The sequence below is a fragment of the Mobula hypostoma genome, chromosome 5, assembly GCF_963921235.1.
Source record: "Mobula hypostoma chromosome 5, sMobHyp1.1, whole genome shotgun sequence".
NCBI classification, from domain to species: Eukaryota; Metazoa; Chordata; class Chondrichthyes; order Myliobatiformes; family Myliobatidae; genus Mobula; species Mobula hypostoma.
Window position 1 is genome coordinate 34554393 of NC_086101.1, and position 144179 is coordinate 34698571.

Consider the following 144179-nt stretch of genomic DNA (forward strand, 5'->3'; position numbering starts at 1 on the left):
ACAGGTATGATTACCCTGACTCATCTAATTATAGTCACAGCCTGTTTCTACTTCACTGGGAGTTTGACATAACTGATCATTTCATGAAGTGCTTATGTGTCATCTCATTAGTTTCTGTTATTATTTTCAATCTCCCGCAGCATAGTTACACTTTGATTATCTATTCTATGCTTTGATTCTTGATTTCAACAGAACAGAGGTCCTTCTAGTTCCCGTAACCTTACCTACTGTCGTCACACAAGGAAACCATTCAGTCCATCACGCTTGTGACTTTTAGGAACTCTGCAATTAGTACCATGCCCAAGCCCCTGCTTCAATGTCCCTGTAATTTCTTCTTCAATTTCCTGTTCGACCTGCTTCTATCACATTCCAGACTCCCAATACCGTGACCTTTCTCATCTAGTCATTAGGCTTCACTCCAGCTCCACTGTGTCTGATGTTGCTGAGTGCTGCCAAGTATTTATCAACTCATGGTTATCCTATGGATAGTGTTATTGTCCATAAGGGTTTTCGTGGCACTTTACAGAAGTAGATTGCCAGGCCTTTCTTCCGTGCAGATACTGCTGCTGCCCAGGTTGGGAGCCGGCCGGATTCGAACTCAGGACCATCTGCCTCAAAGTCCAGTGCTGATGCCACCACACCCACCGGCCAGCCCATGGGTCGGGTTAACACTCCGCAAATCAGATTTATTTTTAATCAAATGTTTTATATTGAGTTTTCAGTAATAGGTGTGACGGGCGAGGCCAACGTATATTGCCCATCCTTAAATATCCTTGAGAAGGTCAGGGTGAGCTGCCTTTAACTGCTAGAGTTGCTCATGTGGTGCATGAGAGTAGACCCGGCAATAATATACAGAGATATATTTCAAGTCAGATGGTGTGTGATTTGGAGAAATTTTGGATTGTAGTGCACTTGCTTTGCTGAGTGGTAGAGGTGATGAGCTTAGCTGGTGCTGTTGGCTACCCTGAACAATCAATCACTGGAGCACATTGCATCCATGAGATCTAACCTTCCAGCATTTCTGTGGGATTTGCTCCCTTTCCTCTTGAAATTTTCAATTTACTGTGAAAAAAAAACTTGGCAGGTCCAGTAGCATCTGTGGGAGGAAAGGAATCGATGGTTATTTGGGTAGAAATCATGTGTCAGGATTTCAATGAGTCCTGACACAGCTTCCACCCAAAATGTTGACAATTATTTTCCCTCCCACAGATTCTGTTTCACCAATTTGAGTTTTTCTAACACATTGCTTGTTGCTCTGTATTCCAGCATCTCCGTATACTTCTTCTTAAGAGGTTGGGATGGCAGGAGGGAGATATTACAAAACCTGCTGCTTGGTCGGTCAACCTTAACCAGAATGGTAGATTGAAACGTGGAGGGTATTCTTGAGTTAGAACTGATCACCGGGAGAATAGAGACAACTGTATGTCATCCATAACCCATCCATGACCCCAATCTTCACTTTAGTCCTTAACCTCAATTGACTTCAACCATGAGGCAGATTCCCCCAATTTTGATATCCCCAACTCAACACTTGATTGAGGTGAGACTGAATGAGTGGAGCTGGTAAATTACATGGAGACTCCAGGATTGATAGACTGATCTTCAGGGCGCTTTTCATTTTTCCTCAACACTACTTATAATTCAGTAGTTTTAAGTGGGAAAGAGTGTCACTTATGGCTCGTCCATTCAGTCAAAAAGAAGGTATTTGTTTTTCCATTACCTCCATTTGAGAAGTTGGGATGAAAGGAGGGAGATACCACAACACTTGTTGGAGCAAGGTGACTGGAGTAATGACATTCCCTCGGTTGGTACGTGTTGAGAATCATTTGTAACTGGTAACAAAATTTCTCTCTCCAATTGCGCTTAAGAATTAGGATGTTACTGCAAACGCTGAAAATAGATAGATAGACAGATATACTTTATTAATCCCGAGGAAATTTGTTTTCGTTGTGAAATTGTGTAAAAAATTATTATCCCTGTTTTGTCTGGAAGTCGAATTATTGGAGGGAGAGTGGTTTGGACAGCTTTTGAACTACTTTCATTACAAATAATACATGAATACCACACAGAAGCAGCAGGTGCAGAAAGAATGCCTGGAAGATCACTGGGGATACTAGTCTCCCCAACCATAAACTGTTTCCGTCTGGCAAACGCTACCGCAGCGTTAAAGCCAGGACAGCTTCTTTCTACAACCATTAGACTTTCAAATCCACAAGTCTGTACATTGCAACGGAGTCATAACGCAAAGATTTTTACTCCCTCACATTGTGGGATGGATGTAAGATTTAAATAAGTTCTAAATTCTAGAGATAGAAAGGTTCACATGGAGGGAAGGGCAGGGAGTTGGGTGTCCACAGAGGGGTCGGGAGTGCAGGACAAATGTTCCGACGATCTCCATAGTGTGAAGAGTCCTTTCCGGGACCCCGGAGCGGGACGGAGCTCCCTCTCTCATGTGCAGTGCCGCCCTGTCAGTGGACGCCATCCCCTCGGGTCGGCACCTCCCCGATACCGCCCCACCCCGCGCAGTCCCCGTGCAGCCCTATAAAAGCGGTCGCCACCGGAAGCAGGTAGAGACGAAGCCGAGATACCAGATGCCGATCTTAGGTTTCCGTTGCGTTGTGGCCGGGCTGCTCGCCCTCTGCCTCCCGCTGGCGCTGGCTCTGCCCAACGGCGCGCCTATCTCATCCTGCGACTCCATGACCCCGGTTCACAGCGGGATCCTCCCTCAGAATGGCTCTTCGGTGTACTCTATCAATGTTAGCAGCATTAACGGCACCATAGAAGGTGGGTGGGGTGGGGTGGGGTGATGGGCTGAACGGCTGGGAGCGGGGGCTGGTGGCGATGGGTAGAGAGGAGTGGTGACGGGCCGAGCAGCGGCGGAGGTGTGAGGTGGCGGTGTTGGAGTCAATATGTCCCGATGTTAATCATCCACCCCTCCGCCCGAGGCGCTCCCGTCCTCGATACCCCTTCCGCCTCGTCCCTTGGGATCCGAGGCGCGATGCACTCACGGGCGAGTTTACGACGGTTTTTTTTCCCGCCAAAATGGACAGCCTAAAGGGTTGGAGAAAGTGGGGCTGGCTGGTCGGTACATGATAGAAGTAGATACAATTATGAAATGCAGAAATAGGGTTCGTCGCCAGAATCTGTTTCCCTTGATAGGGAGGAGTGGGGTTGTCTGAAACTGGAGAGCACGTGTTTAAAGCGAGACAAAGGGGCTCCGAGGGTAAGTCTTTCACACAGAGTATTTCAAAATAAAAGTAAATTTTTGTTATCAAAGTATACTTCATATACAACCTCGAGATTTCTTTTCTTGTGGGCATACTCAACAGATCTATGAAATTGTAACTATAACATAATCAATGAAAGACCAGCGTGCAGAAGATAATAAACTGCTAATGCAAATATAAGTGAGTAGCAATAAATAACAGGAACATGAGATGGAGTCCGTTGGTTGGTTGTGGGAACATTTCAATGATGGGGCAAATGAAGTTATGCCTTTTTGTTTGAAAGCCTGATGGTCGAGGGGTAGTAACTGTTCTTGAACCTGGTGGTGAGAGCCCTGAGGCTCTTGTACCTTCTTCCTGATGTCAGCAGCCAGAAGAGCGCATGGCCTCGTTGGGGGGTAGGAATCCCTGATGATGGGGGCTGCTTGCCTACCACAGCGTTTCAAGTAGATGTGCTCAATGGTGGGGGAGAGCTTTGCCAGTAATGGACTGGGTTGAATCCACTGCTTTCTGACTTACTGTGGGATTTTCTGTTCAAGGGCATTAGAGTTTCCATACCAGGCTGTGATGCAGCCAGTCAATATACTCTCCACATCTATAATAGTTTGTCAAAGTTTTAGATGTCATGCTAATTCTCTGCAAACTCCTAAAGAAGTAGAGGCACTTCGTAATAGGACTTAGTTGAGTAGTTGAAATAAACGAGCTGCCAGAGGAGATAGGACCCGTAACACTTAGATGAACAAGGTACAGATGGATGTGGGATTGGTATAGATAGGGATGTACAGTACAGACACAGGGAGCTGAAGGGCCTGTATGCTTATAAATGATCTGAGAGGCACAATTCCACCTCAGCCTTTAACCCATTGCGTCCACTGGTGTTTAAAGGCTGCAGCAACCTCTCCAAGTTATTCCATGCTCATATCTTTGTCTTTATTGTAGTCTCAATCTTCTTAGGTCTTTCTAGTGTCACCTTTGTGCATTTCTTTGAGGTTCTATATCTTGAAATCAACTGCTTGATAAAAGAAGTTAAGATTTGTATTTTGGGTCTGCCCAGTTCATAAGTTCATTCACTCTTCACCGAATAAACACAGCTTTCTTATTCCTTTCAACTGCCTGCCTGAGTGTGTTTGTGTAAATTATAAGGATGTTGCATACAAAAATGAAATCTCAATTCTTTTACAGTGAGAATAATGGGGCCAACTTACAAAGGGCTTCTGCTCCAAGCTCGAAAGCGCTTTGGGAATGTGACAGTTGGCACATGGAGTTCTCCTCCGGCAAATACAAAGACACTGAAGGTATGAGCAGTTTATTATCTTGGTGCCATGGATAACAGTCCATTAATGAAAGATTTTTTTAAAGGCTGTGCAAAAGAGTTTCTCGCCTTAGATTTTGACCAATTTGTGCTTTTTCTACCCTCCCCCCCAACATCAAAGCAATGGATGGGGGGTGGGCATGTTAACGGAATAGCAGGGTAGTGTACAGGTTAGTTTTAGGACTTTATTAACACTTTGGAAAGTGATTTGGAGTTGCAGACTGACTGGAGTGAAGTAAAAAGTACTTTGACTGTAATCAACCTGGCTGCTTGGGTTGGTGGGCCTGGAGACTGAATCCCAGACAGTGAGTGGGACAGGGAATGTCCTGCTTTGAAGGATCTGGATCTCTAAAGGCATATTCGAACACTTTGTGAACTGAATTTGAGTACTAAATATCCTTTGAAAGAGAGTTAAATATAATGAAATTGTAATTAGTAATCAAGCTGTCTTGCACAACAAAAGAACTAGGTTGTGTCCTTGGTTTTAGGTTGTTAACTGATGGTGGGATTTGGAAAAATGTTTTTCTTTTCTGTATCTCATTTCCCTCCTCTGCATTCTTCTATTCAGTTCTGTCTTCAGTTTTAGGTTTAGAGATTAGAGAGCAGGTCTTATGAGGAAAAGTTGAGTGAGCTTGGGTTTTTTTCTATGGAGTGAAGAAGGATAAGAAGTGATTTGATAGAGGTGTACAAGATGATAAGAGGACAACCAGTGTCTTCTTCCTAGTGTGGCAATGGCTAATACAAGAGGACATAATTTTGAGGTGATTGGAGGAAAGTACGGAGGATGTAGACGGTAGAAACTTTACACAGAGAGTGATAGGTCTGTGAAGCACACTGCTCGGGTGGTGGTAGAGGCATAAACATAAGGGTCACTTAAAACACTCTTAAGAGGGACACATGGATGAAAAAAAATGGAGGGCAATGCAGGAGGGAACCATTAAATTGATCTTGATCATGGTTAAAAGGTTGGCACAATATCGTGGGCTGAAAATATTGGTGCAATATTGCACTATGTTCTTGATCTCTAGAGAGGTGTGAATTATTTGAAATGGGGGGTGAGGGAACTTTTTCTGTTAGTTACGAAGCAAGAACTGTTGGTCATTTCTGAGGAAATCCAATAGGAACTAGAATGTTATATTAGTTTATGTGAGATTGAAGTATAATACCAGGGTTTTTGATGATATCCCATCTAGATGACCATATATAGCTTTGGTCATTTTCCCCAAAGAATTGGCTAATTTAATTCTGGGAAGATGCAGTTATTGAAGCACGGGCTCTCCTAATGAGGAAACTGGTTGAGAAATTAGCCTGCTCTTTGTGCAATGCCTAACGTTTGGGAAACAATGACGGTGCTGAAAAAGTCCAGTTGAGTTTCTTGCAGCTGAGAACTTATCAACCAGCCCTGAAAGTGCAAGTACACAACATCAGCTGTCAGGGGGAGTTGCTCAGTGCTGCCATCTGTAAGTGATCCTGAGGGTAGGGGTTGTGCTCAAAACTTTCCTGAGAAAGACTCTAAACTGGCAGATCTCGTTCCCTGCAGGGAGATTACAAGAAATTGCTTGGGTACTGGCGGTTTATGACTGCCTCCGCTCTGGGCAAACCTCCAGTGCCAATGAATGGCCCTGACTTGTCTGCTTACACCTGTGGACTGATGCAGAAGTGGACAGCTTCAATGACTTTCCTGACGCAGTGAAGGAAATGGTACAGAGCAGGCGTGGGCAGGAACAGTCCTGAGGTTAGGAAGGGGAATGAGGTGTCCTTGGCCTCGTGAGGTTCTAGGTGTGAGGGTGGACCATCTTACAGAAGTGAAGCCTGTGGGAAGGGAGGATAAAAGCTTGGATCCTTATGGGGTGCTGTATGCTGAGCTTTGCACTGTCTCTTAGCCGGAGCTACACCTCATGTTATCCGAGTTTGTTCTCACAAATGGCATTGCAATAGGAACATAAGATATAGAGGTAGACCTAGGCTTGTTGGCTCTCGAGCCTTCTCTGTCATTGTAAACACAGCCCAGTCCATTGTGCAAGCCAGTCTCCCCTCCACTAACTCGCTTATACGTCCTGCTGCCTTAGGAAGGCTGCCAATGTATCCATGAATCCTTTTCACCCCAGCCATTGTTGTTTCTCCTGTCAGGCAGACGATGCAAATGGTTGAGAACACATTCCACAGGACTCACGGGCAGCTTCTACCCCACTCCTGACCGAATCTCTGATGCACTAAAGATGAATTCTTGGTCTGGCAGTTTGTCTGCGTGTGGAGCATTTCCTCTGTAACTGAAACACTATATTCTGCATTCTTCTTCTCTTTTTACTACCTCATGTTTTGTAAGAATGGAATGATGCCAGTTTCACCTAATACCTGCTGCCTTGTACTTCTTCCCCCTCTCCCTCCACCTTCTTACCCTGTCTTCTCCCCTTCCTTTTCAGTCCCGATGAAGGCTCTCAGCTGGGAACGTCGGCTGTTTACTCTTTTCCATAGATACTGCTGAGTCCCTCCAACATTTTGTGCATGTTGCTATCTGAATCTATCTGAACGGCAGCAAAATCTCTTTACTGTACCTCTTTTCACCATACATGTGACGATAATAAACTGACCTGATTTTCCTGCCCCACTGCATTCTCTAATTCTTCCATTAACAAAGACACCTTCCAGTCTCCATTCTGAGTGCAGTCAGTGTGTGAGACTTCACTCCTGTCTTGGGCAAAGAAAACCAATGTATCTCTAGATGCCCGACCCAGCTAGAATTAGACCCAGTGGCCATTTTATGAAGAACCTCCTGTAGCTAAGAAAGTGGCCACCAGGTTTATGTTCATGGTCTTCTGCTGCTGTAGCCCAGCCACTTCAAGGTTTGATGTGTTGTGTGTTCTGAGATGCTCTTCACACCACTGTTGTAACGTGTGGTTCTTTGAGTTACTGTCACCTTCCTGTCAGCTTGAACTAGTCTGGCCATTCCCCTCTGACCTCTCTCATTAACTGGGTGCTTTTGCCCACAAAACTGCCTCTGACTGGATGTTTTTATTGTTTTTCACACCATTCTCTAAAGTCTAGAGACTGTTCTTAAAAGTCTCAGGAAATCACTAGTTTCTCAGATACTCAAATCACACCTTTTGGCACCAACAATCATAAGACCATAAGGCAAAGGAGCAGAAGTCGGCCATTTGGCCCATCATGTCTGCTCTGCCATTTTATCATGAGCTGATCCATTCTCCCATTTAGTCCCACTCCCCCGCCTTTTCACCATAACCTTTGATGCCCTGGCTACTCAGTTACCTATCAATCTCTGCCTTAAATACACCCAATGAGACTTGGCCTCCACTGCTGCCCATGGCAACAAATTCCATAGATTCACCACCCCCTGGGGGGACTTCCGGGTCATCAAGGGAATGGCGGCGTAAGGAAAAGGTCTCTCGACAACAAAGAAGGTAAACTGCCCCAAAATCGAATTTAGGCGAATACATAATATTGCATAACTATATTAATAAAAGGGGCAAGGATGATGTCTAAGAACAAGAATAAAAAGTCCGCTTCGAAGGCTGATAAACATAAAGAGATGCAGCAAGGCGACGGGCCTAGCTCTCCCACGGCCTGCCAGGACGGAGATAATGAGGGGGAATCGGTGACTCTGTCTTTGATTCTCGGAGAGATTCGCGAGTTCCGACAAGATAACAGCAAACAGCTGGAAGATATTAAAGGAGAAATAGTAAAAACTAACTCGCGGATAGATGAAGCCGAAGCGAGGATTGTTGGAATTGAAGAGAAGCTACAAAATGCAGAGGAGGTGATAGCAGAAATGCTAAAGCTACAAGACCAACTCCAGTGGAAACTAATAGATCAAGAAGGCCGCTCGAGAAGGGAAAATGTGAGGATCTACGGAGTTCCTGATGGAACCGAAGGTAAACCCGGATTGATGATTCCCTTCGTGGAGAAGCTGCTTAGAGAGAACCTTGATATACCGTCTCAAAAGACCTACAGATAGAAAGGGCTCACCGTGCGTTGGCACCACAGCCTCCGGCAGGTGCCCAGCCCAGATCGATTCTGATCAGATTTCTCAGTTACAGAACGAAGGAAGAGATGCTTAAAAGAGCATGGCAAAAGAAAGGTTTCATGTGGAACAACTGTAAAATCAGTTTAGACCACGACTACGCACCGGGGATTCTTGCCAGACGGAAGGAATATATGGAAACACGGAGAGTCCTGAAGGAAAACAACATCAGATTCCAGACCCTGTATCCAGCTCGGCTGAGAGTTTTTTACGACGAAGGGACAAAAACTTACGCTACGGTGGAGGAGGCAACGTCGGACCTGGCGGACCGGGGACTACCTATTAAAGTTATCACCTAACCGGAGTCGCTACTGGAGAGGATTCGGCAGAAGTCGTGGCAGTTAGTGGGGCGAGGACGCTCCACTCGAAACAGAGTGTCAAACTACAAGGAAAAGCTGCAAATATTCAGACGCGAATGTACAGAGAATACAGATTAATTAAGAGAAATGACTGAAAAGAGTAAATCGGACTTAAAAGTAAAATGAAAACTGGTAATTGAAAATAATCTAGGCGGAATAACTTGAATGATAGCAATATGGTCGAGACATAAATAGGAGAAAATTCTCTATGATTATTCAAACTGCTGAGGGCCCTCTAACACAGGGTGAAGATAGAGGTTATCCCTCTGAACTGAGGCGGGTCGGTGCTCAGGCCTCACTGTGGGAAGTCGGGGAAAATTTTCAAATGTTATACGTTCAGAAATGTCTAGGGTGTGGTTATATGTCTTGGTTTACTGTTGAGAAGGGTTTGCTTACTGTTTGGTTAGAAAAGGAGAGTGCTTTTTTTCTACTAGAGAAAAATGCAAACTGAATTGGTAAAAATAATTTCCTATAATGTTAATGGGGTTTTGAATCCAATTAAAAGAAATAAGATTATGTCTAAATTGAAAAAAGAGAGGGCACAAATAGCTTTCCTCCAGGAAACACATATGAGCCAATCTGAACATGGAAAATTAAAAAGAATGGGCTTATAAGCATGTATTTTATTCATCATATAAATTGAGTCACAAAAGAGGGGTAGCTACTTTAATATCAAGTACTCTTAATTATGAACATATTTCAGAGACTAGAGACAAAGATGGACGGTTTGTAAAAATCACAGGAAGAATAGAAGGTACAGAAATAACATTGCTGAATGTTTATGCTCCTCCAGGTAGTGAATGGTCATTTTATAGACACATTTTTGACCTAATGGTCAGTTCTCGAGGGGTAGTAATTTGTGGAGGGGATTTAAATATTAGATTAAATCCTATATTAGATTCTTCAAGAATAGTTACTCAGAATAAACCTCTGACTCGGAAAGTGAATTCATTGATGGAGGAGTTGGGAATTATAGATGTCTGGAGGGAATTACACCCTACTAGTAAAGATTATACATATTACTCTTTCCCTCATTCAGCCTATTCAAGGATAGACTATTTCTTTATCTTTAATACAGATAGACTCAGGATAAAAAACTGTAATATTGCAACAATTGATCTGTCGGATCATAGCCCAGTCTCTATGTCTCTAATCCTGGAAAGGAAAATGAGGAAAACACTATGGAGGCTAAACTCACATATACTTAATAACCCAAAAGTAATGGAGAGATTAAGGGGAGAAATCAAAGAATATCTAGACCTTAATGACACGGGAGAAACATCACCAGTGATTTTATGGGATACATTGAAAGCTGTACTGAGAGGGAAAATTATTTCCATTACTACTCACATGAAAAAAATCAATGCACAAAAATTAGCAGACCTTCAAGGAAAATTAAAACAACTTCAAGTTGGAGATAGCAACAAAAGTAATTCAAATCGAAAACAGGAAATTAGGAAATTGCAAAGTGAAATTGATGATATTTATACGTTGGAAACTCAAAGAAATTTTCTTTACCTGAGACAAAAGAATTATGAAGTAGGAGGTAAATCAGCTAGATTATTAGCATATAAATTACGAAAACAACAAGCAGACAATACAATTCATGAAATAAAGAATCCAAAGACAAAGCTTGTGGAGAGTACAATAGGAAAAATTCAAGAGAGTTTTGAAACGTATTATCGAGAGCTGTACTCCCAACCCCGGGCCCCCAATGAGCCCTATATAGACAGTGTATTGAATTTTTTAGATCTACCTAAACTTACAGATTTACAAAATGAAAGTTTATTAGAACCAGTAACTGTCAAAGAACTGAACGTGGCCATCTCTAGGTTAAAGGCTGGAAAGTCCCCGGGTTCTGATGGGTTTACCTCAGAGTGGTACAAGTCCCTGAAGACACAGTTAGCCCCATTACTACTTAACACCTTTAATTGGATCTTGCAGAGAGGAGAAACTCCACCTTCCTGGAGAGAAGCGATTATTTCAGTTATTCCTAAAGAGGGTAAAGATAAACTAGAATGTGGCAATTATCAGCCAATTAGTGTTCTTAATTTAGATTACAAACTATTTACATCTATATTAGCGCGCAGATTGGAAAAGCTTTTACCTGGCCTAATCCATTTAGACCAGACTGGATTTATTCAACGAAGACAAACACAGGACAACATAAGGAGAACTCTGCACATATTAGAACAGGTTAATAAGAACGAGACAGAGACAGTGGTAGTAGGATTGGACGCTGAGAAAGCTTTTGATTCGGTTAGTTGGGCATTCCTATACAGAGTTTTAGGAAGATTAGGCTTTCAAGAAAGGTTTATTAAAGTAATTCAGACTCTGTATGACAGCCCAACAGCCCGAATTAAGATAAATGGGGACCTCTCTGACTCCTTCATTTTAGAGAGAGGCACTAGACAGGGATGCCCAATTTCTCCTCTCCTTTTTGCGCTATATATTGAACCACTTGCCCAACTAATAAGACAGAGCGAAATCGTAAAAGGTATCAAGGTGGCAGGGATTGAACAGAAAGTGGCGTTATTCGCAGATGATGTTTTGGTCTATCTGAGTGAACCAGAAAAATCATTTATAGGATTGTTTACACTGTTGGATGACTTTGGGAAAATATCAGGTTATAAAATAAATGTAAAGAAAACGCAGGTTATGTCCCTAAATTATACACCATCCAAAAAATTGCAGGATACATACGATCTTAAGTGGGAAGCTAAATCATTAAAATATTTAGGAATAACCCTGCCGAAGGATCTTTCAACACTGTCACAGGTAAATTATGGGCCATTAATCTCAGAGATAAAAGCAGATATGCATAGATGGAATCTTATCCCCTTTTTAAGTTTAAATTCAAGGATAAATACTATAAAAATGAATATTCTTCCTCGGTTATTATATCTTTTCCGTACTTTACCAGTGGAGGTGGATGATAATCAATTCAGGGAATGGGACAAATGGATTTCCCGCTTCATTTGGCAAGGAAGGAAACCTAGAATTCGATATAACACTTTACAGTTAGTGAAGGAAAGAGGAGGTATGGTTCTTCCTTGCCTGAGAAATTATTTTTATGCCTCACAGATAACCCCTCTGTTATATTGGTGTAATAGGGAATATAAGGCTAGATGGAAGGAAATAGAATTTGGATTAGTTGACAGTTTTCCTCTTCAGGCCTCAATAGCTGACAAAGGATTGATGGCCCAGTTGGAAAAATTTAATAATGCTTGGATAAATCTTACATTAAAAGTATGGCAGAAGGTGGTTAAATCATGTGGAATTAATAACATGCTAAAACTCTTTAGATGGTGTGCATATGATACCGAATTCCTTCCCAACAGAGGAGATAAAAGATTTGAGCTATGGATAAAGAAAGGTCTTACAACCTACCTCTCATTTATAGATAATAGAGTATTACAAAGTTTCCAAATCCTGCAGGACAAACATGGCCTAGAACATAATGACTTTTTTAGGTACCTTCAAATACGAAACTATGTTAACCAGAGTTGTAGATATACAGACCTATCAACAGTAGAATTAGAATTTTTCAAGATTCTGAATTCGGCTTGCAGTTCAATACCTAGTAAATCAGTTTCTCGCCTATATAATGCACTCTCCCATGCTAAAAATGTAAATACACTGTATATTAAAGAGAAGTGGGAGAAAGAAGCGGGTTTGGTACTTTCAGAGGAGGCTTGGGGGAAAATCTGCAGCTTTCAATGGTCCTCGACTAATTCTTTGACTTGGAGAGAACATTGTTGGAAAAACATTATAAGATACTTCAAGACCCCATATCAGGAAAAATATAAAGATACAAATGTGATGTGTTGGAGAAGGTGCGGCTCTAAGGAGGCAAATCATTTTCATATTTTCTGGGATTGCCCTAAATTAAGTCTATTTTGGGAAGGTATTCATAGAACATTAGTTAAGGTACTTAGGTCCCAGATACCTCTGAACTTTGAGACGCTCTATTTGGGGCATGTATTGTTCCTTGAACAGAAGGAAGATATAAAGTTGCTGCAGGCCCTCTTAGCGGCAAGTAAGAAATCAATCACTAGAAAATGGCTAAATCCAATACCACCTACATTAGAAGATTGGTACGAAATTATCTTGGAAATATTTAAAATGGAAAAGTTGACCTACTCCCTGAGAACTCAAAAAGAAACATTTTATCAAATCTGGAATAAATGGATTGAATATATAACCCCAATGCAAGCAGACTTTAGATGACTCTCCTAATGATTTATATTGCTCTTCTCATCAACACAGTAATATTGCTAACGTAAGCACCCCTAGTCTAAATGTTTGTTGTTTTTTTTTGGAAAATAGAGAATTAACACAAGTAAAGGGAAAGATTTGGGAAAGGGATAAAAAAAAATGAAAAAATTAAGTAAATAAGTACATAGGGATTGGATAATTATGTCTGCGGGCAGGAACAAGCACGAACAAATTGGGATATAAACACCTACAATGGTTGGTATATAGGCTTGTATGCAACATTCTGGACCAGTGGAAATGGTCCAGAAGGGTTGTATGGAAACTATTATTACCATTTTTCTTAACAACTAATTTCATTACTTAGCCTAATAGGTTAGATTTACCACAGTACATAATTATCTATTTAAATGTTTATTTTGCTTTTATATCATCTCAATGTGTACTTAAGAATGTATAAATAATTGTAGTTTTATACATATAAAAAAATGGAAAAGGTTATATGTGTGAAAAAAGTACATGATAATTGTGAACTCCTTTTCCAAATAAAAATAAAATTTAATAAAAAAGATTCACCACCCCCTGACTAAAAAAATTTCTTCGCATTTCTGTTCTGAATGGGCGCCCTTCAATCCTTAAGTCATGCCCTGTCATACTAGACTCCCCCATCATGGGAAACAACTTTGCCACATCCACTCTGTCCATGCCTTTCAACATTCGAAATGTTTCCATGAGGTCTCCCCTCATTCTTCTAAACTCCAAGGAATACAGTCGAAGAGCGGACAAACATTCCTCATTTGTTAACCCTCTCATTCCCGGAATCATTCTAGTAAATCTTCTCTGTACCCTCTCCAACGTCAGCACATCCTTTCTTAAATAGGGAGACCAAAACTGCCCACAGTACTCTAAGTGAGGTCTCACCAGCGCCTTATAGAGCCTCAACATCACATCCCTGCTCCTATACTCTATTCCTCTAGAAATGAATGCCAACATTGCATTCGCCTTCTTCACCACCAACTCAACCTGGAGGTTAACCTTAAGGGTATCCTGTACAAGGACTCCCAAGTCCCGTTGCATCTCAGAACTTTGAATTCTTTCTCCATTTAAATAATAGTCTGCCTGTTTATTTCTTCTGCCAAAGTGCATAACCATACACTTTCCAACATTGTACTTCATTTGCCACTTCTTTGCCCATTCTACCAATCTATCCAAGTCTCTCTGCAGACTCTCCGTTTCCTCAGCACTACCGGCCCCTCCACCTATCTTCGTATTGTCAGCAAACTTAGCCACGAAGCCATCTATTCCATAATCCAAATCGTTGATGTACAATGTAAAAAGAAGCGGCCCCAACACGGACCCCTGTGGAACACCACTGGTAACCAGCAGCCAACCAGAATAGGATCCCTTTATTCCCACTCTCTGTTTCCTGCCAATCAGCCAACGCTCTATCCACGTATGTAACTTTCCCGTAATTCCATGGGCTCTTACCTTGTTAAGTAGCCTCATGTGTGGCACCTTGTCAAAGGCCTTCTGAAAATCCAGATATACAACATCCACTGCATCTCCCTTGTCTAGCCTACTGGTAATTTCCTCATTCCATGGTCAAAGTCACTTAAAACACATTTCTTCTGCATTCTGATGTTTGGTGTGCACAACAACTGAACCTCTTGACCATGTCTGCATGCTTTTATGCATCGAGTTGCTGCCATATGATTGGCTGATATTTGCATTAATGAGTAGGTATACATAATAAAGTGGCCACTGAGTATATTTTCCGTGTCCACACTTTTGAGCACCATTAATATTGTAGGTTATTGTGGGATTGCCTCTCATTTTTCTGAAGCCTAGAGCCGCCTTAGTCTCTCCTCATGATTGACAACCTCTCCCCCAGTACAGAAGCGAGTCTATAGAATTTTTGCTGTGCTCCTTCTATAGCAAGTATAACCTGTTACAGAGAGCAGAGCAGAATTTTGCATGCTACTCTAAGAGTGGTCTCAAAAGGGCTTGTCTCATAGCAGTATGATATTTGCATCACAAATGCTGCCTCAGTTAAAATGTTTTAAGCTGAAAAATGAAGGGCAATCTTGAGATGCTCCTCCTGTATGTATTAACCCCTTGCATACCATTACCAGTGCTTCAACGTTTCAGACAGTGCAATGACTCATTCAAACACATCCGATAAAGACAGCAACGATGTCTATACCTGGAATCCACCTTCGAAAGGGTGTATAACGGTCATATTCACGTAAGTATTTTACAAATGGTTGAAGCTGCATTAATAAAATAGTAGCAGGTGAAATAATATTAAGCAGTTGGCCAAAGGTGTCACTGGTCAGCAGAGGGACATCCTATTGTGAGAATCTAACTGGTCTCGGTTGTGCCTATGTTGCTTGGTGTAGCTGATGGCAGACTGACCAATGCCCCCCCCCACCCCCCCATCTTCCACACCTCCTCCTCCAGAGTGCCTCATTATTTCATGCACCAAGCTCAGCCTCTGGTGTGAAACCTCATGTGTCACGCAATGGCTGCTGACAAGCTTTAATGTCTAGAATAAAATTTCTTGGACAGACAACTTCTTGGCCCTGCTCCAGATTTTATTCCAACAGTTTCCCCTAGATTGGCGTCATAAGACACACGATCAAGGAGCAAAATTAAGCCATTCAGCCCATCTAGTCTACTACACCATTCCATCATGGCTGATTCAACCCCATTCTCCTGCCTTCTCCCCGTAACCTTTGATGCCCTGACTAAACAAGAACCTATCAACCTCTGCTGTGGAAACCAAGTCATTGAGTATATTTAAAGCAGTCAGTGGAAGAAAATTTCACAGATTCACCCCTCTCTGGCAGAAGAACTTTCTCTACGCTATATTCCATCTGCCACCACTTTGCACGTCCTTCTGCAGACTCTCTGCTTCCTCAACACTACCTGCCTGAAAACCTGACTGACTAGTCTGCATCTTCTTTAAACAATGAAGGCAGCTCGGAGCCCAACGCCAACACTGCCGGAGAACCAGATCAGTGTATGGAGTTTGCACCTTCTCCTTGGGGCTGAGCGGGGGCCGTAGGTGTTCCGGCTCCCTCCCACTCTTCAGAACCTAGTTTATTATCACTGACGTAGGTTGTGAAATGTGTTGTGTTTTGGCATCAATACAGTGCAGAACATAGAAAATTACCTGAAGTTGCAATGAGAAATGTAGTGGATTCCAGTTAATTGAGACAGATTGAGATCAGTACACTTTGGGCCAATTAATTGGCTGCCCCAATTAGTGAAAATTTTATGGAAGTAATTAAAAAGGTTTCAAAAAAAACTGAGTAAGAAATTAGGTGTTTAAATGAAATACAGAATAAATTAGAATGCCACCAATACAATGCTATAAAACTGTATTAGTTCTTAATAGTATGCTGGCATTCATAGCAAGAGGATTCGAGTACAGGAGCAGGGAGGTACTACTGCAGTTGTACAAGGCCTTGGTGAGACCACACCTGGAGTATTGTGTGCAGTTTTGGTCCCCTGATCTGAGGAAAGTCATTCTTGTCATAGAGGGAGTACAAAGAAGATTCACCAGATTGATTCCTGGGATGGCAGGACTTTCATATGATGAAAGACTGGATCGACTAGGCTTATACTCGCTGGAATTTAGAAGATTGAAGGGGGATCTGATTGAAATGTATAAAATTCTAAAGGGATTGGACAGGCTAGATGCAGGTAGATTGTTCCTGATGTTGGGGAAGTCCAGAACGAGGGGTCACAGTTTGAGGATAAAGGGGAAGCCTTTTAGGACCGAGATGAGGAAAAACTTCTTCACACTGAGAGTGGTGAATCTGTGGAATTCTCTGCCACAGGAAACAGTTGAGGCCAGTTTATTGGCTATATTTAAGAGGGAGTTAGATATGGCCCTTGTGGCTAAAGGGATCAGGGGGGTATGGAGGGAAGGCTGGTACAGGGTTCTGAGTTGGATGATCAGCCATGATCATACTGAATGGCGGTGCAGGCTTGAAGGGCCGAATGGCCTACTCCTGCACCTATTTTCTATGTTTCTATGTATTAGGAATTAACTGTATTAGTTCCTAATAGTTATCAAAGGGGGGATTCATCCACACAATAAACAAAATCAATGTAGACACCTAGTGCAGATAATTGACTGCCTTCATACAATGGCGTCAACAACTGTGTCCTCCAAATCTTCATTTTCATTGTAACATTCAAGATGACTGTCGGTACCATTAAATTCCTCGTGGTTCCTGACTTGTTGAAGTAGTGAAATCATTTCATTTTCATGCTCTGCCATTTCTGGCACCACCAAGCCTGAATGCTTGAAACCGCAGTGAGCAAAACTGTTCTGAGTTGCCTGAACCGCTTATTTCTCGCCATTTATCAGTGACAAAAACCACTACTTTTTGAAGACAAACACGCACAGCTGACGCTATTTTAAAAACATTTTGCGCTAAGCAAGGTGTAGGTCTAATGACCACACAACTGACACTAGTTAGAACCTGTTTGGCAGCAGTCTCCTGCCCAGCTATTTTCTCAATTAGTTTTCGTTTTCTCAGAGTTGCCCCAGATAAGTGGCTGCCCCAGTTAAATAACAGCTGAAATAACTGGAATCCATTGTGTGTATAAAAGCTAAATAAATTGTGCAAAAATACAGCAAAAGAATGAGGCAGTTTTCATGGGTCTGACGACAGAGGGGAAGAAATTCTTCCTAAAATGTTGTGTATGTCTTCAGGCTCACCTACCTCCTTTCTGATGGTAGCAAAGAGAAGGGGATATGTCCTGGGGGGTGGGGGTCTGTCGTGATCAATGCTGCCTTGGCCAAACATTTTAAGTGATTCCCATTCCCATTCCGATTCTTCGGTCCATGCCTTCCTCTTGTGCCAAGATGAAGCTTCCCTCAGGATGGAGGAGCAACACCTTCTGGGCAGCCTCCAACCTGAAGGCATGAAAATCGATTTCTCCTGCTGGTAAAAATAATTCCCCAACCCCCACCCCGCAGTTCCTCTATTTCCCACTCTGGCCTCTTCTTACCCCCGGGTCCCTTCCTCCTTCCCTTTCTCCTATGGCCCACTCTGCTCTCCTATCAGATTCCGTCCTCTCCAGCCCTTGACCTTTCCCACCCATATGGCTGCACCTATCATCTTCCAGCAAGCCTCCTTCCCCTCTCCCTCACCACCTTTTTTCATTCTGGCATTTTCCCCCTTCCTTTTCAGTGTAGATGAATGGTCTTGGCCCGAAATGCCCATTGTTTATTCATTTCCATAGATGCTGCCTGACCTGTTAAGTTCCTCCAGCATTTTGTGTGTGCTGCCGTTTGAAGGTTTCCACAATGGGTGAGGAGGCTTGTGACGGAGTTGGGTGGGGAAGCTTGTGACGGAGTTGGGAGCCTGAGGTGCTGTGTTGCTGGAGTGTTTTTTGGCCTCCCTGGGAGATTGCTTGGCAGTATTCATTCCTGACGCAATGGCCTTGGTGAAGTATAGGTCGGTTCAGTGAACCACTTCTCCACACAGAATGTTTGTAATAACTAATGCTTTCTCTTGCAGAGCAACTGTGGCCCAGGGCCGATCTGTTTACTGGCTTGGGGTCAAATCTAATGAAATCAGTAAGTAATCATTATTAATTCTTCAACAAAAGTAATGGCTTTTGAGTGGAAGGAACCTCTAACAGAGTTTGAACAACAGTAAAAGTTTCATTGCTAGAATCTGTGTTGTGATGGCAAACCTTGTCCTGCCACGTGGACCACCTGTTCCTGGGTAGTTCTTCGAGTGTTGGTGAAGAATGATGCAGTGGTCTTCTGTGACATTCCTTCTAACATCCCCTTCTTCCTAACTTCAGTCCCTGATCCAGTAACACCGGTTTCTAAGGGTTGCTGTAACGGAACCGGCTTAGTACAGCAGTGCCATGGTAATATTGCGCGATACAGTGCCAGCTATAAACAGGGTTTAATTCCCACGCAGTCTGTAAGCAGTTTGTGAGCAACCGTCTGGGTGCTCTAGTGACTTCCCACATCAGCGAGTTAGACCAGCGCGAAGAGTTTAAAAGGAGACAGCTTTATAGAGCGGGCGTTAGAGTAGAGGGAGACAGAGTAGGAGGGCTTTGGCTCAACGGGGCTTTGGCAATAACAGGTTGAGGGTAGGTAGGTTACTTGTGAAGAATAGGAACAGGAAGTATGTCTGCGAGGCCAGTGTTCTGTACTGGGTGTCGGATGAGACTCCCAGCCTCCCTGACGGCCACATCTGCACCAGGTGCGTCGAGCTGCAGCTCCTTAGCGACTGCGTTAGGGAACTGGAGATGCAGCTCGATGACCTTTGTCTGGTCAGGGAGAGCGAGGAGGTGATAGAGAGGAGCTATAGGCAGGTAGTCACACCGAGGCCTCGGGAGACAAGTAAGTGGGTAACAGTCAGGAGAGAGAAGGGTGAGTCAGATAATAGGGAGTACCCCTGTGGCTGTACCCCTTGACAATAAGTACTCCTGTTTGAGTACTGTTGCGGGGGACGGCCTACCTGGGGGGAAGCAACAGTGGCTACGCCTCTGGCACAGAGTCTGGCCCTGTGGCTCAGAAGGGTAGGGAAAGGAAGAGGATGGCAGCAGTGATAGGGGACTCTATAGTTAGGGGGTCAGACAGGCAATTCTGTGGATGCAGGAAAGAAACTCGGATGGTAGTTTGCCTTCCAGGTGCCAGGGTCCGGGATGTTTCTCCCCACATCCACGATATCCTGAAGTGGGAAGGTGAACAACCAGAGGTCGTGGTACATATTGGTGTGTGTGTGTGTGTGTGTGTGTACGTACCCTTAACTCCTGGTGAGAAAGCTTTTGGTATGCTCATCATACGGCGTGTCTTGGGCGTCTGAAAGCTAGCGGAGCCCATGCCTCCCCAGGTTTTTTTTTACGAGGTCGAGTTGTTAGCTCGACACTCCATCCCGGGTATGGATGGAAGGGAGCCGTCCAGATTCGAACTCGGGGCCTCTCACCCTGAGGTCCAGCGCTGATGCCACTACGCCACCAGCCAGCCACATTGGTACCAACGACATAGGTAGGAAAAGGGAGGAGGTCCTAAAAAGAGACTACAGGGACTTAGGAAGGAAGTTGAGATTACTGCCTGTGCCATGCGACAGTGAGTATAGAAATAGAATGAGGTGGAGGATAAATGCGTGGCTGAGGGATTGGAGCAGGGGGCAGGGATTCAGATTTCTGGATCATTGCGACCTCTTTTGGGGCAAGCATGACCTGTACAAAAAGGATGGGTTTCACTTGAATCCGAGGGGGACCAATATCCTGACAGGGAGGTTTGCTAAGGCTATTGGGGAGAGTCTAAACTAGAATTGCTGGGGGGGGGGGGTGGAAACCAAACTGAAGAGACAGAGGAAGGGACTGTTGGCTCACAAATAGAGAGAGCTTAGAGACCGTGCGGGAGGGAGGATAGGTAGGTGTTAGAGAAGGGACGCGCTCTGACCGATGGTCTATTTTAATGCAAGAAGCATCATGAACAAAGCGGATGAGCTTAGCTTGGATCAGTATTTGGAGCTATGATGTTGTGGCCATTACAGAGACTTAGATAGTTCAGGGGCAGGAATAGTTACTTTGATTGCCAGGCTTTAGATGTTTCAGAAAAGACAGGGAGGGAGGCAAAAGAGGTGGGGGTGTGGCACTGTTGATCAGAGATAGTGTCATGGCTGCAGAAAAGAAAGAAGTCATGGAGGGATTGTCTACGGGGTCTCTGTGGGTGGAAGTTAGGAACAGGAAGGAGTCAGTAACTCTACTGGATGGTTTTTATAGACCACCCAATAGTAACAGGGACATCGAGGAGCAGATAGGGAGACAGATTCTGGAAAGGTGTAATAATAACAGGGTTGTCGGGAGATTTAGTTTCCCAAATATTGATTGGCATCTCCCTAGAGCAAGGGGTTTAGATGGGGTGGAGTTTGTTAGGTGTGATCAGGAAGGTTTCCTGACACAATATGTAGATAGGCCTACAAGAGGAGAGGCTGTACTTGATCTGGTATTGGGAAATGAACCTGGTCAGATGTCAGGTCTTTCAGTGGAGAGCATTTTGGAGATAGTGATCACAATTCTATCTCCTTTACCATAGCATTGGAGAGGGATAAGAACAGACAAGTAGGGGAAGTGTTTAATTGGAGTAGGGGGAAATATGAAGCTATCAGGCAGGAACTTGGAAACATTAATTGGGAACAGATGTTCTCAGGGAAATGTACAGCTCGATGACCCACAGTTTATTAGGGAGAGTGAACAGGAGATAGGAGCCACAGGGAGTTAGTCACTCCAAGGCTGCAGTAGTTAGATAATTGGGTGACTGTCAGGGAAGTGAAGGGAAGAGCTCAGAGAGCACCCCTGTGGCCATCCCCCTCAGTAATCATTATCTCATTTTGAATGTGGTTGAGGGGGGGTGACCTGACAGGATGGCCACGGCGATCGAGTCTCTGTCACTGAACCTGGTTCCATGGTGCATAAGGGAAAGAGGAAGATGAGGAATGTGGTAGTTATAGGGGATTCCATAGGGGAACAGACGGGAAGTTCTGTCAGCCTGATAGAGATACCCGCATGGTGTGTTGCCTCCCAGGTGCCAGGGTACGGGATGTCTCAGATCGGGTGCAGAGAATTCTGAAGGGAGAGGGTGAACAGCCAGTAGTAGTCTTGGTACACGTTGGTATAAATGACATAGGTAGAAAAAGGGAGGAGGTCCTGAAGAGAGAATTCAGGAAGTTAGGTAGGAATCTGAAAAGCAGGACCTCTAAGGTAGTAATCTCAGGATTGCTGCCTGTGCCACGCGCTAGCGAGTGCAAGAATAGCATGATCAGGCATATTAATGTGTGGCTGAGATACTGGTGCAGGGGGCAGGGATTCCGATTCCAGGATCATTGGGGCCTCTGCTGAGGGAGGTATGACCTGTACAAAAAGGATAGATTACACCTGAATCCAAAGGGGTTCAATATCCTAGTGCGCACATTTAATAGAGCTGTTAGGGAGGGTTTAAACTAATTTGGCAGGGGAATGGGAACCGGAGTGATAAATCAAAGATAGCATGCAACAGAAATGAGAAAGCCTTGGCCATCAGGATTAAGGAAAACCCCAAAACATTCTACAGGTATGTGAAGAGCAAGAGGATAAGATGTGAGAAAATAGGACCAATCGAGTGTGACAGTGGAAAAGTGTGTATGGAACCAGAGGAGATAGTTGAGATACTTAATGAGTACTTTGCTTCAGTATTCACTACGGAAAAGGATCTTGGTGATTGTAGTGATGACTTACAGTGGATTGAAAAGCTTGAGCTTATAGACATTAAGAAAGAGGATGTGCTGGAGCTTTTGGAAAGCACCAAGTTGGATAAGTCTCCGGGACCAGATGAGATGTACCCTAGGCTACTGTGGGAGGTGAGGGAGGAGATTGCTGAGCCTCTGGCAATGATCTTTGCATCATCAATGGGGACAGGAGAGGTTCCGGAGGATTAGACGGTTGCAGACATTGTTCTCTTATTCAAGAAAAGGAGTAGAGATAGCCCAGGAAATTATAGACCAACGAGTCTTACTTCAGTGGTTGGTAAGTTGATGGAAATGATCCTGAGGCAAGATTTATGAACATTTGGAGATGTATAATATGATTAGGAATAGTCAGTATGGCTTTGTCAAAGGCAGGTCGTGCCTTAAAAGCCTGATTGATTTTTTTGAGGATGTGACTGAACACCTTGATGAAGGTAGAGCAGTAGATGTAGTGTATATGGATTTCAGCAAGGCATTTGATAAGGTACCCCATGCAAGGTTTATTGAGAAAGTAATGAGGCATGGGATCCATGGGGAACTTGCTTTGTGGATCCAGAATTGGCTTGCCGACAGAAGGCAAAGAGTGGTTGTAGGTGGGTCATATTGTGCATGGAGTTCGGTGACTAGTGTTGTGCCTCAGGGAGCTGTTCTGGGACCCCTTCTCTTTGTGATTTTTTTATAAGTGACCTGGATGAGGAAGTGGAGGGATGGGTTAGTACATTTGCTGATGACACAAAGCTTGGGGGTGTTGTGGATAGTGTGAAGGGCTGTCAGAGGTTAGAGCGGGACATTGATAGGATGCAAAACTGGGCTGAGAAGTGGCAGATGGAGTTCTACCCAGGTAAGTGTGAAGTGGTTCATTTTGGTAGGTCAAATATGGCAGAATGTAGTATTAATGGTAAGACTCTTGGCAGTGTGGAGGATCAAAGGGATCTTGGGGTCCGAGTCCACAGGACACTCAAAGCAGCTGCGCAGGTTGACTCTGTGGTTAAGAAGGCGTATGGTGTATTGGCCTTCATCAACTGTGGAATTGAGTTTAAGAGCCGAGAGGTTATGTTACCCAGGTCAGACCCTACTTGGAGTACTGTGCTCAGTTCTGGTCACCTCACTACAGGAAGTAGCTACAGAGGAGATGTCAGGGTGTAAGTTTTTTTTAACGCAGGGAGTGGTGAGTGCGTGGAATGGGCTGCTGGCACAGTGGTGGAGGCGGATATAACAGGGTCTTTTAAGAGAGTCCTGGACAGGTACATGGAGCTTAGAAAAATGGAGGGCAATGGCTAACCCTAGGTAATTTCTAAGTAAGTACATGTTCGGCACAGCATTGTGGGGCTGAAAGGCCTGTATTGTGCTGTAGGTTTTCTGTTTCTGTGAATGTATTGCTAGAGTTATAGAGTTGGGGGGGGGTGGTGGTGTTATGTTGGTGCTGGAAGCCTGGCGACACTTGCAGGCTGCCCAGCTCAGTCCTCGCTGATTACACTTGCACCAAACAATGCATTTCATTGTATCTTTTCATGACGAACAAAACTAATCTCTACCTGCTCAGCAGATCTCTATCGTCAGTTGGCTGTCCATGTGTAACATTGGGTGTTTTGTAAAAAGAGTGGGTGGGATGGGGATAATCTGAGCCCAGTTTATTCCTCATATTTGCAGCTTCAGTTACTGAAAATGCTGCAGATTTTGTCTTCAGAGACTGGGCCAAGAGCTATGAGATCTGTAAACATCATTAGCCCGAAGGATGAACAGCTCTGCCCTCTACAGGTGCTGCCTCAGTCTTTTATACACAAAGTCCTGTCAATCTCTTCCTCTTTGGCTCTTGGCACTTGGATTGGGCTGCAGAATGATCATTTTTCTTGTAGTTTAACTTTGTTATGCTTGTTTGTATTTTTATATAATCCTTTGTATACATATAATTGTTCAGTGAGTTTTCTAGTTGCCTCTATTTTTTCTGGAAACTTCTTGGGTTTTAGTGGTGAGTGTTATATTACTTGTATTTGACTTTCTTGATGGCTGTGATCAATGGAGTTTCTGTTGGAATCTGCTGATATCTCATCTATCCCTTGTCTCTTGCTACGCTTCTTCTTTCTTTCCTTCTCTGCTCTTAATAAAACGTTCATAAGCAGCAAGTTTTATACCTCATTCTTGACCTCAGAAGAACCTTTAGATTGCAGGAGCATCAGGATCCAACAGCACCTTGTTGCAACCGGCCCACATCACCACAGTAGGGGAACATGGAACTGCCATCAAATGCCCCATTTCTGTTCAGAGCCCTCCCTCATTTGAACATAGACATTCACTTCCCATTGCAATCTTATTCCCTTTTGCCAAACAGCAAATCGTTCCTGTGTCTGGCCTCATTGACTGTGGCTTGCACTCCTTTCCCCAGCCATAGACCATCACAAACACCATTTGCTCTTGAACTATGGTCACACTGAGCAGGACAAGTGTTGTTGCTGCGTAACTTATGCACTGATTCTTTATTTTGCAGTGGTGAATTGCAAAGACGCCAACGGAAGTAATGGAGCAGAGAGGACCACATCTGGACTCATCCTGGTGCTGATTTGGCCTTTATTGTGCTGGTTTCATTCTGCAGAATAACAAACAGAGAGATGGGGGGGCGCGTTCTGTTTCGATTGTTGAGAGTGGATTTCCTTCGACCAAGAATGCTAAGCTCTAAAACATGTCCAAAGTGGGCACTTTAAGCTCTTGCACTGATAGCTTCCCAGTCTAATAAAGAAATTGTAATTTGAAAGGCAAGGTTGATAACCTGTTTTTGTATGTATGTTTAAATTGACTGTGTTCTAATGCATATATGCAGGAGAATTGTTTCCAAATAAATAAACTTGTGCTTTCTCTCAATAAGGATCACCTTTTTTAAGCATGAGATTCTGCAGCTGCTGGGAAGAACACATGCACGTGCTGAGAGAAACTCAGCAGTTAGGCAGTATCTATGGAAAAGAATTTACAGTCAACGTTTTGGCTCTTTGGTCTATTCATTTCCATAGACATTGTCTTAATTTTGACTGTGCTGCTCACCTTTATTAAAATCCCAGTTTTCTTGAATGGAATTGAAGAGCAATATCTCATATACTGTCTAGGTAGTCTCCAGCCCCTTCGTATGAACATAGAATTCTCCAACTTCCTGCAATTCCCTCCTCCTCTTCCCTTCCCCTATCCCTATTTCACTCTGCCCCCTCCCCCAGTTGCCTATCACCTCCCTCGTGGTTCTGCCTCCTTCTACTACCCATTGTGTTTTCCCCTATTCCTTCTTCACCATTCCTGCCTTTCCCCTCCCTGCTTCCCCTCCCCCACCCCTTTAACTTTCCCCTTACTGGTTTTTCAGCTGGAATCTACCAGCCTTCTCCTTCCCACCCTCCCCCCACCTTCTTTATAGGGCCTCTGCCCCTTCCCTCTACAGACCTGATGAAGGGTTCCGGCCCAAAACGTTGACCTATCTTTTCCACGGATGCTGCCCGACCTGCTGACTTCCTCCAGCATGTTGTGAGTGTTGCTTTGACCCCAGCATCTGCAGATTATTTTGTGTTGAGATTAATAACTGCACACCTTCCCTGTGGTACTAAGAGTTTGCATTTGCATTGTCTAGAGGGGTCGGGGCTTGTGTTTGCTTTTTGTGGGGGGGGGGGTCAGGGTTTGTATGTGCATTCTATAGAGGAGTCTGGGTTTGTGTTTGCATTGTGTAGAGGGGTCTGGTTTGCATTTGCATTGTGTAGAGGGGTCTGGTTTGCGTATGCATTCTGTAGAGCGGTCTGGGTTTGCGTGTGCATTCTGTAGAGCGGTCTGGGTTTGCGTTTGCATTGTGTAGAGGGGTCTGGTTTGCGTATGCATTCTGTAGAGCGGTCTGGGTTTGCGTTTGCATTGTGTTGAGGGGTCTGGTTTGTGTATGCATTCTGTAGAGTGGTCTGGGTTTGCGTTTGCATTGTGTAGAGGGGCCTGGGTTTGTGTTTGCATTGTGTTGAGGGGTCAGGGTTTGCATTTGCATTCTGTAGAGCAGTCTGGGTTTGCGTTTGCATTGTGTAGAGGGGTCTGGTTTGTGTGTGCATTCTGTAGAGTGGTCTGGGTTTGCGTTTGCATTGTGTAGAGGGGCCTGGGTTTGTGTTTGCATTGTGTTGAGGGGTCAGGTTTGCATTTGCATTCTGTAGAGCAGTCTGGGTTTGCGTTTGCATTGTGTAGAGGGGTCTGGTTTGTGTGTGCATTCTGTAGAGTGGTCTGGGTTTGCATTTGCATTGTGTAGAGCGGTCTGGGTTTGTGTTTGCATTGTGTAGAGGGGTCTGGTTTGCGATGCATTCTGTAGAGCGGTCTGGGTTTGTATTTGCATTGTGTAGAGGGGTCTGGTTTGCGTGTGCATTCTGTAGAGTGGTCTGGGTTTGTGCATTCTGTAGAGCGGTCTGGGTTTGCGTTTGCATTGTGTAGAGGGGTCTGGTTTGCGTATGCATTCTGTAGAGCGGTCTGGGTTTGTATTTGCATTGTGTAGAGGGGTCTGGTTTGCGTGTGCATTCTGTAGAGTGGTCTGGGTTTGTGCATTCTGTAGAGCGGTCTGGGTTTGCGTTTGCATTGTGTAGAGGGGTCTGGTTTGCGTATGCATTCTGTAGAGCGGTCTGGGTTTGCGTTTGCATTGTGTTGAGGGGTCTGGTTTGTGTATGCATTCTGTAGAGCGGTCTGGGTTTGCGTTTGCATTCTGTAGAGTGGTCTGGGTTTGCATTTGCATTCTGTAGAGCGGTCTGGGTTTGTGCCATGTAGTGGGTGGGGTTTGTGAGAAAGATGTGCTGGCCCTGCCCTAGGATCCACAAGAACAGTGGAGGTCTTCCTTTAACCTCCAGTATCAACAAGATGCCTTAATTTAGCATCATCAGCAAGTCTGTCAAGCTGCAGGAGATATAGAAGAGATTTACAAGGATACTGTCTGGACTAGAGGGCCTGAGTTATAGGGATCAATTGGTCATGTTGGATTTTTATTCCTTAGGGTGCAGGAGAATGAGGGGTGACCCTATACATGTTTATAAAATCATGGGGGGGGGGGGGTGGATAAGGTGGACAGTCTTTTCTCCAGATTTGGGGGCACAGACAGAAGAGGGAAGAGATTTAAAAAAAAGACCTGAGGGGTAACTTCTTTATAGAGAGGGCCGTGAGTACTTCAAATCAAATCAAGTGAAGTTTAATTGTCATTCGAACCATACATGGATACCCCTGAATGAGACAGTGTTCCTCTGGCACCACGGTGCAGACACACACACACACATTCAAAGTAACGAGAAAGGGAAAAAAGAACCTAGCCACGTTAGAAAGCATGAACTGCCCCAGAGTGCTGAAGGCAGGCAGACTTGAAACTTCTAAGAGGTATTTGGACAGGGCGTGGACGGGAGGACCATGGGCCAATAGCGGGAAACTGAGAGGACATTGTGGTCAGCATAGACCAGTTACTCTGACATGCACCAGACTGCAGTGATACGCTGATTCTGAAATTTCCCAAGTTCTACACCTATTGGTTTCTTCCCTTCTCATTAGTTTATTTAATGATGGGCCAAGATGCAGCCTCCTGCTTTATTTTAGACCCTCACCCTTCTATTCTTTGCCTCCATTTTCACTGTGTGGTCCATTTCTCTCTAGATCTAATGCAAGGTCACTGAGGGGTCAGGTTGGCCTTCTAATCTACACATCCCATCACCCTGGGTCCTCCCTCTAGCCTCACAATATTTTCCCTTTCATCCCCTCTTGGTGAGAGACACACAGGACAAGGGTGGAGCTGAGCTCAGAGTAATGGTTGGCCCACAAAGCTGTAATAAAAAAAGAGGGAAATGTTGGAGCTGACTAACACTGCAGGGATATGACCCTTCAGCCCGATTCCCTCATACTAACCAAGGTGCCTTCCTGAACTAGTCCCATTTGCCTTTGACCCTTTTAAACTATCCGTAACCCCATCATTTAAACATTCAATGCCCCTGCTTCTACCACTTCCTCTCGAGCTCGTTCCACATACCAACCCAACTTGACCCCCAGGAACCCTTTAAGTCTTCCCCCTCCCACATTAATCATGTGCCCTCCAGATCTAGGCGAGATTACAATGTGACATGGCTGCAAGAATCATTATAAACACAGAGGCAGCACTGATTATCTAGAAAGATCGTATTCCCATCCCCGAACATTCATTTGGATGGGGATATGTGCTCAGTATCCCATGGGAATGTCTGGAGAGAATCACTGGCATCAACTGGGACCCCTCCTGGAAGATCATTACTGCTGATAGAAGCTGAAAGTAAAACAATTCCAGTCAAAGAGAAGTGAACCATGAATACACGAGTGAAATTAGCACTTTATTTAATAGCCATCAGGATATTTGGAATTTGTTTGTAGTCTGTCCCCTTATCCAGTACATTGCACCCAGAGGACAACCTGCACGGCTTCCCTTCAATCTGACTCCAGTGGATAGTAATCTGTTGAAGTTCTAACCTGGATTAGGCCACAGTCTAGCCCTCCGCTCTGTACTTGAAGACCAATGATGGGAGATGAAAGACAATCATGGTTGAATGTTGGCCCAGCAGACCAGTGAGGATGAGGGCTGTAGCTCTCCCCCCACCCCAGAGAGTTCTGGGTTCAGAGTTCCATTCGGGCAGGAGGCATTTAGACTGGTGAAGCCCCCTGGTGTGTAACTGGTGAGACTGGAGTTTCCCACTGTCAGGGGCCCTGTCATCGGTGTGTCTGGAGTTTGAGGGCCAGTGTCAGGGGTCCTGCCTTCATCGGCGAATCCTGGGTCAATAACTGATGATCGAAACCCAAAGATTAATCAGAGGTCTGGAAGTCATAGCTCGATGGCTACAACCTTGTACTCCAGGGAGCGCGAAGCACAGAATCAAATATCGCTGTGATGATTCTACGCTCTAGCATCAATTGTTTGGCGACAATAAAGTAAAGTGTTTGTGAGTCCACCGGGAAGCCGAACAGCCATTCACTGGGGGCCGGAGGCAGCTTGTGCTGAGGTTGGAGAGAGAGAGCGAGAGAGAGTGAGTGAGTTTTGAGCATAGGAGGGCTGGGGCTTGTTTTACTGCTGCTGTTGTGTGAACGTGGTGAGCATGCTGCACTGGTACTGGGAATGTGCGGTAACATTTGTGGGCTGCCACCAGCACGTCCCCAGGTTGTGTTGGTTGTTAAAGCAAATGACATATTTCACTATGTTTCTATGTACATGTAATAAATTAATTTGAGAAGTACATGATCTTCTGCACTCAACAAATGACACTAATTTTCTTCAAATACTTCCCTTGCCCTTTGCACATCAACGCAATGAAATCAAGTTACTTGAAAATTCTTTATTTTTCCATTACAGGTAGTGTTTTAACAGTGGGCCTTCATGACTTCATAACTAATAAAAATATTGTTCATTGTAATGGACAAGGACCAGTTAATGCATCTGTTTGACATTCCTATGGGCACCAGTGGGAACAAGTGTTTATTCTTTCTGGTGCCTGCTCAAGAAGGGGGAAAATGAAAAGACCAAGCAGAGAGCTGTTTAAAGGTAACCTCCGCCCTCAGCTATCAGGAGAAATCATAAAAAATATCCATGCAAACACAGGTGTTCATATAATATGTGGTAAAATGTAAACAGTACAGCAAGTTACCCTGATAATGCAACTTGTGAAGTCATTCCTGTATAAAAACCTTTGTTGGGTAACATGCATAAAAAAAAAACCTACCTATATATATTTTAAATATAGATTTTCTTTTATAAATTGCATTGGATTTAATCCATATTAATCTGCAATTCAATTAATTTCAAGTATGTACAAGTTCATCTAGCTTTTGTGTGCAAAGGGACGTCGGTTCCTACAGTAAAATTAAATAGCCTTAAGAAAGTGATACAGTGGCGTTTAGAAATATCCAGGGCCAAACAAGTCTGGAATCGCTAAAAAGTGGAAATTAAAGCACAGCTGACACTGTTATCAAAGTGCAATAATTGAATATCAAAGCACTTTTAAAAAAAAAAATTCAGTCCAGAAAATTTACAAACCATCCATCGCAGTTAGGTGCGGCTCAGTAGAATTTACATTTGATACAGAGTTTGTGTGCTTTGTGGTGCTGGGCATCAGCTCTGCTGATTTGGAAGCACACTAACCTGAGGCAGAGGCTGCAGGTTGATTTACAACTGGGCACAAGTGCATCGTCTTTCCGGGATGGTCCCTGGATGCAAGGGCACCGAATAAACGTGTAGTTCGATTCTCTGTCTTCATTGCTGAAGGCTGCTCAGATTCCACTTGCGCTCATCACGGTCTGATTGTGGAGTTCAAAACTCTTCTGAATTGCTGCTAGGGAATTTTTCAACTGCAAAACGGAGAGAGATCATGACCTGACCCTGTGCTCCAAGTGCCCCTCACTTTAGCTCAAGTATTGTGTGAAGGTTTGCACCGGTTACATTAGTCCATGCATCGTCACTTCCTGCGGCACGCTACACACGCTCTGCCCAACCCACACGTGGCAATGTTAACGCTGGATCTCAGAGGAAATTAATTTAATCCAGCCTTGGATGGGCTTTAAACAGAATCCATCATCGAGAGTGCAGGTTTAAGGGCAGGAGACGGGGAAGGATGTGGCACTAATATGGTCCAGAGAGACCTGTTCCTTTACACAATGCAGGCCCTTCAGCCCAGCACATTGTGCTGGCCTCTTAATTTACTCTAACGCTTCCCTCTTGCATAGCCCTCCAATTTCCTTTCATCCATCTCAGAATCCCTTAAAGGTCCCGGGGTGTAGCTGCCCCTAGCACCACCCCGGCAGCACATTCCACACACTTTCCACTCTGTGTGTAAAACATCCACCTATGCTTATCTAATCATCTGAAAGCTATGCCTCTCATGCTAGCCACTGCCACCCTGGGAATAAGCCCCTGGCTCTCCACTCTATTAACACCTCATTTCATCATACACACCTCCTCTCATCCCTTCACTCCTCAGAGGAAAGTCCTCGCTCGCTCAACCCAAGAGAAAAGCCCTGCCCAGCTCACTCAACCTATCCTCACAAGACATGCTTTCTAATCCAGGCAGCATCTTTTGTAAACCTCTTCTGCACCCTCTGGAAAGCTTCCACATCTTTCCTATAATGGGGCAACTAGAACTGAACAGAATACTCTCAAGTGTGGTCTAACCAGAGCTGCACCCCATTGCCTCGTCACTCCTGAACTCAGTCCACCTCACTCTGGATAAACTCAGCTTGGGGACATGGGGGGGGAAAAAAAACAAGTGTCAAGGGAAATGGAGCAAAGACCCGAGCCCCACTAGTCTGTGCAATAAACCTTGGCTCGCTCTTCCGCATCATCTCCTAAATCAGCAGCAGGCCTAATGCTGCTGGAACTTCCCAGCTGTAGTCAAACACACCCAGAGCATAATCAGACCAAGAGTATCACTGACACACAAAAGGTAGTTAGACCATGGACCACAAGGCATGTTATAGAGCGGAGTGCCTGGTCTATGTCATGTGCCTGGGACTTTGATGCTCGGAGGGTTCCAGGGCTGGAGGAGGTCACAGAGACAGGGATGCAGGGGACACCTAAATTAAAGGTGCAATGATTGTCAGCTCTCAAGAATCCACAACTGGACCAGTTCTCAGAAACCCTGGGCCAAGCTGTTATTCCAAACTCTAAATAACCAAAGGAACCTTGAACCACGGCGACATGCTGATTATTGGATTCTGGAGCGGTTTAGAGATCACCTCAGCAATGACACAAAGGGTGGGAGGTCTGAACTGTTGCATGTTGTTGTACCTGTTCCAGCAGAACAATGGAATCGTTGATCACTGCCTGCAGCGCCTGAAGTTGACCAGGACTCTTGTGTTTTGTTTCCTGCTCTAGCGTCTCTTGATCCAAACTGTGGAGAACAGGAAAGTAATGTGATTTCAGTGAAACACAAGCATGTCTCCGATTGGAATTTACACAGGACACAGGCCAGTGCATTCTAGGCACCTGCCACCTATTGTGTAAAAAGAAACCTGCCCTACACATCTCCTTTGAACTTTTCTCTCTCACCTCAAACGCATTCCCTTTGGTATTAGGCACTAAAGTTACTGGTTGTCTACTGTGTCAGTGCCTCTCATAATCTTATAAACTTCTGTCTGGAATCTTATCAGTCTCTGCTGCTCCAGAGAAACCTACCCTCGGTGGATTAATGTTAGATTGGCACAAATGGGTGTTGATGGTCAGCAGTGGCCCAATGGGCTGAAGGGCCTGATTCTGCGCTAGACATCCCTGGGCTTCTAAAACCCCTCATCCAAACAGCAAGCATTCAAAGACTGGGATTATAGTTGATGGAGTAATCAGAAATAATCAAAGATGTTGCCAGCTGTCCGGAGGGACGGACCACACGAGTATGGTAGTGGGGGGGGGGGGGGAATGGTCCCAGAGAGTGGTGTGGGGGGGCTGGGGGCTGTAGAGTGGGTAGGTGCTGAGATGGACCCCGAGACTGGAGTATGGTAGGGTTTTCATACCTCATGACTGGTTAGGGAACAAAGTCAGCATGAATGGCTTTTCCCTGAACCCACCGGGGCCATAGTGAGTCGAAAGGCTGCGTCGTTTGGTGAAGTCCTTTCATTCAATGCATCACGTCTACCGCAGCACCACCTACCTGACGCTCAGCTTGTCAGGCATCTTGAACTTGCTTGACAAATAGACCTTTTGGGCCACATCTTCTACATTCAGAAGCTTAAGAAACAGACCCAAGTTCAAGGCAGCTAGGATAATCAGGCTGAAACACAAGGACATCAAATCAGTTAGTGAAGAAGATGTGGTAGTAGAGAATTGCTTCTGGTGGTAGTAGAGAATTGCTTCTCTGAGTGGAGGCCTGTGACTAGTGGTGTGCCACAGGGATCAGTGCTGGGTCCATTGTTACTTGTCATCTATATCAATGATCTGGATGATAATGTGGTAAATTGGATCAGCAAGTTTGCTGATGATACAAAGATTGGAGGTGTAGTAGACAGCGAGGAAGGTTTTCAGAGCCTGCAGAAGGACTTGGACCAGCTGGAAAAATGGGCTGAAAAATGGCAGATGGAGTTTAATGCAGACAAGTGTGAGGTATTGCACATTGGAAAGACAAACCAAGGTAGAACATACAGGGTTAATGGTAAGGCACTGAGGAGTGCAGTGGAACAGAGGGATCTGGGAATACAGATACAAAATACCCTAAAAGTGGCGTCACAAGTAGATAGGGTTGTAAAGAGAGCTTTTGGTACATTGGCCTTTATTAATCAAAGTATTGAGTATAAGAGCTGGAATGTTATGATGAGGTTGTATAAGGCATTGGTGAGGCCGAATCTGGAGTACTGTGTTCAGTTTTGGTCACCAAATTACAGGAAGGATATAAATAAGGTTGAAAGAGTGCAGAGAAGGTTTACAAGGATGTTGCCGGGACTTGAGAAACTGAGTTACAGAGAAAGGTTGAATAGGTTAGGACTTTGTTCCCTGGAGTGTAGAAGAATGAGGGGAGATTTGATAGAGGTATATAAAATTATGATGGGTATAGATAGAGTGAATGCAAGCAGGCTTTTTCCACTGAGACAAGGGGAGAAAAAACCAGAGGACATGGGTTAAGGGTGAGGGGGGAAAAGTTTAAAGGGAACATTAGAGGGGGGCTTCTTCACACACAGAGTAGTGGGAGTATGGAATGAGCTGCCAGACGAAGTGGTAAATGCGGGTTCTTTTTTAACATTTAAGAATAAATTGGACAGATACATTGATGGGAGGTGTATGGAGGGATATGGTCCGTGTGCAGGTCAGTGGGACTAGGCAGAAAATGGTTTTGCACAGCCAAGAAGGGCCAAAAGGCCTGTTTCTGTGCTGTAGTTTCTATGGTTTCTTGAATAGAATTTGAATACAATTTCAATTTGCATGGAAAAGCAGCATTAATATAACAAAACACATAACACAAGATACAACTCAAACACCCCTTCTGTCTGTCCCATCCTTCATTCTCCCTGGTTAAACACGCTTTTGACTTCAATTTAAATTTACTACCCCACACCCTGCGCCCCCACCATCTCCACAAAATGTCCAACAGCGTACTTCATACACAAACCTTGCTTGTGACATTAGCATGCCAAGTGATTACACTGAGCCATTACTGATGGCCGGAGAACAAAGTTAAGAGTTGGAATAATGTGCCCAAATTCCTGAACAAGTCCCCCCAAGGGTGAGACTCCATTTAGGAAGCAATATATCGTGTCAAGATGTTTTGAACTGGGTGCTTGTCCACAATATTGGTGTCACTTCCGATTTCCATAAGACACAGGAGCAGATTTAGGCCATTTGGTCCATCGAGCCTGCTCCACCATTCATGACTGATCCTTCTCCCCCTCCCCAAGCCCGTGACCTTCGATGCTGTGTCCAATCAAAAACCTATCAAGCTCTGCCTTAAATACACCCAATGACCTGGCCTCTACTGCTGTCTGTGGTAATAAGTTCCACTAATTCATCATCCTCTGGTAAAATAAATTTCTCTGCATCTCTATTTTAAATGGACACCCCTCTATCCTGAGGCTGTGCCCTCTTGTCCTAGGCTCCCCCACCATGGGAAACATCCTTTCCACATCTACTCCGTCTAGGTTTCCCAACATTCGAAAGGTTTCAATGAGATCCCCCCCCGCACTCTTCTAAATTCCAGCAAGTACAGACCCAGAGCTAACAATCGTTCCACGTACGATAACCCTTTCATCCCATCCTTGTGAACCTCCCCTGAACCCTCTCCAATGCCAGCACATCTTTTCTTAAATGAGGAGCTCAAAACTGTTTACAATACTCAAGGTGGGGCCTCTCACAGTGGTGCCAGCATAACAACCTCTCCCTCAATGTCCAAAAAAAGAAACAAGCTGATCGTGGATTACAGGAGGAATGGAGACAGGCTAGTCCCAATCAACATCAATGGGACTGTAGTTGAGAGGGTGAGTAGTTTCAAGTTCCTCGGTATATACAGCACCGAAGATCTCACCTGGACTGTACACACCAGCTGTGTGGCAAGAAAAGCACAACAGCGTCTCTTCCACCTCAGGCGACTGAAGAAGTTCAGCATGAGTCCTCAAATCCTCAAGACCTTTTACAGAGGCACCACTGAGAGCATCCTGATTGGCTCTATCATCGCCTGGTATGGGAACTGCCCCAACCTTGATCACTGTAGAGAGTGGTATGGACAGCCCAGCACATCTGTGGATGTGAACTTCCCTCCACTGAGGACATTTACAGCAGCAGATGCAGAAAGGCGGCTTAGAAGATCATCAGGGACACCAGTAACCCCAACCACAAACTGCTTCAGCTGTTTCTATCTGGCAAATGCTACCGCAACATTAAAGCCAGGACCAAAGGGCTATGGGACAGCTTCTTTCTACAAGCCATTAGACTTATAACATCACATGCCTGTACATTGCAATGGAGTCATAACACAAAGATTTTTACTCCCTCATGTTATGGAATGGATGAAAGACTTAAATAAATTCACCAGTGCCTTCTAAAACCTCAGCATCACATCTTTGCTCTTGTATTCTGGATCTCTTGAAATGAATGCTAACATGGCATTTGCCTTCCTCACCACCAACTCGACCTGCAAGTTAACCTTTAGGGAGTTCTGCACAAGGAGTCCCAAGTCCCTTTGCATCTCAGATTTTTGGAGTTTCTCCCCGTATAGAAAATAGTCTGCACGTTTATTTCTACTATCAAAGTGCATGACCTTGTATTTCCCAACCTTGTATTTCATTTGCCACTCTCTTGCTCATTCTCTGAATCTGTCCAAGTCCTTCTGCAGCCTACCTGTTTCCTCAACACTACCTGCCCCTCCACCAATCTTCATATCATCTGCAAACTTGGCAACAAAGCCATCTGTTCCATCATTGAAATACTGCTTGAAAAGAAGCAGTCCCAACACCAACCCCTGTGGAACACCACCAGTCACTGGCAGCCAACCAGAAAAGGATCCTTTTATCTCCACTCGCTGCCCCCTATCAATCAGCCAACGCTCTAACCATGCCAGTAACTCTCCTATAATACCATGGGCTCTTAACTTGGTAAGCAGCCTCATGTGTGGCACCCTGTCAAAAGCCTTCTGAAAGTCCAAATATACAACATCCACTGCATTCTCTTTATCTATCCTACTGGTAATCTCCTCAAAGAATTCCAACAGGTTCGTCAGGCAAGATTTTCCCTGAAGGAAGCCATGCTGACTTTGTCCTATCTTGTCCTGTGCCATCAAGTACTCTATAACTCATCCTTAACAATTGATTTCAACATCTTCCCAACCACTGAGGTCAGGTTAACGAAGACAACAAATATATGGTCTATAGTTTCCTTTCTTAAAGAGTGGAGAGACATTTGCAATTTTCCAGTCCTCTGGCATCATGATTTTTGAAAAATTATTACTAATACCACAATCTCTATCGCTACCTCTTTCGGAACCCTAGGGTGCAGTTCAAATGATCCAAGAGACTTATGTACCTTTAGGTCTTTCAGCTTTTTGAGCACTTTCTCCCTTGTAATAGTAACTGCACTCACTTCTCATCCCTCACACCCTTTAACACCTGACATACTGCTAGTGTCTTCCACAGTGAAGACTGATGCAAAATACTGATTTAGTTCATCTGCCATCTCCTTATCCCCTGTAATTATTTCTCCGGCCTCATTTTCTAGTTGTCCTATATCCACTCTCATACTTGGAAAAGTTTTTACTATCCACTTTGATATTGTTTGCTAGCTTGCTTTCATATTTCATCGTTTCCCTCCTAATGATTCTTTTAGTTGCTCTCTGTAGGTTTTCAAAAGCTTCCCAATTCTCTATCTTCCCACTAATTTTTGCTTTGTTGTCTGCCTTCTCTTTTGCTTTAGGTTAAGGTCTGTGGCACTAGCGTGGCTGCCTACACCCACCTCTTTCCTTTAACACCCTACCAGCCAGAATCTGCTTTACTTCTCTGTCAAGTTGTAACTTGCACCAACTGGTTTACCTGCACACACCTGTAAACTCACACCTGCAAACCGGATCACTCACTTTCCCACCATTGTCTTGGGCTTCCTTACTATCCCGTTGCCCTCTCACTTTGGCCAGAATTTAATTTTTGCTTCATAGGCAGTCAAAGATGAGCCAGTAGTGAACAATGACTCCAATGTCAGCAGTGTGACTCCGACCTGCCAAGCCCCAAGCCCAGGCCCTGGACATCCTCTCTAGATCACTCCAGCCTCACTCATACCCCACTGATACCTTAAGTTGCTCTCATTTCACAGAACCTTTGATTGCTATGTTCAATATCTCCACATCCTACTCAACAATTCCGTTTCATAATTTGCCTATGAAGTGCAAGGCGGCGTCAGGAAGCTCAGTGCAGAGTGGACATAGGGAGGAAGTTTCCTATATGGGTGAAATCTAGGACTAGAGGGCACAGCCTCAGATTGAGGAATGGACCTTTAGAACAGTGATAAGGAATTTCTTTAGCTAAAGCGTGGCGAATCTGTGGAATGCATTGCCACAGACAGCTGTGGAGGGCAGGTTGGTAGGTATATTTAAAGTGCAAGTTGGTAGGTTGTTAATTAGTAACGGTGTCAAAGTTTATGGGGAGAAGGCAGGAGAATGGGGTTGAGGGACACAGAAAAGCCACGATGGACGACTTAGCAGATTTGCTGGGCTGAGTAGCCCAATTCTGCCACGAGGTCTTCTGAGATGCCTTGGTTACCTTTATAAACTCAGTGGCCACTTTATTGGGTACAAATCGTGGTTATTTGAGTTACTGTTGCCTTCCTGTCAACTTGAACCAGACTTGCCATTCTCTGACCTCTCTCATTAACAAGGCATTCCCCACCCATAGGATGTTTTTTGCTTTTGACACCATTCTCTGTAAGCTCCAGAGACTGTTTCACGAGATCAGCAGTTTCTGAGAAACTCAAACCACCCCGTCTGGCACCAACAATCATTCCACGGTCAAAGTCACTTAGATGACATTTCTTCCCCATTCTGATGTTTGGTCTGAACAACAACTGAACCTCTTGACCATGTCTGCGTGCTTTTATGCATTGAGCTGCTGCCTCATGATTGGCTGATTAGATATTTGCATTAACAAGCAAGTGGCCACTGAGTCTATGCTAAGCTGCCACATAACTGATAATGGTTGATGTTTCACCACGAGATCTGTAGTTTTCAGCCTCCTCTATGCTGCTCATGAAGACAAGCCTTCCCTAAACGTACTTACATCACACTCATGCTCAACACAAGCTTTGACAGCTTCCAATTCTGCTTTGCTGGTTTATTTTCCAAATTATTTCCTTTATCTGCAATAAGAGGAAAAGGAAAAGAGAGTAGGTCAGGAAACCTCACTGCGATCCACCACCAATGTGCCAAGAAGACCATCAGGACCAGCGTGGGAGAGCAGGGGTATAAATGCAGCTTCCAACCTGCAGACCCGCGAGCATTTGGGGTCCATTTTCTAATGAACAACTGTGTCCATAAGCCCCATCTCAGACTCCAATAACCCCCAACCCTAATAACTCCAATCCAGACCCTGAACTCTAATCTCCATAATACTGACCCCAGCAATGTTCCCTCTAAGGTGCACGTGCGCGGACACACCCTTTGCCACTCGCGCACAAAGGAATTTAAACTGCGCACAAAGGGTTGTCATCCTCCACCTCGTTGGCATGTTAAGTATATTTCACGATCAGACACAATCACATTTCCTTTTCTGGTTTCTGATGTGGGCAGTGTAGAGAACCTGGAGTTTGTGATGATTTGTCTGCACATTTTAGAACTGGCTTACTTATACTGTTTTTAGTGAAGAATTATTCATTGCACACACATTGTCACTGGGCATGAATTTGCACAGCACAAGATTTTTGCACACATTAGTCATTACAAATTAGAGGGAACATTACTGACCAGAATGATCCAAACTTTAATCTTGAATTAAATCCTAATAACCCCGAGCCTGACCCTAATCACCCCTACAAGCCCCAACACTGACCCCAAACCTAATAACTCTGACGGTGACAACTCTGACCCTTGCCTTGGTAGAGGTCACACTGAGGTTTCAGGTAAAGTACCAGTCACCTGTGCCATGCAGAATAAGGGTTACCAGCGCAGTACCTGTGTAGCCTTCCCTTGTGCCACCATCCCGGTTCGGAGACAGGTCGGCAAGTGCCCGGTTGAAGCCGCGGCGACGTCGCCGATGGCCCAGCTGACCAGACTCAGTGGAGACAGGGTTGTGCAGAATCTCCTCAGTCAACAGGTCAGATTCTGTGAAGAGAACGCCCAGAGCTGAAGCCCTCGCAGATTTTCAACCCAGGAAGCTGGTGGTTTGTCTGTTTCTGGACTGGATCAGACCTGCCGTCTGAGAGCCACACAGTGGAACATTATGCTGCAGTAACCTGGTCCACCGGGTGCTCACCCAGAGCTTGGACCAGGCTACCCAATAATAAGCAGTCGCGTTACACGGCCCGCGCGCCTCACCCAGTTCAGGTACGCCTGGCCGTATCTCAGCGACGGGGCCCGAAGTCTGTGAGCTTAGCGAAGCTCCAGAGCACAGCGGTGGTCAAATCCAAGCTCAGTTGCACGGAGGCACATCGTCACAGGAGTCACTGACCATCAGTCAGTGCCGGGACCAGGCTGATTGCCTTGAAGTGTCCCGTTGGCCAAAGGCTCCCAGCTCACTCCAGTGAATGCAGCTCAGAGACTCGCTGTAGGCGAGGTGTGGGCAGGCAAACCTAGAAGAGTTTCTCTTGCCAAGAGCTACTTTGTCACCTTACGTTCAGATACTCCTGCACCTGGCTTCACTTCACGCACATACAGTCAGTCTACCTACACAAGCTAACCTCACATATGCAACCACACTCAGCTGTTACCTGTCGTGGTTTACAAGATCGTTTTTACATTTATTGTGTTTTTAATGCTTATTTTGTGTTTTTTTATGCTGCATCGGATCTAGAGTATGAATCGTTTCCTTCTCCTTTATACTTGTGTACTGGAGAATGACAGTAAACAATCTCGAATCCCCCCCGATCTGCGTGAAGTGTGTACTCCACGTAACCCAACCCTTTCAGGAGCAGAGACCCTGCCCACAGGGGGCAGGTCACGGCCAGCAGCTCTCTCAGAGAACCCTGATCTCGAAGGGCTGCTGGCCTAACTCTGCTCCCGTGTCCTATAGTCTTAAGATTCCCTCTGAAAACAACTTCCCCTGGTGCCGGGAATTTCTTCCCGTGTTTTTCCGCCTTCCACGTTGTTTATTATGGGGTAACGTGGTCCGGACTCAGGTGGGTGTCCAGCCCGTGCAGCGAGGTGGGGCAGGTTACTCCACAGGCTGCTTCTGTTCACCCCGGACCTTCCACCCGTCCTGACTGATTACGTGACAAAACTGAATCTGAATAGAGACCTAAGTGCTTGAAGTAATCCTCCAGACCGCTCCAGGAGTTTTTCTGTATGAAGGACTTCACCAATCCCCAGGGCTGCTTCCTGTAGCAGACGTCCGTTGAAACTCTGCAGCGAAAGTAGAGGGAGAAGAAATTACTCGAAAGTAAAAGGCACTGTGGCAGCACTCCGACCCGAAGGGGACCATTGCCCGAAGATCAATCAGAGTTGTATACTGCAGACATACTTTGGTAATAAATGTACCCGAGCCTTAGAATATGCAGAAAGTCCCTGAAAGTAAACAGGAATGCAGACGAGGCAGATTAAAGACATAATATCCTCTGCGGACAGTAGCAGAGCACTTTACCTGAGTCTACACTTGCGCCTCGAGGTCTGAATGATGCAGAATCTGTTGTGTGTGTAGAAGTAGTCGTGGTAAGGCACATCGTGTGTGGTTATCTCTGCATCAATCACATAGTACTGGCCAGGCCGGCTGTCTTTCGACATGGTCTGCAAAACCAGAGAGACACTGCACGTTACTGACTCTGATTCCAGGCAGGAGTAGAGGCCACGTCACAACAGCTGTGAGGGCTATGTCAGCCGTATTGCACTCCACGCCACCGGACCCCATCGGGGATCACGGGGTGACTGCCTGCGCATCAGCCTCCCCACATTAAACAAAGTCACGCACAGGCGTTCTCCATTAAGGGAATCCACACTAACATTCTGGCCAAAGCTCTGTGGCAATCAGCAAGTGGCACCAGCCACCAACAGGGCAATTCACTTAGGAGAACAATCACACTCAACTTGACTGATCACATGACTACCATTACCCACCCTCCCATACAGCTTCCCCACTCCCCTCCAAATATATATCCAAGTTCCTTTTGAAACACACTGTGCTTTTGTTTCCAGTACTAATTCCAGTTGGAACCCGATCTCCACACCAAAAGAAACTGTCGACATGTTGATTGCTCTTCTGACTTAACAATTTAAAACACCAATTGACCACTTCAAGCAGAAACTTTCAAAACCTTCTATTGACAAAGTTTGGTGTAAATTTGTAACTGAGCTTCCTTTCCCGATATCACCTGTATAAACTTACCACCATGTTCTCCACAAACTGGACTATTTGCTCACTGACCATATTGTACTTTTTCCTCCCAATTTATAAATGATAAGGATCGATTTTTACTAACTTTGTATTTTCACCTGAAACGTATGTATACACCCAACTTTGTGGTCTTGTACATCTCTCAATGTACCTTGTGTGTACGTTTTGCTGTCAAACAAAGCATTGTACTGAGAATGATTCCAGCCTGACAACGGGCCCCACCCAATGCTTTCTTTGACACTTAATACACCGGTTTTAACACATTTCCACCCTGACAAAGGTCCTTGACCCACAACATAGACCATTTCTCTCCCCACAGTTGCTGCCTGACCCACTGAGACACCAAGACCACCAGGTTGATACAAGCAGCCCTGATAAAATTGATCAATACCAGATTGTTGCAAAGACTCAGCTGGTTTAGGGGAGCAGACCTGTTTTACTTCCTTGCTCCAGCTTGTGTGTGACTCCAGACCCTTCTGTCGTTAACCATCCTGTGACATGACGTTGTAGGATCTATCACCACTGCCTGAACTCACTCGGCTGGAGGAGTGCACTGGGAGCAGCCAACTTGTCTGTGCATGCACCCTCTACGCAATGCACTGCAGCTACTCACCTGGGCTGCTCCGACAGAACGTCCCAAACACAACACCCAGCCCAACAAGAGGACAAGCGAGTGTATGGGAACCCCAGCCACGCAGGGAGGTCCAAGCATTCGACTTTTGGCTCCTGGTCACAGCAGCACCTCTGACCCGAGCTTTGACATCTCCATTGTTTTTACCCTCTTTCTCCAATTACCCCTCTAATCTGTTAGCCAGACGGTACCACGAACGTGAGAGAAAAGTCACCTCATTATAGGAAAGACGTGGAAGCTTTAGAGGGTGCAGAGGAGATTTGGCAGGATGCTGCCTGGATTACGAGGAAAGATTGAGAAAGCTGGGGCTCTTCTCTTTGGAGTGAAGGAGGATCTCAGGAGACGTGGTAGAAGTGTACAAGGTGATAAGAGGCATAGATAGAGTGGACAGCCAGTGCATTTTTTTCCCCAGGGCAGAAGTGTCTAAAATTGGAGGACATAATTTTGAGGAGCTTGGAGGAAAGTACAGGGAGGATGTCAGAGATAGGTTTTTTTTTTAAAAAACAGAGAGCGGTAGATGCGTAGGGCATGCTCCCAGGAGTGGTGGTAGAGGCAGATACATTAGAGACATTTAGATAAGCACACAGATGAAAGACAGAGGGCTGCTGTATTTGGAAGATCTTAGAGTAGGCTAAAGATTGGCACAATTTCATGGGCTGAATGGCCTGTACTGCACTGTGCTGTACCGTTCTGTGTTCTCTGAACATCAGAGTCAGCTGGGCTGCATTCTTTCAGAGGGGCTTCCTTCGTCCTGCCCATCCCTGCTGCCTATTCTGCAACCCAAACTCTCCCAGTCCACGAGGAGCCTCAAACCCAAAACATCAGCCTGCTTCTCTTCCCACAGACGCTGCCCAACCCCAAGCATTGCTCAGAAAAGGGGACAGTCTGTGTTGGCGTGCAGCACTCAGGCTGATAGTGCTGGGGAAGGAGTTCCATCAGACTTTGATCTGAAGGGATTTGTTTAATTACAGCAAGTAGAAAGTCGAAAGCTCTCCTGTTACAAACACAAGATTCAATTTCTCTCCTGGTCTAACCCGGAGGATAAATGACTTGGGGTCTTCAGTCTATTTTTCTCTTTAAATGTGCAACTCCCATTTTGCTATCACAGGACAGTGGCCCCACACCCCAGGCTCAGTTCAAGCAAATTGCAGGTGTGCAGTACAAAGCAAACAATTCCAGGACAGAACCTCGACAATGCAGTCTTCTTACGATAACAAAGGTAGCAAATTGGTTTTCATGAAGTTAGCAATAATAATGTGTTTATTTAAATGCTTTTAAGAAAAAGAGATTACTGACCCAAGGACACTCAGTGAAATACTTACTGAAGCACAGTACTGTCATGGGGCAACTGTTCTGTACACGGCACGATCCCACGTGTCAATGGGATAACAACCAAATACTCTGTGTTTAGGCGTCAGCAGAGGAAAGGACGTCAGGGAATGATAGAGCAATCCCCCCCCCCCCCATGTGTTGTGCCATCTGTTATCGTCACCTACACCAAGGAAGCATCCACCTGCTTAGGAAACAGCTCTTCGAATAGTGCGTTGTTCCTTTGGTGTTGCAGTGGGCCATGTGTTCAGGGTATCGACATAGGGCTTGAGTAGACTGGCAGTGGCAGGAATCTTATCCGGCAAGTACTGCTTACACCCTCAGTCTATTGTAATGCTAGATATCTGGAGATACCAGCGTACCGCCTGGGTTACAGGAGAGGATGGACAAACCTGGGTTGGACAAACTCTGGAGCAGCGGATGCTGGGTAGCCGCCCACCTGATGGCATGAACATCAGTTTCTCCAACTTCCAGTCGTTTCTCCCCTCCTCCTCTCTTTTTCCATTCCCTCTCACCCCGCTCACCTGCCCATTCCCTCCATCTGGTTCCCTCCCCCTTCCCTTTATACCGCGTCCTACCAGATTCCTTCTTCTCCAGCCCTTTACCTTTACCACTCATCACCCCCCCAATTTCATCCTCCTCCCCCCACTGACCCACCTTCCTCCCGCCCCGGTCTCGAGACCAGATGTGCCTCAAGGTCACCAGTAAACACAGGCAGCTAGTAAGAGGCCAGTACCTGATCCTCCGTTGCAGTAGAGAACTTGCCGATCAATGGGTTTGTGATGGTTATTACATATTTCAGAGTCCTTTTCTTGTTACCACTCACATCTTTCTCCCATGAACCCATGACGAAATCTGGGGGAACAAGATTATATTGTCAGTGTGTGCTTGGTAAGTCACAGATAGATTCCAAGCATCTGAATAGCACAGATATGCTGAGTCTCTGTGCGCCCTGTAGAGACGCAGAGAGATTTGCCTACTTTGACACAAGAGCCAGCCTTCCATCTGTTTTCCTGCCACTTGCTGTACTTGCAAGCTCCTGCACAAGGGCTTCACAAATCGCTTTGAGCTGCAGCTTCCTCTTCAAACACTTTCCATTCTAAAATGAAAAACACATTCCCACTCTTCACACCATTTGTCTACCTTCTGCCCACTCACCAACCCTTCGATATCACCCTAAGCAGTACACATCCTCCTCATGGTGGCCTTCTCCATCTGTCTTTTGGTCATCTGCACCATACTCACTTTCATTCATCTACATTGTAAAACTGTTGTCCCAGCTCTGATCTGTATGGTACAAAACTGACCCCTCATCCATCCTTGCTACATCCTTCCTGACATCTGGCAACATCGCCTTCTGTTTACCATCTTCTCAAAATCCACTGTCAATCCGGCCACCGGCTCCACGTGTCCACTCTCAGAACGCCGTCCGACACGTGACCCTCCTCAAAGCCACACTGACTCTGCTCAACTAACCCCCTCTTCCTGTTGTACCGTGTAAAGGAACTCTCACTGTTTCTTTACTCCTCAGTACTTTGACCCCATTGTTTATTTTCTCTCTGCTGTCTTTCTTGTTCTCCTTTGGTGAATTTATCCAGGCGTCTGGGTCGACTGATCACTTGTGCCTCCTTGTTTTTTTTTGCTTTAACCTATCACTCCTGGCTGGTTCACCCTTCCTTTGTACTGCTCCATCTCACTGGGGGACAGAATTGTTCAACTCCTTAACTGCAGGCTCAGGCCCTGGCCCCGGCCCGGTCTTTGCTGCCAATCCACGCTAGCTAACGCTCTTTATTTCCTGTATGAGATCTAACAGTAATCCACTACAGGCTTGAGCTGCTGCGGTCTGTCCATGCTGAAGGAGAAATCCATGTTTAATTAGTCACAGAGTGGAACAAACGCAGCACTCCCATGCTGACTAGTTTTTTGACCATCTACACAAATCCCACGTGCCCACATCAGGTTGGTAACCTTCTGTGCCTTTCCTATTTAAGCGTTCGTCTACTTTAACCATAGTGATTGTAGCTGCCTGCACCACCTGCCTGGCAGTGAATTCCAAATATCAAACACTCTCAGTACACAAGCATGATACAGCACGGTAGTGTAGTGAGCATCAACGCACTTGCTGCTGTCTACAACGAGTTTGCATATACTCCCCGTGGGTCTCCTCCAGTTGCTCCAGTTCCCTCCCACAGTCCAAAGACTAGCGGGTTGGTAGGTTAGTTGGTCACTCGGGTGGAATTAGGCCTCACGTTTTGAAGATGAGGAGGTTGACAGCTTCACGTTCCCGGGCGAGAACATCGCTGATACCCTGTCCTGGTGCAGACCCATCAACACCTCCACTTCCTCAGGAGGCTAAAGAAGTTCAGCACCCTGTCGACCCTTACCAATATTTAATCGATGCACCTTACTGCCTGCACGCATAACGGCAACTGCTCGGCACGTGACCACAAGCAGCTTCAGAGAGTTGTGGACACAGCTCAGTGCATCGCAGGAACTGGCCTCTGCATATACCTCTCACTGCCTCAGTAAAGCAGCCAGCAGAATTACAATTAAAGGCCCCCGCCCACCCAGACAGTCTCTCTTCTTCCCTCTTTCATCGGGCAGAAGACACAAAAGCCCGAAAGCACACATCACCAGGCTCAGGGGCAGCTTCTATCGCAATGTAATCTGGCTCTCGTACAATAAGATGCACTTTTTACCTCACGATCTACCTCGCTATGATCTTGCACTTTGCTTACCTACGCTGCACTCTTTTGGTAACTTTAACACTTTATTCTGCATGGTTATCCCTTTATTCTAACTCCATTCATTACGTAATGATCAGATCTATAGAAACAATATGCAAGATAAGTTTTTCATTATATCTTGGTAAACGTGACAATAGCAAGCCAATATCAATATCAAAATGTATCACCTCACGCTTGTCAGTAATTATGCAAAATTGCAGTTACCTGTAATTTTTCTAGCATTTATAAATTTCTGCAGAAATTCAGAGTTGGTGAAGAGAAGCTCAAACATCTTGTCTGCATTCATGTTGAACACTCTATTAATGTAAAGTTTACCCTGGAGATCACTGCAAGAAGTTCCCTCTTCATCTGCATAGAATCAAATCATAGTCATTAAAGAATTCCCCAAGAAATATTTCTTCAATACAAAGCACTGCTCTATAAAATATAGATTGCTTTGTACATGACGTGTATTAGCTGGAATGTATAATATGAATTCCCGTACAGCCCAGGAGGTGGCGCTGTTGTCTGCTTACTCCAGCCTCCCTCCTGAGTCATCCCACTTCACCGTGGACAGATTCTGGTAAATGTGCCCTTAACCAGCACCTGATCCCGGGAGACACTTCTGATTTAACTTGTTATTAGCACCACGATTGCACGCTGAAAATGTTGGAAATTCTCAGCAGGTCAGGCAGCATCTGGGAGAGAGAAACAGAGGTAATGTTTCAGGTCAAGAAGCTTTCAGAGGGTGCTGAAACTTTGTCCTTCTCCTGCAACTGTTGCTGCCCATGCCTGACCTGCCAACTGTCTCCAGCATTTTATCTTTGCACTTTGATTTCCAAACCCTTTAGTCTTTTTGAATCAAGTAACATGGTGATCACTGGTCAAATCCTTGTTACAGCACAGGAGCAGGCTATTCTGGCCATTGTGCGCTTGCTGTCTCTGAGTGGAGGAATCCCCTTGGCCTGGATGGTGGGGGCCCCTGATGGTGCTTTCCTGCAACAGTGCACCATGTGGATATGCTCAATGGTGGGGAGGGCTTTACCCGTGATGGACTGGGCCACATCCACTACTTTTTGTGGGAGTTTCCCTTCAAGGGCATTGGTGTTTCCATCCCAGACCACCATGCAGCCACTGTTTCCCTTTTGCACCAGTTATTTTTGGAACAGTCTAAGTTTTATGTCTTGCCCTGTGTTGCTGTTGCAAAACAACATGTTTCACAATGTACTGTATATCAGTGATAATACACACAATTCTGATTCTCAAAAAAAATTGTACGTGGGTAAGAAACTGAATGAAATAAAACATAGCTGAAACCTTAGACTTTATGACCTTGAAGAATAAAGCCTAACGCCAACACTATCATTTGGAAATCATTGCCTGATGTGAGGTTCTACCTTCTAGCATGTCGGACGTGTCGGTCCTGTCCGTGTGCAGCTCCTCATTGCCGTTGTGGTCCAAGCTGGAGGGCGATTGGATGGACAGTGTTCTGCAGCGCCTTCTGCTACCACTCCTCTCAAACGCCACAGGGGCATGACTTCTCTCACAGTTCTCGCCTCTGGCCTCTTCTCTGGGGGGCTGAACACATTCAACAATTTCACTTTCAATTTTGTGACCAATCATCAGTTCAGCCCATTTTTTTTTTAAAAAGAAGATTCTGGGGAAGGAATGCTTGGTTACTACTGGTCTGGTCACACATGTGTTGGAGTATTCACTTGTGTGGCTTCTCCCTTTCTCATGCCCACCGAGCACAGCACATGCAGACGGATAGAGGGGGGAGCGGACTGTAGCCGCGGCTCTAACCAGGGCAAAGAAGGACAGGCTCACCGGGATGGAGCGGGCAGAGCGCACCGCAGTCACGGCTCTAACCCTGAACAAGGAGAAACAGCACCACCCCCACCCCCAGGACGGACCAGATGACAGAGATGATGCCAGTGGAACGGGAACATGACAGGACGGTGGTGTGTACTACAGGAAATATAAAAGGAATTTCAGACATTGGACTGAAGAAGAAAGCTACACCAAAACAAGGCAATGCACACTGTTCAATGGTGAAGGAGGTCTCTGTGGAGATATTAGGGTGGAAGTGGTACAAGGTCATGGTTGTAGGAGCACAGAGAAGCTCACTGGGATGTCCTTCAACATTCTGTATTCCACCCCTGGAAATGGGCAGTGGACGACAGAAACTGCCAGATGGTACACGGTCTGCAGGCTTTGGCCCTCAAAGGAGGTGTAAACGTGGGACTTGTACTTTGTTTGTGGCACTGAAACTCAGCTGAACGAAGTCCATATAGATCTGGTAACTGAAGGCACCCATTTCATTCACTGATGCCCAGATCTGGGCGGAGGTTGGATTTGGGGAAGGTGCTGAAATTGATGGTAAAAGGCCAGACCATGGCCCAATACAGGAAGCCTACACAGCTGAAGCATCATCTGAAGGAGGGGAATTACCGGTTGTGAATGAATGCCAATGGGAGAGGCAGAGACATTAAGGGCATTTAGGAAACCCTTGTTTGTATAGGTACATAGATGACAGAAAAAAAATGAAGGGCTACGTAGATTAACTTTAGAGTAGGTTGAGAGTCTACAAGATGCACTGCAACAACACAACAAAGGTCCTAAGGCAGAAACACACATCAAAGTTGCTGGTGAACACAGCAGGCCAGGCAGCATCTGTAGGAAGAGGCGCAGTCGACGTTTCAGGCCGAGACCCTTCGTCAGGACTAACTGAAGGAAGAGTGAGTAAGGGATTTGAAAGTTGGAGGGGAAGGGGGAGATCCAAAATGATAGGAGAAGACAGGAGGGGGAGGGATAGAGCCAAGAGCTGGACAGGTGATAGGCAAAAGGGATACAAGAGGATCATGGGACAGGAGGTCCGGGAAGAAAGACAAGGTGGGGGGGGGGTCCCCAGAGGATGGGCAAAGGGTATATTCAGAGGGACAGAGGGAGAAAAAGGAGAGTGAGAGAAAGAATGTGTGTATAAAAATGAGTAACAGATGGGGTATGAGGGGGAGGTGGGGCCTTAGCGGAAGTTAGAGAAGTCGATGTTCATGCCATCAGGTTGGAGGCTACCCAGACGGAATATAAGGTGTTGTTCCTCCAACCTGAGTGTGGCTTCATCTTTACAGTAGAGGAGGCCGTGGATAGACATGTCAGAATGGGAATGGGATGTGGAATTAAAATGTGTGGCCACTGGGAGATCCTGCTTTCTCTGGCGGACAGAGCGTAGATGTTCAGCAAAGCGGTCTCCCAGTCTGCGTCGGGTCTCGCCAATATATAAAAGGCCACATCGGGAGCACCGGATGCAGTATATCACCCCAGTCGACTCACAGGTGAAGTGTTGCCTCACCTGGAAGGACTGTTTGGGGCCCTGAATGGTGGTAAGGGAGGAAGTGTAAGGGCATGTGTAGCACTTGTTCCGCTTACACGGATAAGTGCCAGGAGGTAGATCAGTGGGGATGGATGGGGGGGACGAATGGACAAGGGAGTTGCGTAGGGAGCGATCCCTGCGGAATGCAGAGAGAGGCGGGGAGGGAAAGATGTGCTTAGTGGTGGGATCCCGTTGGAGGTGGCGGAAGTTACGGAGAATAATATGTTGGACCCGGAGGCTGGTGGGGTGGTAGGTGAGGACCAGGGGAACCCTATTCCTAGTGGGGTGGCGGGAGGATGGAGTGAGAGCAGATGTACATGAAATGGGGGAGATGCGTTTAAGAGCAGAGTTGATAGTGGAGGAAGGGAAGCCCCTTTCTTTAAAAAAAGGAAGACATCTCCCTCGTCCTAGAATGAAAAGCCTCATTCTGAGAGCAGATGCGGCGGAGACGGAGGAATTGCGAGAAGGGGATGGCGCTTTTGCAAGAGACAGGGTGAGGAGAGGAATAGTCCAGATAGCTGTGAGAGTCAGTAGGCTTATAGTAGACATCAGTGGATAAGCTGTCTCCAGAGACAGAGACAGAAAGATCCAGAAAGGGGAGGGAGGTGTCGGAAATGGACCAGGTAAACTTGAGGGCAGGGTGAAAGTTAGAGGCAAAGTTAATAAAGTCAACGAGTTCTGCATGCGTGCAGGAAGCAGCGCCAATGCAGTCGTCGATGTAGCGAAGGAAAAGTGGGGGACAGATACCAGAATAGGCACGGAACATAGATTGTTCCACAAACCCAACAAAAAGGCAGGCATAGCTAGGACCCATACGGGTGCCCATAGCTACACCTTTAGTTTGGAGGAAGTGGGAGGAGCCAAAGGAGAAATTATTAAGAGTAAGGACTAATTCCGCTAGACGGAGCAGAGTGGTGGTAGAGGGGAACTGATTAGGTCTGGAATCAAAAAGAAGCGTAGAGCTTTGAGACCATCCTGATGGGGGATGGAAGTATATAAGGACTGGGCATCCATGGTGAAAATAAAGCGGTGGGGGCCAGGGAACTTAAAATCATTGAAAAGTTTAAGAGCGTGAGAAGTGTCACGAACATAGGTCGGAAGGGATTGAACAAGGGCTGATAAAACAGTGTCGAGGTATGCAGAAACGAGTTCGGTGGGGCAGGAGCAAGCTGAGACAATAGGTCGGCCAGGACAGGCAGGTTTGTGGATCTTGGGAGGGAGGTAAAAACAGGAAGTGCGAGGTGTGGGAACTATAAGGTTGGTAGCAGTGGATGGGAGATCCCCTGAGCGGATAAAGTCAGTGATGGTGTGGGAGACAATGGCCTGGTGCCCCTTAGTGGGGTCACGATCGCGGGGTAAATAAGAGGAGGTATCCGCGAGTTGTCGCTGTGCCTCGGCAAGGTAGAGGTCAGTACGCCAGACTACAACAGCACCCCCCTTATCGGCGGGTTTAATAATAAGGTTAGGATTAGTGCGGAGGGAGTGGAGAGCACAGCGTTCCGAAGGAGTGAGGTTGGAATGGGGACAAGGTGCGGTGAAGTCGAGACGGTTGATGTCCCGTCGGCAGTTAGCGATAAAGAGATCCAGAGCAGGCAGAAGACCAGAGCGGGGTGTCCATGAAGAAGAGGAGGGTTGAAAGCAGCAGCTGCTGAACGAGAACAGCAGATACCCAGGAACACCACCACTTGGAAATCCCCCTCCACGTCACTCACCATCCTGACTTGGAAACATATCGCTGTCCTTCATTGTCACTGGGTCCAAATCATGGAATTCCTTCCCTAACAGCACTGTAGGTGTACCTACACCTCAGGGACTGCAGCGATTCAAGAAGGCAGCTCATCACCACCTCCTCAAGGGCAACTAGGGATGGGCAATAAATACTGGCTTAGCTGGTGACACCCACACACCATAGATGAATAAATTTTTAAAAAGTTTGGCACAACATTGTGAGCTGAAGGGCCTGCATTATGCCGTAGTGTGCTTTGTGAAATCTAGATCGGATTTCACAGAAAGTTACTTGTTTATGAACTCTGGGCATTCTCTTTAGCTTCAATGCCACAGCTGACTGTAGGCTGAGTTAGCGCCTCATGGCTACATTGTCACTGGCCACAGCCGGTACAAGTGGTTGATGAATTTGATCCACAATTTGTCAATTCCAACTTGTCCCCCAGCACCTCCTCAAGTTCTAACTCCACAAGATGGCAGTACACCATTGAACTATCCCTGAAGTGCTACTTCCGTGCTTCATTGATACAACCTCCACAACTTCCCATGCAGCTGACCCAGAAACTCTCAACTTGTGTACGTGGAGGCTCCAGGTTGGTCAAGGCACGGTATTTCTGTTCTCTGAACAATGCCCTGCCAATCTGAGACAAATGCCACTGCGTGCCCAGTTAAACCAACCATGAGACATGAGAGCCGAGTCAGACCATCCCTTCCACCTCTTCTGTTAAAAACGAGGCCTTGTAGGAAGAGCCAGTTGTTTGAGCACCAGCCTGGTCTCGACAATCCCAGGAAACTGTCCAACCACATATGAATCCAAGATGGTGTGGAGTTGCAGAATCTATCAAGGTTGTGGCTCAGATTTCATTGTTTCTTTTTAGGTTCATAGGGATGGTGGGGGGGGGGGGAGAAGGTCATCGGTCCACGTCCTTCCAACAACTCGCTGACCCTGGGCGGGGGGGGGTGCGGAGAACCAGCCTCACTATACTAATGTGTCGGACTGACATCCAACCATAGGAGAAACACGGACCAATGACCCCACCGCCCAGCTAGGTTCACAAATCAAGATCGAGTGTCCAGGGTCCTGTTGTTGGTGAGTTCAGAGTTTGAGGCCTGGTGTTTGGTGATCAGTGGGTCCTGGGGTCGATGCTGAAGGTCAAGGGTTGAGGGTCGAATAGTAAGTCCAGAAGTTGAGGCCCGTTGGCCGGGCCAGAGTCTGTGAATCTGCTGAGTCTACAGGGGAAGCTGAAAACCCAACGTCTGTAAAGCAGAGTCCGCCGGAAGCTGAAGATGTCTGGTCTGTCCTGGGGTTAGAGCACTGTGTACGTGCCTGGATGGGAGGGAGGAACAGGGCTCTGTGGCGTTCTGCCAAGCGTCGTGGGCGTGCCACATTGGCACCAGAATGTGTGGCAACACTTGCTGGCTGCCCCCTGCACACCCTGGGCGTGTGTTGGCAGTTAACACAAACAACACATTTCACTCTACGTTTTGATGTACACTTGGATCTTTATTTCTTTAAAGAATCTAGAACCACAGGGAACACGGGGCAGGAAGAGGAGCTGAGACTGGAGGGCAAACGTGCCCTCCACAGAATGCAAAGCATAAACACTCAATCCTGGGAATGGGGATCACAGACCTCGGAGTGAGGTCAGTTTCTGAAAGGACAATAAATCAAGGCAGATTACAGACGCACAGGAGAAGTGCAGGAAAACGGATAGAAGGCAATAACTGTTAGCAGATGTAAACTTTGTGACGGAGTGAGTCGCTGCCGAGCCAATAGGACAAAGGAAAGTCAAAGATCCGGGAACGGTGGACAGGAGGGGGGTGGGGGTAGACTTCCTTACCGTAGCTGGTCCATTGTCCTGGGTCGTAGGTGTGGGGATTATAAATGTGGTGTCTCCAAACGGCAGTGGGGTGCTTGAACCCTGAGCACACGCATTAGTCCGGGATACTCTGGGAGAACTTGCTGAAGATCCTTTATCACCATGGTCAGTGCACACATCTTTTCCCACAGGTCTAAACAGGAACAACACAGTCATGCACCAGAAAGGGTTTCAACACATCACCTTTCACAACCTCTCTCTCTGTATCACATTGCAAGTAACTATATTCTGAACGGACAGGCATTCTTCTCTCAAATACCCATCATTTTTGATACAGGGGAAAGTCAGATTTAATGTCTTTGTTTGGTCCCATCTTCCCGATTTGCTTTGTAGTAATATTTGTATTACTACTATCGGAGAGGACGTACAGCAGGGGTTCCTGACCTGGGAATCACAGGCGCCTCGGTTAATGGTAGCGGCCCATGGCATAAAAGAGGTTGGGTACCCCGATACAGGATCCTGTGAAACCCTACTGAACAGCGTCTTCCCCTCTCCCATCAGATTTCTGAGTGGCCCACGAACACTACCTTGTTATTCATCAGTTGCTCCATTTATTTTGTAGCTTATAGTAATTTTTACATTTTTGCACTGAACTGCTGCTACAAAACAACAAACCTGATGATGTAGGTCAGTGATAATAATAAAAAAACAGAATATAGAACACTACAGCAGAGTACCTATTCTACTACAGTCTTCCAGGGTCAAAATAGAAACATAGAAAACCTACAGCACAATACAGGCCCTTTGGCCCACAAAGCTGTGCCGAACATGTCCTTACCTTGGAAATTACGAGGGTTACCCGTAGCCCTCTATTTTTCTAAGCTCCATGTACCTATCCAAAAGTCTCTTAAACAACCTTATCGTATCCGTCTCCACCATCGCCAGCAGCCCATTCCACACACTCACCACTCTCTGCGCAAAAATCTTACCCCTGACATCTGCTCTGTACCTACTTCCGAGCACCTTAAAACTGTGCCCTCTTGTGGCAGCCATTTCAACCCTGGGAAAAAGCCTCTGACTATCTACATGATCAATGCCTCTCATCATCTTACACACCTCTATCAGGTCACCTCTCATCCTCCGTCGCTCCAAGGAGAAAAGGCCGAGTTCACTCAACCTATTCTCATAAGGCATGCCCTCCAAACCAGGCAATATCCTTGTAAATCTCCTCTGCACCCTTTCTATGGTTCCCACGTCCTTCCTGTAGTGAAGTGACCAGATCTGAGCACAGTACTCCAAGTGGGGTCTGACCAGGGTCCTATATAGCTGCAACATTGCCTCTCGGCTCCTAAACTCAATTCCACGATTGATGAAGGCCAATGCACCGTACGCCTTCTTAACCACAGAGTCAACCTGCGAAGCTGATTTGAGTGTCCTATGGACTCAGACCCCAAGATCCCTCTGATCCTCCACACTGCCAAGAATCTTACCATTAATACTATATTCTGCCAAACTATTTAACCTACCAAAATGAACCACCTCACACTTATCTGGGTTGGACTCCATGCCATTTTTCAGTCAAGTTTTGCATCTATCAATGTCCCACAGTAACCTCTGACAGCCCTCCACACTATCCATAACATCTCCAACCTTTGTGTTATCAGTAAATTTCTTAACCCAACCCTCCACTTCCTCATCCAGGTCACTTATAAAAATCACAAAGAGTAGGGGTCCCAGAACACGTCCCTGAGGCACACCTCCATGCAGAATATGACCCCTCTACAGCCACTCTTTGCCTTCTGTGGGCAAGCTAATTCTGGATCCACAAAGCAATGTCCCCATGGATCCCATGCCTCCTTACTTTCTCAATAAGCCTTGCATGGGGAACCTTATCAAATGCCTTGCTGAAATCAATACACACTACATCTAGTGCCCTACCTTCCATCAACATGTTTAGTCACATCCTCAAAAAATTCGATCAGGTTCATAAGGCACGACCTGCCTTTGACAAAGCCATGCTGATTATTCCTGATCATATTATGCCTCTCCAAATGTTCATAAATCCTGCCTCTCAGGATCTTTTCCATCAACTTGCCAACCACTGAAGTAAGACTCACTGGTCTATAATTTCCTGGGCTATCTCTACTCCCTTACTTGAATAAGGGAACAACATCCGCAACCCTCCAATCTTCCGGGACCTCTCCCGTCCCCATCATCGCCTCCCGCAGTAGCCTGGGGTACATCTCGTCCAGTCCCAGTGACTTATCCAACTTGATGCTTTCCAAAAGCTCCAGCACATCCCCTTTCACCTTTTCAGCTTGCTGCATGGAATTCCCTCCCTGACAGCACTGTGGGTGTACCTGCACCTCAGGGGCTGCAAGTGGTTCAAGAAGGCAGCCTTCTCAAGGGCAACTAGGGATGGGCAATAAATGCAGGCTTAGCTGGTGACACCCACATCCCATAAATAACTAAATAAGGTACCCAAGAGCCTCTTAAATATCTCTAATGTACACTACCTATAAAAAGTATTCACCCTCCCCCCTTTGTAAGGTTTCATGTTTTATTGTTTTACAACATTGAGTCACAGTGGATTTAATCTGGATCAACAGAAAAAGACTCTTTCTTGCCAAAGTGAAAGCAGATCTCTATAAAGTGATCTAAATTAATTACAAATAGAAAACGCAAAAAATAGATTGCATAAGTATTCACCCCCTTTAACATGACACACCAAATCATCACTGGAGCAGCCAAATTGGTTTTAGAAGTCACATCATTATTTAAATGGAGATCACCTGTGTGCAGTCAAAGTGTTTCAATTGACTGTAGTGAAAGTAGTAAAAATACACCTGTATCTGGAAGGTCCAATTGGGCGGTTGGGAATTTTGTCGATTCGCTGAAGCGACGGTTGTGGCTTGGGGCAGGACACGGGGGGGGGGGCGCGGGAGGAATCAGCGGTGGTTTCCCTTAACTTTTGGTTGGCCTGTTTGTTTAATTTTACGTATTTTATTAATTTATTTTTCAGGCCAGTAGTTTGGAAAGGGTTAGTTTGTAGCCTATGGCTGCAAAGGGGGGGGGGTTGAAATTGAAATTGAAGGCGGGGGAGTGGGAGACTGTGGAATACCCCAGAAGTAAGGGTAGCCAAAAAAGGGGTACATCAAGTGAAAGACCCTGATGTAATGGGGGACAACAACTTGAGGAAAATGGGTGACTTGGAGGAATTTATAGTTCTGTATAAAATTAAAGGTCAGATGGAAGGGGAAGGAGGATTTAGAGCTCTTAATCCCCTGAAAGTGGCAGCAGCATTGGAGAAACAAATAGGTAAAGGATTCCAGGCCAAGATTTTGTCTAATGGATTGCTGAAAATTTGTTGCAAAGATGTTGACCAATATAGCAGTGCTAAAACGGTGGGAAAATTGGTTGTGAAAGTGGAGTGTATTACTCAGAAAGGAAGGAAGGGAGTTAGGGGGGTAGTGTATGGTATTTGGTCTGGCATAACTGAAAAGAAAATATTGGACAATATTAAAGGTGGTGGAGTGATTGAGGCCAAATGATTAAAATCGAGAGAAGGAGGTGATTGGGATTCCCCTGTTCTTCTGGTTTTTGCAGGTGATGTTCCTCCAACTAGAATCTATCTTGGGAGCTTGTCTTATCAAGTTAGAGAATATATTAGGCCTCCCTTGCGCTGTTATAATTGCCAGAGATTTGGACACGTTGCTGGTTCATGTTGAGGTAAAAGAAGACGTGTGAAATGTGGAGAGGATCATGTAAGGCAGCAGCACCTAAATGCAGTAACTGTGGAGGGGACCATAAAGCGGTGTTCAGAGGATGTGAGTATTTTACCAAGGTAAAGCAGATTCTGGTTGTTAGTAACCAATATAAAAATATCATCTGCTGAGGCAGTGAAGAAAGTTGATAGAGAGCAAAGGATAAGTAAAGATTGGAACGATGGGGAGTCAGCACATTCTGCGTTCTCAGACCTATGGTTCCTTCAGACATGTTGATGACTAAAGAGTCTTTTTTGGCGTTTGTTGTTGATGTACTGGTCGGGGCTAAAACTACAACCAAGAGGTCGGATATGATAAAAGTAGTTGTTGGAGCTGCAGAGAGATTCCTTGATATAAAACAGGTTTTGCCAGAAAAATTACATGAGTATATGACAAACAAATAATCACTGAATACTTCCCAGTTGTCGGGGTCAGAGAGTATGGAGGAGCTTTATGTGGATGAAGAGGCCGATAATTAGTATTCGGATGTTTTTAATATTACCATGGAATGCAAGAAGTTTAATTGCAAATGGTCAAGAATTAAAAAGATTTGTTGGAATTTTTAAAGATAAGCCTGATTTGATCTGTATACAGGAGACATGGTTAAAGCCTCGTTTAGATTTTGTGATCCCTGGATATGATAGTTTGAGAGCTGACAGAATGGGTAAATCTGGTGGAGGGTGTGCAACTTTTATAAAAACAGGACTTCATAAATCTAATCTTGAAATTGTGGCTGTGGAGGTTTGGAGCTCTCTTGGTCAAACAATTTTGATTAACTTTTACAATCCATGTAATATGATGATATCAGATTTTGATGAAATTATGAATAAGGCAAGATTCCCTGTAATCTGTGTTGGAGATTTCAATGTCATAATCCTATATGGGGTAGTGAAAGTAAAGACAGTAACGGAGCAGTAGTAGAGGAGTTTCTAGATAAATACAATATGGTACTTCTAAACGATGGAAGGCCTACAAAATTTAATATTGTAAAGAATACTTGTAGTCACTTAGACTTATCAATCACTTCCTCAAACTTAGCCAGGGTTGGGGGATGGGATGTTATGGACAGATACACACTAAGAAGTGATCACTATCCTATATTATGTCGATTTGGTAGAAATTTGATAGTAGAAGTTGAGGAGAGGTCTGCTAGGTATAATATTTCTTTGGCCCGTTGGGATGAGTACCAGGAGAAAGCTGTGGATATAATAGAAGAGATTGATAGCAAGGGCTCCATAGACGATTGGAATGAATCCCTCTGTTCTATAATTCATAAAGTTGCTCAGTTGACTATTCTGCTACAGAATGTTCCTAAGGTTCGAGCATTAGTCCTGTGGTGGAATAAAAAAAAATGTGATACAGCAGTAAGAAACAGAAATAGAGCTTACAGGAAATTAAGAAAGTACCCAGTGTTAGATAATGTTATGGAATATAAAAACGAAAGAGCAGTAGCAAGGAGAGTAATTAAAAATGCAAAGAGGGATAGTTGGAGAAGATTTTGTGGAACTCCTGAACCCTGAGACACCTATAAAGCAGCTATGGATGATCATTCACAGAATGTCAGGGATATATAGGAAACCATCTATCCCAGCTGTGCTGGAAGGAGATATTAAAGCTGTAATCAATAAAGAAAAGGCTGATGTGTTTGTAGAGGTGTTCCAAGCGTTACACAGTTCTGGAGAGTTGGGTGATTTGAGAAAGGAAATTATGTTAAAGGAAAGTTGGAAATTGGACAGGAGTTTGGATGATAATAGCTCCATAAATTTGTTTTTCTCCCTTCAGGAATTGCAGGAAGCTGTCCAATCAGGTTCAAACACTTCTCCTGGTAGGGATGGACTGTTTTGAATTGCTTAAGCATTTAGATGACTCTGTATTAATAGAAATGCTAGCTTTGTTTAATTCAGCGTGGAAAGAAGGAAAATTACCAGTAGAATGGAAGCATGCTGTGGTAGTTCCAGTTTTAAAGCCAGAAAATAAGGGACATTTGCTGCCTACCAAATGGTTTTAGAACTGGAAGATCAACAATGGAATCTGTTGCTCTTTTAGATCATGACATTAAAAAAGCATTTCAAAATACAGAAGTAATGTTAAGTGTATTTCTAGATATTGAAAGAGCATATGACTCACTATGGAAGGATGGTTTATTAATTAAACTCTATGATGCAGGAATTAGAGGTAGAATGTTTAATTGGATAAAAGATTTCCTTAAGGAAAGGACAATTCAAGTAAGAATAGGCGGAACAAGCTCCAAGTCCGTTAGACTAGGTAATGGTACCCCTCAAGGAAGGGCCATTAGTCCAGTTCTTTTTATTTGGCAAATCATTTGCAGACGATGGTGCAATCCGGAAAAGAGGAAGAAACATCAAGTATATATTAAAGCAGGGACAAAAGGCTTTAATGTCAGTTGAAAACTGGGCAAATAAATGGGGTTTCAGGATTTCTGCTTCTAAGTCCAAATATATGATTTTTGGCTTTAGAAGAAAGATTCCTGATTGTGAATTGTGTCTATACGATTCTCCACTAGAAAGAGTCAAGGTATCCAAGTTTTTAGGTGTCTGGTTTGATGAAAGACTTACTTGGAGGGTTCAAATAGATAAAACAATTGGAAAGTGTGAGAAAGTTTTAAATGTTATGAGAAATATTGCTGGATGCAACTAGGGAGCAGGGCAGGAAACTATGTACTTAATATATCTAGCTATGATTAGATCAGTTATAGATTATGGTTGTATTGCTTATGGTTCCGCTGCTACGGCAGTGCTTGGAAAACTAGACACTGTGCAGTCCAAAGCACTTAGACTCTGTTGTGGATCTTTTAGAATAACATCAGTCCCGGCATTATGTATGGAGATGGGAGAAGCGTCTCTACATTTAAGACGAGTTCAGTTGGGCCTGCAGTATTGGGCAAAACTAAATGGCTTCAGTCACAGCTGTCCATCAAAATATCTTTTGCAGGGGAAGTCGGAGTGCCAAAGTAAAATTAAAAGATATCCATTTTTAGATTTGGTTAATAACTGGGCTGTGAAATTGAAACTGATTGAGGAAGACATAGCTGACCAAATTTGCTTGCCACCCATTCCTTTTTGGCTTTTGTAGAGCAATTTCATCAGCGTTGATCACAATATTTAAATAATAAATGGGGATCTTATCTGAAGATTTTTACTGATGGTTCAGTGGACCCAGGGCAGGATTTGGGATGTATGTGTCTCAACTTGGAGTTAAGATTGGTCACTGGGTTTCAGATGGTGTTTCTGTCTTTGCAACAGAATTATTAGCGATCCTCTGGGCCTTGTGGTGGATAGAAGACTCTCAATCACGTAGGGTTATCATCTGTTTGGATTCTGCTGCTGCCTTGGAGGCTATAAAAGGGAGTAAATCAAAAGCTCGTCCTGACATAGTTATTGAGATTCTCTTAGTTTTGTTTAGAGTAGGGAAGATGGGTTGTGCAGTCATATTTTCATGGATACCTGGGCATGCTGGGGTGGAGGGAAATGAAATTGTGGATGGCATTGCGAAGTCTTCCTTACAGAGCAGGCAAGTAGAAATTAGAGTTCCCCTAGGCAGAGCAGAATTGAGAAGTAGGAGTAAAAAAAGCTATAGAGAAAAAGTGGCAGGAGGATTGGAAAAATGAATTAAGGGGCAGGCATTATTTTTCTAGTCACCCACTAATTACAACGGTCTCAGACTGTTACTTCTTAAGTCGTAGAGATATGGTGAAATTTACAAGACTTAGGTTGGGCCATTGTGGGCTAAACTATTATTTAAAGATAATAGGAAAACGTCCTACTGGATTATGTGACTGTGGTAGTCCAGAGACAGTCCAGCATATTTTGCTGAGTTGTAATCAATATAAAATTGAAAGGAGCATATTGTTCAGGAGGCTATCTGGCTTAAATGTATTTTGTTTTTCTATTAAATCCTTGATTGGCCACCAAGAGAACCACCACCTGATTGAAGAGTTTATTATTCAGTTTATACATGCGACTAGTTTATATTCGAGAATTTGAGTTTCTTGAAGTTCTATAATTAATTATGCATCCTGCGGAGGGCAGTAATACGCCAAGGTGCGTCTCAACTGCCGGAAACAGAAGAAGAAGAAGAAGGTGGTCCAATTGCTGGTGAGTCAGTATCCTGGCAAAAACAACACCGTGAAGACAAAGGAACACTCCAAACAACTCCATGAAAAGGTTATTGAAAAGCACAAGTCAGGAAATGGATACAAGAAAATTTCAAAGTCACTGAATACAGTTAAGTGAATTATTAAGAAATGGAAAGAATATGGCACAGCTGTAAATCTGCCTGGAGCAGGTCGTCCTCAAAACCTGAACGACCGTGCAAGAAGGGACTAGTGAGGGAGGCTGCTAAGAGACCGATGACAACTCCGGTGGAGTTACAAGCTTCAGTGGCTGAGATGGGAGAGACTGCGCATACAACTGTTGCCCAGGTGCTTCACCAGTCACAGCTTTATGGGAGAGTGGTAAAGAGAAAACCATTGTTGAAAAATACTTATATGAAATCTCGGCTAGAGTTTGCCATAAGATATGTGGGAGACTCTGAAGTCAGATGGAATAAGGTCCTATGGTCTGATGAAACCAAAACTGAGCTTTTTGGCCATCAGACCAAACGCTATGTTTCTTGTAAGCCAGACACCACACATCCTGAAAAACACACCATCCCTACCGTGAAGCATGGTGGTGGCTGCATCATGCTGTGGGGATGCTTCACTGCAGCAGGTGGGCTTGTGAAGGTAGAGGGTAAAATGAATGTAGCAAAATACAGGGAAATCCTGGAGGAAAACCTGATGCAGTCTGCAGGAGAACTGCGACTTGGGAGAAGATTTGTTTTCCAGCAAAACAATGGCCCCAAACAAAGCTCCAGAGGAATGGCTTAAAAACAACAAAGTTAATGTCCTGGAATGGCCAAGTCAGAGTCCAGACTTCAATCCAATTGAGAATTTGTAGTTGGACTTGTAAAAAGGGCTGTTTACTCACAATCCCCATGCAATCTGACAAAGCTCGAGAAGTTTCATAAAGAAGAATGGGGAAAGATTGTACTGTCCAGATGTGCAAAGCTGATAGAGACCTATCCACTCAGACTCAAGCCCGTAATTGGTGCCAAAGGTGCATCTACTAAATACTGACTTGAAGAGAGTGAGTAATTATGTAGTCAATTATTTTGTGTTCAATAATTGTAATAAATTTAGACCAATTTGTAGAAATTTGTTTTCACGTTGACACCAAGGAGTCTTTTCTGTTGATCAGTGTCAAAAAAGCCAGTTTAAGTCTACTGTGATTCAATGTTGTAAAACAATAAAATATGAAAACTTCCAAGATGGGGTGAATACTTTTTACAGGCACTGTATATGCCTCTACCAACACTGCTGGCTGCACGTTCACGCACCCACACTATATATATATATATATATATATATAAATATATATAAAAAAGAATAAAACAAACTAGCTCTGACAACCCTAATTCTGATTCTGTGTTTACCCTAAAATACGGGTTCCCAACCTTTTTTATGCCATGGACCCCTACCATTGACCATGGGGTCTGTGAACCTCAAGTTGGGAACCCCTAAAACTATGTTAAGAAATGTTAAGATGAGAAAGCAACACACACAAAATGCTGGTGGAATGCAGCAGGCCAGGCACATTCCATAGGAAGAGGTACAGTTGACATTTCGGACCCAGACCGTTCGTCAGGACTAACTGAAAGAAGAGATAGTAAGAGATTTGAAAGTGGGATGGGGAGGGGGAGATCCGAAATGATAGGAGAAGACAGGAGGGGAAAATGGAGGAAATATGAGAATATCTGGAAAATAACAATAGTAGTGGCACAGACTTGTGGAAAGGATAGCATGTTTGACTCATTATTGGTATTCTTTAAGAAAGTAGAATAGATGAGGGGGAAACCGGTAGATGAGGTCCCACAGGAGGTTGACCTCTAAGGTTAGAGCCTGTGGAGGTGAGGATAATGGACTGACATGGGTTGAGAAGTGGTTAAGGAACAAAAAGTGAAGGAATGGTACGTACAGATAGTTCTGGGGTCAGCAGGTTGTGACTGCAGGGACTGTTGCTCGGGCCCTGCTCAGTCTCAATCAGCATCAATGGAACCAAGTTTACAGATGGGGCTGTGAGGAGGGAGGGAGATGAAATGAGGCTTGGAGAGGATCTGGAGAAGCTCGGTGAGTGGGAAAAGGGGTGGCAGATGGGATTTACTGTGGAAAATGGCTGATCTTACATAGGCACACACAGCACTTCTTGTACATGCTGAGAGAGGGCCAAAGGCACCTGTGTATCGCAGTACACAAATCAATGCTAAATACTTTACAGGTGTGGCAAATGCGGCATCAGTCTTTATTGTGAGAGGATTTTACTACAGAAGCTCCAACACTGCGGCTTCTATGGGGCCTACCAAAGGTGTTAACTGTCTTTCTTAAATGCACTATATATCTTACGATTGCAAGACCCCAGTGGACATTAAGAGCTTAATGTACTGCAGGTCTGCCAATCAGCAAGTGGACTAACTGGACTTGGTGAAGATCATGCTGCTGCCTGCATTGCAGAGCCAGAGTCAGTGTGTGAAGGAGGCGTGCGGTCTAACAGCAAGTGATCAGCTTGATCACTTACCTTACAATCGCAAGACCCTGTAGGACGTCGTTAATCTAGAACCCTGCAAGTCTGAGTCACTGACTTGTTGGCGAACAGCGGGGAAGCTGTGTTGGCGAGGTATAGGCCTCAAGCCACAGTGTTGCCCGTTTGCTCATGCCTGGGGGAAAACAAAGTGCTGGAGGCCATGTGGCATGGCCTATGTACTGGAGTCAGTGCTGCCCTCTGGTGTTCACTCAGCAGACAAGATGTATTGTTTTTGACTGTGGACTGCTGCAATATTCATGGACTCAGGGACCTGAACTATCTATTTTTTGTGAGACTGTATTTTACTTCTGTCTCATATGTGCCTTGTGCTGTGAATAACCGTTGGTCATGAGTTTTTCACCTTGGTTCCAGAGTAACGCTGTTTCATTTGGCCGTATTTATGGGCATTCATGCATGGTTGAATAACAATTAAACTTGAACTTGACGTCTTACTGCAGTTGTACCGGAGTGCACCCTAATTAAAGACCATGTTCTTGGAATGTAGTGAAGATTCCCTGGATTAGTTCATGAGACACTTGTCTTGTGAGGATTCATTGAGCAGATGAGGCCTGTATATTGTTTAGAAGAAACAAAAGTGATGCCAATGAAATATAGTTAATTCATACAAGGTCCAGCAGGCAGGGTGTTTCCCCAGGCTGAGAAGTCTGGAAATAAGGTCACTGCTTCGGACCAAGGGGAACAGACTGAGACTAGGAGAAATTTCTTCCCCTCGAGGGTGGTGAGCCCAGGATTCCCTAGCCTGGAGGGTAATGGATTTCTGGGCATCAGGAGACTGAAAGGAAATGGTGTCTGGGCAGAAATGTGGTGTTGAGGTAGAAGATCCAGATGGGGGGGTAGAGAAGGCTCAAGGGACGATGGACTTGACTCCTGCTTTTGAGGTCCTCATTCAAAGAGGTCAAAGTCCAGCAATGGTAATAGGTCATCACTCTGACACATCCATCGCTCTGTACACCTCCTCCATGGCCAAAGCCAGGCAGAGGTGAACTTCACCCTGTCCTGCCTCTGCGCCACTCTCTGTGTAGTGTAGAAGTACAGCAGGCACTCTCTAACTAAATCAAAGGAGGATGAGGGGCCACTTGATAGAGGGGTAAAAGATGGTAAGAGGCAAGGATAGAGTGGACAGTGACTAACACCAGTGGGCTTAATTTTCAGACAATTAGAGGGAAGTACAGGTGGGGCAGGGGAGGTCAGAGGGAGTATTTTTAAAACAGAGTGGTAAGTGCGTGGATCACACTGCCAGGGGTGATGCAGAAGCAGATACTTTAGGGACATTTAAGAGACTCTTAGACAGGCTCATGGATGAAAGGAAAATACGGGAGGGAAGAGTTAGGTTGATTTTAGATTAAAAGGCTGTCACGACATCCTGGGCCGAATGGCCTGCACTGTGCTACACTATTCTGTGCCATGTTCTATAAGACACTGGCTTACTCACAACTCAAGAATTTGACCCAGGCAAACTACGTCCTTGCAACACTGATAAATAGGGTAATTGTGTGGTGACAGGGTTAAAGTCAGGTCAGTAAAGAAATACAGTGGGGAAAACTGCTGTCTGGAAAAGAAAGTTTTAGAAATGCAGTATCAGAAATGGACAAGTTATAATAATAGGTGACCTAGTAGTAGCTACTAGCCTCAAGGGAAACCTCTACCCCACTGTTGAATGTTTCCCCAAGTACATTAAGATGGACTTGTGACCTCATTGTGACTTTATACACTGTTTATCTGCACTGCACTTTCTCTGAAGCTACTGTACTTCATTCTGCACTGTCTGCACTACTGTAATGAATTGATCTGTGTGAACAGTATGCAAGACAAGCCTCTCTCTGTACCATGGTACATTTGACAATAACAAACCAACTAAACATTCTTACAGTTGAATATTTTCAAGTCGATAAAATATTTTGGTACTTTCCTTCTGAAGCACCAACTGCAACATGGGTCTACCTTTCAGTATTGCTGCTGAGCTAGTCACTGGGTTTCCATTCTGTAGTCGATGGTGTAATGTATGGATCCATTTCTTTTAGAGCAATGACCCCCCCCGGTTACCCCCTCAGCATTACGTATTGAGCTGTCCACACCTGCGTATTGTCCTCTCTCTCCCTCTCTCTCACACTGCAATGACAAAACACCAGTTAAATCCATCTCCCGTGTGCGTGCTTTTATTTAATTGACACACATTTGTGCACAGACACAACACATCGGTGACGAGTACGAATCCGAATGTCAGAGAATATTACCGACTGCACCGACAGCTACCGGGCAAAACAGCACGAGAAGGCCGTCACAGACACTAACAAACGCACGAGTACAGTGCATAGTAACAGTGAAAGACACACTGAATTTAAAGTGAAAATAACATGGTGATGGCTTCAGTCAGGAAAGTTGACGGATTTTATACTGCTAATGAATGCTGGGAGTTGTGTAACGAGAGGGTTGAACTGTATTGTAATGTGAACAACGTAGAGGAGGAAAAGAAAGCCCCTGTGCTTTTTAGCTTAATAGACCCAAGAACGCACAGTCTCTTACGCAACCTAGTAACTCCTGAAAAGCCAGCAAGTTACAATTTTACAAAATCACTTGAGCCCTAAACTGCTGGTAACAGCTGAGCAGTTTAGATTTAACAAAAGGAACCAGTCAAAAGATAAAGCATTTATGAATACATTGCAGAACTGTGCAAACTTTCCCAGAACTGTGACTATAGAGATGGACTTTCTGGTGCATTAAGGGGCAGGCTTGTATGTGGCATGCATTGTCAAAGCACTCAAAAGAGGCTGGCAGAAAGAGACCTAACCTTAGAACGGGCATTGACCATTGCAATGTCGTTAGAGACTGCAGCAAAGGATGCAGCAGAGCTACAGAAAAGGAGGTTAGAAGGTGAAATGCACAAAATATCCCTGAATGATGCAAAAATCCAAAGATGTTAGCGACTGGCAAATCCTCCCATGATGCAAATGACTGTTGGCTCAAAGAAAAAGTCTGCAGAAAGTGTCATAGGCAAGGTGAGGGAGAGGGGGAGAGGGGGAGAGGGGGAGAGGGGGAGAGGGGGAGAGGGGGAGAGGGGGAGAGGGGGAGAGGGGGAGAGGGGGAGAGGGGGAGAGGGGGAGAGGGGGAGAGGGGGAGAGGGGGAGAGGGGGAGAGGGGGAGAGGGGGAGAGGGGGAGAGGGGGAGAGGGGGAGAGGGGAGAGGGGGAGAGGGGGAGAGGGGGAGAGATTTTTGTTTGCCTTGCACAACCAAATGAAAAGCCTTAAACACAAAACTAAGCAAATGCATAAAGTTACCGAATGTGAAACAGAATCAGACAACATAGAGTCTGACAAAGGTGAATTGTCATGCCTAGAACTGCAGAGAACAACTGAAGCAGATCACAAAATCATTTGGATCACAATAGATTTGTCCAGTGTAAAACTGAAAATGGAGCTGGGTACAGGGTCATTTTTGTCCATAATTCCGGAGGCTGACTCTGAGACTGTTTTCTAGGATACCATTAGAGAAGACTTCAGCGATGCTAAAGACTTACACAGGCAAAAAAAGTGTTCCCCAAAGGCAAACCGAACAAACTGAAGGTAAATGTGACACACATCAGTTAGAAGTTTATGTGGAGGCTAGCACTTTTCAGACATGAATGGTGGAGGAAAACCCAACTAGATTGGCACTCAGTCAAAGCTCTCAGTGTGGCATCAACAGGCAACAGTAGCACAAATGGTAGCACAAACCAGACACTGACACAGCTGCTTAATGCTAATAAGAATGTGTTTGATGACAAAACTCAAAGGCACAAAACCAGAATTAAACTGGGTGAAACAGCAACTATAAAGCATGTCCAGTGCCTCGCGCACTCCATCCTAAAGTGTTGCTGAACTGCAGAGTTTGGAGGCGTCTGGAATTCTCTCCAAGGTTGAATGGAGTGACTGGACCATGCCCATTGTCCTGGTGATCAATGAAAGGGAAGGCCGGAGCTATTCGCACAGGTGGGGATTTCAAGGTGAGCATCAACCCAGTGCTGCGTTCTGTGCAGTATCCCCTGCCACGAACAGAAGATATTTTTGTACCTTTGGCAGGCCTGGAGAGGTTTTCAAAGACTGACTTGTCACAAGCCTATCTACAAATGGAGATGGAGGAGTCAAGCAGGAAGTTCCTCACAATTAACACTCACAAAGGACTGTTCCAGTATAATCGTCTCGTCTTTGGCATCACATCAGCTTCAGCAATTTGGCAAAGAGCAATGAACCATGTGCTCCAAGATATCCCAGGAAAACAACGTTATCTTGATGATATCATCATGACTGGCAAGAATGGTGAAGAGCACCTCCAGAACCTTGATAAAGTGCTCACCAGGCTAAGTGAGTATGGTCTGCATGCAAAGAGAGAGAAATGAGAGTTTTTCAAGAATGAAATCTCACATTGTGGACATGTTGTTGACAAGCAGGGCTTATACAAGTCAAAAGAGAAGATTGAAGCAGTGCTACAGGCCCCCAGACTGGGGAATGTGTTACAAACTCAGGTCATACTTGGGGCTTGTAAACTACCACGTCTGGTTTCTCCCAAACATTGCTACAGTGAACGCACTGTTACAGACAGCAGCAAAGTGGGAATGGTCAGAAAGATGTGAAAGAGCATTCAGGGAAACAAAGAGACTAATATCATCCGTTGAACTGCTCACCCATTATGACTCATCTCTGGCCATGAGACCGGCGTCTGATGCGTCCCCTTATGGCTTTGGGGCCGTTTTGTCAAACATTATGAAAAATGGATCTGAATGTCCAACTGCATTTGCCTTAAGATCATTGATGAGCTCAGACTGACCACGAGGCCCTTAGTCTACTCTAATAAAGAAGTTCCACCACTACTTCAACAGACAAAGTTTACACGAGTGACAGATCACCAGTCCCTTGTGTCCATCTTCAATCCTAGGAAGGGAAGTCAGTGATAACAGCTACACAGTGACAAAGTTGGGCACTATTCCTAGGAGTCCACTCTTATGACATTGAGTTCAAGGGTACCAAACAACACAGCAACTTTGATGGCTAATCATGTCTTCCAGTATTGGCAACTGAAGAAACGTCTTCATACTGTGAGCCAGCAGAAGTGTTCCACACTAGATTGGTGGACCAGTTGCCAGTAACAAATTCTGAAATAGAAAGGGAAATAAGGAATAGCCAAACATTGTCAAAAGTATGAAATTGCCACGCAAGGAGGGCCAGCTCGTGGTAACCCTATATTTCCAGAGTTCTCAGCGAGTTGGGACCAACTATCAGTATGTCTCATGTTGTGGCTCCTTCTAAACTGCGCACCAGAGAGTTAGAAAATCTGCATGAATACACCAGGGTACAGTCAAGATGAGGAGTCTCACCCAGAGCTATGTGTAGCGACTGAGAATAGATAAACAGATCGAAGACTTGTACGGGATGCCAAAACGTTCAAAATGCACCCCCACATTTTACACCTGGGGAGTGGCCATCTTCACCATGGCAAAGAGTACATATTGATCTTGCTGGGCCATTCATGGACTCCATGTTCCTGATTGCTCTGGATGCTCATTCAAAGTGACCAGAGGTTATACCAATGAAGTCGACCACCTCAGCAAAGACTGCCTCTGCCCTGAAGACTACCTTTGCCAGAAATGACTTACCAGAACAAATGGTGAGTGACATCAGAAGAATTCAGACTACTGCTCATGAAGAAAAATGGCATCAGGCATTTCAAGTCAGCTCCTCACCACCCTGCAATGAATGGGCTAGCTGAAAGGTTTATCCAAACCTTCAATAAGTCCATTAAAGTGATGGACAAGAGGGACATTTCTCTACAGTACAAGGTGGACAACTTCCTTTTTGTGCATCGGAACTCCGTTCATGCGACGGCAAACCAAACACCTGCAATGCTATTCATGAGCAGGAGTCTGAGATCTCACATAGACCTCCTGAAGCCAGATCTACAGAGAAGTACAGAATGGACAGTTCAACCAGTTGTCAAGCAAAGCAGTAAGGAGCTTCAAGGTTGGACAGGAAGTCCTGGGGTGCAATTACCAAGGGGACAAGTGGACACCCGGTAGGATAGCTACAAGAACTGGACCACTGATGTACACTGAGGATGTTGGAGATCAGACAAGGAGACATCATGTGTTCTAGATACTGGATGCTCAACCAAAGAAAACACCTGTGTTGACTGCATCCAACAAGATGGACACATTACAGTCACCGGACTTACCTCTCAGAGATGATCATGTCACAGACAGCAACATGACACCAGAAACCGAGAACGTTGTCTTAGACAAGATATCTGCCAAACCTGATGCTATTCCACAGGTCCAGAGGAGCTATGAGAATGTTATCATTGACAAGACACCTGCCAAACCTGATACTATTCCATGGGTCCAGAGGTACTATACTGAAAGAAACAGAGCACTACCCAAGAAACTGAACCTTTAGAACTGTGAAGTTAGTTCTGGACTGTTCTTGTGAGAGCATGTTTATTTGGAACATGGGTTTATGAAAGGGAAATTGAATGTTTTGTATATACAGTTTTATGTTGCATTAATCTAAAGGGGGAGGGACTGTAATGTATGGATCAATTTCTTTTAGAGCAATGACCACCCCCCCCCCGCCCCTTAGCACTACGTATTGATCTGTTGTCTGCGTATGCACTATAGTCTACACAGGTGCATTGTTCTCTCTGTCACGCTGCAATCTGAATACACCAGTTAAAGCCGTCTCCTGTGAGAGTGTTTTTATTTAACTGATATGTAATTGTGCACAGACACAACAGATGGGATCAGTAAGTTTCTAGTAATTAAATGTAAAATTCACACGTTATCACTGTCAAACAGCTACAAGGAATATTACACACTGGTTTTACAGGAAAAAAATGACACTTATCCACATGGAACAATCTTTACTATGAAGGTAACAAGATATCCTCATCATTAATTGGTTTCCCTTCCGAACTCACTAAATGAGAAGAGCAACATATCAATCTTCAGCTGATCATGAATAAAAGACCAAAATTATACCACTTGCCTTTGAGGTATATAAATTGAGGAATAGTCTAAATCCCAGTTTACAGTGCGGACATTTCCTTACCCTGGCATCTGGGCAGTTTCACTGGATAGTCGGTTGTCCATTTCATGTCTCTTTAATGCCTGATCAGTGTCGTAATCCAATCGTACCATGCTGCAGAGCTGGTAATCATTCGCATGCTAGAAACACAAAGGATGTAAGAACAACACAAGGAACTTGAGTCACTCAACCTTTGATTACAAAGCTAACTCCAGACAAAAAAAAAAGAGCTGTCGCCAGAATTTGTGGAACAGAGTTATAGGGAAGGTTGAATAGGTTAGGACTCTTCCCACTCTCCCGCCCCCCCCCCCCCCTACGGAGAGTAGGAGATTGAAAGAGGTATACAAAATTATGAAGGGTGTAGATAAGATAAATGCAAGCAGGCTTTTTCCACTGAGGTCAGCTGGGACTGTAACCAGAGGTCACAGGTTAAGGGTGAAAGGTGAAATGTTTAAGGAGAGCATGAGGGGGAACCTTTTCACTCAGACGTTGGAATGAGCTGCCAGCGGAAGTGGTGGGCGCGGGTCGAATTTCAACATTTGAGAGAAGTTTGGATGACTACGTGCCTGGGAAGGATATGGATGGCTATGGTCTGGATTCAGGCCAATGGGACTAGGCAGTAATAATAGCTTGGCACAGACTAGATGGGCTGAAGGTCCTGTTTCTGTGCTGGAGTGCTCTATGTAGTGGAATTAGATGCTCAAGTATTTAGTCTAACTTGATGGAAATGTGTATATCCATCAGTTAATTGATTCCACCCAGACCTTGCACTGTCCACTCTATAGAGCCAAAACATAAAACTGGATGGTGATGAATTCTCTTCTTTCACTGAAATAAAGATAGAAAATGTGGGAAGTACTCAGCAGGTCAGGCAGCATCTGTGGAGAGAGTAATAGAGTTAACGTTTTGGATCAAGGACTTTTCTCCAATTCAACACCTGCAGTTTTCTCCCCCTCCCCACTGAATAATCAGGATCAACATGTGGGAGAACTCTCCCCTCGAACCACAAAGATCACGTTACACCCTACGAACACTCTCATCCTGAGCCGGCTACCTGGGACAGAAAAGTGAAGGAAGTGAAAGGTACAAGGAAGGGAAAACATGCTAGTGGATTTTCAACAGGTTTTTGACCAAGTCCGATGTTAAAGATTGGTTAGCATAAAGGACAGTGTAGATAAGAAGTTATCACAGCCTCAAACCACAGAGAGCTGTGGTAAGGACATTTCTGAAATGGAATAGTCAAGATTAATAGTGGGATCTCTTTTTTTTCGACCAATGTTAATGATTTGGGTAGAACACTGATATAAGCCCTTTGGTCCAACCATTCATGGTGCCTACCCAATAGTCCCAATTTCCTGCATTCATGCCGTATCTCTCTAAGCCCCACCCTGCCAAGTGCTTTTTAAAATGATACTTTTGTACCTGCCTCAACCACTCCCTCTGACAACTCATTCCATGTAGTCACCACTCTTTGCATGAAAAAGTTGCCTCTTAAACCTTTTTTTCCTCTCACCCTAAACCTACACTCAGTGGCCACTTTATTAGGTACCACCTTCAACTTCCACTCATTGGAGTTCTTTTTTTTTCCTCATACCATTCTCTGAAAACTCTAGAGATTGTTGTTTGTGGAAATCCCAGGAGATCAGCAGTTTCTGAGACACCAAAACTATCTCGTCTGGCACCAAGAATCATTCCACAGTCAGAGTCACCTGGAACACGTTTCTTCCTCATGCTGAGGTTTGGCCTGAACAACCGAACCTCTTGACCATGTCCCTATGCTTTTATGCATTGAATTGCTGCCACATGATTGGCTGATTAGATATTTGCATTAATGAGCAAGTGTATCTAATAAAGTAGCCACTGAGTGTATGTTAGACCCCCTACCCTGGGGAAAAAACAGTCACTATCCACCTTACCTATACCTCTCATAATTTTAAACATTTCTACAAAGGTTGTTCCTCATTTTCCCAAGTCCAAGCCTGGCCAAATTCTCCCTATAGCTCAGGCCCTGTAGTTCTGACAACATCCTTTCCTGCACTTTTCCCAGTTTAATCACATCTTTCCGATAACAGAATGATCAAAACTGTATATGGAATTCAAAGTGCAGCTTCACCAACAACTTATACAATTGCAACACAAGTCAATAGTTAAACTTTAAAATTGCCTTCAAAGGGCGAGTCAAAATTTCAAAATATGCTAAGTGGTAGATTGTGTGGAAGGCTGAAATAGAGGCAAAGGTTGTCTGGATGACTATGTGGACAAAAGACAGATGAAACTTAATAAGGAAGTGCATCAACTAGATGGGCCAAAGGGCCTGATTCTGTTTCTAACTGTTCTGACTGTGATACACCTCTGAAGTTTGCATGAGGGACTCTGGTATGTTCAGATGGAAGATGCCGAGAAAGGAGTTAGTAAAGAATTTGGATGTTGGGCTTGGTGAACAGGGCCACAGGAAACAACCACTGGGAGGTTGGAGGTTATAGGTCATAGGTAAACCACTGGAACACTGCATCGAATTCGGGTCACCACACCTGGTGTGCTGATCCCAGAGAATGCGTGTTGGAGATTACTGATCAGAGAGCTCAGTCATGAGGTTGGAGTGAAGGTTACCCTTCTTGGGGTAGACCATAAGACATAGGAACAGAATTAGGCCATTCAGCCCATCGAGTCCGCTCAGCCATTTCATCATGGCTGATCCCGGATCCCATTCAACCCCATACATCTGCCCTCTTGCCATATCCCTTGATGCCCGAACCAATCAGGAATCTATCAACTTCCGCTTTAAGTATACCCACGGACTTGGCCTCCACACAGTCTGTGGCAGAGCATTCCACAGATTCGCCACTTTTTGACAAAAAAAAATTTCTCCTTACTTCTGTTCTAAAAGGTTGCCCCTCAGTTTTGAGGCTGTGCCCTGTAGTTCTAGATACCTACCCCACCAGAGGAAACACCCTCTCCACATCCATCTTATCTAATTCTTTCAACACTCAGAAGGTTTCAATGAGATCCCCAAGTATTCTTCTAAATTCAAGTGAGTACAGGCCCAAAGCTGCCAAATGTTTCCGGAATCATCCTCGTGAACCTCCTCTGGACTCTCTCCAATGACAACACATCCTTTCTGAGATATGGGGCCCAAAACTGTTGACAGTACCCCAAGTGTAGCCTGACTATGCCTTATAAGGTTTCAGCATTGTTTCCTTGCCTTTATATTCTATTCCCCTTGAAATAAATGCTAATATTGCATTTGTCTTCTTTATCACACACTCTACCTTTGAATTAACCTACTGAAGTCTTGCACGAGGACTTCTAAGTCCCTCTGCACCTCTGATGTCTGAAACTTCTCCCCATTTAGATAATAGTCCACACTATTGTTCCTTTCACCAAAATGTATTATCATACATTTCCCAACACTGTATTCCATCTGCCACTTCTTTGCCCATTCTTCCAACTTGTCTAAGTCCTGCTGCAATCGCATTGCTTCCTCAGCACTACCTACCCCTCCACCTATCATCACATCATCCACAAACATTGCCACAAAGCCATCAATTCCATTATTTAAATCATTGACAAACAATGTGAAAAGTAGTAATCCCAACACTAACTCCAGAGGAACACCACCAGTCACCGGGCAGCCAACCAGAAAAGGTTCCTTTTATTCCCACTCGCTGTCTCCTGCCTGTCAGCCATTCCACTATCCATGCCAGTATCTTTCCTGTAACACCATAGGATTTTATCTTGTTAAGCAGCCTCATGTGAGGCACCTTATCAAACGCCTTCTGAAAATCTAAGTAAATGACATCCATTGCCTCTCCTTTATCCACCCTGCTTGTTACATCTTCGAAGAATTCTAACAGATTTAATAGGCAAGATTTTCCTTTACAGAACCTGTGCTGACTTTGATTTATTTGAGAAGGTATTTGATATTGCAGACATACTAAAGTCAGATTGGAGCACCCGAAGACTGCTCCCTCTGTACCAACCTGCTCCACTGGCAACTGAGACATTGGATCTAAAGTTCCAACTCTGTCAAGACTTGAAGAATGGGTTGTTTCTCATTTAATCTGGGCACTGATTCCTGATGCCCTGAGAGGCCTTTGCCAGCCATTGCCTGGTCTCCTCTCCACAAGTCAAATTCAAATACATTTATTTTCAAATTATGTTCTGTAAGTGACCAGTACGTAAGCGCCATTACAAAGAAGGTACGGCAGTTCCTCTACTTTCTTAGAAGTTTGCACAGATTCAGCATCTCATCTGAAACACTGACAAACCTCTATAGATGCACAGTAGACAGTATCGTAACTAATTGAATCACAGCATGCAATGGGAAAACCCATGCCTGGGAACAGCAATCCTACAAAATGTAGTGGATGCAGCCCAGTCCATCATAGGAAAAGCCTTCCAAAGACTGAGCACATCTACAAGGAGCGCTAACACAAGAAAGCAGTATCCATCGTCAAGGACTCCCACCATCAAGGCCATGCTCTCTTGCTGCTGCCTTTGAGAATGAAATGCAGGAACCTCAGGTTCCAGGAACTGTTTAGGAACAGTTCAATTATCAGGCTTCTGAACCAGCATGGATAAATTCACTCATCTCATCACTGAACTGATTCCACAACCTACGGACTCTCTAACGCATGTTCTCAATATTATTTATTACTTATTTATCATTATAGAAAGACAGGCCTTTCGGCCCACAATGCTGTACCGAACATGTCCTTACTTTAGAAATTACCTAGGGTTAGCCATAGCCCTCTATTTTTCTAAGTTCCATGTACCTATCCAGGAGTCTCTTAAAAGACCCTATTGTATCTGCCTCCACCATCATCGCCAGCAGCCCATTCCACGGACTCACCACTCTCTGTGTAAAAAAACTTACCCCTGACTTCTCCTCTGTACCTGCTTCCAAGCACCTTAAAACTGTGCCCTCTCGTGTCAGCCATTTCAGCCCTGGGAAAAAGCCTCTGACTATCCACATGATCAATGTCTCTCATCATCTTATACACCTCTAACAGGTCACCTCTCATCCTCTGTCAGTCCAAGGAGAAAAAGCCAAGTTCATTCAACCTGTTCTCATAAGGCATGCTCCCCAATCCAGGCAACATCCTTGTAAATCTCCCCTGCACCCTTTCTATGGTTTCCACATCCTTCCTGTAGTGAGGCAACCATAACTGAGCACAGTACTCCAAGTGGGGTCTGACCAGGGTCCTATATAGCTGCAACATTACCTCTTGGCTCCTAAACTCAATCCCATGATTGATGAAGGCCGATGCACCATATGCCTTCTTAATCACAGAGTCAATCTGCGCAGCAGCTTTGAGTGTCCTATGGACTTGGACCCCAAGATCCCTCTGATCCTCCACACTGCCAAGAGACTTACCATTAATACTACATTCTGCAATCATATTTGACCTACCAAAATGAACCACCTCACACTTATCTGGGTTGAACTCCATCTGCCACTTCTCAACCCAGTTTTGCATCCTATCGATTTTCCGCTGTAACCTCTGACAGCCCTCCACACTATCCACAACACCCCCAACCTTTGTGTCATCCTTCCTAACTCCCTGTAGTCTGTTTTCAGGACCTCCTCCCTTTTCATACCTATGTCATTGGTACCAATATGTACCACGACCTCTGGCTGTTCTCTGTCCCACTTCAAGATACCGTGGACGCAATCAGAAACATCTCGGACCTTGGCACCTGGGAGGCAAACTACCATCTGTGTTTCTTTCCTGCATCCACAGAATCACCTGTCTGGCCACCCCAAGTATAAAGTTCCCTATCACTGCTGCCATCCCCTTCCTTTCCCTACCCTTCTGAGCCACGTGGCCATACTCTGTGCCCCAAGGTAGGCCATCCCGCTCAACAGTACTCAAGCAGGAGCACTTATTGTTAAGGGGGACAGCCACAGGGGCACTCTCTAACATCTGACTCCTGCCCTTCCCTCTCCTGACTGTTACCCACTTACCAGTCTCCCGAGGCCCCGGTGTGACTACCTGCCTATAGCTCCTCTCTATCACCTCCTCATTCTCCCTGACCAGACAAAGGTCATCGAGCTCCATCTCCAGTTCCCTAACGCAGCCGCTAAGGAGCTGCAGCTCGACGCACCTGGTGCGGATGTGGCCGTCCGGGAGGCTGGGAGTCTCCAGGACTTCCCACATCTGACACGGATCACAGAACACCGGTCTCACACATACTACTTCCTGTCTGTATTCTAACGTACCTCACCTCAATCTGTTATCACCAAAGCCTCATTGAGCCAAAGTCCTCCTATTCTGTCTCCCTCTACTCTTGTGTCCGCTCTATAAAGCTGTCTCCTTTAAACTCTTCTCGCTGTTCTAACTGGCTGATGTCCACGCGGTTGCGCGATTGTGCCTCGATCATTATTCTGAAACTTGTACAGTTTGTCTTCTTTCGCATACTGGTTGTTTGTCCATCTTTCCTTGTGTGTAGTTTTTCATTAATTCTATTATGTTTCGTTGTATCTACTGTGAATACCTGCAAGAAAATGAATCCCAGAGAATTATATGGTGACACGCACATAATTTTATAATAACTTTACTTTGAACTTTGATATACTACCTTGAGATTCATTTTCTTGCAGGATTTGCAGGAAAATTAAAAAATAGAATAGAATTTTTGAAAAACTACAAAGAAAGACTAACAAACAAAGAAGACAGACTGTGCAAATAACATAAGTAAATAATACTGAGAAAGACATTATAAGTGAGTCTGTAGGTTGTGGAATCAGTTCAGTGTTGAGGTGAGAGAAGTTAACCATGCTGGTTCCAGAGCTTGATCTTTGCAGGGTAATAACTTCTTGAGCTGGTGGTGGGGACCTTCTTCCCAACGGTGTAAGTGAGAAGTGAGCGTGGCCTGGATGGAGGGGGTCCTTGATGATGGATGTTGCTTTCAGATGCTCTGAGCACTGGTTACGTTCCACAATCCTCCAACTGTGAGGGACCACCTGCATCAGGAAGAAATGGCTCAATGGCTAACCTGTCACCAGTATCATTAAGCAGGTTCCTTGGCATCACATTTCCTCTTCTGAATGTTCTCCCAGGGTGGTCACAAAAAGGCCAAGATCCAGGGTGGTAAACATGGTATTTTAGGGCATAAAATTCGGCTGGAAACTGACACCCTTGTCTAGGGCTTCTCTGCTTACAAGGACGTAAATGGCAGAAGAGGAAAACGATACCTGTATTGAGCCGCTATAATTACACCTTCTGCCTCTGCAGAATGAAAGGAATGCAGCTTTGCACAGGATTTCACGTCTGCTTCACCCTCAGCCACCGGCATTATCCCTTTATTAAAAACTACTCACATTCCCAGTTTATCACTTATAATTTGTCCTCCCGACTAATTTATTGCTTCCAACAATGCCCAGTTCCTTTGTACAACTGGTAGAACAGTCGGTGCCAAGGGCTAAAAGGGGCAAGGCACATTTATTAAACACAGGTCAAGTCAGCAGATGCTGTGACTGGCAACAGAGCAATTAGACGCAGGGGTGAAGCTGCCTGAAGCGGGCAGAGAAGCTCTGTCTCCCGCAGCCCCCTCACCAGTGACAAGGGCACCTAGTGGTGGTGGAAGCTCAGGGAAGAGAGTAATGGTAGGTTTGTTAATGTGCAAATCAGTCTAGGACCTGGATTCAGAGCACGTGAAGCCTCTGCAATGCGAGCGAGGTCACTGACAGCGAGGAGTTCCTCCTTTCCAAGCAGAGCAGTCTGCTTCACCTCCCTCTACGTTAAAGGGATAGTTTGCACAGGCCAGCGTGTGGCGAATGCTATTTTCATAGTTGTAGAGAGAGGGGTACAGCACAGAGCCTGGCCTATTGGACCTCAGAGTCTGTGCTGACCATCAACTCTCTGCTGATTCACTTCTGTTTTTAATTTCCCCCAAGTTCTTGCCAGCTCCCCCCCTAGATTCCACCACCCGACCACACACTCGGGGTGAATTTATAGCGGCCAGATCACCCACTGACCTGCACACCGTTGGGATGTGAGAGGAAAGTGGGGCACCCTGGGGAACCCACAGGGCCACAGACAGTGCTGGAAGTGCAGGATCGAGCCCGGGACTCTGGCGCCGTGGGGCAGGGATGACCACCAAAAGGTTTGGTAGTTCATTATGTTGCAAACAACAGCAAAGTGACAACTCTCAAATTGAGATGTATTTGTCACACGCGCATTGAAACAGAGGGAAATGTCATGAACTCACTCAAGGTGGTGTTGAGGCAGCTCGCTAGTGTCAGTGCACATTCAGCAGCAAAGCAAACTCCTTTCCCAATGTCCCACCCATCCATCCACACACAGACAGGCCTTCAGCCCCAGGACTAGCCACCTCCTGTCCTTGGCCTCGTTTCCTCAGACTTGCAGACACTGGGTCTCCATCTTCAGACTTTGCCCCAGGACTCGCCCACCACGGGCTTGACCGTTGGGCGCTCAGTTCCGGACTGCACAGACTTCTGACCCCCGTGACCTGAGGGCGTGGGGGGCTGAGGGGGGTCACCAACTGTCATGAGTCACACCCATACCTTGGACTTGCACCCCGTATGGGACATCCAACCTGGATCTGGGATTCACCCACTTGGAGAGATTGCTGGTCTCATCAGCGCTGATATTTGACCGTGGAGTTCTTTGACCTGGACTCAAACCCCTACCCAGATTCTTCACTTACCACCCCAACCTCTAACCCCCCCATCATCCCTGACCCCTAACTTCCTGCTCAGTCCCCCAAAACCATCCCTATATCCTGAAAAGGATGAGCCACGATATTAATGGACGTCGCAGCTTGGCAGCTTGACTGGAAATTGCCAGAGGTTCAAAGTAAGTACATATATTTCCATATACTTGTGGGCATTCACAGTAAATACAAAGAAACACAATTGAATCAATGAATACAATATATGAAGCACAATGCAATCCCACTGCTAGCTGTAAGGAGTTTGTAGGTTCTGTGAGCGAGTGGGTTTTCTCCCATAGTCCATAGTAGGTTAATTGGTCACTGTAAATTGTCCCATGATTAAGATAGGGTTAAATCGGGGGGTTGCTAGACGTCACAGCTCGACGGACCGGAAGGGTCGACTCCGCACTGTATCTCAATAAAATAATAAAAATAAAATAAAAAACTGCGCACAACACTTTATCGAGGCCTTTCAACATTCAGTAGGTTTCAATGGGATCCCCCATCATTCCAAATTCCAGAGAGTAAAGGCCCAGTAGTGAAGTGCGTCACTACGTCCAACACTAATGCAGGGGAATGGAGGAAGCCAAGTCTGACACTTCATTTCAGTGCAAAACTTTCAGAACTGCTCAACTTTTTAAAAAGTGTTGACTTTGGATATTTTGGCTTTGTCGAGTACTTGAGTGAGCCAAATTAAAGAAACTCATACAATTCATAAGATTTGCATTCAATCTACTTTCATGGAATTAAAGAATCAGTTCAGAAATGTATTTTGCAAGATTAGGCAATTTAATTGTCAGCATGTAAAACTTCCTTGGATTTATTCTGTAGAAGTACAAGACAAACACCATTAATTTTCAGGAGGTTCTCATAATAATTGAACAAAATCTTGGCTTCTAGTTCTATGGAAACTCAAGAGAAATGTCTCTGTTGATTGATTCTCTTCGGTTTTTGTAGCACAGCCTTGAAGTGCAGCTGTGTTGATGGTCAGCAAGGAGATGCTGTTACTGATCTGTACAGACTGAAATCTGCCAGTGAGGAAGTCAATATTCCATTTGGAGTGGAGCTTCGTGATAAAGTAATTAGGATTTGTTTAAATTGATATTATGGCTGGCACCGATATGATGGGCCGAAGAACCTGTCCTGTGCTGTTCTCTGTTCTATCTTTGCCAATTGAGAACAGGGGTTCATATCTTTCAGTGAAATCACCTCTCATTTCCAATCAACTCAAGAGGCTCAGAGTCATACAGCACAGCCCAATTCATCCATCCTACAGTGTTGGCCAGCCAGCTTGTCCCACCTGATCTCCAGAGAGGTAAGCAGACTCTCTCTCCTCCCAGTAGAGGTTCATCAGGATCAACGAGGAATGAACCCGGAGAAGCTCTGCTGCTCTCTCTCCGTCACAGGTATCTCCTTCCTCAAGCTCAGAGACTTGAAGGAAGGAAAATTCCAGTTAAGGTCTCACTTGGGCGCTTTGTAGTTGGTGCAAGACTTTTCTACTCCTGCACCAGAATATGAAGGCCAACAAATCGTTTGCCTTCCAAGCCATGTTTTACAACACACTAATACTCAGCAATGCGTACACAAAGACACCCAGCTCCCTCTGACACCAACACCCTTCTGTCCTTCACCACTTGAGAATTAATCTACCTTTCGATTTCTCCTACCAAGGGATGTTCCAAAAGAACGTAAACAAAAGTGGAAAGTAGGCCATTCGGCCCCTCAATGAGGATAGGCTGAGTGAGCTAGGGCTTTTCTCTTTGGAGCAGAGGATGAGAGGAGACTTGACGGAGGTATGATGGGTGACTTGATAGAGGCATACTAGATGAGAAGAGGCATAGATAGAGTGTGCGGTCAGCACCTTTTTCCCAGGGTGGAAATGGCTAATACAAGAGGGCACGATTTGAAGGTGATTGGAGGAAAATATAGGGGAGGGGTAATTTCAGAGGTAGATATATTTCCTTTTACATACAGAGCGGTGGGTGCATGGAATGCATGGCCAGGAGTGGTCATAAGAGGAAGATTCATTGGGGACATTTAAGAGACTCTTAGATAGGTACATGGACGATAGACAAATGGAGGGCTACAGGGGATGAAAGGTTTCGATTGATCTTGGTGTAGGATTAAAAGGCTGGCACAACATTGTGGTCCAAAAGGGCTTTCACTGTGCTGTACTGTTCTATATTCCCTCCACTCTTAAACAATTACTAATGTCCAGTCTGGAGAAACTGCTCTAGAACCCGTGGAACTTCCAGAGCATCCCCTTTCTGCAGAGCTGCCTTCTACAAAACCCCAGGCATGGGGTCCCAGCGATGCATCACCTTTCCCTCTGAATAACTTCTACAACAGTACATTTTCTATTAATGTTAAAACCTCTGGAGCAGGGGCTCCCAACCTGGGATGCACAGACCCCTTGGTTAATGGTAGGGGTCCATGCCATTAAAAAAAAGATTGGGAGTCCCTGCTCAGATGTGTAGCCCATCATAATTCCTGGAGATTCACTGCTTCCTCTGAACAATGTGCTGTCTCTCTGAGCCATTGACCTTTGTTGCTTTAGCTTGTACCACCTCAATGCACTGTTGTAATGAATTGGTCTGTATACAAAACGAGCTTTTCACTACATCTCACTACTGTGGCAACAATAAACCTATTGCAGTTCTTCATTCGCCAGAAGAATGCTTCCCTCCCCTCCCCATGGACCCACATTAACTACTCTTTCCCTGTTCACATATTAGTGAAAGATGGTTTTAAATCTCTTTCTAGCTTTTGTACCATGCCAATACTTTCCTCCTTCTTTATCAATAACTTGTTCCTTTATTTAATTCTGGAATATTCCCAATCCTCAGTCTTCCTGCTTATTTTGATGTCGTTATACAGTTTTACCCTGCCGTTAAATACCTCACCTTCGAAGGGCAATGCCTCAAAAAGGTGTCATCTATCATTAAGGACCCCCACCACTCAGGACATGCCCTCTTCTCATTACTACTGTCAGAGGGTAGGTACAGGAACTTTCAACATTTCAACAACAGCTTCTTGCCCTCCAACTTCAGATTTCTGAATGGACTATGAACCCATGAACACCATATCACTGTTTTTTCTCTCTTGTTGCACTAATTTAATACTTTAATGTTTGTTATTGTAATTAATAGATTTTTAATGTCTTGCACCTTACTGCTGCAAAGCAACACATTTCATGATAATGTCAGTGATAATTAACCTGATTCCGATTGCTTTCATCTAATACCATCTTTAATTTATTTGGTACTCAGTTGTCCATGGAGCAGATTATAACAGTGTTAGCTCTCCCAATACAGTACTCAACATCACAGTGTTCTGCAGCCAATCACCATTTAGATTTAATACATTTATTTTTTCTTGTTGGAAGTGTTCCTTCATTATACACAGTTTGATAGATCTTTGATTAATCTACCTGTCAATATGCCTCTGCAGCCTCCTAACTGTTCACAATATACCTTTTTAACCTATCTACAGTTGAAGTCAGAAGTTTACATACACCTTAGCCAAATACATTTAAAATCAGCTTTTCACAATTCCAGACATTTAATCCTAGAAAACATTCCCTGTCTTAGGTCAGCTAGGATCACTACTTTATTTTAAGAATGTGAGATGTCAGAATAATAGTAGAGAGAATGATTTATTTCAGCTTTTATTTCTTTCATCACTTTCCCAGTGGGTCAGAAGTTTACATACACTTTGTCAGTATTTGGTAGCATTGCCTTTAAATTGTTTAACTTGGGTCAAATGCTTTGGGTAGCCTTCCACAAGCTTCTCACAGTGAGTTGCTGGAATTTTGCTCCATTCCTCTGGACAGAACTGGTGTAACTGAGTCTTACCAAATACTAACTTACTGTGAGAAGCTTGACCCAAGTTAAACAATTTAAAGGCAACGTTTGACCCAAGTTAAACAATTTAAAGGCAATGCTACCAAATACTAACAAAGTGTATGTAAACTTCTGACCCACTGGGAAAGTGATGAAAGAAATAAAAGCTGAAATAAATCATTCTCTCATTCTGACATTTCACATTCTTAAAATGAAGTAGTGATCCTAACTGACCTAAGACAGGGAATGTTTTCTAGGATTAAATGTCAGGAATTGTGAAAAACTGAGTTTAAATGTATTTGGCTAAGGTGTATGAAAACTTCTGACTTCAACTGTACATGTCTCCAGCAGACTGAGCAACCTTGCCTTCATGCCAATTGTACACATAATCACGAAAGTTGAAGCCTTGGCTCCAATGATCCCTGCAGTACCCTGCTCGTTACATCCTGCTGAGATCCAGTTACACTTACTCTCCATTTCCTGTTCTCTAGCCTGTCTTCTCTCCACCAGCAGTCAGTTGCCTCCTCTTCCCAGGCTTCTTATTCCACAATGACGTTGTGTTGCCACACCTCAAATGCCTTTGGGGAAACTGCTGCACAGTCACCGCCCCTTCACTCCACCCACAGCACACGTCCTTTCCCCAGAGCTCCAATAAATTCATTCCTTTCTAACAAAACCCTGTTTTCTTTACCTGACCACATTAAATATTCATGTGAGCCAAAGCAATGCCTTTAATAAAAGCTTCTTATAGCTTCCTTGAGACCTTAAGGTAACTGATCTGCAGTTTCCTGTCTTCTGTCACCTTCACTTTTTGAAATAGAAGTAATTCATTTTCTATTTTTCACCTGAATTTTCTCAAGTCCAGGGAACTTTAGGGAAGTTTAAACCAACACACCAACAGTTTCACCAGACACTTCTTTTTAGACCCTGGGATGAATTTCACCAGGAGCTGAAAACTTGTCCGTCAATTTGCTGAGCACCACTATCCTATTGATTCCTTCCCGTCTCTTCCAGTTCGTGAATTATAGGTGTCTCTGTGATACTATTTACACCTTCTTTAGAGAGGAGGCAAACAGCCTTAGAGTCAGAGGATGACTTGTTTTGATTGTAAGTTCAATTATACCGATGAGGGAACCACAGACCGGACATGACGAGGCCGAAGGGGTAGAGGGGCGAGTTGACAGTTTGGGACGTGATCTCCACCGGGTTTCTGCAGGTTTCTATTGAAGAGATGGGATCTTGGCTGGAATCCTGAAATTACGTCCTCCGTTCTGAGTGCTGGTGGGATTCACTGCAGTCAAAATGGCTGAGGAGGCTTTTCTTCTCCCTGTAAATCTCTTGCCATGTCGCAGTTTAGATTAGGCATCTATTTCAGGAATTTGGACCAGATATGATTGAACACACAAAGGAGTTGCCTAAACATAAGGAAGAGCTGGCAGTCAAGGGCATTGCAATCATCTTGCTTATCTGGCCAATGGGACTGGAGGATCATGTGCAGAGAGTGTTGTCATTGATAGAAGAGGCTGTTCCTCCAGTGCCTAGAGTAATGGTGTTCACTGCTGCTCAAGAGACTACCAGCTGTGCCAAGCCTGACCATTTGCTCCTCGAATAAAGTCTGTGCTGGCATGTTAGTGGGGAATGTATTCATTGATGTCAGTCCCAGAAACATAGCTCCTGAGATACAGTACTGTGTAAAAGTCTTAGGCACATATATATAGCTAGGGTGCCCGAGACTTTTGCACAGTACTGTATTTGTCATCGTGGTGCGGACAGCAAGTTTGTAAATCAGGTCAGAACAAAGGTTGTTGGGAATGGTGAGGGTGGAGAGCTGTGGGAGGGGTGTGCGACAGGTGGTAGAGGAGTGGTGCAGGTGCAGACACACCCAGCCCTGAGACACCAGGCAAGGTCACTTGTTTCCGAATAATTGGTTTATTGATCATTACGCAATGTCTCTCTGGTGCTTCCCGCTCCCTCCCCTCTCCCCTCCACTTTTTCCAACCATGATTTCCCTCTCCCTGCCCCCTTCCCACTCTCAGTCCACAATGCAGACCCATTCCAGAATCAGGTTTATCATCACTCACATGTCATGAAATTTGTTTTTTTTTGTGGCAGTATTACAGTGAGGTACATAAAATTACCACAGTATTATGCCAAAGTCTTAGGCACCCTAGCAATATACATGTGACTAAGCCTTCCACACAGTACTGTATCAGAAATGGCTCTCAAGTTTTGGGTCTGATCATAGACCTCTGTTTACAGATAGTGCCACTTGGCAAAAGGGGCTGGTTGGTAGAGGTCATTATTTACCGATGACTCATTCACTGGAGTATACTCAGTGATTCAGAACTTAGCATCTGACCTTGCACTCAAGCACATTGACCTTGGCAGCGGTAACCCTGGCGACAGAGAGGAGGTAACCACAGATTTTCCCATCTCCCGTTGATTAGCTCCACTCCAGTGGGGATATTGTGGAGGGAAGGGAGTACTGTGAGGGGCACCTTGGGGCAAGGTCTTGTTTGACCCACTGGTAGACCTGTTTTCATGACCCAATGGCTGCAATTTCTCTCAACGTGGTAGATTAAGAAAATCCAAGATGGTGGACAACTGGTTGACATCCACGCACATTCGGGGACAGGCCGAACAACGCCATCGTGCCTCAGGTTTGTGCTCCAGACTCAAAAAGCAGGATCCAGAGAATAAACACAACAGAGTCTGCAGATGCTGGAAATCCAGAGTAAAACATTCACACCAAATATTAAAGGAACTCAGCAGGTCAGGCAACATCAATGAATGTCCTGATGTAGGATCTCAGGCTGAAGCATCGACTCCATCGATGCTGCCAGGCCTGCCGAGCTTCCCCAGCATTTTGTGTGAGTGTTGCCGTGGATCTATAGGATGTTCCTAATGAGGACACCACAAAAAACGGGAAGTTCTCTGCTGTGAAGGGAGTAATAGATGCGGTTCGTTCGACCTAAGTGTTAGAGTATGGATTCGGTTCGATGGAGTGAAAACATAAACAGACACAGAACAAAGTGCGCCACACGTTCCAGAATGGTGTTTGCAACTAACACACACAGTCATTTCATTTGAACAAAAGGAACCATTTCAGCATTAAATGAACCTGCTGGCAGCAGTTCTCCCGGTGACAACTCTGCCATATTTAAAACGTGCAAATGAACATAAGTCGCTTCTAAACCCACGTAATAATCGCCACAAACAGCAAAGTACCCTTCGTGCACTCCGATATTACATTCTCTCGATAATTCTCAGAAGCACGCGAAATAAAATGCCTCAAACAGCCGCGAGGGAGTGTTTACACGAAGGGATTGATGCATCAAATAGCAGCCCTACTTGCCACCTGGATACCTGATCAATCTGTTCCGTTGAGCCCCGGTAGAGGAGCGTGCCCCTCACACAGTCCCTGAACCTATCCCTAACTTGTCCCTATCAGGCAAGTTGTAGTGCAAATGAAGCACCAGTTCTAAAGTCTCCCCAACTTCAAGGACTCCACAACCTCACAAAAGACAAGCCAGTCTTTATCATGAGTCAGGCTAAAATACGGAAACATCATTAAACACCTATAGAACACACATCAAGCCACTTAAACTTGCAAATTAACAACAGTAAGTTTAGCAAAGCGTTAAGATTCTTTCATTTCTCTTCAGATCGTATAAGCCTGTGTTTACCTGGGCGGCTGCGTACCTTGACGCGACCTGCCGTCCCTCACCCACACAACAGCGACCGCGGCAGACCTGCTGAATATGGAAGCGAAGTTGTCGTGGGAGGTTTATAAGGGTCAAAGTTCAGAGTGGTGCCGCCGTTTCCTGTAGTGTGGAGAGTTCAGGTAGGTCCAGGTTGGTGGGTGTGTGGAGAGTTCAGGTAGACCCAGGTTGGTGGGTGTGTGGTGACACAGCAGCACCGCCCCAACCTTCACTTCAGCCAACGGATGAAGTCCTTTAACCACTTGTGATAAAATATCTTGTTGAGGCTGTACTTTCTATTGTCTCTTAAAGTAAACGTGGCTGAACCAGTTTCCTGACTTTTAAATGAAAAGTCTTATCATTTTTTAAAGAATGATTTATTTTAACAAGCTGATATTTAAAAGTTGAACCGTGTTAAGTGTCAAAACAATTTTTTTTAAAAAAGCTTTGAGAATATAATCTATTGTGATAAACGAGATTGTCATTACCTACACACAAGCCTATTGGTAATTGGTGAAGTATTGAAACAGATTGAGCTAATATTGGGCAGGTTGCAGTTGTGATATTTACAGTCTAATTTTCCTTTGTTTGAAGTCAGGTGTGCCTGAAAGTTCCTTTGGCAGGAAATCCTCTAATTGTTTTCCCTAATCAAAGCAAACAGTACCAGCGTCAGTTCAAATCTTGCCTGAGCAGCATTCAGGAGTTCTGAATAGTCTCTCCTATCAGGTACAGAGACATTCAGACCTTCACCCACTTCAAACCCTCCCCCCATGTATAGATCTCAAACCAGAGGCTGGCACCAGCAGGCTGTTAAATCAGGACACCTGTCCTGCATTACTTTAGTCCAACTGTACTGGATCATCAATCACAGTCTACCATTATAAACTCAAGAGATTCTACAAATGCTGAAAATCTTATTCAACACACACAAAATGGCGGTGGAACTCAGCAGGTCAGGCAGTATCTGTGGAGGGGAATGAACAGCTGATGTTTGAAGCTGAGGTCCTTCATCAGGACTGGAAAGGAAGTGGAGAGGGAGGGGGCAGAAGCCAGAGTATGCAGGGGAAAGAGGTATGTGATGAATGAGTGGGTGGGGGCAGGGGGAGAAATGAAGCAAGAAGCGGGGGGGGGAATAGGTGGAAGAGGTAAAGGGCTGAAGAAGAAGAAATCTGATAAGAGAGATTCAAAGTATATTTATTATCAAGGAATATATAAATTATACACCTGGAGATTTGTTTGCTTATAGGCAGCCACAAAGCAAGAAACCCAAAAGAACCCAATTTAAAAAAAGACTATTACCAATGCACAGAGAAAGAAAGAAAAACACACATGTGTACACACACACACACACACACACACACACACACACACACACACACACACACACACCATGCAAACAACAGCATTCCAAACCAGATTGAGTCCATCAATCTGCTCCTTGGAGCATCTGGAGTAGGCCCAAACCCTGAACCTCAGTTCATCATGTTAGCCAGGCAAAAACACCAAAACACCAAAAAGCAGCCGCTGGAGACACTCGCAGCCTCGTTGCTGCAGAGAGGAATGGACATCACAAGGGAGTGAGCAAAGTCAGACTGACTGATTCAGATCATGCAAGAAGGGGAAGGAGGAGGGGAAATAGAGGTGATGAGCAGGTGGGGAGAAGAGGTGGAAGGGGAACTACAAAGAGGAATGGGAAAAGAACAAGGGAGGGGGAAGAGGTTACTGGAAGTTAGAGAAACCAATGTTCATGATATCAGGTTGGAGACTATCCAGGTGGAATATGAGGTGTTTCTCCTCCAACCTGCCTTGGGCCTCATTGTCTCCATAGTGGAGGCCATGGACTGACATGTCAGAATGGGAATGGGCAGTCAAATTGAAATGGGTAGCTGCTTTCACCGAACCACAGCAGAACCACAGTTCCTCTTCCCACAGATCCTGCCTGCCCCGCTGAATGTTTCCTGGATACATCACATGTTGTCCGCTCACTGACGTACATGGTTTTTTTCCAATACTCTTTGCTGGGATTGGGTGTCATTGTCCAGGCCAAACCCTATTGCCTACCTCGAAGTACACCTTAGGAAGATGGGGTGAGTAACCTGAACCGCTACTGTCTGTCCAGTAAAGGTTCTCCCTCTGTGCTAGCTTGGAGGAGCAACACCTTGTATCCCGCCTGGGTAGCCTCCAACTGATGGCATGAATATCGATTTCTGCTTCTGGTAAAAACATTCCCTCCCCCCCTCCTATTCTCCACTCGTCCCTCTTACCTCTTCCCACCTGCCTATTGCCTCCCTCTGGGTCCTCTCCTCCTTCCCTTTCTCCTATGGTCCACTCTCCTCTCCTATCAGACCCCTTCTTCTCCAGCTCCTTATCTTTCCAACTTACCTGGCTTCACCAATCACCTCCTTACCCACTCCCCCCAACTTTTTATTCTGGCATCCTCCCCCTTCCTTTTCAGTCCTGAAGAAGGGCCTCGGCCCGAAACATCGGCTGTTTCTTCATTTCCATAGATGCCGCCTGACCGCCCTCCTGCGTCTTGTGTATGTCGGTGGGAACTATGTTCCAGGATTTAGACCCAATGACTGGCGATATAATTCCAAGTTAAGACATGCCTTGGAGGGAGTCCTTTGGCTGGTGCTGTTCTCATGTGAATGTTGACTTGGTCTTCCTGATTGTAGAGAGTGGAGGGAATGGGGTGCTGACAGAATAACCTGGGTGATTAAACACTGTGCATTATCAAGGCAGTGCACACTGCAGTCATTTTTTGTTGTTAAGTAGTTGAATCCTGCATTTTGACCCCACCATTCTCTGCCAATACATGGTTCCATCATATAAATCAGTTTATTATTGACGCAGGTACTAAGGTCTTGTATACCGTCCATACAAATCATTTCATCACATCAATCCATTGAGGTAGTACAAGGGAAAACAATAGCAGAATGCAGAATAAAGTGCTACATTTACGGAGAAAGTGCAGTGCAGACAGACAATAATTGTGAGGTCAAGAATCTATCTAGGGAACCATTCAATAGTCTCCTAACAGCGGGATAGAAGCGGTCCTTGAGCCTGAAGGTACGTGAAAGAGAGAGCATATTTCAATTATTGTGGGCTGTTTGTTGACTGGTCCTCAATCCATATTATGTTCTCTTTATCCCAGACTTATGAGCTTCACATTTGAACAACACAGGCTGTGGAAGTCTGGTAAATCATTTTCAGCTCTCTGATGAGAACAAATAGCAAAGAAAACACAAATTAACCTTCTGCTAAACAGCCTGTAAAGCAGGGAACCAGAAATGAAACCGCCCAACCTCCCAATCTTCTGTCCTTGCTGATAGCTTTGTAAGTCAAGTTAATCATTACCTGCACAATTTCAAAGTCAGCCTTAACCAGGCATTTTTTTTAAAGATTGTTAACTTCCAGATTTAACAAAAGAGTCAAAAGGTCGGCTTAGTTTCTCAAACAGTTCAGAGGAAACTTGGTAATGGATAATGGAACATTGCTCTCACTGTATTTTGAAACCAATCTACTCATCTTGTGTTGTGTTTGGGGAAAAAGAGAATATGTGGCACTGCTTTTTAAGTTCGAGCATTAGACGCACGATCAGTACTTTGCCACTCTGCTTTGGATTTTGTGAATTCCAATGGCAAGGTCATGAAAGTGTGGAATAAGTTATCAATGGCAAACAAATACTGACTAAAAACAAGAAGTTACACAGGTGCTGGAAATCCAGAGCAACATACCCAAAAAGGGTGAGCAATTTTAAGCTTCTGTCTGCCAACATCTCTGAAGATCTATCCTGGGCCCAACATATTAATGTATTTACAAAGAAGGCTCGACAGCAGCTATATTTCATTAGGAGATTTAGTTTGTCACCAAAGACACTCGCAATTTTCTACAGATGTAGTGTGGAGAGTATTCTAACTGGCTGCATCACTGTCTGGTATGGGGGGGGATACTACTGCACAGGATGGAAATAAGCAGAACATCTTCAAGGATCAACTACGCCATGCCTACCATCAGGGAGGAGGTACAGGAGCCTGGAGGCACACACTCAATGATTCAGGAATAAATCTGATTTCTAAATGAACCATTGAACACTATCTCACCACTTGTCCCCCCTTTTTGCACTGCTTATGACTTAACTTTTTAAATAAATATATATGTACACTTCCTGTAATTTACATGTTTTATTATTATGTATTGTACTATATTACTGCCGCAAAACAACAAATTTCATGACACATGCCAGTGATATTAAACCTGATTCTGATTCTGAGAAACTCAGCGGGTCAGGCAGCATCTATGGGGAGGAATAAACGGTTGATATTTTGGACCGAGACCCTTGATTAGGACTAGCACTGACAAACGAACAGGGTAAATTTGCTGACGATACAACCATTGTTGGTAGAATCTCAGGTGGTGAAGAGAAGGCATACGGGAGTGAGATATGCCAACTAGTGGAATGGTGCCACAGCAACGACCTGGCACTCAATGTCAGTAAGATGAAAGAGCTGATTGTGGAGTTCGGGAAGGGTAAGACAAAGGAGCACACACCAATCTTCATAGAGGGATCAGAAGTGGAGAGAGCGAGCAGTTTCAAGTTCCTGGGTGTCAAGATCTCTGAGGATCCAACCTGGTCCCAACATATCAATATAGTTATAAAGAAGGCAAGACAGCGGCTATACTTTATTAGGAGCTTGAAGAGCTTTGGCATGTGAACAAATACACTCAAAAACCTTTATAGTTGTACTGTGGAGAGCATTCTGACAGGCTGCATCACTGTCTGGTATGGGGAGTGGGGGCTGCTACTGCAGAGGATCGAAAGAAGCCGCAGAAGGTTGTAAATCTAGTCAGTTCCATCTTGGGTACTAGCCTGCACAAGGGAGCGGTGTCTCAGAAAGGCAGCGTCCATTATTAAGGACCTCCAGCACCCAGGGTATGCCCTTTTCTCACTGTTACCATCAGGTAGGAGGTACAGAAGCCTGAAGGCACACACTCAGCGATTCAGGAACAGCTTCTTCCCCTCTGCCATCCAATCCCTAAATAGACATTGAACCCTTGGACGCTACCTCACCTTTTTTAATATACAGTATTTCTGTCTTTTTGCACATTTTTAAAATCTATTCAATATACATATGCTGTAATTTATTAATTATTATTTATTTTTTTCTCTTCTATATTATGTATTGCATTGAACTGCTGCTGCTAAGTAACAAATTTCACATCACACGCCGGTGATAATAAACCTGATTCGGATTCTGATTCTGAAGTTGTTGGGCTGTGCCACTGCAGGAAGATCCATGGTGCTTCATTCCTTAGGTATCAGGAAGGATTACTCTTCTTTATGAGACAAAATATCTAAAAACAGAGACAATGTTGGAAACACTCAGCAGGCCGGGCAGCATCTGTACAAGGACAAGATGTTCATGTTTCAGTCTGAACTGGGAAACTTTCTGAAGAAGGATCTCCAGCCTGAAGCATGAACTGATTGCAGATGAGGTACACTTTGAATTGCTTTCATTCCCTCTCCCCAGATACTGCCTGAGTTATTGTTTCCAGCATCTGTAGATGTTTAATTTTCATAATTCATAGTTAATACTTAGTACTGTGTACTCTTTCTGCTACACATCCTTAGACATTAAAGACCTGAAATCGTCTGAGCATTTCATCCCTGGCTGGAGAGCATTCAGCTGCAAGAACTCTCTGAAAAGTTTTCCATCTCTGTATCTCTAGCTCTCTCCTCTGTGAGCAACAATGCTTTCAGTTACCTGCCCTGTCGTCACCTTTTATGATTCAGTGACAAATTTAATTTGATGCCATTCCTATGAAATGCTGGTGCTGTTATAAAAGTGATCTATAAAATTCAACCCTAATGAGCACAAGCTCAGAGTCATCTCAGACGTTTCAGAACTTGAGGGCAAGGTGGGGAAGGTCCACCACTATAACCAGTTAACTTAGATAACCTATACACCAAATTTATACTGCAGAAACAACTACCTTCTCGCTGCTACCATGTAGAAGGAGGTACTGGAGCCTTAGGTCCCACACCACCAGGTTCAGAAATAGTTATTACCCTTCAACCATTAGGCTCCTGAGCCAGTGTGGACATCATCACTCACCACAACACTAAGCCGATCACTGAACACAACTTATGGACTTACTTTCAAAGACTCTACAACTCATGTACTTAGTGTTGTTTATCTCTTACTATTATTTGTGTTTTTCGTATCTGCTCAGTTTGTCTTCTTTTGCACATTAGTTGCTTGGTAGTCTTTGTGTGTAGTTTCTCATTGATTCTATTGTATTTCTATATTCTACTGTGAATGCCTGCAAGAAAATGCATTTGAGGAATTCATCTGAATGATGTGTAACAACTTTGATAATAAATTTACCTCAAACAGTCTAACGGGAGGGGGTTGTCACTTCCCCAGCTATAGGTTGACTCATTATAGAGCCTAATGGTTGAGGGTAAGAATCACCTCATACAGCACTCTTTGAAGCAGCACAGTTGTCTTAGTCTGTTACTAAAAGTGTTCCTCTTTTCAGCTAAGATGGCATGCAGCAGGTGAGAAACATCGTCCAGAATTGCCAAGATTTTTAGTAGGGTCCTTTGTTCTATCGCACCCTCTAGTGTGTCCAGTTTGACTCCTTTAAGAAAGCCAGCCTTGCTAATCAGTTTATTGAGCCTGTTGGCATCACCCATGCTGATGCCATTGCCCCAGCATACTATCACATAGGAAATGCACAGGTGATAACAGCTGGTAGAACATGTGAAGGAGAGGCCTGCAGACTCCAAAGGACCTCAGTCTCCCCAGGAAGTAGAGGCAACTCTGGCCCTTCTTGTATACAACCTCTGTGTTGGTGCTCCACTCAAGTCTGTTATCCAGGTGCACCCCAGGTACATGTAGGTCCTCACCACATCCATGTCCTCACCATCAATAGTAACAGGGAGCAGTGCAGGCTTGGTCTTCCTAAAGTCCATCACCATCTCCTTTGTCTGACTGATGTTGAACTGCAGATGATTCAGCTTGCACCATTTGACAAAGTCCTCCACCAGACCCTGTCTTCATCCTCCCGTCCTCCCTTTATACACCCAAGTATTGCTGAGTCAACAGAGGATTTCTGCAGATGACATGACTCAGTGTTTTATCTAAAGTCTGATGTATACAGGGTAAACAGGAAGGGAGCCAGTACAGCCCTCTGTGGGGCCCCAGTGCTGCTTATAGCCATGTCTGACACACAGCTCTGAAGCCTCACAAACTGTGGTCTGCCAGTCAGGTAGTCCATTATCCAGGATACAATGGAACCTGCATTGAATGGAGCTTTTCCCCCAGCAATGAGGGCTGTATGGTATTGGAGGTACTTGAGAAATTGAAAAAACATGATCCTGACTGCTGCCCTGCTTATCCAAATGGGAGAGACTGTAATCGGTTCAGCATCGTACAGTCCTGATTTTACGTGACTCTGAGTCCAAGGCATCTGTGGACAACCTTTCCCCGACCTTCACATCCAGGACATGGGAGATGAATGAGAAGTAAGAACAAAAGATTTTAAATTACTCTTGTGGTCACCTTATCTGCACCTAATAAAGGAGCTACTGAGTGTATGTTCATAGTTTTCTGCTGCTGTAGTCCAAAGCTTCATGAATTTCCAATGTGTTGTGCGTTCGGAGATGCTCTTCTGCACACCACCGTTGTAATGCGTGTTTCTTTGAGTTACTGTCGCCTTCCTGTCAGCTTGAACCAGACTGGCCATTCTCCTCTGACCTCTCAAAAACAAAGTGTTTTTGCCCCAGAACTGCCACTCGCTGGATGTTTTTTTTTTGTTTTTCGCACCATTCTCTGTAAACTCAAGTTCAGAGGTTCCCATCCTTGGTTAATGGTAGAGGTTGGGAACTCCTACTCTAGACACCATTGTGGGTGAAAATCCCAGGAGATCAGCAGTTTCTGAGATACTCAAACCACCCCGACTGGCACCAACAATCATCATGGTCAAAGTCATTTGGATCACATTTCTTCCCCATTCTGATGTTTGGTCTGAACAACAACTGACCATTTTGGCATGTTTCTATGCATTGAGTTGCTGCCACTTGATTGGATATTTGCAGTAAGGAACAGGTGTACAGGTGTGCTGAATAAAGACACCACTGAGGTTGGATTGTGTCTTACCATTTACTAATTGCGAAGTCAACTAATTACTAATAAAGTGTAATTAAAGTGTTGCAATCATAACAAGAGGAACAAGCAGACAAGTCTTTGTCAGTAGCAGTCCAGTGAACAGATACTGACCCAGAGGTCGGTTCCCCATCAGTAGGACAATATACACTGTGTAGAAGCGGATAGATGGAGCTCCTCAGCCTGGGAAGGCAGTCCATCTGAGAGAGGGAAAACTCTGATTTCAAACCTCCACTGTCTTGCGGCCATACCCACTCATGGGAAAGGCTTCTGGAGTAAACCTCGAGGATAAATCCGGAGCTGGAGTCCCTAAGGCGGTCCGACGTTGTCTTCAACCTTGATCTGGCAGCTCCTGCGACGACACTGGTGCCAAGCTGTATTGACCCTTGCCCTTCCCTTGGACAACATTGGTGTCGTGGAGAGGGGAGACTTGCTGCATGGGCAACTGACGGTCTTCCATGCATACTTGCCCAGGTCTGCGTCCTGGAGAGGACACGCCTTTCCAGGCGCAGATGCATGGTCTCGCGAGACTAACGGATGTCACCACCAGAAGTGGGTTGAAACTGCAGTTCTCTGCTGAACTTTGTCTCCACTCTCAAAGGTGACAGGGTCGTCCAGGAGCTGCAGCTGACCACTGATAATAACAGTTAGCAGCAGCAGCAGCTGAGCTGAGGTTGTGGGAGTGTAAACCAGCTGGAGACACTCCTGTAAGCTGCTGTGGTGTCCTGGGTAAGGAAGATAGGGCTCCCTCCCAGTCACACAGAGCCCTCCTTCCAACCTGCACTACACTATGATTGATTTTGGAGTAAGATTCAGGAGTCTTGGGTTCTGTTTGCCTGTGGACTCATTTTTGGAAGACTCTGCGGTTCAGGTTACATGTGCTTCTGGATTCTGGTTACTCTTTTTTTTCTATTTTGTGCTATTTGATTGGGGCACCTTGGAGCAGACAGGCTCTAAGGCCAGCAGTCAACATGCTAGAGTGAGCTGATCTGAGCTAAACTGAGCTTCCCTAGGCTGTTTCGAGGACTCTGCAGATCGATATGTAATGTTCTGTGTGTTGTTCACTCACTTTAGCCGTTGGCATGATTTGTTCTTTTTTCACTTATTGGGTGTTGGATGCTTCCTTTGAATGGCATTTCTTTGTTTTGTGTCTGCTAACGGGAGGACGGATCTTGGGGATGTGTTCTGCATCTACACTCTGACAATAAATGTATCCTGAATCTTCGATTCCTGAGGGATGGTCATCACAGTATGAATTTGACACACCGTGCTGACAGAGAAATGCTGAGGGGGTTAAGGATGCATTTGGTCAGGCAAGTGGGCTACAGGCTTCAACCTGACTTTGTGGGTATGAGGGGTGAGCTCCGGTGGGGGGGGGGGTGGATTAATCTCACTTTGTGGGTATGGGTGGTGAGCTCCATGGGGTGGGGGTTTAATCTCACTTCGTGGGTATGAGGGGCGAGCTCCAGGGGGGGGGGGGTTTAATCTCACTTCATGGGGGGGTTCAATCTCTCTTCGTGGGTATGAGAGGCGAGCTCCATGTGTGGGAAATGATTGGCAGCTGGAATTGGATTTGGGGTAGGAAGCTGGTGGACGAGAAGCCCGGTGTGTTGTTCAGTGCAGGGCAGGGCATCAGTTCAGCTCCACGGATCCTGCGAGTACTGACGGGAAGTTAGCATGTTGCAGAGTAATGGTCTGATTCTGCTCTTCTTTACGTTTCAGGCAACAGAGAAATTCTGTACCATGCCGTTCCTGAATTGCACAGTGAGGCACCCAGGAACAGTTACCGCCATCGGGTGATTAAATCCCTGGAGCTCTTCACAAATAAATTCGTCAACATAGGCACATTTAGTCATTATTCTGACTTTGAGGACATTTTAATGCACAGACCTGGCTGCTCTGTGATGCCCTGCTGTCTTTAGCTATCAGCTAGAGCTATGTTAACACCAGACTCTCTGCCTCACTAGGATCACCAGGTTATTCGGCACTCCCCTGACAAATGGTTCATCCGTTCTGTGCTTGGTCTACCGGACTAAGTATTTACATAAGAACATAAGGATTGGGAGCAGGAGCCAGCCATCTGGCTGACCAAGCCTGCTCCACCATTCAATGAGATCATGGCTGATCTGGCCATGGACTCATCTCCACCTATCTGCTTGCTCCCCATAACCCTTAACTCCCCTTCTATCCAAAAATCTATCCAACCTTGTCTTAAATATATTTACTGAGGTAGCCTCCACTGCTTCATTGAGCAGAGAATTCCACAGATTCACCACTCTCTGGGAAAAGCAGTTCCTCCTCACCTTCATCCTAAGTCTACTCCCCCGAATCCTGAGGCTATGTCCCCTCATTCTAGTCTCACCTACCAGTGGAAACAACTTTCCTGCCTCTATCTTATCTATCCCTTTCATAATTTTATATACTTTGCGTATCCCTTGTTTTCCTTTGCCTATTTCCTTCGATCTATTTATTTCTCAGTCATTTCAGTGAAGTCACGCTCCCTCGCTGTCTGGTCATGGAGTTCCACCTGAATGAATGAGTTCACTGATCTCACATTACTCTGGCCGTGGATAATTTTAGAATGCAGGAGTTCTAGATCACTTTACCTGCAGTGGAGATGGGATCACTCGCACCATGAGGAGCAGATGGGCCAATGTAATATGTGGTTCCAGTACCTACTTCCATATAGACAACCCTGTAAAATTCAGTCTACTGCCATTGAAGCTAACAAGCTGAAATATTGTGTGTGTTGATAAAAGTCCGGATTTTGCAGTATCTGTGTAGAAAACTCACTCAGCAGAAACCTAGTCTGTTCCCAGTGCACTTTGTATTCGAGCTGTATGAGCAGGTGTGCTGAGGCAGTAAACAGGAAAGATGTAAAATTGCAAATGCCACTCTACTCTTTCAGAAGAGAGACCAGAGGCAGGAAATGATAGGCCTGTTAGCCTGACTTCAGTGTTTGGGGAGATAGTTAAGGATGTGGTTTCGGGGTACTTGGAGGCACCTGACAAAATCGGCCAAAGTCAGCATGGTTTCCTTAAGGGGGAGTATTGCCCGACGAACCTGTTGAAAATTTTTGAGGAAATAACAGGCAGGATAGACAAAGGAGAACAAATGGATATTAGATAAAGGAGAGTCCATGGATGTTGTTTATTTGGAGTTTCAGAAGGCCTTTGTAATGTATGGATCTATTTCTTTTAAGGCAATGACGCCCAACCCCTTAGCACTATGTATCGATCTGTCTATGCAAGTGTATTGTTTTCTTTCTCTCTCCTGCTGCAATGTCAAAACACCAGTTAAAGACATCTCCTGTGGGCATGATTTTATTTAATATATATGTAGTTGTGCACCACCACAACAAATTTGCGAGGAGTACGAACCTGAATGTCAGAAAATATCACGAACTGCACCCACAGTTATGGCATGATTACGGGAGGAAACAGAGTTAAACAGCACGAGACGACCGTCACAGATGCTAACAAACGCGTGAGTACAGTGCATAGTAACAGTGAATGACATGCTGAATTTAATGTCAAAGTAACGTGGCAATGGAAAGTTGAAAAATTTGACAGCACTAATGAAGACTGGGAATTGTATATCGCGAGGGTTGAGTTGTATTGTAACGTAAACAACATGGAGGAGTAAAAGAAAGCCCCTGCACTTCCTAGCTTAATGGGTGCAAGGACATACAGTCTCTTATGCAACCTAGTAACTCCCGAAAAGCCAGCAAGCAAGATGTTCAACGAAATTGTTACAATTTTACAAATTCACTTGAGCCCTAAACTGCTGGTAACAGCTGAGAAGTTTAGATTTAACAAAAGGAACCAGTCAAAAGATAAAGCATTTATGAATACATTGCAGAACTGTGCAAACTTTCCCAGAACTGTAACTTTAGAGATGGACTTTCTGATGCATTAAGGGTCAGGCTTGTATGTGGCATGCATTGTCAAAGCACTCAAACGAAGCTACTGGCAGAAAGAGACCTAACCTTAAAAAAGGCATTGACCATTGCAATATCATTAGAGACTGCAGCAAAGGATGCAGCAAAACTACAGAAAAGGAGGTTAGAATGTGAAATGCACGAAATGTATCTGAATGATGCAAAAAAGCCAAACATGTTGTCAATGTGGCAAACCCTCCCATGATGCAAATGACTGTTGGCTCAAAGAAAAAGTCTGCAGAAAGTGTCATAGGAAAGGTCACACAGAGAGAGTGTGCTTTTTGTCTGCCCTGCACAACCAAGTGAAAAGCCTTAAACACAAAACTAAGCAAATGCATAAAGTTACCGAATGTGAAACAGAATCAGACAACATAGAGTCTGACTAAGGTGAATTGTCATGCCTAGAACTGCAGAGAACAACTGAAGCAGATCACAAAATCATTTGGATCACAATAGATGTGTTCAGTGTAAAACTGAAAATGGAGCTGGGTACAGGGTCATTTTTGTCCATAATTCCAGAGGTTGACTATAAGACTGTTTTCTAAGATACAATTAGAGAAGACCTCAGTGATGCTAAAGACTTACACAGGCAAAAAAATTGTTCCCCAAAGGCAAACTGAACAAACTGAAGGTAAATGTGACACCCACCTTAGAACTTTATGTGGAGGGCTAGCACTTTTCAGACATGAATTGTGGAGAAAAACCCAACTAGATTGGCACTCAGTCAAAGCTCTCAGTGTGGCATCAACAGGCAACAGTAGCACAAATGGTAGCACAAACCAGACACTGACACAGCTGCTTAATGCTAATGAGAATGTGTTTAATAAGAAAACTCAAAGGCACAAAACCAGAATTAAACTCGGTGATACAGCATGTATAAAGCATGTCCAGTGCCTCGCGCACTCCATCCTAAAGTGTTGCTCAACTGCAGAGTTTGGAGGCGTCTGGAATTCTCTTCAAGGTTGAATGGAGTGACTGGACCATGCCCATTGTCCTGGTGATCAATGAAAGGGAAGGCCGGACCTGTTTGCATAGGTGGGGATTTCAAGGTGAGCATCAACCCAGTGCTGCGTTCTGTGCAGTATCCCCTGCCATGAATAGAAGATATTTTTGCACCTTTGGCAGGCCTGGAGAGGTTTTCAAAGACTGACGTGTCACAAGCCTATCTACAAATGGAGATTGAGGAGTCATGCAGGAAGTTCCTCACAATTATCACTCACAAAGGACTGTTCCAGTATAATCGTCTCGTCTTTGGCATCACATCAGCTCCAGCAATTTGGCAAAGAGCAATGAACCATGTGCTCCAAGATATCCCAGGAACACAATGTTACCTTGATGATATCATCATGACTGGCAAGAATGGTGAAGAGCACCTCCAGAACCTTGGTAAAGTGCTCACCAGGCTAAGTGAGTATGGTCTGCATGCAAAGAGAGAAATGAGAGTTTTTCAAGAATGAAATGTCATATTGTGGACATGATATTGACAAACATGGCTTACATAAGTCACAAGAGAAGACTGAAGCAACGCTACAGGCCCCCAAACTGGAAAATGTGTCACAACTCAGGTCATGCTTCGTCCTTGTAAACTACTACCACCAGTTTCTCCCAAACGTTGCTACAGCGGTGCATCCATTGAATGCACTGTTACAGACAGGAATAAAGTGGGAATGGTCAAAAAGATGTGAAAAAGCATTCAAGGAAACAAAGAGACTAATGATGTGTGATTAATTGCTCACCCAGGCTGGTGTGCGATATGTCCCCTATGGCATTGGAGCCGTTTTGTCAATGTATTATGTAAAATGGATCTGAACATCTGATTGCATTTGCTTTAAGGTCACTGACAAGCGCAGAACGCAACGACGCACTGATCAACTGAGAGGCCTTTAGTCTAGTATGGGGAATAAAGTTCCACTACTTCAATAGACAAAAGTTTACGATAGTGACAGATCACCAGCCCCTTGTGTCCATCTTCAATCCCAGGAAGGGAATTCCAGTGATTACTGCTACCTGGTTACAATGTAGGGCACAATTGGGAGTAGTTTGAACTAATATGGCAGGGGGTAGGAACCAGTATGATAGAGCTGAGGATGAGCCAGCAGGTTTACAAGTAGATGGATCGGTGTAACATGAATGTAAGGAAGGACAAGTCAATGGTTGGGTACAAATGCAGACAGAGCAGAGAGTTAAATTGTACCACAGAGGCAAAACTCAAAAGTATGTTAAAAAAATAGAGATTAGAGTAGATATAGGACTGCTAGAAAATTAGGCCAGAGAAATAATAATGGGGGACAAGAAGATGGCAGATGAATTAAATGAGTATCTTGCATTAGTCTTCACTGTGAAGACACTGCAAGTGTGCCATATGTTGAGGGGTGTGAGGGAAGAGAAGTGAGTGCAATTACTGTTATAGGGGAGAAGGCGCTCAAAAAGTGGAAAGACCTAAGGGTACATAAGTCACCTTGGCCAGATGAACTGCCACCTAGGGTTCTGAAAGTGGTAGCAGTAGAGATTGTGGAGGCATTAGTAATGATCTTTCAAAAAACATTGGATTCTGGCATGGTGCCAGAGGACTGGAAAATTGCAAATGTCACTCCACTCTTTCAGAAAAGAAATTATAGACCAGTTAGTCTGAGCTCAGTGGTTGAGAAGGTGTTGGAGCCAACTGTTAAGGATGAGGTTATAGAGTACTTGGTGACACAGGACAAGATAGGACAAAGTCAGCATAGTTTCCTTAAGGGAAAATCTTGCCTGATGATCCTGTTGGAATTCTTTGGGGAGATTACAAGTAGGATAGATAAAGGAGATGTAGTGGATGTTGTATATTTGGACTTTCAGGAGGCTTTTGACAAGGTGCCACACATGAGGCTGTTTACCAAGTTAAGTGCCCATGGTATTACAGGAATGGCATGGTTAGAACATTGGCTGATTGGCAGGCGGTAGTGAGTGGGAATAAAAGGACCCTTTTCTGGTTGGCTGCCAGTGACTAGTGGTGTTCTGCAGGGGTTGATGTTGGAACCAGCCCTGCTGAAGGATCTCGGCCCGAAACAGCAACTGTACTCATTTCCACAGATGCTGCCTGGCCTGCAGAGTTCCTCCAGCATTTTGTGTGTGTTGCTTGGATTTCCAGCATCTGCAGTTTTTCTCTTGTTGATGTTGGGATCGCCTCTTTTAATGCTGTATATTAATAATTTAAATGATGGAATAGATGGCTTTGTTTGCAGATGATATGAAGATTAATGGAGAGGCAGGGAATGTTGGGAAAACAGGATGCAGAAGGACTTAGACAAATGAGGAGAATGGGCAGGAAAGTGGCAAATGAAATATAATGTTGGAAAATGCATGGTCATGCACTTTGGTAGAAGAAATAAATGTGCAGATTACTTTCTCAATGGGGAGAAAGTCCAAAAATCTGAGATGGAAAGGGACTTGGGAGTCGTTGTGAAGAACAAACTAAATGTTAATAGTCATAGTCATACTTTATAGATCCCGGGGGAAATTGGTTTTCATTACAGTTGCACCATAAATAATTAAATAGTAATATGTAAATATGTAAATTATGCCAGGAAATAAGTCCATGACCAGCCTATTGGCTCAGGGTGTCTGACCCTCCAAGGGAGGAGTTGTAAAGTTTGATGGCCACAGGCAGGAATGACTTCCCATGACGCCCTGTGTTGCATCTTGGTGGAATGAGTCTCTGGCTGAATGTACTCCTGTGCCCAACCAGTACATTATGTAGTGGGTGGGAGACATTGTCCGAGATGGCATGCAACTTCCAGGTAGAGTCGGTGGTGAGGAAAGCAAATGCAATGTTAGCATTCATTTCAAGAGATCTAGAATAGAAGAGCAAGGATGTGATGCTGAGGCTTTATAAGGCACTGGTGAAGCCTCACCTTGAGTATTGTGAGCAGTTTTGGGTTCCTCAACAAAGAAAAGATGTGCTGGCATTGTAGAGGGTTCAGAAGAGATTCGCAAGGATGATTCTGGGAATGAAAGGGTTATCACATGGGGAACCTTTGATAGCTCTGGGTCTGTACTCACTGGAATTTAGAAAGATGAGGGGGATCTCACTGAAACCTTTTGAATGTTGAAAGGCCTAAGCTTGGTAGATATGGACAGGATGCTTCCCATGGTGGGGGAGTCTAGGTCAAATGGGCACAGTCTCAGGATAGAGGGGCATCCATTTAAAACATAGATGTGGAGAAATTTCTTTAGCAAGAGGGTGGTGAATTTGTGGAATTTATTACCACAGGCAGCTATGGAGGCCAAGTCATTGGGCAGTGTAGAGTGCCCTCCTATTTCAAATTATCCACCATCGTCCATGTACTGAAAAAAGAGTGTTGTACTCACCTTAATAATAAGCAAATGCTTTGAGAGGCTTGTCAAGGACTACATCTGCAGCATGCTGCTACCTAAACTGGACCCCCTACAATTCGCCTACTGACACAACCAATCAACAGACAATGCAATAACCACTGCTCTACATACTGTCCTTGCACATCTGGAGAAGAAGGATTCTTAAGTGAGAATGCTATTCTTGGACTACAGTTCAGCATTCAACACTGTAATTCCCTCCAGACTCGACAAGAAGCTCAGAGTCCTCGGCCTTCACCCTGCCTTGTGCAGCTGGATCCTGGACTTCCCGTCAGATCGCTGGCAGGTGGTAAGAGTGGGCTCCCTCTGACTCTCAACACAGGAGCCCCTCAGGTCTGTGTACTAAGTCCCCTCCTTTACTCCCTGTATACCCATGACTGCGTTGCCACCCACAGCTCCAATCTGCTAATTAAATTTGCCAACGACACTACATTGATTGGCCTAATCTCAAGCAATAATGAGGTGGCCTACAGGGAAGAAGTCATCTCTCTGACACAGTGGTGTCAAGTAAACAACCTCTCCCTCAATGTCACAAAACAAAGGAGCTGGTTGTGGATTGCAGGAGGAATGGAGACAGGCGAACCCCTATCGACATCAATGGATCTAGGGTTGAAAGGGTAAACAGCTTTAAATTCCTTGGCATCCACATCACCGAGGACCTCATGTGGCCTGTGTACACCAGCTGTGTGGTGAAAAAGGCACAACAGTGCCTCTTTCACCTCAGACGTTTGGTATGGGCCCCCAAATCCTAAGACCTTTCTACAGGGGCACAATTGAGAGCATCCTGACTGGCTGCATCACTGCCTGGTACGGGAACTGTACTTCCCTCAATCGCAGGACTCTGCAGAGAGTGGTGTGGACAGCCAAGCACATCTGTAGTTGTGAACTTCCCACTATTCATTCCCACATTTACAAAGACAGGTGTGTAAGAAGGGCCCGTAGGGATTATTGGGGACCCGAGCCATCCCAATCACAATCTATTCCAGCTGCTACCACCCAGGAAACGGTACTGCAGCATAAAAGCCAGGACCAACAGGCTCCAGGACAGCTTCTGGCCATCAGGCTGATTAACTCACGCTGATTTGAGTGTATTTCTATGTTACATTGACTGTTCTATTTATTATAAATTATTATAAATTACTATAAATTGCACTTGCACATTTAGATGGAGACGTAACATAAAGATTTTTACTCATGTATGCGAAGGATGTAAGAAATAAAGTCAATTCAATTCAATTCAATTCAGAGCTTGTAAGGTTCTTGATTGGACATGGCATTAAAGGTAATGGTGAGAAGGCTGGGGAGTGGGGCTGAGGAGGGAAAAATAAAGGGAGCAGCTGTGATTGGATGGCAGAGCAGACTCAATGGGCCAAATGGCTTAAATCTGCTCCAATGTCTTATGGTCTTCCAGTATTGGCAACTGAAGAAGAAAAGTCTTCATTCTGTGACCCTGCAGAGTGTTCCACACCGCAGTCTCAAAAGTCTATGAAATCCCCATGCAAGGATGGCCAGCTCATGCTTCCAGAATTCTCAGCGAGATGAGCCTAATGGTCAGAATGTCAAAGAAGATTGACGTGTGGACCTTGGGTTGTTGTTCCCTCTAAACTGCACACCAGAGTGTTAGAAAATCTTCATGAAGGACACCTGGGTGCAGTCGAGATAAATAGTCTCCCCCTGAGCTATGTGTGTTGGTCGGGAATAGATAAACAAATTGAAGACTTGGCCAAAAGCTGTTCAGGATGCCAAAAAGTTCCAAATGCACCCTCACAGGCACCGTTCCATCTGTGGGAGTGGCCATCTTCACCATGACAAAAAGTGCAGATTGACTTTGCTGGGCCATTCGTAGACTTGATATTCCTGATTGTTGTGGATGCTCATTCGAAGTGGCCGGGGGTTATACCAATGAAGGCAACCACCTCAGAAAAGACTGTCTGCCCAGAGGACTATCTTCGCCAGAAGCAGCTTACCAGAACAAACTGTGAGTGACAACGGACCATAATACACATGAGAAAGATTCAGACTGTTCATGAAGAATTGAATTGAATTGACTTTATATCTTACATCCCTCACATACATGAGGAGTAAAAGTCTTTATGTTACGGCTCCGTCTAAATGTGCAATGTGCAATCATAGTAATATATAATAATTTTTAATAAATAGAAATGTAACATAGAATACACTAAAATCAGTGTGAGTTAATTAGTCTGATGGCCTGGTGGAAGAAGCTGTCCTGGAGCCTGTTAGTCCTGGCTTTTATGCTGCGGTACCGTTTCCTGGATGGTGGCAGCTGGAATAGATTGTGGTTGGGGTGACTCAGGTCCCCAATGATCCCTTTTTCACACCTGTCTTTGTAAATGTCCTGAATTGTGGGAAGTTCACAACAACAGATGAGCTGGGCTGTCTGTACCACTCTCTGCAGAGTCCTGCGATTAAGGGAGATACAGTTTCCATATCAGGCAGTGATGCAGCCAGTTAGATAAATAGATAGATAGATTTACTTTATTGATCCTGAGGGAAATTGGTTTTCGTTACAGCTGCACCAACCAAGAATAGAGCATAAATATAGCAATACAAAACCCACAAACAATCAAACAACAATATGCAAACTATGCCAGATGGAAATAAATCCAGGACCAGCCTATTGGCTCAGGGTGTCTGACTCTCCACGGGAGAAGATGCAACGTTCGATGGCCACAGGCAGGAACAACCTCCCATGACGCCCAGTGTTGTACCTCGGTGGTATATGGCCGGAGTCCAACAGCAAAAAGTTCAATATCCAGTCTACAAACACGTTCCTTAATCGTAATATGACTAGGATTGCACCATCCGTTGTTAACCAGAACAGCAAGCCCCCAACTCCTTTACGCTTACCGCTCTCAGTGCACTTCCGGTCAGCCCGAACGGTCTGAAAGCTGTCCATGGAAAAGTTTTGGTTGGGTATGTCCTCGTGCAGCCCCGTTTCAGTAAAACACATAACACTGCACTCCCGAAATGTTCTCTGACTCCTGGCTAGCGCCGTGAACTCGACCATTTTATTACCCACCGAATTCCTCTTCTCCATAAGTCTCTGTTGTCTCGACCCGGTCCTCTTTCCTCGCCTCTGTGATCCCCTCTGCATCCTCTGTGTGTTTTCCTCCAGATTTCAGCCGGGGTGTCCGCTGCTCTGTTCACTAAACCGGCCGGCATAAGCGCAATCAGCTGGTCCCTGGAATAAACAATGTGACCATACTGTTGCCCCGCTAATGAGACGTGTCCGAATGTAACTATTTCCAGCGCTAAAAACCCAAATAAAACTCTCTCCACCAGCATGTTAGAGAGGGTGCAGCTTCAACGTGTTACCGTGAAAAAAAATACAACAAACAACGTAAGTTAAAAAAGTAAGAAGAAAGATGTAAGAAAACAAGTCGGAACGGCTGTAACAGGCTGCATGCACGACCGGCATGCTCTCAATTGTGCCCCTGTTGAAAGTTCTTAGGATTTGGAAACCCATACCAAACTTCCTCAACCGTCTGAGGTGAAAAATGGCATCAGACATTTCAAGTTGGCTTCTCACCACCCAGCAATGAATGGGTTAGCTGAAAGGTTTATTCAGACCTTCAATAAGTCCATTAAAGTGACAGACAAGGAGGATATTCCTCTACAGCACAAGGGGACAACTTCCTTTTTGTGTATCGGAACTCCGTTCATGCGATGACAAATCAAACACCTGCAATGCTGTTCATGAACAGGAACCTGAGATCTCACATAGACCTCCTGAAACCAGACCTCCAGAGGGAAGTACAGAATGAACAATTCATCTGGTTGCCAAGCAAAGCAGTAAGGAGCTTCAAGATTGGACAGGAAATCGTAGCGCGTGATTACCGAGAAGACAAGTGGACACCTGGCAGAATAGCTATAAGAACTGGACCACAGATACAACCATATAACCATATAACAATTACAGCACAGAAGCAGGCCATCTCGGCCCTTCTAGTCCATGCTGAACTCTTACTCTCACCTAGCCCCACTGACCTGCACTCAGCCCATAACCCTCCATTCCTTTCCTGTCCATATAGCTATCCAATTTAACTTTAAACGACAACATCGAACCTGCCTCATGGTGGATGTTGGAGATTAGACATGGAGTCGTCATGTGGACCAGATACTGGATGCTCAACCAAAGAATACACCTGAGGTGACTGCATCCAACAAGATGGACACTTTACAGTCAGTGGACTTATCTCTCAGAGATGATTGTGTCACTGACAGCAACATGGCACCGAAAACCAATAATGTTGTCTTAAACAAGACCCCTACCAAACCCAATGCCACGCCACAGGTCCAGACATGCTATCCTGAAAGAAACAGCACACCAGCCAAAAGACTGAATCTTTAGAACTGTGAAATTAGTTATAAACTGTTATTGTGAAAGCCTGTTTATTTGGAATATGGGTTTATGAAAGAGAAATTGAATGTTTCGTACATATACAGTTTTATATTGCATTAACCTAAAGGGGGAGGAAGTGTAATGTATGGATCTATTTCTTTTAGAGCAATGACCCCCTCTTAGCACTACATATTGATCTGTTGTCTGCGTTTGCGCTGTTGTCCACACATGCATATCTCTCTCTCGCTGCAATGTGAATGTACCAGTTAAAGCCATCTCCTGCGTGTGTGCTTTTATTTAATATATATATAGTTGCGCACAGGTTCCAAGGTTGTCAAGCTGAGCAGTGGTAGTGGGGACAAGCTCCCACTTCCTAAAAGTGCTCCTCACGGCGTGCGCCTCAAATAGCCTCCTGACAACCAAGTCCAACTCCTGGCCTTCTCGTGTGGCTTTGCCTCTAAGCCCGGTGGAACTGTTTCTACCGATAGGAGAAGGGGCGAAGGTGGGTCCTGGCGCCTTAAAACCAGTGCTTCGGGTAGATGGAGCTCATCATCCTGGGAAGGCAGTCCATCTAAGAGAGGGAAAACTCTGATATCAAACTTCTGCTGCCTTGCGGCCATACCCACTCATGGGAGAGGCTTTGGAGGTAAACCCTGAGGACAAATCAGGAGCTGGAGTCCCTAAGGCAGTCTGACATTGCCTTCAACCTCATTCTGGCAACTCCTGCGACGACACTGGTGCCAAGCTGTATCAGCCCTTGCCCTTCCCTTGGACAACATCGGTGTCGTGGAGAGGGGAGACTTGCTGCATGGGCAACTGCCGGTCTTCCATACAACCTTGCCCAGGCCTGCGCCCTGGAGAGGACACTCCAGCATCGCCTCATCGTGAACAACAGACACTGCTCTTCCAACACAGACTGAAGCAAGACTTTCCAGGCGCAGATCCATGGTCTCGCGAGACTAACAGACGCCACCTATGTAGTTGTGCACAGACACAACAGCCTTTGACAAGGTTCTGCACATGAAGCTGCTAAACAAGAGCCCTTGGTATTACAGGAAACATACTAGCATGGATAGAAGATCAGTTGACTGGCAGGAGGCAAAGAGTGGGAATAAAGGGGGCCTTTTCTGGTTGGCTGTCAGGGACTAGTAGTGTTCCTCATGGGTTGGTGTTGGGACTGCTTCTTCTCATGTTATATATATCAATAATTTAGACATTTAGTACATGGTCCCAGTTGATAGTAAGAAGTGATTGATGAAGGCACTGTTAAGGAGTGAGTATAGGGAATTGCGACCAGTGATCCCTGAAGAGTCATCATCGTTGTTTCCAGGATTATTTGTGACTTGAATGGGAACTTAGAGGAATTGTTGCAGCAACTTTCATTTCCATTCTAGTGTTTTAAATAGTTTTGATTAACTCATTAATTCTCAGTGACAAGCCATTACTGACTAGGGCTGACTTTCAAGGGACTATTTAGATAATAGAGATAAACTTTTCAAGTTGTAACATACAACATATTTAATTCAGGCAAAAGGGATTACTACTCAATTCAGAACTGGTTTCATAGAAGATAGAATGTGGATTGTAGAACACTACAGTACTGTATAGGCCTTTTGGCCCACGATGTTGTGCCAACTTTTTAGCCTACTCTAAGATCAATCTAACTCTTCCCTCTTACATAGCCCTCCATTTTTTCTGCCTTTCTAAGAGTTTCTTAAATGCCCCCAATGTATTTGTCTCTCCCACCAACGCCACCCCTGCAGGGTGATTCATGCATTCACCACTCTCTGTGCAAAAACCTTAACTCTGACATCTCTCAAGACATTCCTCAAAGCACCTTAAAATGATGCCCCCTGGTATTCTCCATTTCTGCTTTGGGAAAAAGTCTCTGGCTATCCACTTGATCTATGCCTCTTATCATCTTGCAACCTCTATCAAGTCGCTTCTCATCCTCCTCCACCCCAAAGAGGAAAGCCGTAGATTCTCTTCATATCCTCATACGACATGCTCTCCAATTCAGGTAGCATCCTGGTAAATCTCCTCTGCACCCTCTCCTATAATAAGGTGACTAGAACTGAACACAATATTCCAAGTGTGGTCTAACCATGGTTTCATAGAGCAGCAACATTACCATGAACTCAATTCCCCTATTTAATGAATGCCAACATGCCATATGCCTTCTTAACAACCCTATCAATTTGCATGGCAACTTTGAGGGATTTATGGACTTGGACCCTAAGATCTCTCTGTCCCTCATATTGCTAAGAATCGTGCCATTAACTCTATACTCTGTCATCAAATTCACCCTTCCAAAGTGAATCACTTCACTTCTCCAGGTTGAACTCCAGGGTTTAAGGATAGTTTTATGGAGATCTTTATTCAGTAATAAAAACAAAAATAACTTGCATTGTTTACTGCCAGTTTCAGGGGACAGCACAAAACATAATCATGTTAAAATGGGAACAGTAGAAGAATGCTTTAATGTGCCAGAAGAGGAGAGATTGCCTCTTCAATACTACTGGGCTGGGCGGACCTCCTGCTCTTCTCTCGCTTATCCACTTGTATTCAAAGTTCTCTCCAGCAAGTTGTCCTTTCTAATGTTGTGTCAGTTTCCATGGTATGCTGATGGTACCGAATTCTGTATTTCAGATTTTCAACTTCTTTTGCTTTTGGTTACCTCAGGGAAGGTAGAGACCTCACATGCACTCGATAAACACTTCACTGGGTACACCTACTTGGTAATGCAAATATCTAATCAACCAATCATGTGGCAGTAACTCAATGCATAAAAGCATACAGACTTGGTCAAGAGGTTCAGTTGTTGTTCAGCCCAATCATCAGAATGAGGAAGAAATGTGATCTTAGTGACCTTGACCGTGGAATGATTGTTGGTGCCAGATGGGGTGGTTTGAGTATCTCAGAAACTGCTGGTCTCCTGGGATTTTCAAGCACAATAGTTTGCAGGGAGTGGTACAAAAAACAAAAATAAAAATCCTGTAAGTAGCGATTCTGTGGATGAAAACACCATGTTAATAAGAGATTGGAGGAGAATGGTTCAAACTGGCAGGAGGGTGACAGTAACTCAAATAACCATGTTACCCTAATAGTGAGCAGAAGAGCATCTCTGAATGCACAGTATGTTGAAGCTTAAAGTGGATGGGCAGAAGACCATAAACATACACTCAGTGGCCCCTTTATTAAGTACAGGAGGTACCTAATAAGTAGCCACTGAGTGTATATTTACTGAGTTAGATAGCATTTTTCTGATTAAAATGCTTCAGATGTCTGGGTTCAGTTTACACATCACATATAATTTCCTTTCTCGATTTTGTTTTGAAAAATCTCATCAATTGTTGCTGGATCTGGCCATGAGTTTCAGTGATATAATTGGACTTTGAAGGATTCTTGAGCCAAACCAGAGAAGAAAATGCCTTGGCAATAAATAATCAGACACACATAAATTTGGATGAGACCATTTTGAATTTCCACAGTGACCTTAAGCTCCTGCCATTTCCAGTCGTCTCTAAGTACACTCAGGACTCCAGACTTATGTGTGAAAGTATATTCCCACAGATTTCCTTTGCGGCTCTGGTCTCTTGTCTGACACTCTCCCACCACGGGAAAAAAATTGCAAATATCTACTATATCCATGTTAATTCTGCTTATCTATCAGTATCCCAGCCTCCTTCCCTCCAAGGAAAACAAGTCCAGCTTATCCCATCTTGTCTAGTGAAGCACTACAAACTAGGTAACACTCTTGAGTCTTTCCTCTGCACCCTCTCCACTGCAGTGTCATTTTTCCTGTAGTATGCTAACCAGAACTGCACACAATTCTAACCCGATACTTATAAGTTCTCTTGATGCGAAAGGAGTGTTGTTTTGTGGGAAGTTCTGAGCATGATAGTTAATGTTCAACTAACATGACTCATTGATGACAGTGAGAGTGAAATCATCTCACAAAAGGCAGTTCTGTTTATTTTACAACCTGGTACTGTGGAATGATTACTCAAGCATTTCAGGCACTGGTTAAGGAGGAACAATCATACAGAATTAGATCAATTATTTTTAATCTCAGTTACCTTTGCCTGCCCTGGAACAAATTAGAATGGATTGGGAGGATGAAAGGTGATTTGATATAGGTGTATACGATAAGAGGCATTGATAGAGAGGACAGTCAGCACCGGGCAGAAATGGCTAACGTGAGAGGGCATAATTTTAAGGTGATTAATGGAAAAATAGAGGGGATGTCAGAGGTAGTTTATTTTGTTTTACAGAGTGTTAAGTTCATGACACGAACTAATGGGAGTGGTGGTAGAGGCAGATATGTTAGGGACATTTGCAAAGACTCTTAGATGGGCACATGGATGTAAGTAATGTGGAGGGCTATGTGGGAGGGAAGGGTTAGATTCATCTGACAGTAGGTTAAAAGGGTCGGCAGAACATTGTGGGTGGGAGGGCCTGTATTGTGTCCTGTTCTATGATGGCATGAAAACTATGTATTTCACAGTATCTTGCTACACGTGACAATAATAAACCAACTATCAAGCCCAACTTTTCCTCTCCCAGTAAGCCAACAATTCTACCAACCAGCCCTTCACACATAATGGAATGCTTCAGGATTGTTTCAAGATCATCTGGCATCCTTCAAGTCACAAATCAAATTAAACCCCACCCTTTTGCACTGTCCCTCAGATCTTTATCCTGTGGATTATATCCTCATGTTACTAGCATAAGACTCCGTTTCAATAATGTTGAGTGTTGTACTTAGGGCAAACAAAGCACATGGCACTGAAAACAAATCACTACTGCTCATTGAACACAATTACAATTTTATTTAGCTTATTTTTTTTACAATTTTGCACAATGACTAAATTTTAAAAACATAACTATCCTGTGCATGAGAAATAATTTCTTGAAAAGTAAATTAGAAAATCAAACAATTATTGCCTTACATTAATCACGATGTTATTTTATCACCACTTTAAATTCCAAATATATTCTTAAAATCTGATAGAGCAATAATTAATTACACCCACATATCATTTCTATTTGCTGCATTAGGATTTCACCATGAATTGGATCAGCGGGATTGAATGAAGCGCAGTGACTAGCTGTTTTCATACTGCAGGAATCAGAATTACATGCGCTTTCTGTTTACAAAAATGGTGTTATTTGAGGAAACCACATATTCTGTTCTAGGTCCTTCATTTGCCGCAGATATTTATTATTTGCACTTGTTTTTCCTTTATAGTCAAAGATCCAACATTCTAGACCAAGCTAGCAAAGGTCAGACAGATTTCCACTGGCCTGATTCCTTTCAGCAATTTCACAGTGAAAGTGTTAAACATTCTTTACAAAGCTACTGCATTAACATCCTTTCAATTTTTTTTGGTGAAAAAGAAAAATCACAAAAGCACCAAGGGCCAAATCCAAGTTATTTACAGCATTGACTTTATTTCTTTTACCTTCGACAAATTGAATCCTGGACATTTAAGTGAACAACTGACCAATGAATATACAACTGAAAGTGATCTTGATAGAATCTTCAAACCAAGTTTTAAAAAAATGTAGTCTACATTCCAAGTTTTATTAAGATAATGAGTATTGCACATTTAAGAATATTTTCCAGTTGGTAAAATAATATATTGGAAATTAGTTTAATCTATTTTGAAAAATACAAGTTGGTTGTCAAAACTGGACTGAAAACAAATAGACAATTCTTACATTGTATTAACAACAGTAGATTTATAACATAAATTAGTATATCCAACTGGCATGAGCCTTAAGCATGGCAATGTTCTTGATCCTGTGTAATGAGCACGAAATTCCATATTAATCATAGTGATTTCTTGTTAACCTTGTATGGGACTTCAAAATATTAACTTGTACATTAACTATTTAGCTTACTAACACTAACTTTCACTCTAAACTCTGCTCACTTTGTTCTCAACTCCGAGAGGAATGCTTTAACTTGATTTTCATACATCTTTTGCTTTTTATTTAAAAATATCATACACAATCACTGAAAGCAAGTTTCTTTTACCAATCAGAATTTTAACAACAGAGCATTGGGAGTGTAATGAACAGTTCCAAACATCACATTTTAGGTAAAGCAGAGCAAGGACAAAATCCTTCCACTAGATATAAAAGCAATGAGACAATCTTTTTTTTTTAGTAACACTGGACTCATTATCTTCAAAATAATATATCCTACTGTAGGTTTAGCGATCCGTAACAATACCAACAAATGAGAAACCAACACTCAGCTCAGACTTAAGCTTGTTTACCATGAAGTTCAGTGTTTTAGTCACAGACCAGTCATACCTTATGAACTAAAATCAACCTGTGCAGACAGAAAAATGTTACCCATCAGTTAAAATTCTGAGAGAAAGGCCATGCTTTTAGGAGATGCAACTGGAAGATTCTGATAGTCAAACAAAATGAAATTTAAGAATACAAATGTAGTTACTCAACAACATGGGTAAAAGCAACAAAGCGAACCCAGTTTTAAACAGGTTACACTAGGTTTGTTGTTGCATATACCAAATATACAAATTCTATAACTTCTCCTCAAATCCACCTTTCTGGTTTGAAAAATTTGTCTCACCAAGTTAACGATGGCGTCATTGTATTCCTACATGCAGTGCCAATTATCCTTTTGGTGCTGTTTTCTGAATCACACCCTTGACTGTTATATAACCCAGTTTAACTATTTCTCAACAGAAAAACAGATTGGGAAATTGAAAATATTTCACTGCACCTTTTTTTATTGCCATAATTTTATATTTTAACTTGGCTTTCCAAAGCCTCCTTGGCCAAGTAACATGCCTTAGAATCAATCTCACAATCCAATAAAAACAAGATCAGTTCACATTTGACAGGTTTCTGAAACCTAGAGATGACCTGCTGTAATGGTAATGTAGTATTAGGCTCTTCTTCATATGGATAAAAGTGGCTCTTATTGAAAACCTCCAAGATTGTCAAAGGCCACTGAAGAATCAGATTCTGAAAACACTAAGTGTACTGTAAGTGGAGATAGAATCAGGGCAGAATGCCAAACCCTGTGCTTTGTATAAAATCCAAAGGTGGAAAGTTATGCAAAGCTTACATTACCAGAGACTAAAACTAATCTTGTCCAACAAATAAAACATCTGAAGGCTATCTTTGGTTCTGCATTTAGGGTTTGTTATAGGTCCAAATACAGAGTTGGTCAATTATTGGAATCCAACAAAGATAAATTCTCCATGTGTCTCTTTAACACAAACTCGAACATCTGGTGCTGAGAGTGGAGCTGGCAGACCTGCTATTACCGGACTTCCCCTTCCCCACAGTTTCATTCTGGCAAAAAGTCACAAGACTTCATCACACATGGTGATTGTTTCACTAAAGTGCTTCATGCCAAAACAGTTAATTCTGAATGCTGTGATTTCAGCCAATGAAACTACAAGATTAAAGCTTTATGATGATGACTACTCTGAACATGTACAAAAGCCTAATATAACCAGGACACTTTACAGTTCATATATGCCAGTGGCTTATGAAATGAGATGGTGGTTACAGTTACATTAGCAGTGGTTAAAAAGTGAACTTGACTTGTGATTTATAGAAAATAAAAAGCATACAATACCAGTTATGGCAGAGACAGAATACTGATAACGTGTTTCACTACTGGTAAGCAGACCCCACATTTGTACCAACACATCCAGAATAAACTATATCTATCTGTCTGAACAGAGAATTAATAACCAGACATTGAATGCAACACGTGAGTTAAATATAGAAAAGGAATGCAAGGAAACAAAAATAAAACATAAATACTGGGAAAAAACGGGTTTTGTTTCAAGTATTCTCAGTGAAAACCCATTTTAATCTTCTAGACTACGGAATGCAGTTTGCATGTCTTCATAAAGTTGTAGGTAGTCTGCTTTGATTTTTGCCTCACCATCCTTCACTGGGTCCTGGAAGAAAAGATTATTCACATCAACAGATAATTCAGATATGCTTCGCAAGTAGCAAGTCACAAGTGAAATCATGTTTCATGTCAGTTTTGGTACTTATTTCTGAAAGTGTCCTAAAACTGCACTTTTTTCTCTACAACAGGGTACAGTGACATGTTTGTTAGGTTACTGGTCTGATACAAGGGCCTGAAATGTAGATCTAGGGACAAATTTGAATTGCAATAGTGCAGTAGGGAATTTAAATTTAAATTGGCAAACCGTTTATTATTGTCATATGTACTGACGTACATTGAAAAACCTGTCTTGCATGCAAATCATTACAACAGTGCATTGTGGTAGAACAAGGCAGTGCTGAATAAAGTGCTATAGTTACAGAAAAAGTGCAGTGCAGGTGGACAATAAGATGCCATGTCATTAACAAGGTAGATTGTGAGGTCAAGAGTCCATCTTGTTCTTATAACAATGGAATAAAAGTTGTCCTCGAGTCTGGAGGTACGAGTTTTCATGCTTCGTTATCTTTTGTCTGATGGAAGGGGGGAGGAAAAAGTAGGCATCTTTGATAAAGTTGGCTGTTTTTCTGAGGCAGCGAGGAGTGCAGACAGAGTCCAAAGAGGGGAGACTGGTTTCTGTAACGTGCTGAGCTGTGTCCATAACTCCTTGCAGTTTCTTGTGGTCACAGGCAGAGTAGTTGCCATGCCAAGCCGTGGTGCATAAGAATTTGTCAGGGTCAAAGGGGACATGCCAAATTGTTAACTAAATTTGGAATAAAATGTATCATCCAATTGTGAACATAAAACTACTGACTATTTTTCCTTTTAGAGTCTGTGATGTCAGGACAGAGTTGCCACAGACCCATATGGTACACAATGTCCCATACCTGCCACTTATCCCATGACGTTGACACAGAATGCCAACTATCCTGTATTTCCAGAGGCTGAAGGAAAAGCTAAGAGTCTCTAGTGCAGATGACTCCTTAAAAGGTGATTGTGAAAATCACCTCTGCCACAACCTGCTGTCTATCCAGTTCCCACATCTTAAGTGATGCTGGGCATGGGAACCCAAGTTAGATTTTCACTGGCACTGACTAATCTTAATTAAGTTTTTTTAAAAAAAGATTTATTAAAGGCATAATGGGCTGAAAGATTCTTTGCCTTGGCCCTCCTTCCTGATGAGACGAACAAATATAAATAAACCTGAGGGATGCCCTGTAAGCAATGAAGTTTTTTTCTCCAGATCAGGCGAGGAGACACTGTGTACATCTTAGCTGGGGAGTTTGAAATGTTTGCCTCAAATTAAAGAGTGATTAAGTAGGTTTGTGAAAACTAGCTTTTATATATTTTACCTTTTAGATTTCATGGTCAGATATTAGGAATGGGTAACCAACAGATTTTATATAAGCACACAAGAAGGCTGGAGAAAACCACATTTATTTTCATGGTTACCTTGAACTTCATGGAGCTCAACCTGTACAGAATCTCTCCCATGTGCTCACGGATAATTGACCATGTGATCTTGTTATCACTTTGTGCGGTTGACTCCACTGCATGTCGAGCCATATCATAGAAGCCAATCATATTTGACAGCATACCGACTGTTTTATAGAAAGGACAAAAGCTTGGGGAAAATAAGAGAACTTTGTAAGAATCCAACAACAATAATCTTACTTCCAAACTCATGGTTTAACAACTCTGTCATTAAAAATAGAGTACAGGACTTAGCCATTTGATGCCTTGCACACGGCCAATTTTTTTTTTACTTCATTGCAGTTTTATACCAACTCCATAACTCTTGGTTCCTTCAGCATGCAAAAATCTATGCAGGTCTTGAATATACTTTGACTGAATTTACACAGCCCTTGGATGGAGAATTACACAAACTCACAACCCATTTTGGTGAATAACTTTTTCCTCATTTCAGTCCTGAATGACTTAAGATTATGAGAACACTCAGTCCTCTTTTATTGTCATTTAGAAATGCATACATGCATTAAGAAATGATACGTTTCTCCAGAGTGATATCACAGAAAACAGGACAAACCAAAGACTAATACTGACAGAACCACAGAATTATAATATATAGTTACAGCAGTGCAAAGCAATACCATAATTTGAAGAAGAACAAACCATGGGCACGGTAAAAAAAAAGTCTCAATGTCCCTGAGTCAATCGACTCCCGAGTCCCTGATAGCAGGCGGCAAAAGGGAGAAACTCCCTGCCATAAACCTCCAGGCACCGTAAACTTGCCGATGCCTTGGAAGCAGCCGACCACAGCCGACACTGAGCACGTCTGTCCGAAAACTTCAAGCCTCCGACCAGCCCCTCCGATACAGCCTCCCAAGCGCCATCCTCTGCCGAGCGCCTTTGACCTAGCCCCAGCTGCTGAAACAAGCAAAGCCGAGGATTCAGGGCCTTCTGCTCTGGAGATTCTGGTTACTACACAGTAGCAGTGGCAGCGAAGCAGGCATTTCAGAAGTTTTCCAGATGTTCCTCCGTACTCTCACGTCCATCTCCATCAAATCAGAATTGTGCACGGTCCCCGACTTGACAGATTACAGATATCATTCACCGGAGAGGCCGCGCGCGCTGCCGTCGCGATGCCATCTTCTCCTCCTTCTTGAATAGTTATTTTGAGACAGTGACTAATCCCAGCCAGGGAAACAGGATCCCTGTAACTAAGGCCCATTTGAATTTTGTATGTTTCAATGAGATTACCTATCAGTCTAAATACCACGTACAAAACCTAATCTACTCAGTCGCTCAGTATGGGACAATCTCCTAGTCAAAACATCAATCAGAATCAGGCTGATTATCACTGACATATGTTGTGAAATTTGTTGTTTTGCAGTAATACAGAGCAACACAGAATATATACTACAACCTATAATAAGAAATATATACAAAAAAATTGAATAATTATAGCACTGCCACCCAGATTAATATCATCAGCAAACTTACACGTAATAAACTTGATCCACTCAGTCGACCACTGAACAGCTGGGACTCCAGCACCAATTTCTGTGTTCCCCAATTAGTTAAAGCTTCATAACCCAAAAACGACCCTTTTATTCCTAATATGTATCTCTCCATTAACAAATCTTTAGCTGATACTTCCAAATTCTTGTACAGTAATTTTATTAATAACCTCACATGCCATTTTATCAAAGGTCTTCTGTACATCCATGGTCCCTCCCTCATCTCATTTACACCTTCAAATCAAACTACAGGCTTCAAACATGAGTTTTCTATAACAATTCCAGGTTGAGTCCTTTTAATCCTGTTATTTTCTAAATATCCCATTACCACTTCCTTAACAATAGTTTCTAAAACATTCCCTGCCATTAATATCAGGCTAACTAGTCTGTTGCTCACCCATTTCTTCCTTTGTTAAGGAACAAAGCTACTTTTATTACCTTACAAATCAGTAAACAAATCGCTTGGACAAAACCATACAATATTGCTCTACAGAATGTTGACCAGGTGCAATCTACTCCCTGACATCCTTCCTTCAGTAAAAGTAGCAGCAAATCAAGCAGTTCATTGTCCAAGATTATGGCTTCAGCTGTCATCCACGATCATGGCCGCCATCATTCAATCCCTTTTACACCGTACTCAACCATTTCCCTGCTTTCCATCACAACGCCTAAAATGCAAATTTAAACATAATTTCCACAATTTAATCCCATCAAGCACCTTTTCATTTGTACTTCCTTCAACCTTTTCTCACTGAAAAAGACTCTTCCCAATTGCCCCATATCCATCTCATTAAATTCATGCAGTTTTGAATAGTCATAATATAATCATTAGAATTCCAGTTAACTGCTACACCATTAAGAATCCCAACTTATTTCTTCTCTCTAAAACCAGAAAGAATGATTGTCTACAACTCCAAGGAAATAACTCTTTAAAAAAGTGGAGATAGTAAAAAAAAACTCTACACTAAGAACTGCAGTGGTATTCATACAAACAATCACCACTTCTGGCAGCTTGGTTACCAAATTGGAAAAGCCAGCACTATACCTGCACAGTATGGAAACAGGTGCTTCAGCCCAACTCATCTAAGCTGACCAAAGTGTCTTCCTGAACTAGTCCCATTTGCCTGCATTTGGCCAATGTCCGTCTAAACCCTTCCTTTCACGTACCTATCTAAATAGTTTTGAAATGTTGTAATTGTACTGCTGTTATTTCCTCTGGCACCTTGTTCTAGATACCCACCCTTTGTGATAAACTTGCCTCAGCTCTCCCTCATCATAAAATTCTGCCCTCTAGCTTTTAGACTGCCCCTACCCTGGAAAAAGACTGTCAACCCATCCTATCATTGCCACTCACCTATCAGTTTCTTTGTTCCAGGGAACCTTGTCTCAGCCTATTCTGCTTCTCCTTACAAGCCAAGCAAACAGTCTAGCAACATCCATGTGGACTTTTTCTACACACACTCTTGGTTAATCATATTCGTCTGATAGTAAACTGAACACCAGAACACCTTGTCCACCTCTGACACTGCTTTTAGAGAATTATGTACTTGTCAACCAAGGTCTCAGTGTTCTCCATGGCCTTGTTATTTACCATATATAGCTGGCCCTAGTATATCTTTTCGAAATGAGCCACTTCACACGAGTTAAATTCCATCTGCCACTTCTTGGTCCACTTTTCCAGTTGATCAATAACCTGTTGTAATCTTAAACAACCTCCTTCACTGTCCACCACATCACCAGGTTTAGTGTTGTCAAACTTCCTAACATGTTGGTGATGCTCATGGTAATTCCAGGCATGGCTAACATTTTAGTTCTCTCCTCTATGAAAAAAAAGTCAATCCCCAGACATCTGTCTCTGGCAATATCATTAAATAATTAGTGATGTGACATTGCTCATAAATCATTGCAACAATATCTCTTTAGTAAAACAATCATTCAGCATTGTCTGAGACACTATAGAGGGAAACAATACAAACTTTCCAGTATTTTCAACTATCCAGCAAATGCTTTCATTAGCAATGGAAAAAAATTTTGGAATAGTCCAAAACAGAAAACCTTTCTCTCATCACTACCAATCACTTCAACTATACAACAGAAACAAACAAGCTGCAACTGATTGCTAAATATTGCCAAACATGTTTATAAGCAGAGTAATAACAGAAAATACTGAACACACGAGTCAAACAGCATCTTGAAGAATTAACATTCTACTCCTCACACAGATGAGAAACACACGTTTAGCTTCATCCCCTAGACATCCTGCTTTATGCCTAAGTTTTGTTTTATTTTGGATTTTTAGCATTTCATTTTTGTACTGGATGATATTCTCAATTCAAACTTCACTCAAAAATAATTACATCATGCATTTGTTGGGATTGAGACACTTACCGATCATAGGGAGTGTATCCATTCTGTTGTAGGAAATCATCCTTTATCAACTTTGCTACCTCCAAAGTTATTTTATCTGTCTCTGCCAGAGATGCCTGCACAGAAATTTAGACATTTGAAATAATCATCCAAATCTAGAAAAAATTGTCAGAGATCATCCCTTCAAATCAGGAGCCAAAGATTTTAGTTTCACTTATAACATATATTGTAAAATGAACAAAAAGAAATTGCCTAAAATAAAACTGACTTTCACACTGCACAGAGTATGCAACTTCAGTAGTCTTTCAGAATCCAAAACTTCTTTTAAGCCATAAAATAGAAGGAAATAAAGCAGCCTTATAGCACAACTACTTTAGAGGAAATGATAGTTCAGTTAATTCAATTTTAAGCCACTATGAAATGACTTCAAAATGAAAAATAAATTCAAACTTAACTTCTCAAGCTACTTTTAGGCTAAAATGATTGAATACAATCACCATTCCAATCCATTTCCATGTGAATTGCTCCGATGTCACAAAGTGGAAACTCCACACTGCAGAATGAGAATGTGGTGGGATAGGTGACTTTATGATCTGGGAGACAGCCAGCATCAATGTAGCACAATAATGTATACCCAGAGGGTATACTGCCAATATCCAGTGCAAGAGCAAGGGAGTGACTTGTAAAGTAAGTTGTTGTAGTACACTTTAAAACAAACAAGTAGGGCAAGGTCTGAGATCCTGTAAGTGTTCTTGGGTTCAGATTACGATTTAAAAAGCAGAACCTACTGGCTCAATCTCTTGACTTTAGCACAAAGATAGGGTGTACCAACCGGACCTAGTGTCCCGTAGAAAGGATCAGTAGAAGGTTACAAAGTGCTAACAGTTTTTAGCTAGTAAGAAGTGGATGACCAAAAAGAAAAACTGGGATGACATTTCAGGTTATGAAGCTTTCATCAGTATACTGATGAAAGATCGCCCACCCAAAATACTTATTGCTTCTTTTTCTGGAGATGAAACCCGACTTGCTGAGCATTTCCACATAGAGTGGCTGATGCGAATGGTATGGTTGAATGTAAGAGACTGAAAAGTATATGAGGTAGAAGGTAACAGAACGTCGTATTGATATTTAGTGGAGGGAAGAGGCTTGAGTGGAACATAAATATCAGCATGGTCTGATAAAAGATTAGCTTTATCTGTCACATGTTCACTGATACAGCGAAATTCCTGTTTGCATCAACAACCAACACAGTTTTTGAATGTATGCTGGGGGCAGCCCGAAGTGTCGCCATGTTTTGGGTACCAACATGGCATGCCTTCGAATTTCCTAACCCTTACTAATCCACATGGCTTTGGAATGTGGGAGGAAACCAGAACACCCAGAGGAAACCATAGCAATCACAGGGAGAAGATGGTTACTCCTCACAGACAGTGGTGGGAATTGAACCTGATTCCTGGTATTGTAAAGTATTATGCTAACCCACTACGCCACCGTGCCAACTTATTAGATCAAACTCCCTGATTCTGTACTGTATATCCAATGTGCTTTTGGTACCTAGGATTTGTGATTCAAAAGGATCAGCTGGTAGGAAACTGGTTTGTGTATGCATGCTTCCCACTACAGAGAAGCCTGTAAAAGCCACTATTAAACAACAAACTCACTTTTCCGACAAGCTGGACAATTTCTGCGAGGTCCTCTTCTTCCTGCAGGATCTCTTTAGCTTTGGTCCTCAGTGGCACAAATTCAGTGAAGTGCTTTTCATAATACTCATCCAAAGCACGGGTATACTTGCTGTAGCTGATCAGCCAATTGACTGAAGGAAAATGCTTACGCTGAGCCAGCTTCTTATCCAAGCCCCAAAATACCTCAAGGACAAAGTTAGCAAACAAAATGGTGAAGCCAATTTTCATGATATCAAAATGTCAAAGAAGACGACTGTTAACAAAACAGACTTTCCATTCCAAAGAGCTTCAATATTATAAATTGTGCAAGGGGTAAAAGAAAAAAGACAAATGACAAAGAAACCAAGAGCACAAGCTAAAGACTAGAAAATCCAATTGATATAGTCTGTAATCCAGAGAATTCAATCTGTTTTGTACACTATACCTCTTGATTAGATAAGTACCAAGACATGACACCAACATTATCCGATGCAATGTTTTATATGAGAGGGAAAGGGAAATCAGATATTGCAGATAACCCTGTGGCCATTCTTTGCTTTGGATACTGTTTTGTGCAATGACCTACCAGGGGAAAGCTGCAGTGACTGGTCTCTGGCACTGAGTTTGGGTCTGTGGCTTGGAAGGGAAGGGGGAGAAGAGGAGATTAGTGGCGATAGGGAATTCAATAGTTAGGGGAACAGATAAGAGATTCTATGGATGTGAAACAGACTCCCAGAAAATACATTGTCTCTCAGGTGCCAGGATCAAGGATATCTCAATGGCAGAGTTTCAGATTGGTGGATCATTGGGATTTCTTCTAGGGGAGGTAACACCTGCATAAAACGGACAGGTTAGACATGAGCTCGGTAGGGACCAATATTCTTGCAGGCAGATTTGCTAGAGCTGTTGGGGAGGTTGGCAGGGGAATGGGAGCCAGTGTGACAGGTCAAAGGATGGAGCAGCTAACGGTAAGTGTAGAGAGACAGTGAGGAAGGATAGGCAGTGGATAGGGCATAATTGCAGTCAGCTGGATGGGTTGAAATGTGTCTATTTTAATGTGAGAAGTATCAGGAACAAGGGTGATGAAAGAACATAGATCAGTGCATGGAACTATGAGATTGCGGCCATTACAGACACTTGGCTTGGTGAAAAATAGAAAGTCTGAGGGTAGAATGAGGGTAGGACTGTACAGCGAAAGAAGAGGAAATGTGCCTGGGGTCAGAGAAAGTAGGGGAGATCCTTAATGAATACTTTGCTTCACTATTCACCAGGGAGAGGGTCCTTGATGAATGTGAAGATAGTCTAGAACAAGCTAATATTCAGGAACATGTCAATGTTAAGAAAGGATGTGCTGGAACTCTTGAAAACATTTTATGTCCCTGGGACCAGATGAGATATACCCCAAGTTACTATGGGAAACGAGGGAAGAGATTGCTGCACCTTGGGCAACGATCCTTATATCCTCACTGGTTGCTGGAGAAGTAACAGAAGATTGGAGGGAGGCAAAGGTTATTCCTTTGTTCAAGAGAGGCAGTAAGAATAATCCTAGGAGTTAAAGATCAGTGAGTCTATATTAGTGGTGAACAAACTATTGGAGAGGATTCTTAGGGACAAAACTTATGAGAATTTGGAGAAGCATAGGCCCATTAGGATTAGTTATCATGCCTATGTGAGGGGCAGGTCATGCCTGAATTCTTTGAGGAAGTGACAAAACATATTGATGAACTAAGAGCAGTGGATGGGTGTATATGGATTTTAGCAAGGTATTTGGCAAGGTTCTCCATGGTAGACCCATATAGAAAGTCTGGAGGCATGGGATACACTTTCAAATGAAGTGATATACTTTTGAAGGTTGAACCTGAAGGCAGAGTACAGGGTTAATGGCAGGATTCTTAGCAGAGTGGAGGAAAAGGGATCTTGGGATTCATGTCTATAGATCCCTCAAATTTGCTGCACGAGTTGATAGGATGGTTAAGAAGGTGTGAGGTGTAGTGGTCTTCATTCGTCAGGTGATTGAGTTCAAGAGTCGAGAGGTAATGTTGCAGATCTATAAAACTCTGGTTGGACCACACTTGGAAAGGGTGAGCTAGGGCTTTTGTCTTTGGTGTGAAGGACAAAAGGTTACTTGATAAGGTGTATAAATGATAAAAGGCATTGATAGAATAGACAGTCAGCACCTTTTCCCCAGTGGTTATAATATTAAGGTGATTGGAGAAAAGTATAAAGGGGAATGTTTGGTCAGCACAGTACTGAAGGGCCCATACTGTGTTCTACAGTTTTAAAAACACAGTTAAGCACAATTACTCCAGTAATACATCTAAACAACCCAAAAAAGACATAGGCTCCCAATCAACTACCAAGAGTGTATTTGATTATTTCTTTTGGTAGATAAAAACAAATTTTATTAATTTCTGCTTTATTGATTGCTACAGGAGCGGTATGACAAGAGAAATGTTAAGGTTGTTTTGTTACCTGCACAATGCCAAGTGTAGCTGATGTTACAGGATCAGAAAAATCACCACCAGGGGGCGAGACACTAAAACAAAACACCCAATAATTTGAAGCAACCAGTTTATCTAGGTGCAACTTCCATTTTAGAAGTATTGACAAAAAAGAATTGTAGTAAGATCTAATGAGAAGACAGAGAATCTGAGTGCAAATGAGGGCATAACCAAGAAAAATGAGAGGAATATATACAGATCCAATTATCAGATTTCCTGATACACCACAAAGAAACTTCTGGAACGAACAATAGTCCTGATAAAGGGTCTCAACTCAAAACATCAGCTGTTTATTCATTTCCATAGATGCTACCCGATCTACTGAGTTCCCCCAGCATTGTATATGTGTTGGATCTTGAACATCCGCAGAATTTTGTGCTTTAGAATGAGATCAAGTTGGATATTATCAGTTCGAGGTATCAACAACTTAGTAGAACATACGTATTCTCTCCCATGGTCATCTCTCTATAAAGTGGACAAACATCGTAATGGTGATTGGAAGTGGGCCCCATACCACCTACCATTGTTTTCTGATAGATTTAGGAATTCTGAGGTAATGATGGGTGACTGGCAGCTTATACGCTCACTGACTGCAGAATGAGGGGACAATACTGAGCAATTACCAAGTAGAACCTAAATGCACACTTACTCTGAGCTAACCAAGGAATGTTTCTGCATTGTTGCTTAACATATCAACTGTAATGCCACTGAAATATCAGCTCAAGACTTTACAAATAACAATAATCAGATTATAACAATCTCCTGTAGGTTATTTTGCTGCTTTGCTCATGTAAATGTGGGATTTTGTGTAGAATTCTTGACTGCAGAATTATATACTATAAACAACTGTTGAAAAACTATGGTTTCCAAAAGCTAAGAATAGGCCAAAAGTACATTATTCTCGGATTTCAGATTTTATATTTTTATGAAATTCTAAGTGTTTGAAGGAAATTCTCCACATTCTGGACTGGTACCAGGCCAATTTCACTTTATTTAGTATAAATATAAATCATGATTCAATAATGGCCATAGCAAAGTGTATCACTCTCAAAAACAAACCAAGCAGTTTCCCTTAAAGGCACACGAGATAGATATTTTGAGTTTCTGTGGAAACACTTACGCTCCAACAATGCTGACACTGCCCTCTCTTTCAGGGTTTCCCAGACACTTGACACGGCCTGCACGCTCATAAAATGAGGCTAAACGTGCACCCAGGTAAGCAGGATAACCGCTATCTAAGGAGACAAAAAGGTTAGAAATGAGCATCAGGCTAAGTATGCTGCAAATACAAATCAAAGGCACTTAGTTCCAATTGTTATTTTTGGATAACTGAAAACAATTACAAATTTTGCATAAAATTTCACGTATTGGGTAAAAGATGCTGACTCTTAAAGAAGTAGCTCAAACCTTGCCTTCAGAGTGTACAAACACTGCTCAAAATCCAAAAGCAGCATAATAGTTCAGCACTCAACATCATAATTCCCTCCAGTCTCGACAAGAAACTCAGAGACCTCGGCCTTCACCCTGCCTTGTGCAGCTGGATCCTGGACTTCCTGTCAGATCACCAGCAGGTGGTAAGAGTAGGCTGCCTCATCTCTGCCCCTCTGACTCTCAACAAGGTACCCCTCAAAAAAAAAAGATGACGGCGTGACGGCAGCACGCGCGGCCACTTCGGTGGTGATTACTGTTATCTGTCAAGTAGGGGACAGTGCACAATTCTGATTTGATGGAGATGGACGTGAGAGTACGGAGGAATATCTGGAAAACTTCTGAAGTGCCCGCTTCGCTGCCGCTGCTACTGTGTGGTAACCGGAATCTCCGGAGCAGAAGGCCCCGAAATCCTCGGCTTTGCGTGTTTCAGTGGCCGGGGCGAGGTTGAAGGCGCTCGGAAGACTGTATCGGAGAGGCTGGTCGGAAGCTCGAAGTTTTCGGACAGATGGACTCAGTGTTAGCTGTGGTCAGCTGCTTCCAAGGCATTGGCAAGTTGACGGTGCCTGAAGGTTTATGGCAGGGAGTTTCTCCCTTTTGCCACTTGCTATTGGGGACTCGGGAGTCGATTGACTCGGGGACTTTTAACACTTTATTTACCATGCCCATGGTTTGTTCTTCATCAAATTATGGTATTGCTTTGCACTGCTGTAACTATATGTTATAATTATGTGGTTCTGTCAGTGTTAGTCTTTGGTTTGTCCTGTTTTCTGCGATATCACTCTGGAGAAACATATCATTTCTTAATGCATGTATGCATTTCTAAATGACAATAAAAGAGGACTGAGTGTTCTCATAATCTAATCTAATCAGGGCTATGTACTAAGACCCCTCCTTTACCCTCTGTATACCCATGATTGTGTTGCCACCCACAGCTCCAATCTGCGAATTAAATTTGCTGACGGCATTACACTGATTGGCTTAATCTCCAATAATAATGAGGCAGCCTACAGAGAAGAAGTCATCACCCTGACACAGTGGTGTCAAGAAAACAACCTCTTCCTCAATGTCACAAAAACAAAGAAGCTGGTTGTGGACTGCAGGAGGTATGGAGACAGCCTAACCCCTATTGACACCAATGGATCTGGGGTTGAGAGGGTGAACAGCTGTAAGTTCCTCTGCAGATACATCAACGAGGATTTCGTGTGGTCTGTGCAGTGAAAAGAAGCACAACAGCGCCTCTTTCACCTCAGACGGCTGAAAAAGTTTGGTATGGGTCCCCATATGAAAAGAAGCTGGCAACTAATATCAAAGAAGATACTAAAAGCCTTTTTAAGTATATAAAGGGAAAAAGAGAGTCGAGGGTAGATATAGGACCAATACAAAATGACGCTGGAGATATTGTAATGAGAGATGCAGAGATGTCAGAGGAACTGAATGCGTATTTTGCATCAGTCTTCACAGTGGAAGATGTCTGCAGTGTACCAGACATTCAAGAGTGTCAGGGAAGTGAAGTTTGTGCAGTGAAAATTACAACTGAGAGGGTGCTCAGGAAGCTTAATGGGTGGATGAATCTCCTGGACCGGAAGGAAGGAAGTAGCTGGAGAGATTACGGAGGCATTAACGTGATCTTTCAAGAATCGATAGATTCTAGCATTGACCGGATGACTGGAAAATTGCAAACGTTACTCTGCTATTTAAGAAGGGTGGGAAATAGCAGAAAGGAAACTGTAGACCTGTTAGCCTGACATCAGTGATTGGGAAGTCATTGGAATCGATTGTTAAGGATGAGATTATGGAGTACCTGGAGGCATATGACAAGAAAGGCCAAAGCCAGCATGGTTTCCTGAAAGGAAAACCCTGCCTGACAAACCTACTGCAATTCTTTGAGGAAATTACAAGTAGGGTAGATAAAGGAGATGCAGTAGACATGTTGTCTTGGATTTACAGAAAGCCTTTGACAAGTTGCCGCACATGAGGCTGCTTAGCGAGATAGGCGCCCATGGAATTACAGGGAAGTTACTAGCATTGGCTGGTCAGCAGAAAACAGAGAGTGGGAATAAAGGGATCCTATTCTGGCTGGCTGCCGGTTACCAGTGGAGTTCCACGGGGTTGGTGTTGGGACCACTGCTTTTTATGACGTACGTCAATGATTTGGACTATGGTATTAATAGATTTGTGGCTAACTTTGTTGATGATACAAAGATAGGTGGAGGAGCAGGTAGTGTTGAGGAAACAGAGAGCCTTAGATAGTTTAGGTGGGGAGAGAATTCAAAATGCAGAGATGCAAAGGGACTTGGGAGTCCTTGTGCAAGATACCCTAAAGGTTAACCTCCAGGTTGAGTCAGTTGTGAAGAAGGCAAATGCAATGCAATGTTGGCATCCATTTCTAGAAGTGTAGAATATAAGAGCAGGGATGTGATGTTGAGGCTCTATAAGGCACTTGTGAGACCACACTCAGAGTATTGTGTGCAGTTTTGGGCTCCTTATTTTAGAAAGGATATACTGACATTGCAGAGGGTTCAGAGAAGATTCACAAGAATGATTCCAGGACTGAAAGGGCTACCGTATGAAGAACATCTGGCAGCTCTTGAGCTGAATTCCCTACAGTTCAGGAGAACGAGGGGGGATCTCATAGAAACATTCTGAATGTTAAAAGGCCTGAACAGACTAGATATGGCAAAGTTATTTCCCATGGTAGGGGATTCTAGGACAAGAGGGCACAACTTCAGGATTGAAGGACGTCCTTTTAGAACTGAGATGCAGAGAAATTACTTTAGTCAGAGGGTGATAAATCTGTGGAATTTGTTGCCACAAATGGCTGTGGAGGCCAAGTCATTGGGTGTATTTAAGGCAGAGATAGATAGGTTCTTGATTAGCCAGGGCATCAAAGGGTATGGGGTGAAGGCAGGGGAGTGGGGATGACTGGAAGAATTGGATCAGCCTATAATTGACTGGTAGAGCAGACTCAACAGGCTGAACGGCCTACTTCTGCTCCTATATCTAAATTGTAAGGACTTTTTACAGAGGTACAATTGAGAGCATCCTGACTGGCTGCATCACTGCATAGTACGGGAACTGTACTTCCCTCAATTGCAGGACCCTGCAGAGAGTGGTACAGTCAGTCCAGCGCATCTGTAGATGTGAACTTCCCACTATTCAGGAAACTTACAGAGACAGGTGTGTAAAAAGGACCCAAAGGATCATTGGGAACCTGAGTCAACCCAACCACAACCTGTTCCAGCTGCTACCAGCCAGGAAACGGTACCACAGAATAAAAGCCAGGACCAACAGGAGGACAGCTTCTTCCACCAGGCCACCAGACTGATTAATTCATGCTGATACAATTGTATTTATATGTTACATTGACTGTCCTGTTGTACATACTATTTATTACAAAGTACTATAAATTGTACATTCCACATTTAGACGGGGACGCAAAATAAAGATTTTTGCTCCTCATGTATATGAAGGATGTAAGTAACAAAGTCAATTCAATTCCCTACAGTGTGACTATCACATAGAGTGTCAAGATGTCACAAGCTTCTCCAATCTCATTTGTAGATATTTTATATTCAATGATTGGGAGTGCAAGTCTTCTGAGGACTTGTAACCAAGCCTCCTCTCACCCCTGATATATTTGTTTTGGGGAAGTTTAAAGAAATGTGACCTAGATTGCAAGTACATTTCATTGCTATGTAGATAATTCTGGGTTGATACAGAACAATGCAAGTCAAGCTATGCAATAGACTCCAGATAACTTAAGAGTTACGGTTGCCAGTCATTAATTGAATTGCCACCAACATTGGAACAAGTTTTGAAATTATTTGTTAACAGTACTGTTCAAAGAAAACTTACCAGCAGGCATCTCTGCCAGTCGTCCAGAGATTTCACGCAAGGCCTCGGCCCATCGGGAGGTTGAGTCTGCCATCATGCTAACGTGATATCCCATATCCCGGAAATATTCGGAAAGTGTAATACCTTTTTAAAATAACGTGCCAAATCAGAGGAAGGAATTAGAATTATGTAACTGTTATAGATCAAGTGTGACATTTTTCTGTGTGAAGGTAATGGGAAGAACTTTGGCATAACCATTTGAACACTTCACTGGGAGTCACCAAGATAGAGAGACGGGTGGAGTGTACTAGCCCACCGTTTGAGGTACCAGAGTGAAATATATACATAGGGATAAGGATAACTAGTGCAGAAATGTAGTGCTTTTTTTGTGCATTGAGAGAGCCAAGAATAGAGTCAAGCAAAGGTGATGCAAAAATAGACACCAAAGCACAGGTTACGTTACAAATAGAGAGTCAAGAAACTGCAGATGCTGGAATCTGATGGACCCACTGAGTTCCTCCCGCTTTTGTTTATCGTATTATGAATGTTTATATACTGTCAATATAATGAGATTGTGCAGTGCAAGATTGCCTCAGATGTAGCTGCATGTGACTTTGGCAATTTGGAAAGGTGGGAGTCCTGACACAAGAGATTCATACAGCTTTATCAAACATGGGAAGGAACAACATCTCCTATGTAGCATTAAAAATGAGTCAAAGATTTGTTTTTAAAGGATGCGATGATCACAGCTGTTGTGAAAACATTTTACAATGAATCAGGAAATCAGGAGTTTACTTTATAAGCTTGCCTTCAGAAGCAGTCAAGATTAAACACATACAATGGGAATGAGAAAGGCTGGTGCAGGAAGAGCGTTATATATAAACGACCTATTAATAAAAACCAATACAATCAAGTCAGAATCCTACTCAGCAAGACAATTAAACAATGTGATATTATACCAGTATAGATGGAAGCTTCCCTGGCAGCCACAGGCATGTTGGAAGTATTAGCCACCAAAGATGTTCGCTTCATGATGCTTTCTACTTTTCCATCAACTTCCATTGTCAACTGTAAGAGATAGAAAGATGAGGGCCATTAGCAGTGATCCAAAGAGTAAGTCTGGAGAGTGGTCATTCAGCCCAAACGGTGTCTAAATGCAGCCTTCTAGCAATACGAATAACTTGAATTGCTCTTAAGAGTAACAGTAAAATCTGTACCCTCAAATTCATGCTATTCCAACTACCATATTTTCTTTATAACAGAAAGAGACTAATATTGAAAACTAAAGGAGATTCCTGGACTAGAATACTGTCTAAGACTGAGCACTCAACTTTAAGAAATTACAGATGTTGAAAAAACAGCCAAATGATAGGGATCTTTGAGTCACTCCGACATTATAACAGGGTAAGGACATAAAGACATCTTACTTTAGATCTCTGCTCTTGTTAGTGGGAAGAAGTGCCCCAGGAGGAGTTTTGTTCAGTAGAATAAATCTTATTCTCCTAAGTCTCTTAGGAGAATAGTTATTTTTCACTAAGTCTTTGCTTTTGTTGAACTTGGAGATTATGCCAAATTCTCAGGATATTTTGCAAAGTATTCTTAAACAGCACATATAAATACTTTTTCTCGAAGGCAATTTTAAACCAACCTCTGGGAAATCTCTCAGTACTTCAGACATCTCATTGCCACGTTCCCCACATCCGACGTAGATGATCACATCACTATTGGAATACTTTGAGAGAGACTGAGAAATCACAGTTTTACCACAACCAAAGGCACCAGGGATGGCTGTTGTTCCACCTTGAACACACCTTTAACATAACAAAACGAATGATGGTAAATGAATAAACTATCAGCTAACTTTCTAATCATACAATCTAAGTAGAGATAGGAGACTATTCTTTTCTCATCAGATGTATTAGTTATTAAAATAGTTTTACAGGCAGTCCCCAGGTTACGAACGAGACCCGTTCCTAAGTCTGTCTTTGTCAGATTTATACATAAGTCAGAACAGGTTAGCCTATCCTTCAATGCCTTATGCCCTGCTGCACTTTTTTCCTCTTTCGAAATGTTGGTCCTCTCAGGCATAAGCCAGTCTCGTCTACATTAAATATTTGGTCTGGCAAATAACCTCCCTCCTCAGTAATTTTTTTTCAATATTTCAGGAAAATCACTCGCAGCACTTACATTGACACTCGCTGCTTCACCTTGCACTTTAATATTACGTAAATTTGCCCTCACTTTGAAATGATTGAACCAACCCCTACTCGCAACAAATTCTTCATCACAGAGTGAAATAAATACGAGATGGGAATAATCGATCCATAATTTTAACTCTTTTACCGTGTCCGTCAACAGAACAGAAACACTGTGGATTCAGCAGCAGTCACGGGCGGTGGGTCCTGAGCTCCCCCGGGTCCTAAAGTCCACCCACATGGAGACAGTTTAAATGGGACAAGTGGGGGTGATGCTGACTGGAAAAGGGGAGGTCAGGGTGAATCTTGCTAAGAAAAATTTAAGCCAAATACAAAGTTACACACTCAACACAGTGTTAACGGCAACGTAATCCGACTTAAAATGGCAGACAGCGTTCTCCTTCCTCGAGCCGACAAATTTTTAACATAATTGGCTTCATAGCAGTCCATTCGTAAGTATGAGTTGTCCGTAAGTCGGATGATCGGAACTCGGGGAATAACTATAATATCATGTAGAAAACTTCTGTGAATAACCCAAGGTCCAGAGTATGAAGCCTTTTTTTAAAGATTTGCAAGAGTCAAGAACATTGGTGAAAGTGGCTGATGTGCAGATCAAGGTGGGTGCATCTAAAAAGAGGGAAAAGGGTAGAAGCTGAAAACCTGCAGGTTACATTCAAACATTAGATGTGCATAAAGTCTAGAAGACCAGAGTCTGTCTGTTGCATCCTCCTGTCGAATTACAACATATCCTGTAGAAGTAATCTCATTATCAGCCCACAAGAGACACTGTGCCTGCAGTGAATAAGTAATCACTACCTTATGGCAGCTGGACTATTCTGACCAAGAGTGGGGCCAGGCTTCACAATACAGTATTTCAAAGATAAACTCACGGGAAAAGTGCATCCAGCACTCTCTGTCCTGTCAGTAGAGGGTGACTTGCTGGAAGCTTCTCAGTGACTGGCCTGACTTGGCGGACAGGCCAGACTTGAACCATGGTGAACTTCTCTTTAATTCCTTCAAATTCAAGTTCCAGCACTACATCCTTCAAAAAGGGAAGAAAAACATGAAATTGAGAATTAGAGTTGACCACTGTCGTCTTCTAAAGGGATTACTACTTTATCTTATGTATGGAAGGCATCCATACAAACTCCCTGGCTCACAATGATCTGGAATCCCCTGCCGAAGTTTTCCACCTGTTCAACACTTCCAAAGAAGGTCCTTTAGGGACAACTTTCATTATATTTCTTTCTTCATGCTTTTAACATAAGGAGCTCCACAAGATTAGATGTGCATTGAAGCAAAATGAAGTGAGATGTCTACCTAATTCAGTTTCATAAAATATATTTAACTGATAACTATAGTCATAATTTTGATCAGATTTATGAAACAAACTATCTCAAATACTTACAGAGACATCATAGTTCCCTGCTGGAGCAACATATGTCACTGTTCCTCTGTTTTTTGGAGGAAGCATGATCTTGTGCTTGATAAGAGAATTTTCAAACACGAAGCCATATATATCTCCACCAGTGATGTGACTACCAACCTAAAAAAAAAGGTACATGTTATGACTAAAAAAGATATCCCACATTTTTGATATTAACATCCAAAACCCCGGTCTACATTATTCTTAATGATATAAATAATGGCACAAAATACAAATTCTCAAACTAATGACATGAGTCAAAGTGATTCAAATCAGATCTTATAACTGCTAGAAAGTAACACAACTAAAGAAAATAACAATTTTTATAAACTCGTTACCAAGAGCTCTTACCCGCATATTCTTGGAAGGTGTAAACTCCCACTTTAAGTCTCTACTCAGAGCATTTACATTGACCCCACGGGGGATGTAAATACTCTCTGTCAGCTTATTGATGTCCTTTAGGGGTCGCTGGATTCCATCAAAGATGGCTCCCATAATGCCAGGTCCCAGCTCTACAGATAAGGGCTTCCCTGTTCGCAACACAGGATCTCCAACAGATACACCCGCTAGTGGATACAGCTCAGGATAATAGGGCTTAAAATATTGCCAATAATGAAGCTTCAATGGCTTTGAACCTACTAAGTGAGGAAACACTGCTCATCAACACCTATAGCCTGGTTATTCAGCTACTTTGGCCAGGCTGTTCATTCCACTGTAACCAGATCCCTGAAAGAGATATTCACTTCGTAGAAAGAGGTTACTAGGTAATACAGTAAATAATTCATGGATGTTCTCAAAACTTCTGAAGAAATGCATCATCCTCACCGATTACTAGTCAACGACTGTTCGAAGTGGGAGTAGTAGTATTTCGGATGGTACTGACAAACTCCAATTGATGCACTGGGAGCACCACACTGAATACCCATCTGTGAAAGACTCAATAATTACCACATTAACCTCATCAGTCACCTCAGAACCTACTGAGAATGTGATTATGAGAAAAGGTAGCACTTTTATCTTAAAAGGAGAAGATTCCAAGTTTGGCTGTACTTCAGGGATTCGAGGTTGACACAACCAATGCGGCACTCGCAGGGAGACAGTTGGGTGAGACAATAAAACAAGGGCAATCTCTCAGATGGATGCAAAATACCCTATGAAACTATTTTGAAATATCAAGGTAATGTTTACTGATGACCATTAATCATTCTTTTATCAGTATTACTAAATTATGTTACAATTTGTAGGAATTTGCTGTAGTCAAATCAGTTGTTTTATTTCTCACATTTCAAAACTATAATCCAGAAGCATTTCATTGGTTGTAAAGTGCTTGAAACCAAGTGTTTGAATGCACATCTTTCTTACATTCTGTCCACACAAAGAATAACTCCTTGATAAAGTTACAATATATGGAATTAAATCATGGAACCATGGCTGTTTTTAAAGTCATTTTCATCTTGTTGGCCCTAATTTTTCCTGCTGATCTCAAGAGATTAACCTGACTCTAGGGGATGGATGTCTGCCCATGTTCGTTCAAAGTAAATATGATCAGAGATGTGCATTTATGAGCACATTGCTCAAATTTACTAATTAGAAAGGATACAGGTTTCTTCATAGACCTGGATTGTGGCCATATCTCCCTCCAGGCGAATAATTTCACCAACCAGCTCAGAGTGACCTACACGGACCAGCTCGTACATTGCTGCTCCAGCCATGTTTGAGGCAGTGACAACTGGAAAACACAAACAGTGAAATAAAGTAAGTGCACCCCTCCAGATAAAAGAAGATCTTGTCACTTTTCTTGCAAAATGAGCTGTGAATGGTCAATGTTACCAAACGTCAGAAACTGACAGGGAATGGGGTGGCTAGTCATATTTTTAAGAATCAGCCCATTATAAGGTAAGTTTTAAAATGCCCAGAAGCAGATCTGTACTCTTTAAGTTAAGAGGATGATAAAGAATCTGATAAAAAATGCAATGCACAAGAATGCTTATTTGTAAATGCCGGTCAGCAAATGAAGCTGTAGAGAACACATCTTTCTTCTCCTAACAACACACATCAAAGTTGCTGGTGAACGCAGCAGGCCAGGCAGCATCTCTAGGAAGAGGTGCAGTCGATGTTTCAGGCCGAGACCCTTCGTCAGGTCTCGGCCTGAAACGTCGACTGCACCTCTTCCGAGAGATGCTGCCTGGCCTGCTGCGTTCACCAGCAATTTTGATGTGTGTTGCTTGAATTTCCAGCATCTGCAGAATTCCTGTTGTTTTCTTCTCCTAAGTTTGCATCAGTTGCTACAGGATGTCTGTGTGCTTTTAGCAGTCAGAATGCTTATGTCTGAGAATGAAACATAGAAACAGAGAAAACCTACAGCACAATACAGGCCCTTCGGCTCACGATGCCGTGCCGAACATGTACTTATTTTAGAAACTACCTAGGGTTACCCATAACCTTCTAAAATGTTTTCCTGTTCCACAACAGTTCTTTATCAGGATACTCACCTGGTCCAGAGACACCATGAACAGATCCAACCATCGTCTCATGGTCCACATCTTGTATTTTGGGAAGTTTGCTGAAATCCATCTTGATCGATCTGAAACATTTTGTTGTGATCAGTATACAAGTAGAAAAAAAAGTGCCAATTAAAAAGAAAAGAGGGAAACTAATGGCTCCCTATAGAGATGGGAGAATTTATACAGAGAATAAGGAAATGGCAGAAGAATTAAATACTTTATACCTTTATCACAGAAGGAAAAAGAACTTACAGTAATATTAAAATCAATGATCCAATACAAATGAAGAAAAAGAAATTAGTGTAAGTAAAAAAAAATGCTGCTAGAGACGTCAATGACCTTGAAAACTGCTAAATCCCAAGGACTTAATCTACATTCACAGTTTTGAAAACAGTGGCTATGGAGTTAGTAAATACTCCAGTTCATGTCCCAAAATTCTAAGGATTTTGTCACGTTTCCTATAGATTGAAAATGGTGATAAACTACAGAGGAGGACTAGTATCAGCAGAATGTAAATTACTGGAATCTATCATGAAGTACATGATATCAAGATGCCAAGAAAATGTATGAGTACAAATAATATTAGATTATGAGAACACTCAGTCCTCGTTTATTGTCATTTAGAAATGCATGCATTAAAAATGATACAATGTTCCTCTGGAATGATATCACAAGAAAACACAGGATAAACTAAGACTAAAATTGACAAAACCACATAATTATAACATATAGTTACAACAGTGCAAAGCAATACCGTAATTTGATAAAGAGCAGACCATGGGCACGGTTAAAAAAAAAGTCTCGAGTCCCGATAGCCCCATCATCTCACGCAGACGGTAGAAGGGAGAAACTCTCCCTGCCATGAACCTCCAAGTGCCGCAACCTTGCTGATACAGCACCATTGGAAGCACCTGACCGTAGCCGACTCTGAGTTCGTCCGAAAACTTCGAGCCGCCAACCAGCCCTCTGATACCGAGCACCATCCTCTGCCGAGTGCTTCAACCCCGGCCGCTGAGCAACAAGCAAAGCCGGGGACTCGGGGCCTTCCCCTCTGGAGATTCTGGATCACACAGTAGCAGCGGCAGCAAAGCAGGCATTTCAGAAGTTTCACCAGATGTTCCCCTGTGCTCTCACGTCTGTCTTCATCAAATCAGGATTGTGCACGGCACCCTACTTGACAGATAACAGATATTACCACTGTAGTGGCCGCTGCAAGCTGAGTCGTGCTGCCATCTTCTCCTCCTGCCATTTATGGATTAAGGAAAGGGAAATCATGTTTGAATAATCTGTTTGAGTTCTTTGCCAATCCAAAAGAGAACACCACTTGATATCTATTTGGATGGCTTCTGATAAGGTCCCACATTGGAGGACAGGACACGAGGCTGGTATAATATTTTCCGTGGATTAAAAGTTAACATAACAATAAATAGGCTCGTTTAAGGTTAAGACCAGTGAGTTGTCACAGAGATTGCTTTGGTCCAACTATTTACAATCTACATCTTACTTTAGAGGAGTTATGCATATTTCTAAGTTTGCTGTTGACCTGAAACCAAGTAAGAATGTGGATAGCAATGGGTTACAGAGAGCCTTCAGAGGAAATATAAACACAAACTGAGTGAAATGTGAAACTTGGCAAATGGACAACAGGGAGGAAAAATGGAGATGATCCAGCTCAGTAAAACAAACATAAATTTTGACACACTTTTAGAGAAATGGTGAGAGATCAGAAAACGTTGATATCCTAAGGGACCCGTGTATCCTTATACAGAAGTTACTCAAAGCTATGTGCAATTGCAGCAGGCAACTAGATATGACAATGGCACGTTGTGCTATATTGAAACAAGATTTTACCATGACATTATGTAGGCAATTATACAGATATAGACAATTATATAGTGGTTTAGACAAGACTAGACCTAGAATACTGCATAGATTTTTGATTTCCTTTACTTAAAAGATAGAAGTGCAGTGATGATTCACCAGACCAGTTAGGTTTGGGCAAAACTCTCCAATTTGAAACATTGATTCCAATTCTCATCGATGCAGCCTGACTTGCTCACCATTTCCAGCATTTTGTCTTTGTTTTAGATTTCTAGCGCCTGTTTTTTTTAAAACTTACACTGTTCTGTGGAGTTTAGAACTATAAGATGAACACATTCAAATGTACAAAATTCTTAGGGTAGGTGTAGAGAGATCATGTCCCTTGGCCAAAAAGTCCAGAACTAAGGAGTTACTGTCTCAAAATAGCAAGCAAGCCAGCTAGGACTGAAATGAGGAACCATTTCTTTGTTTAGAGCATGCTGACACCGTGGAATTTTCTTAACAGAAATGTAGAAGCTTGGTCATTGATTTCATTCAAAGCCAAGTGATTTTTTTTAAAATCTCAGAATCAAGTGATTATGGGGATAGGATGGAAAAATGGTGCAGAGATAAATCAGCCAGGACCTTACCATATAATCGATGGATCAAATGGTCTGTTCATGTTCCAATTTTTAATCTTTTTGCCAAGCACAAAATTCAGACCTGAATTACATTCACATGAATGCGTTCTTTTGAAATGGTCCATGGTTAAAAGCACTGTAGACCAGTGGTTCTTAAAGCATGTGACATTGACCTCTGGGGGCACTCGATAGCAAGGAGGGCAGCTGAGGGATTACAAGATTAATTTAAGAACTAAATTACTTAATATAAACATTTGATCCTAGTGCCTCATAATTGATACCTCATCTCTTGCTAACATAGCATTCCCCTAGACTTGGCTTGAAGTGCATTACTTGAAAAGCAATGGGATACTTCAATCTTTGGCATATCATGAAAAATCTGGACTGAAGAAATGGTGCTATTTCCAGGCTGGCCCGCATATTATTGCCGTTCATTACCAGTAGTGTTAGCTAGTATGATCCCCAAACTCTAATCATGCAATGACACAATTCCTGTGAATTAGGGAATGGTTTTCAATGGGGTAAAGTTCAGAATCTGCCCTTTCAAATGGACTTGTCTCAAGCACATGGTCCAGTTGAGATATTGCTGCCCCACTTTATGTACCTTCAGACAGAGAGTCAGGTTTTCATAGTCATACTTTATTGATCCCGGGGGAAATTGGTTTTCGTTACAGTTGCACCATAAATAATAAATAGTAATCCAACCATAAATAGTTAAATAGTAATATGTAAATTATGCCAATAAATTATGAAATGTCCAGGACCAGCCTATCGGCTCAGGGTGTCTGACCCTCCAAGGGAGGAGTTGTAAAGTTTGATGGCCACAGGCAGGAATGACTTCCTATGACGCTCTGTGCTGCATCTCGGAGAAATGAGTCTCTGGCTGAATGTACTCCTGTGCCCAACCAGTACATTATGTAGTGGATGGGAGACATTGACCAAGATGGCATGCAACTCAGACAGCATCCTCCTTTCAGACACCACCGTGAGAGAGTCCAGTTCCATCCCTACAACATCACTGGCCTTATGAATGAGTTTGTTGATTCTTTTGGTGGTCTGCTACCCTCAGCCTGCTGCCCCAGCACACAACAGCAAACATGATAGCACTGGCCACCACAGACTCGTAGAACATCCTCAGCACCGTCCAGCAGATGTTAAAGGACCTCAGTCTCCTCTGGAAATAGAGACGGCTCTGTCCCTTCTTGTAGACAGCCTCAGTGTTCTTAGACCAGTCCAGTTTATTGTCAATTCGTATCCCCAGGTATTTGTAATCCTCCACCATGTCCACACTGACCCCCTGGATGGAAACAGGGGTCACCGATCTATGCCTGATCTATGATGATGTCATAACTTTCCTCTTGATGGATCACAGTACTTGAGGTTGGACTTAAACAATAGGCAACAATGAAGATGGCAGAAGCAGATGAAATGAAAAAGAGTAGACAATATAGTGTGGAGTATCTTAGTATGGATTTATACCAACACCAAGCAAACAGCAGCAGCCAATTCTGTTGTACACAAAAACTTTTTCAAATGAAGCAATTAAACTGTTCAGACTCCTTGAACACGTTAAGAGAATACACTCTGATAAAAGAAACAAGAACTTGGGTTACTTTCAGTCACTTTGTGAAAACTTTTAGAAACGGGAAATACTTCAAAATGTGCTTGCCAGCATTTCACAACAGTGATGGTGTGTATGCTTCATACAACATTTCATTGCTCATTGCAAAATGTGGAAAGCTCAATAGAATTGGAGAAGAACTTATTCTGCCAGCAGTACGAGAGGTTCTGAGTACGGTTTTGCATAAGTCACTAGACCAAATAACATTGGACAAGAAAGATTTTGCTTCCTAGATACTTTTAGGTGTATCTTATGATTTTGGACAGCTGATCATGAAAGTCACCATTTCAGACACATTTTTTTTGGAAATCACTTATATTTGTTATTTCAATTCATAATTCAAGTCAATTAAAATGTTGCCCACAATGCAAGCTGAAAAGTTTTTTTATCTTGTCCAGGCATGCCTGGACACGCTTAGGCAGGCGGATGTTGCATGGCAGGACAGGTTTTAGAAAGGCAAAAAAGCATCACGCACACACTGATTTATGCATTGCATTTACATATATATCACTTTGTGATCACATCAACGTGCATGATCTACCCGCATAGTATATTGCGCGTGCACACTATAATAAAGTAATTGTACTTTCAGTATTTGTGATAGCAAAATATCTTGCCAATGTTGCAACAGCCATGACACTTTTTGTTATACAGTTGCATGCAAAAGTTTGGGCACCCCGGTCAAAATTTCTGTTACTGTGAATAGCTAAGCGAGTAAAAGATGACCTAATTTCCAAAAGGCATAAAGTTAAAGATGACACATTTCTTTAATATCTTAAACAAGATTACTTTATTTCCATCTTTTACAGTTTCAAAGTAACAAAAAAGGAAAAGGGCCTGAAGCAAAAGTTTGGGCACCCTGCATGGTCAGTACTTAGTAACACCCCCTTTGGCAAGTATCACAGCTTGTAAATGCTTCCTGTAGCCAGCTAAGAGTCTTTCAATTCTTGTTCGGGGGATTTTCATCCATTCTTCCTTGCAAAAGGCTTCTAGTTCTGTGATATTGTTGAGCCGTCTTACATGCACTGCTCTTCTGAGGTCTATCCACAGATTTTTAATAATGTTTAGGTCAGGGGACTGTGAGGGCCATGGCAAAACCTTCAGCTTGTGCCTCTTCAAGTAGTCCATTGTGGATTTCGAGGTGTCTTTAGGATCATTATCCTGTTGTAGAAGCCATCCTCTTTTCATCTTCAGCTTTTTTTTTTAAAACAGATGGTGTGATGTTTGCTTCCAGAATTTGCTGGTATTTAATTGAATTCATTCTTCCCTCTACCAGTGAAATGTTCCCCTTGCCACTGGCTGCAACACAAGCCCAAAGTATGATCGATCCACCCCCGTGCTTAACAGTTGGAGATGTGTTCTTTTCATGAAATTCTGCACCATTTTTTCTCCAAACATACCTTTGCTCATTGCGGCCAAAAAGTTCTATTTTAACTTCATCAGTCCACAGAACTTGTTTCCAAAATGCATCAGGCTCATTTAGACGTTCCTTTGCAAACTTCTGATGCTGAATTTTGTGGTGAGGACTCAGGAAAGGTTTTCTTCTGATGACTCTTCCATGAAGGTCATATTTGTGCAGGTGTCATTGCACAGTAGAACAGTGCACCACCACTCCAGAGTCTGCTAACTCTTCCCGAAGGTCTTTTGCAGTCAAATGGGGATTTTGATTTGCCTTTCTAGCAATCCTACCAGCGGTTCTCTCGGAACGTTTTCTTGCTCTTCTAGACCTCAACTTGACCTCCATTCCCATTAACTGCCATTTCTTAATTACATTACGAAGTGAGGAAACGGCTACCTGAAAATGCTTTGTGATCTTCTTTTAGCCTTTTCCTGCTTTGTGGGCATAATTTATTTTAATTTTCAGAGTGCTAGGCAGCTGCTTACAGGAGCCCATGGCAGCTTATTGTTGGGACAAGGTTTGATGAGTCGGGGTATTTATAAAGCTTTGAAATTTGCATCACCTGGCCTTTCCTAACGATGATTGTGAACAAGCCATAGCCCTAACAAGCTAATTAAGGTCTGAGACCTTGGTAAAAGTTACCGGAGAGCTCAAATCTCTAGGGGTGCCCAAACTTTTGCATGGTGCTCCTTTCCTTTTTATCACTCTAAAATTGTACAAAACAAAAATAATACACTAATCTTGCTTAAAATCTTGAAAGGAATGTTTCATCTTTAATCTTCTGACTTTTGGAGATCAGTTCATCTTCTAATCACTTAACTATTCACAGTAACAGAAATTTTGACCAGGGGTGCCCAAACTTTTGCATACCAGTGTATTTGTAGCAAATATATGCTGAAATCTCAAAGATGGAGCACGAGCTCTACTTTGGATGTAAAACTGGCAATCAAGGTAAAGCCTGGACTCCTCACATTTGTTGCATTACATGTGCTATCAATCTTAGAGCTTGGCTTGGTACTCGGAAGTCAATGATATTTGCTGTCCAGGTGATATGGTGAGACCAGAAGGATCATGTGACACACTGCTACTCCTGTCTGTCCAGTGTCTGGTTTCTCTGCTAAAAACAAGAAATCCATTGAACACACCAATTTCCTTTCAGCCATGAGACCTGTACCGTATGACAATAGTCTTCCAACGCTGAAGCCACCAGAGACATAGTGTCCAGAGGAGGCAGACAAAGATGCTATGATACATGAGCCAGAAATGGAAAACGACACTGATGCAAAAACAGATTTTGAACCCTTTATGTCAAGTGAGCCTCATTTGATAAGTCAATCTGAGTTAAGTGATCTGGTCAGAGACTTGGGTTTGTTAATGTCAAAAGCAGAATTACTGGGTTCAAGACTGCAAGGATGGGATGTGCTGTCACCAGGTACAAAAATTTCCGTGAAGGACTTTGATATTTGAGACAGATGTATCCCAGAATAACTGATGCCAAGATTAAGAAAGGTATTTTTGTTGGTCCACAAATTAAACAGGTCACCAACGACAGACAATTTGAAAAACGTCTAGTGGGACTGGAGAAAATTGCATGGAAGGCATTCAAGGATGTTGCTGAAAATTATCTTGGTAACTACAGGGCACCAAACTACATGCAGCTGGATGACAACATGTTTCAAGCATACAAAACCATGAAGTGCAATATGTCACCATAGATTCATTTTCCACATTCCCATTTAGACTCTTCCCCGTAAATCGTGGCGAAGTCATGACGAGCATAATGAAAGGTTTCACCAGGACACTGCGGTCATGGAGAAATTGTATCAGGGTAACTGG

At 43.7% G+C, this 144179-nt stretch overlaps 3 protein-coding genes and 1 long non-coding RNA gene across 7 annotated transcripts in view; 2 read left to right on the plus strand and 2 right to left on the minus strand.

Moving 5' to 3' along the window:
* The first annotated feature begins 2564 nt into the window (after positions 1 to 2564).
* LOC134346754 (putative defense protein Hdd11) lies at positions 2565 to 25743 on the plus strand. Its single transcript, XM_063048355.1, has 5 exons — positions 2565 to 2784; positions 4407 to 4519; positions 15282 to 15394; positions 18690 to 18748; positions 24907 to 25743. Exons 1-5 carry the CDS (start codon positions 2592 to 2594, stop codon positions 25014 to 25016), a joined length of 588 nt encoding a protein of 195 aa, XP_062904425.1. The 5' UTR covers positions 2565 to 2591; the 3' UTR covers positions 25017 to 25743.
* A 1712-nt stretch (positions 25744 to 27455) lies between these two features.
* On the minus strand, positions 27456 to 87307 carry gramd1c (GRAM domain containing 1c). Of its 4 annotated transcripts, XR_010018012.1 has the most exons (14): positions 87172 to 87307; positions 70989 to 71104; positions 53514 to 53685; positions 47975 to 48155; positions 46803 to 46946; positions 44588 to 44706; positions 41145 to 41287; positions 40803 to 40906; positions 39521 to 39670; positions 38631 to 38709; positions 33041 to 33160; positions 32185 to 32287; positions 30544 to 30749; positions 27456 to 29405 (listed from the first exon to the last, which is right to left on the minus strand). XR_010018012.1 is itself a non-coding variant. In XM_063048351.1 (13 exons), the coding sequence occupies exons 2-13, from the start codon at positions 71075 to 71077 to the stop codon at positions 30672 to 30674; spliced, it is 1482 nt and encodes a 493-aa protein (XP_062904421.1). In that variant the 5' UTR covers positions 71078 to 71104; positions 87172 to 87307; the 3' UTR covers positions 29427 to 30671. The 4 variants fall into 4 exon arrangements, 3 of the variants coding, with proteins under 3 accessions (XP_062904421.1, XP_062904423.1, XP_062904424.1); XM_063048351.1 differs by lacking the exon at positions 27456 to 29405 and having other exon boundaries at positions 29427 to 30749; XM_063048353.1 differs by lacking the exon at positions 27456 to 29405 and having other exon boundaries at positions 29427 to 30749; positions 87188 to 87256.
* On the plus strand, positions 85594 to 97189 carry LOC134346755 (uncharacterized). Its single transcript, XR_010018013.1, has 3 exons — positions 85594 to 86145; positions 87151 to 87329; positions 97080 to 97189. It is a non-coding gene; the product is annotated as an uncharacterized LOC134346755 (long non-coding RNA).
* Positions 97190 to 112851: 15662 nt separating this feature from the next.
* atp6v1ab (ATPase H+ transporting V1 subunit Ab) overlaps positions 112852 to 144179 on the minus strand; it is a 39626-nt gene continuing 8298 nt past the window's right edge. Inside the window, exons 2-15 of the mRNA XM_063048356.1 lie at positions 136871 to 136962; positions 135979 to 136107; positions 134730 to 134944; positions 134361 to 134498; positions 133843 to 133994; positions 132406 to 132568; positions 131717 to 131825; positions 130779 to 130901; positions 126613 to 126727; positions 125464 to 125527; positions 122992 to 123195; positions 121352 to 121446; positions 117435 to 117606; positions 112852 to 115992 (exon numbers count right to left, since the gene is read on the minus strand). Of these exons, the coding sequence (XP_062904426.1) occupies positions 115900 to 115992; positions 117435 to 117606; positions 121352 to 121446; positions 122992 to 123195; positions 125464 to 125527; positions 126613 to 126727; positions 130779 to 130901; positions 131717 to 131825; positions 132406 to 132568; positions 133843 to 133994; positions 134361 to 134498; positions 134730 to 134944; positions 135979 to 136107; positions 136871 to 136952 (1854 nt within the window). The 5' untranslated portion in view covers positions 136953 to 136962 and the 3' untranslated portion in view covers positions 112852 to 115899. The remainder of the gene's footprint in view (positions 115993 to 117434; positions 117607 to 121351; positions 121447 to 122991; positions 123196 to 125463; positions 125528 to 126612; positions 126728 to 130778; positions 130902 to 131716; positions 131826 to 132405; positions 132569 to 133842; positions 133995 to 134360; positions 134499 to 134729; positions 134945 to 135978; positions 136108 to 136870; positions 136963 to 144179) is intronic.

Excerpts from the sequence above, each read along its gene's own strand:
- LOC134346754 (XM_063048355.1), top strand. The coding sequence starts at position 2,592 with ATGCCGATCTTAGGTTTCCGTTGCGTTGTGGCCGGGCTGCTCGCCCTC. Across the intron at positions 4,520-15,281 it reads CAAATACAAAGACACTGAAG|TGCTTCAACGTTTCAGACAG; the intron begins GTATGAGCAGTT and ends TACCATTACCAG. Across the intron at positions 15,395-18,689 it reads TGTATAACGGTCATATTCAC|AGCAACTGTGGCCCAGGGCC; the intron begins GTAAGTATTTTA and ends TTTCTCTTGCAG.
- gramd1c (XM_063048351.1), bottom strand. The coding sequence starts at position 71,077 with ATGGTACGATTGGATTACGACACTGATCAGGCATTAAAGAGACATGAA. Across the intron at positions 40,907-41,144 it reads AGGCGCAAGTGTAGACTCAG|AGTTTCAACGGACGTCTGCT; the intron begins GTAAAGTGCTCT and ends CTTTCGCTGCAG. Across the intron at positions 32,288-33,040 it reads CCTGACAAGCTGAGCGTCAG|TTTGGATCAAGAGACGCTAG; the intron begins GTAGGTGGTGCT and ends TGTTCTCCACAG.